Consider the following 144,179-nt stretch of genomic DNA (forward strand, 5'->3'; position numbering starts at 1 on the left):
AAGTCTATGTGATGTACGACCAGAGAAGAGGGAAATGGCCCGTGAGCTCCAACAGTTAGCTAGCCTAGGAGTCCGAGTGGTGGACTCAGTTAGCAGCGGAGCTACTATTCGGAATTCTGCAGTCTCGTCACTAGTGGCAGAGGTGAAAAAGCGACAACATGAGGATCCCATGCTAATGCAGTACAGAGATACACTCCCTCAGAAAGAGGAGTCATCATTTGATATTTCAAGAGATGGAGTTTTCCGATGCTGAGGCAGATTATGTATTCCCGATGTGGCAGATTTACGCCACCAGATATTGAAGGAAGCTCATTGTTCCCGTTATTCTATCCACCCCGGAGCAACGAAAATGTATCATGATCTTAAGTCCATATATTGGTGAAATGGGATGAAGAAAGATGTAGCGGAATTTGTAGCTCAATGTCCCAATTGTCAACAAGTGAAAATTGAACACCAAATGTCGGGTGGATTGTTGCAAGGTATAGAAATCCCAACATGGAAGTGGGAAGTGATTAATATGGACTTCATTTCAGGGTTACCCCGTTCTCGACATAAATATGATTCTATATGGGTGATTGTGGATAGGTTCACAAAGTCACCTCATTTCTTACCGGTCAGGACGACCTATGTGGCAGAAGATTATGCAAAGCTTTATCTTAAAGAGATAGTGAGACTTCATGGTGGTCCAGTATCTATTATCTCCGATAGAGGGACTCAGTTTACAGCAAAATTTTGGGAGTCTTTCCAAGAGGGTTTAGGGACCCGAGTTAGCCTTAGCACGACATTTCATCCACAGACCGATGGACAAGCTGAACGCATTATTCAGACTCTTGAAGATATGTTACGGGCATGTATGATAGACTTATGAGGAAATTGGGATGATCATTTGCCACTCATTGAGTTTGCTTACAATAATAGTTATCATTCCAACATTCAAATGGCACCGTATGAGGCTTTATATGGGCGGAAGTGTAGATCCCCAATTGGGTGGTTCGAAATAGGAGAGGCTCAGTTGATAGGGCCAGACTTGGTTCAACAAGCTATAGAGAAAGTCAAGCTTATACGAGATCGGCTATTAGTGGCTTAAAGTCGTCAGAAGTTCTATGCGGATAATCGCCGAAGGGACTTGGAGTTCGAAGTGAAAGATTGGGTATTTGTCACGACCCAGCCCCGTGGGCCGCGACTGGCACCCTACCTGGGTACCCAGACCGAATCGCACATTTATTTGCAAATCCAAACTTATTTCGTAATTTTTCAAAATCATGCCGAACATAATTTATATCAAAATATGTCTTAAGCGGTCGTGCCAAATCAAAATATCATATCAAATACAAACGAAGCGGCGGAGTAGACCTCGCCGGCCAAAAGTGCAAACATAAGCATAAGGGCCATTTGGGGCCAGCATAACAAACAGACCGCCTTAAGACCAGATAACGGAATCAGACAAACATACATAGGACCCTCGCCCCACATATATGACTACAGGCCTTTACGAACTCAAAACAAAGACATATGGCGAGACAGGGCCCCGCCGTACCCAAATAGTCAAATATACCGAATATATACAAAGCAAAAAGAGTCTGTACCAAAAGTGGACTCCGGATCAAATAGGAGTACTCCGGAATAGCAAGAAGTGAAGCCTACTGCGGAGGATCACCGATATCTGCACCTGCGGGCATAAAACGCAGCCCCCGAAGAAAGGGGGTCAGTACGAAATATGTACTGAGTATGTAAAGCACGGAGTACAGAAATATGGATCAAAACCGAAAGCAAATCAAATGTCAAAGTGGAGTACAAATGGGTAGATCAAAATCTATATCGAAATCATAATATGTATACATAATGCAATGAATCATGCAAACGCTTAGGAACGTGGTCGCCACTCCGACGCTGGTGCCACACACAGCATAACACCAGAAGGTTTCAAATCTCCGTACATCCCCGAACACAAGCATAATCATAGGTGAGCGTATCGCATCACGAGCCATATCACAGCATAACTCCAAACGGAACCCGGCCCTATGGCGAAGCCTCAGGAACCGTAACACAGCATACGGCCGAATTGTCATAAGGCGCACGAATCAAAACCGGCCCGGGAACCGGTGAACGAAGTCATAATAAGGCACGAGCGGAGTCGTGAGCAAACAAATGCAAATCGTATTTCAAAATAGTGTTTCAAAACAAGGTAAACTCATAAGTCATATTAGAATACAAAATAGTCGAATACTTAGCCGACATAAAGTTTCATTTTTTTGCAAAACGTTTCCAAAATGGTCCATATAGTTCAAAACATAGATTAGCGCATCGAATTGTCCAAACATACCCCGTAGGAGGATGTCCCAAAGATCAGAAGTGGTACTTTCAACTTTATTCTCAAAGATGGCCCGAAGGGCAAATCGGGCATTTTGGGGTAGCGGACCCACCTCGAGTCGAAGTGAGGTGACGAACATATTTTTACGAGCAGTTATATGCCAAGGGTCATACATAATCATTTCTAGGTTACCCGACCACATTTCGATAGGTTTTGGACGAATACTGGCATTCTAGCCAAAATGGAGCCTTTAGGCTTCAATTGAATTGAATGAATAGTAACGTTTCTGTGGATCGGGTTTCGAGGAGCAGAAATGCTCCGGAAGGTCTCATATCCGACTGACACACTAGGATATGCCAAATGAAGGAGCGGGAAGCTTTACATACCTCACAGACGTCGTATGCTCTTCCAAAAGTCCAGTCCCGTTTCGTCAAAAATCTGCAAATGGTCAAAGTTACCAATTGAGATTCTTAGGCTTAAAAATGCCTTTAACTCCAATTTTGCCTACCGAAATTTCGGCAGCATTTCCCCTTTAAATCTAACATCCCCGAGGCTTAGCTCGGCTGAAAATAACCAACCACAACAGCCCACACATCAACCAAACAATATAAACAACAATCACACCATTCTAGCTTTAAAGTTCTACTTTGTTATCTAAGTTGGCAACTTCCATTCAAACTTTCAAATCTCCAATTCTATATCCACATAATTATATTAATTTACCTATACAACATTAGTCAAACACATTCCAAATTCAATCTAAGACATACACAAAATTGCACCAAAAATCCATTAGTTTCCATAATCCTTCAAAACATTAAAATTCACGACGAACACTCTAACTAACGTCGTTTCATTCCGAATTCATCAATATCATTGCAAAGTCATATCTAAAGTCTCTAGCACCCAAAATATACATTGATATACATGGCGATACCGAAGGTATACGCTTTCCGATAATATCCGCATTCGTTTTCCACCGCCAATTTAATTCAACAATTAATCATTTACGATATAAGGATCACAACAACACATTATGCCAACTTAAACAAGATCAATTCAAACCATTTCTTTCTTCCATAAGTCACGGCCAATACACACTCCACACACACCCACGTTTGTTTCCCCAACCTCCAAGTCACGGGATTTCTATCTATTTACAATCCTTAGCATATTCATATCAATTCTACAACATAAAAGGGACAAAATTCATACCTTTCCTTGAAACCCCGACTTATCGCAAACGTCGATCTTACGCCAAACTAATTATACCACGTCGGAGAGCGTCTTGAGTACTTCACAAATATGTAGAAACTAGGATTTTTGAATCACCACACAAGCTTGGAATTTTTCTTTCTTTTCTCCTCTCTATTCGGCCGAACCCTTAGTGTTGGGGTGTTCTTGATTTTTTTTTTTGATTTGATCTACTTTACTAAGTTTTCATAGTGATATATATGCTTTTGGGGTCATGTGCATAGCATATGACCCTTTTAAAATGGGCTTGGCCGGCCCCTCTCTTTCCTTTGGGCTTCAATTGTAATTTTTTTTTTATTTCTTTGGCCCACTTCTTGAAAAGTCCCGATTTGTAATTCCCGAAACTAATTTCTGAAATTCCAATTTTATCCTCGGCCTTCCCCGAGGTCTTAGCATGAAAGATTTCACAACCAACATAGTCATATTCACAAAAATTAAATTTATGTCCTTCTAACACCCGAGTCATAATTATTTCTCGATTTCCAATTGTACGAAAACACGGGGCCTAACATTCTCCCCCCCTTAAGAACATTCGTCCCCGAATGTTAAACAAATCTTATGAAGGCTCACAAGAATAACGGGAAAACCATTCTTATATATAGCACACATGGTCCATCCGTTCATTAATACAACAAATACGAGAATCTAGATTACAGGAGGCGTAGGGAATAAATGGGGGAATCTCTTCTTCATCTCGTCCTCCGCCTCCCAAGTCATCTCTTCCCGATTGTTATTGCGCCATAGAACCTTGACCGAAGGCACCTCTTTAGTGCGCAATCTCCTCACCTGACGATCCAGAATAGATATTGGCTGCTCGTCATAAGATAGCTGCTCCGTCACCTGAATGTCGTCAACTGGGAATATCCTGGCAGGATCACCAATGCATTTCCGCAACATAGACACATGAAACACCGGGTGTACGGCCTCCAAGTCGGATGGTAAGTCTAGCTCATAGGCGACCTCGCCTATCTTTCGCACGATCTGATACGGCCCAATGTACCGGGGGCTCAACTTACCCTTTCTACCGAATCTCATGACACCCTTCATGGGCGACACCTTCAGGAATACCCAGTCGCCAATCCGGAACTCTAACGGTCGACGTCGTCTATCTGCATAAGCTTTCTGTCGACTCTGAGCAGCCAATAATCGTTCTCGAATAAGCTTTACCTTATCTACAGCCTCCTGGATCACGTCTGGGCCAATCAACTTAGTCTCGCCCACGTCAAACCAGCCAATAGGAGACCTGCATCTCCTGCCATAAAGGGCCTCGTACGGAGCCATCTGGATACTGGAGTGATAACTGTTATTATAGGCAAACTCAATAAGCGGCAAATGATCATCCCAGCTGCCCCTGAAATCAATAACGCAGGCCCGCAACATATCTTCGAGCGTCTGAATAGTGCGCTCGGCCTGCCCGTCGGACTGGGGGTGAAAAGTTGTACTGAGACTCACCTGAGTCCCTAATCCCTCCTGAAATGACCTCCAGAAATTTGCTGTAAACTGGGTACCTCGGTCAGTAATAATAGATATAAGGACTCCGTGAAGTCTGACTACCTCTCTAATATACAATCTGGCATAGTCCTCAGCCGAATAAGTAGTCCGAACCGGAAGGAAATGGGCTGATTTCGTCAGCCTGTCAACAACAACCCAGATAGAGTCGTACCTGCGTGGAGTGCGCGGTAATCCAACAACAAAATCCATATTAATCATCTCCCATTTCCAGGCTGGAATTTCCATCTCCTGTAATAATCCACCGGGCTTCTGATGCTCGATCTTAACTTGCTGGCAGTTCGGGCACTGATTAACAAACTCAGCAATATCTTTCTTCATGCCGTCCCACCAATACAAACACCTGAGGTCCCGATACATTTTAGTGGAACCAGGATGAACAGAATACCGTGCATTATGGGCCTCGCCCATAATCTGTCGCCGTAAGCCCGCAACGTCCGGTACACAGAATCTGCCGTCATACAATAATACTCCTTCAGGCGAGATTTCAAACTGAGTCTTTGCTTTATTAAGGGCCACATCTCTGTACTGAATCAAAAGAGGATCCTCGAACTGGCGCTGCTTTACCTCCTGAATAATATATGACTCAGCAACTGGACGAATAGAAATCCCAGAATCTCCAGAATCCACCAAACGAACTCCGAGGCTGGCCAGCTGGTGAATATCGCGAACCAAATCCCTCTTATCAGATGGAACATCAGCCAGACTGCCTACGGACTTGCGGCTAAGCGCATCAGCTACCACGTTGGCTTTCCCTGGGTGGTACAGAATATCAACGTCGTAGTCCTTTAATAACTCAAGCCATCTCCGCTGCCGCAAATTCAGTTCCTTCTGCCTAAAAATATACTGGAGACTCTTATGGTCCGTATAGATATCAACATGGACCCCATATAAATAATGCCGCCAAATCTTCAAAGCATGAATCACCGCGGCCAACTCAAGATCATGAGTGGGATAGTTTTTCTCGTGCGGTCTGAGCTGCCGGGAAGCATAGGCTATGACTCGACCGTGCTGCATCAATACACATCCTATCCCAATACCAGAGGCGTCACAATAGACAACATACCCGTCAGATCCCTCTGGAAGAGCCAGAACTGGTGCTGTAATCAATCTCTCCCTCAGCATCTGAAAGCTGCGCTCGCAGGCATCCGACCACTGGAATTTTGCTGCTTTCTGGGTAAGCCTCGTCAGTGGTGCTGAAATAGAAGAGAAATCCTCCACGAACCTGCGGTAATACCCAGCCAATCCCAGAAAACTGCGCACCTCTGTCGGTGTAGTAGGCCTAGGCCAATTCTGCACAACCTCAATCTTCTGCGTGTCGACCCGAATACCATCTGCGCCGACAATATGGCCCAAGAATGCTACAGAAGTCAACCAGAACTCGCATTTAGAGAATTTAGCATATAACTTCTGCTGACGGAGGATGCCAAGTACCGTCCTCAAATGATCTGAATGCTCCTCGGCTGATCGCGAGTAAATCAGGATATCATCAATAAACACAATAACAAACATATCCAGGAAAGGCCGAAATACCCGGTTCATCAGATCCATAAATACTGCTGGAGCATTAGTCAGCCCGAAAGACATAACTCTGAACTCATAATGCCCGTACCGAGTCCTGAAAGCAGTTTTCGGGATATCTGACTCCCGTACTCGCACCTGATGGTAACCAGAACGCAGATCTATCTTTGAAAAATGTCTAGCACCCTGCAGCTGGTCAAACAAATCATCAATCCGGGGGAGGGGATATTTATTCTTAATAGTCACCTTATTCAGCTGCCGGTAGTCGATACACATTCGCAATGACCCGTCTTTCTTCCTGACAAACAATACCGGCGCCCCCCAGGGTGATGTGCTGGGCCTGATAAAACCCTTATCCAGCAAATCTTTCAGCTGCTCCTTCAACTCCTTCAACTCAGCTGGTGCCATCCTGTACGGAGGAATAGATATAGGCTGCGTATCTGGCATCAACTCAATAGTAAAATCTATCTCCCGCTCAGGCGGAAGGCCAGGAAGCTTGTCAGGAAAAACATCTGGAAACTCACTGACGACCGGAACGGACTGAAGGGTAGGTACCTCCGCGGCAGTATCGTGCACACGAACCAAATGATAGATATAACCCTTCTGGATCATCTTTTTAGCCTTGAGGTATGAAATAAACTTACCCCTCGGCGATGCTGTAGATCCGAACCACTCTATGACTGGTTCCCCTGGAAACTGAAAACGGACTACCTTTTTCTGGCATTCGACATTAGCATAACAGGAAGACAACCAGTCCATGCCCATAATGACGTCAAACTCCAGCATGTCTAACTCTATCAAGTCAGCCTTAGTGCTACGATCATAAATGGTCACAGAACAATCCTTATAAATCTGTCTCGCTATAATAAAATCCCCAACTGGCGTAGCTACCTCAAACGGTTCTATAGGCTCAGACACTATCCCAATCTTACTAGCAACGTGCGGGGAAATATATGATAAAGTAGAACCAGGGTCAATCAATGCATATACAGATCTGGAGAAAACCAGCAATGTACCTGTGACGACGTTTGGCGAAGCCTCCTGATCCTGGTGGCTGGCCAAAGCATATATGCGGTTCGAGGGACCGCTAGAACCTGAAGTGCCACCGCGGCCTCGACCTCGTCCTGCCGGTGCTGAAATACCTCGCCCTCCAGGGCGTGCAACTGATGGAGCAGAAGAAGAACCGGCGGCTGACCCTGTCTGCTGAGCAGCACTACCAGAACCGCTAGCCAATGGACAATCTCTCATAAAGTGGCCCTGACCACCACACGAAAAACAAGCTCCAGTCGCTCGGTAACACTCCCCGGGATGAGACTTCCCGCAATGAGGACAACGGGGTCTGGGTGGTCTGGCATGGCTGGGACCCCTGGGTACCTGTGAACCTGCCACTCTGGAGCTCTGACCGGCCCTAGACGGTGTACTATCGAATCTCCGGCTGCCTGACTGAGTACCCCGGCCGGAGGGAGGAAAATGCATGTCTGACGGCTGCTGCTGAGGCTGTCCGCCTCGAGAATCTCCAGCATAACCTGCGGACCTAGCCCTCTTGGGCGGCCTCCTATCTCGATCTCTGCCAGCCGGATCAGACCTGCGACGGTCCTCCATACCCATCGCATAGGCCTGAAGCCGGGCAATGTCCATGTCTGCCTGCAATGACACTGCCATACAACTATCAACCAAATACCGGTCCAATCCCATAACATATCTGTGCATCCGATCGGACATATCTGCTACCACGGCCGGTGCATATCGGGCCAGAGAATCAAACTCAAGGTTATACTCGCGAACACTCCGACCCCTCTGCTGCAGACATAAGAATCGATCAGCCCGTGCCCGCCGTAACTCTGGTGGCAAAAAGTGGCGGGTGAATGCTGTCACAAACTGATCCCAAGTGGCTGGAGGGGCACCCTCTCCTCTAGACAGCTCCCAAGTCTCGTACCAGTGGGTAGCCACATCTCGAAGCCTGTGCGAAGCCAGCTCAACTGACTCGGTCTCTGAAGCCCTGACCAAGTCCAGTGAGCGTCGCATCCCCCGAATGAAGTCGTGGGGGTCCTCGTTGGGCCTAGAACCGAAGAACTCTGGAGGGCCACATAGCAAAAACTCCCGAACTCTCAGGCTGTCCCGTCTGTCATCATCATCGTCGTCCCTCCGCCCGCGCCTGCGAGCCTGTCCTGCTACCAGTGTAGTCAACAGCTGTACAGCCTCCCTCAGGGTCCTATCCTCCGCCCCTGGCTGAGGAGCTGGAGTCTCAGGTGCGGGTACACGGACCTCTGGAGCTGCTGAAGGTCCTGCTCCAGGCTGTACTAGTAGGGGTGTAGCAGACCCCTCAGAATGAGGCACATCCTCAGGCAAATCATAGACACGAGCCCGGGTAGCTCGCTGTGCCTGGCTAGTCTCTCCAATCCTCGCCTTGCCCTTCTGGGCCGCCGTTGCCTTCTTCGGAGGCATCACTGCAAACACGAAGGCGAGTCAGATCAAAATCATCCTAATAGCTCAGCTCTATCGCACGATCTAAGATTACAAATAAAGTAACATCCTAAATGCCCTGTAGCTTCCTGCTTATAGACGTGGTGCACAACACATCGATAAACAAGACTCTACGAGACACGGCCTGTAGACATTCCGAGGACAAACCGCTCTGATACCACTTTTGTCACGACCCAGCCCCGTGGGCCGCGACTGGCACCCTACCTGGGTACCCAGACCGAATCGCACATTCATTTGCAAATCCAAACTTATTTCGTAATTTTTCAAAATCATGCCGAATATAATTTATATCAAAATATGTCTTAAGCGGTCGTGCCAAATCAAAATATCATATCAAATACAAACGAAGCGGCGGAGTAGACCTCGCCGGCCAAAAGTGCAAACATAAGCATAAGGGCCATTTGGGGCCAGCATAACAAACAGACCTCCTTAAGACCAGATAACGGAATCAGACAAACATACATAGGACCCTCGCCCCACATATATGACTACAGGCCTTTACGAACTCAAAACAAAGACATATGGCGAGACAGGGCCCCGCCGTACCCAAATAGTCAAATATACCGAATATATACAAAGCAAAAAGAGTCTGTACCAAAAGTGGACTCCGGATCAAATAGGAGTACTCCGGAATAGCAAGAAGTGAAGCCTACTGCGGAGGATCACCGATATCTGCACCTGCGGGCATAAAACGCAGCCCCCGAAGAAAGGGGGTCAGTACGAAATATGTACTGAGTATGTAAAGCACGGAGTACAGAAATATGGATCAAAACCGAAAGCAAATCAAATGTCAAAGTGGAGTACAAATGGGTAGATCAAAATCTATATCGAAATCATAATATGTATACATAATGCAATGAATCATGCAAACGCTTAGGAACGTGGTCGCCACTCCGACGCTGGCGCCACACACAGCATAACACCAGAAGGTTTCAAATCTCCGTACATCCCCGAACACAAGCATAATCATAGGTGAGCGTATCGCATCACGAGCCATATCACAGCATAACTCCAAACGGAACCCGGCCCTATGGCGAAGCCTCGGGAACCGTAACACAGCATACGGCCGAATTGTCATAAGGCGCACGAATCAAAACCGGCCCGGGAACCGGTGAACGAAGTCATAATAAGGCACGAGCGGAGTCGTGAGCAAACAAATGCAAATCGTATATCAAAATAGTGTTTCAAAACAAGGTAAACTCATAAGTCATATTAGAATACAAAATAGTCGAATACTTAGCCGACATAAAGTTTCATTTTTTTGCAAAACGTTTCCAAAATGGTCCATATAGTTCAAAACATAGATTAGCGCATCGAATTGTCCAAACATACCCCGTAGGAGGATGTCCCAAAGATCAGAAGTGGTACTTTCAACTTTATTCTCAAAGATGGCCCGAAGGGCAAATCGAGCATTTTGGGGTAGCGGACCCACCTCGAGTCGAAGTGAGGTGACGAACATATTTTTACGAGCAGTTATATGCCAAGGTTCATACATAATCATTTCTAGGTTACCCGACCACATTTCGATAGGTTTTGGACGAATACTGGCATTCTAGCCAAAATGGAGCCTTTAGGCTTCAATTGAATTGAATGAATAGTAACGTTTCTGTGGATCGGGTTTCGAGGAGCAGAAATGCTCCGGAAGGTCTCATATCCGACTGACACACTAGGATATGCCAAATGAAGGAGCGGGAAGCTTTACATACCTCACAGACGTCGTATGCTCTTCCAAAAGTCCAGTCCCGTTTCGTCAAAAATCTGCAAATGGTCAAAGTTACCAATTGAGATTCTTAGGCTTAAAAATGCCTTTAACTCCAATTTTGCCTACCGAAATTTCGGCAGCATTTCCCCTATAAATCTAACATCCCCGAGGCTTAGCTCGGCTCAAAATAACCAACCACAACAGCCCACACATCAACCAAACAATATAAACAACAATCACACCATTCTAGCTTTAAAGTTCTACTTTGTTATCTAAGTTGGCAACTTCCATTCAAACTTTCAAATCTCCAATTCTATATCCACATAATTGTATTAATTTACCTATACAACATTAGTCAAACACATTCCAAATTCAATCTAAGACATACACAAAATTGCACCAAAAATCCATTAGTTTCCATAATCCTTCAAAACATTAAAATTCACGACGAACACTCTAACTAACGTCGTTTCATTCCGAATTCATCAATATCATTGTAAAGTCATATCTAAAGTCTCTAGCACCCAAAATATACATTGATATACATGGCGATACCGAAGGTATACGCTTTCCGATAATATCCGCATTCGTTTTCCACCGCCAATTTAATTCAACAATTAATCATTTACGATATAAGGATCACAACAACACATTATGCCAACTTAAACAAGATCAATTCAAACCATTTCTTTCTTCCATAAGTCACGGCCAATACACACTCCACACACACCCACGTTTGTTTCCCCAACCTCCAAGTCACGGGATTTCTATCTATTTACAATCCTTAGCATATTCATATCAATTCTACAACATAAAAGGGACAAAATTCATACCTTTCCTTGAAACCCCGACTTATCGCAAACGTCGATCTTACGCCAAACTAATTATACCACGTCGGAGAGCGTCTTGAGTACTTCACAAATATGTAGAAACTAGGATTTTTGAATCACCACACAAGCTTGGAATTTTTCTTTCTTTTCTCCTCTCTATTCGGCCGAACCCTTAGTGTTGGGGTGTTCTTGATTTTTTTTTTTGATTTGATCTACTTTGCTAAGTTTTCATAGTGATATATATCCTTTTGGGGTCATGTGCATAGCACATGACCCTTTTAAAATGGGCTTGGCCGGCCCCTCTCTTTCCTTTGGGCTTCAATTGTAATTTTTTTTTTATTTCTTTGGCCCACTTCTTGAAAAGTCCCGATTTGTAATTCCCGAAACTAATTTCCGAAATTCCAATTATATCCTCGGCCTTCCCCGAGGTCTTAGCATTAAAGATTTCACAACCAACATAGTCATATTCACAAAAATTAAATTTATGTCCTTCTAACACCCGAGTCATAATTATTTCTCGATTTCCAATTGTACGAAAACACGGGGCCTAACAGTATTCTTGAAAGTATCGCCTATGAAGAATGTAATGATATTTGGCAAGAAGGGTAAGCTTAGTCCTCGGTATATTGGGCCATATGAAATTGTACGAAAGATCGGCAAAGTGGCCTATGAGTTAGACCTACCTCCGGAATTGGAGTCAGTCCATCCAGTATTTCATGTCTCGATACTTCGAAAATGTGTTGGAGATCCCACTGGGATCGTTCCAGTAAATGATGTTCAAGTGACAGAAAATCTATCTTACGAAGAGGTACCCATTGCCATATTAGATAGGCAAGTACAGAGGCTTAGAAACAAAGAAGTGGCTTCAGTTAAGGTTCTATGGAGAAGCAGTAAATGAGAGGAAATGACATGGGAAGCGGAAGAGAGTATGTGATCCAAGTACCCGCATTTATTGCAGCCCTTGGAAGAAGTCCAAGATGAGACGTCAAGACCATAAGGTATGTTTGTTTTTCTTTTATGCTTTTTGGGTCGTGTGTGGCCAAGTTTGTATGCTATTATGTTATGGCCTTGTGAGGCATCGATATTATAGGTTGTGTGGTAGGATGGTAGTGCCATATTATAGGGGAAACTCTGGCGAAATTTTTATAGAATCCCCGAAGGCTTTAACATTCGAGGACGAATGTTCTTAAGGGGGAAGAATGTTACACCTCAGAAAATTTTCCGTTGGTACGCAAGTGAACGAAGTAGTGAGGAATGGCATTTGATGACCCCAGTTGAGATTTTAAAGATGTTAGAGATGAGAGAAGCGGATTGCCAAGAGAAGGCAAAGTATTTGATAAGTCTCGGAGAGGAAATACGAGTAACGAGTTAATGACGACTCAATGATGTTTTGGGAAAGGGTTATAATGTCCCTTAGATCGAAAATGAAGTGTTGAACAAGTGTTAAGAAGGTTTCATAAGGATCGAAGATCAAACGAAGTGACGAGAATAAGTGCAGTGGACTGATGGGTTATACGGCTCATTATACGGACCATATAATGTTTTACGGACCGTATAATGGACCGTAAAACCATCACAGAAATGGTTGCTCGCGGGTGAAGTTATACAGTCAGTTATACGGACCGTATGAATTTATACGGACCGTATAATGGACCGTATAACGTTCACAGTGAAGGGTGGAGGAAAGACCCATTTCACGGTCAATTATACGGACCGTATAATGATTATACGGACCGTATAATGGACCGTATAACGTTCACAGTGAAGGGTGGAGGAAATACCCATTTCACGGTCAATTATACGGACCGTATAATGGACCGTATAATGAACCTGACAGATCAGTGATGGGTTATTAAATAAGGGGTCAAGTTCATGAAATCATTTCCACATTTCATCCTTCTCTCTAAAACATCTCTCTACATTTATTACACAGGTTTTCAAGGATTATAAGCCATCAATAACATAAATCACGTGAACCAAGAATAAGGAAACCCATTAAAGGTCATCCAAGTCAAGAAATCCAAATGGAGAAAAACTAGGGTTTTGCTCAAAGTGGAGTATTATATACTAAGGCCTGTTCCTACAACATCTAAGGTAATATTTATGATATTTACATGTTGTCTAAGGTATTTGAGAGTTTAAATGCTCGGTCATTAGAAGGGTATAGCAAAATGGGTCATGAATGATGAATAGTGACGTTTTGAGAAATAGTTTGAATTGAATCATGATTGTCGTTGTGTTGTAATATGAATGTGTTATAAACGATGTTAAGATCATGAATTAGACATTGTATATGAATGGACAAGGTCGGGGGTTATGACCATGAATATGGGTGAATTAGAAGCAAATTGAGAAATCTAGATAATATGGATAATATGGATGATTAATGGCTATTGTTATGATATTGTGAATGTATTGTCGACGTTTGGGAGTTGGATTATGATATAGGAAAATGTTGTATAAATAAAGGGGGTGCTGCCCGATTTTCTCTAGCTTTAGCCATGTGTGCTAGTTATCGATTCTAATGATAGTATGACCTTAATGAAGGTAGAAACGTGAGCATCGGAGGAGTACGTGCAAGTGTAGAATAGTTCAACGAAAAGGTATGTAAGGCTAACCCTTCTTTCATAAGGCATGGTTCTTTGGCCAATCATTTATCCTTCTATGAGCTCATAATGTGCTCCATATGATTCTATTCTCAAGGCTACTGAGCCTATGATCCTTGATGTGTACTGCGATTGTACTACGTTCCTCATATAACGTGTAAGCCTATAATTTAGACGTAACGATAATGACGGTGCTAGTAATGACGATGATAAAAATGATGATGAGTAAAATGATGCTAGAGATGCTTATGAGCTATTATACGTATGTGTGCCTATAGAGGGATATGATGAAACCCCGAACGCATAATGCCGGGTAGAATATATGTATACGGATGTATATAGAGTATGTATGTGATTACATAACGCGCGCGCGCGTCTGCAGATGGTATGGGTAACCTGATGCCTTGATAGGGCCAGGTAGATATAACCTTGAGCCTTGGTTGGCCAAGTACGTATGAAACACCGAACCTTCATGGTCAGGCACGCTATGTATATATGTATATATGTGTATATGCTATGTATATGATATCATTAAGAGTACGAATATGTTATGTATATGAGATGTAAATGATTGTGAGAGTAATTAAGAACGGATATGGATGTCTGCATGTGGATATGCAATAGAAACGAAATGTCCCTATGGGAAGCAAGTAAGTGCCATGATGATGATATTATTGTCTTTCTTCCTATGATACTTCACATGTTGTCTATTATGCTTCTATGTCGATATTGATCATGCTTTACATACTCAGTATATTCTTCGAACTGATGTCCTTTTATTTATGGATGCTGCGTCATGCCCGCAAGTGCACAGGGAGACAGACTTGATCCATAGCTGCTTTCTCAGGGATTTCATAGCAGAGCTCCATTTCATTCGGAGTCGTAGCTTTTGGGTACCTATTCTTTTGTGTATATAATTATGGGCATAGCAGGGTCCTGTCTTGCTCATGTGTTATGTCATACTCTTCTTAGAGGCTCGTAGTGACGGTTATATGGTTAGATATGTCTGGCCTTGTCGGCCTATGTTTTGTATATCATTTTGTTAGCCTTGTCGGCTCATGTATATTGATGTGGCATAGATGCCTATGATGACATATAGATGTTGTTGTCCAAATGGGACTAGTTTGATAAATGAAAGGAAGTGTATGTTTAATTATGTGGCTCACCTAGATGCAAGCATAAGTGTAAGCTAAGGGGTGCCCGGGTGGACTAGCACCGGGTGCTCATCGCGGCCCCCTAGTCGGGTAGTGACAATGTATATATGTGTATATATGGATGGGGCTACACGTTCCGAAATACTACCATGACACATGTGTATGAAAAAGATTTTATGAAAAACTAAGCATGCATGGTATCCTCCTTAAAGGCACTCAGATGTACAGGTTACTCTTTTATCTAATGATATGCTCTATATATTTCCATCCTGTTATTATTCATGCTCTTTATCCTCCACTATGTTATTATTCATGCCTTACATACTCAGTACATTCCTCGTACTGATGTCCCTTCTTGTGGACTGTTACACCTCGGAAATTTTTCGTTGGTATGCAAGCGAATGAACTAGTGATGAGTACGAGTGTATGATGTTCCATGAGTAAGAAATGACGTTTGATGGCCTTAGGCGAGATTTCAAAGGTATCCGATGTAAGACGAGAAAGTTGGATAAGATAAGGCAAGGAATGAGGTGAGCAATGCATGTAAATGGGTGTGGGTGATTAGAATGAAAAGTCTAAGAAATATGAGAAGTTGCAGATTTGTAACTGGCCAGGTGGTCGTAAAGTGCTATACGGACCGTAAACTGGTATACGGTCCGTAAACTAGCAAGTCGTAAACTGGCATGCAAAACATCAACTTTCTGCCAGTGGAGGAAATGGTAAAATACGACCTGGAATATGGACCGTAAAGTGATTTACGGCCCCGTAAACCATGGTCGTAAATCACCATGAAAGCAGCCCAAGTTTCTGGTTTTAAAATGGTTAAAGACGACCACGAAGGACGGTCCGTAAACTGGAGGACGGGTCGTAAACCATGTTTACGACCACTGTACACTTCAACACAGATTTTTCAAGTCATTAAATAAGGGGACCAAGACTTATTTTATTTCATTTCTACATCACACCACTTCTCTCTAAAAACATCTCTCTACATTTATTATACAAGTTTTCAAGGATTATAAGTGATCAACAACATAAAATAAGTGAATCAAGAGTAAGAAATTCATCAAAGGTCATCCAAAGTCAAGAAATCCAAATGGAGATAAACTAGGGTTTTGCTCAAGGTGTAGTATTATCAACTAAGGCTTGCTCCTACAACATCAAAGGTAAGATTCATGATATTTATATGATTTTTAAGGTATTGAAGAGTTGAAATACATGGATTGTAGAAAATATGCTAAAATGGGTCATGAATGATGAATAGTGACATTTTGAGAAATAGTTTGAATTGAATTATGGTTGTTGTCGAGTTGTGATATGAATGTGTTATAAACGACATTAAGATCATAGAATAAAACATTGTATATGAATGGGCGAGGTCGAAGGTTATAACCATGAATATGGGTGAACTAGGAGTAAATTAAGGAATGTGGATAATGCGAATGACTAATGGCCATTGTTATGATATTATGAATGTATTGTGACGTTGGGAGTTGAATTACGATGTGAAGGAATAGTTGTCCGATTTTCCCTAGCTTTAGCCATGTGTGCTAATTATCGATGCTAATGATAGTATGACCTTAATGAATGTAGAAACATGAGCATCGGAGGGGTACGTGCAAGTGTAGAATAATGCGACGGAAAGGTATGTAAGGCTAAACGTTCTTTCATAAGGCATGGTTCTATGGATAAATTCCTAAATTCTCTTTATGAGTATATTGTCTCCAAATGATTGATCTTCCGAGCTCGTAAGCTCACGATCCTTGATATGTACCACGATTGTACTACGTTCCTCATATGAAAAGTAAGCCTATAATATTGACGTAACGATAATAATGATGATAGTAATGATGATGATAATAATAATGATGCTAAAGGTGCCTACGGGCTATTGGATGTATGTGTGCCTATGAAGGGCTTAATGAAACCCCGAGCCTATAGTGCCGGGTAGAGTATATGTATATATATATATATATATATATATATATATATATATATATATATATATATATATATATATATATATATATATGATTACGTAATGCGCGCACACATCTGCAGATGGTACGGATAACCCTTAAGCCTTGGTAGGGCCAGGTAGATATAACCTTGAGCCTTGGTTGGCCAAGTATGTATTGAACACCGAACCTTATGGTCGGGTATGTTATGTATGTATATATGGGTATATGCTATGTATATAATATGAATATGAATGTGATAAGACAACCTATACGAATATGAATAAGGGCATGTATACGAATACGAGCACAAATATGGTACGAGTACTATTATGGAACACGGATGAGGATGTATGTACACAAATACGTATGAGAAATGGAAAGTTCCTATGAAAGGCAAGTAAGGGTCATGATGATGAAATTATTGTCTCCCCCTCCTATGCTATTTCATATGTTGTTCATTATGCTTATATATCGATGTTGATCATGCTTTACATACTCAGTACATTCTTCGTACTGACGTCCTTTTGTTTGTGGACGCTGCATCATGCCCGCAGGTGCACAGGGAGACAGACTTGATCCATAGCTGCTTATTCAGAGATTACATAGCAGAGCTCCACTCCCTTCGGAGCCATAGCTTTTGGGTACTCATTCTTTTGTGTACATATTTATGGGCATAGCGGGGTCCTGTCCCGCTCATATGTTATGTCATACTCTTCTTAGAGGCTCGTAGTCACGTGTATATGGTTAGATACGTCTGGCCTTGTCGGCCTATGTTTTGTATATCATTTTGTTGGCCTCGTCGGCCCATGTACATCGATGTGGCATAGATGCTTATGATGATTAAAGATGTTGTCGTCCAATGGGACTAGTGTGATTGATGAATCGAAATGTATGTTTATTTATGTGGCTCACCTAGATGCAAGCATAAGTTTAAGCTAAGGGGTGCCCGGGTGGGCTAGCACCGGGTGCTCGTCGCGGCCCCTAGTCCGGTCGTGACAAAAGTGGTATCAGAGCAGTTCAGTCCTACGGTGTGTCTACGAGCCGTGTCTAGTAGAGTCTTGGTTATGGGTGTGTTGCGCGCCACACTTATAAATAAGAAGCTGCAGACATATTAGGAATAAATGACCTTCTTTCTTCATAAGAATCGTGCGATAGAGCTATGATGTAAGAAATTCTTGTTCCTTAATCGCGTGTTGTGTATATCAGAGATGCCTAAAAAGAAAAAGGCTACAGCAGCCCAAAAGGGCAAGACGGTGGCAGAAAAGCGGGCTGAAAAAGCACCACCACCGGTAGTAGAGGCAAGTGAGTCCCATAGTGCGGCTCAATCTCAGTCCTCCCGGACAGTGCCTATTACTGAGGCGCGTGAGGGAGCCCCAGCCCCAGCTCCAGCTCCTCCACCGAATGCTTCTGGCCAGGATGTGAACGAAGCCATTAATTTGTTGACTCAATTAGTTGCGGCCCAGACTCAGAGGCAAAGTTCAGGGCATGGTGATAGGGCTGTTAGTGCAAGGGCCCGTGATTTCATTACTTTGAACCGTCCGGAATTCTTTGGGTCAAAGCCGGAGGAGGACCCCTAGGATTTTATTGATGGTATGTTGAGGACGCTTCGGGGTATACATGCTTCGGACACTGAGTTGGTGGAACTGGCGTCATATAGATTGAGAGATGTCTCGATCCAGTGGTATACGGTATGGATGGCTTCACGGGGGGCCAATGCACCTCCCCCGGTATGGCAAGAGTTTGTTGATGCTTTTTTCCGTCATTATATGCCCCCAGAAGTTCGGCGAGCTAGGGCCGATAAATTTTTGAACTTGAGGCAAGGTAGTATTGGCGCCCTGGAGTATAGTCTCCGCTTCAATTCCTTCGCTAGGTATGCTTCAGCCATGGTAGCGGATATAGGCGACCGGGTACACCGATTTGTAAAGGGCCTAGGGCCACACTTGATGGATAATTGCTTGACTGCATCCCTTCAGGACGGTATGGATATCGCACGCATTTAGGCACATGCTCAGAACTTAAAAGAAAGCCTAGAGCTGCGGAGAAGTGAACGTGAGCAAGATCGGGGACATAGCAAGAGGGCTAGATCTTCGAGTCCAACAAGCGATTTTAGAGGTGGGCACAGGCAGCAGTTTCCAAGACATTCGGGCTATTCTATGACCAGTGCACCTCCACGGTTTTTAGCCCAGAGATTTGATTGGTCTGCTCGTTCAGGGCCGAGTCCGAGTTATTCAGGACCTCAGTTTAGAGATGATTCAGGCCAGTCAAGGCCACCTGTACCAAGATGTTCCCAGTGTGGGAAGTTGCATTGGGGTCAGTGCCAATCAGGTTCAGATGGTTGCTATTCATGTGGTCGACCAGGCCATATCATGCGTGATTGCCCCTCAGTACACGGTACAGGTAGGGCCCAGCTATCAGGGTCGATAGCCGAATCTTCGGCATCTGTACGCCCTACGGGGCCAGGTCCACATGCGCCAGTCGGCCATGGTAGAGGCAGAGGGAGAGCTCCCAGTTCTAGCGGTCCACTGCACCGTATTTATGCTTTGGCTGGACGCCAAGATCTTGAGTCTTCTCTAGACGTGGTCACAGGTATATTATCGGTATTCTCTCATGATGTATATGCTTTGATTGATCCGGGCTCCACATTATCATATGTTACTCCATATATTGCGGGTCGATTTATAGTTGAGCCGGAGTCGATCAAACCTTTTGAGGTGTCTACACCCGTGGGTGAATCAGTAATAGGTAGCCGAGTATATAGAGATTGTGTAGTTATGATTTGTGATCATCGTACCATGATTGATTTGCATGAGCTAGAAATGGTAGATTTTGATGTCATTATGGGCATGGATTGGTTGTCTTCTTGTTACACCAATGTTGATTGTCGAATGAAAATGGTTCGTTTCCAATTTCCGGGAGAACCAGTCTTAGAGTGGAAAGGGAATACGGCGTCACCAAAAGGTAGGTTTATTTCCTATCTAAAGGCGAGGAAGATGATCACGAAAGGTTGTATTTATCATCTAGTCCAGGTTCAATATATAGAAGCTGAGTCGCCGACTCTTCAGTCAGTTCCCGTAGTGAGTGAATTTCCGGATGTGTTCCCGGAAGAGCTCCCAGGCCTTCCTCCCGAGCGGGAGATAGATTTTGCCATTGATGTGCTGCCAGGCACTAAGCCTATATCTATTCCTCCTTACCGAATGGCACCCGCATAATTGAAAGCGTTGAAGGAGAAACTGAAAGACTTGCTTGATAAAGGCTTCATTAGGCCTAGTTCATCCCCGTGGGGAGCACCCGTATTGTTTGTCCGAAAGAAAGATGGCTCCTTGAGAATGTGCATTGACTATAGGCAATTGAATAAAGTAACGATTAAGAATAAATATCCTCTCCCGAGGATCAATGATTTATTTGATCAATGGCAAGGTGCCAAATGGTTTTCGAAGATTGATTTGAGGTCCGAGTATCACCAAGTGAGAGTTAGGGAGAAAGATATCCCTAAGACAGCTTTTAGAATAAGATATGGTCATTTTGAATTCCGGGTAATGTCATTTGGGCTAACGAACGCGCCGACAGTATTTATGGATTTGATGAATAATGTGTTCAGGCCCTTCTTGGACTTATTTGTGATTGTATTCATCGATGACATCTTGGTGTATTCTAGATCCGAGGCAGAACATGCGGATCATTTACGTATTGTCCTTGGAGTTCTTCGAACTCGAGAGTTATTTGCAAAGTTTTCCAAATGCGAGTTTTGGTTGAACTCAGTGGCATTTTTAGGGCATATTGTTGCAGCCGATGGTATTCGAGTGGATAGTCAAAAGATTGAGGCCGTGAAAACTTTGCCAAGGCCCACAACTCCTACGGAGGTTCGTAGCTATTTGGGCTTAGCAGGTTATTACAGGAGATTTGTTGAAGGTTTTTCTTCCATTTCTGCACCGCTTACAAAGTTGACCCAAAAATCAGCAAAGTTTCAGTGGACAGATGCTTGCGAACGTAGTTTCCAAGAGTTAAAGGGTAGATTGACTTCTGCCCTAGTCTTGACACTTCCAGAGGGGTTGGAAGTATATGTCATTTATTGTAATGCTTCAGGTGTTGGGCTAGGATGTGTGTTGATGCAATATGGCAAGGTGATTGCGTATTCTTCAAGGCAATTACGAAAACATGAGCAGAATTATCCTACCCATGATCTAGAATTGGCCGCGGTGGTCCATGCATTAAAGATATGGAGACATTACTTATATGGTGTCCACGTGGATATTTATACAGATCATAAGAGTCTTCAGTATATCTTTAAGCAGAAAGAGTTGAATTTGCGACAACGACGATGGCTAGAGTTGCTAAAAGACTATGATGTTGATATTTTGTATCACCCCGGGAAGGCAAATGTTGTGGCTGATGCTCTTAGCCGTAGATCAATGGGGAGTCTAAGTGATGTACGACCAGAAAAGAGAGAAATGACCCGTGAGCTTCAAAGGTTAGCTAGCCTAGGAGTTCGAGTAATGGACACAGGTAGCAGCGGGGCTACCATTTAGAATTCGGCAATCTCGTCGCTAGTAGCAGAGGTGAAGGAGCGACAATATGAGGATCCCATGCTAATGCAGTGCATAGATACACTCCCTGGGAGAGAGGAGTCATCATTTGATATTTCAGGAGACAGTGTTCTCCGATGCAGAGGCAGATTATGTGTTCCTGATGTGGCAAGTCTACGCCACCAGATATTGAGAGAGGCTCATTGTTTCCGTTACTCCGTTCACCCCGGAGTGACGAAGATGTATCACGACCTTTAGTCTATATATTGGTGGAATGGGATGAAAAAATATATAGCGGAGTTTGTAGCTCAATGTCCTAATCGTCATCAAGTAAAAATCGAGCACCAAAAGCCGGGTGCATTATTGCAAGCTATAGAAATCCTAACTTGGAAGTGGGAAGCGATTAACATGGACTTCGTTTCAGGCCTGCCCCGTTCACGGCGTAAGTATGATTCCATAAGGGTGATTGTGGATAGACTCACAAAGTAAGCTCATTTCTTACCGGTTAGGACGACCTATGTGGCAGAAGATTATGCAAAGCTTTATCTCAAAGAGATAGTGAGGCTTCACGGTGTTCCAGTATCTATTATCTCCGATAGAGGGACTCAGTTTACAGCTAACTTTTGGAAGTCCTTCCAAAAGGGTCTAGGGACCCAAGTGCGCCTTAGCACGGCCTTTCATCCACAGACCGATGGACAAGCTGAACGTACTATTCAAACTCTTGAAGATATGTTACGGGCATGTATGATAGACTTTGGAGGAAATTGGGATGATCATTTGCCACTCATTGAGTTTGCTTAGAATAACAGTTATCATTCAACATTCAGATGGCACCGTATGAATCTCTATATGGGCGAAAGTGTAGATCCCCGATTGGGTGGTTTGAAACAGGAGAGACTAAATTTATAGGGCCAGACTTGGTCCAACAGGCTATAGAGAAAGTTAAGCTCATACAAGATCGGCTGTTAGCGGCCCAAAGTAATCAAAAGTCCTATGTGGATAATCGTCGAACAGACTTGGAGTTCGAAGTGAAAGATTGGGTATTCTTGAGGGTGTCACCTATGAAGGGTGTAATGAGATTTGGCAAGAAGGGGAATCTTAGCCCCCGGTATATTGGGCCATATGAAATTTTACGCAAGATAGGCAAGGTGGCCTATGAGTTAGAGCTACCTCCAGAATTGGAGTCAGTTCATCCAGTGTTTCATGTCTCGATGCTTCGAAAATGTATTGGAGATCCTGCTAGGATCGTCCCAGTGAATGATGTGCAAGTGACAGAGAAATTGACGTATGAAGAGATACCCATTGCCATATTAGATAGGCAAGTACGGAGCCTTAAAAACAAAGAAGTGGCCTCAGTTAAGGTCTTATGGAGAAGCAGTAAACGAGAGGAAATGACGTGGGAAGCGGAAGAGAGCATGCGATCCAAATACCCACATTTATTTCAGCCCTTGGAAGAAGTCCAAGATGAGACACCAAGATCACAAGGTATGTATGTTCTCCTTTTATGCTTTTGGGTCGTGCGTGGCCAAAATGTTTATGCTATTATGTTGTGGCCCTGTGAGGCATCGATATTATGGGTTGTTGTGACAGGATGGTAATGCCATATTATACGGGAAACTCTGGCGAAATTTTTATAGAATCCCCGAAGACTTTAACATTCGAGGACGAATGTTCTTAAGGGGGGGGGGGGGGGAGAATGTTACACCTAGGAAATTTTCCGTTGGTACGCAGGCGAATGAACTAGTGATGAGTACGAGTGTATGATGTTCCATGAGTAAGAAATGACATTTGATGGCCTTAGGCGAGATTTCAAAGGTATCCGATGTAAGACGAGAAAGTTGGCTAAGATAAGGCAAGGAATGAGGTGAGCAATGCATGTAAATGGGTGTGGGTGATTAGAATGAAAAGTCTAGGAAATATGAGAAGTTGCATATTTGCAACTGGCCAGGTGGTCGTACAGTGCTATACGGACCGTAAACTGGTATACGGACTAAACTAGCAGGTCGTAAACTGGCATGCAAAACTTCAACTTTCTGCCAGTGGAGGAAATGGTAAAATATGACCTGGAATACGGACCGTAAAGTGATTTACGACCCGTAAACCATGGTCGTAAATCACCATGAAAGCAGCCCAAGTTTCTGGTTTTAAAATGGTTAAAGACGACCAAGAAGGACGGTCCGTAAACTGGAGGACGGGTCGTAAACCATGTTTACGACCACTGTACTCTTCAACACAGATTATTCAAGTCATTAAATAAGGGGACCAAGACTTATTTTATTTCATTTCTACATCACACCACTTCTCTCTAAAAACATCTCTCTACATTTATTATACAAGTTTTCAAGGATTATAAGTGATCAACAACATAAAACAAGTGAATCAAGAGTAAGAAAATCATCAAAGGTCATCCAAAGTCAAGAAATCCAAATGGAGATAAACTAGGGTTTTGCTCAAGGTGTAGTATTATCAACTAAGGCTTGCTCCTACAACATATAAGGTAAGATTCATGTTATTTATATGATGTTTAAGGTATTGAAGAGTTGAAATACATGGATTGTAGAAAATATGGTAAAATGGGTCATGAATGATGAATAGTGACATTTTGAGAAATAGTTTGAATTGAATTATGGTTGTTGTCGAGTTGTGATATGAATGTGTTATAAACGACGTTAACATCATGGAATAAAACATTGTATATGAATTTTCGAGGTCGAAGGTTATAACCTTGGATATGGGTGAACTAGGAGTAAATTAAGGAATGTGGATAATGCGAATGACTAATGGCCATTGCTATGATATTATGAATGTATTGTTGACGTTGGGAGTTGAATTACGATGTGAAGGAATAGTTGTCCGATTTTCCCTAGCTTTAGCCACGTGTGATAATTATCGATGCTAATGATAGTATGACCTTAATGAAGGTAGAAACATGAGCATCGGAGGAGTACGTGCAAGTGTAGAATAGTGCGACGAAAAAGTATGTAAGGCTAAACCTTCTTTCATAAGGCATGGTTCTATGGTCAAATTCCAAAATTCTCTCTATGAGTATGTTGTCTCCAAATGATTGATCTTCCGAGCTCATAAGATCACGATCCTTGATATGTACTACGATTGTACTACATTCCTCATATGACAAGTAAGCCTATAATATAGACGTAACGATAATAATGATGATAGTAATGATGATGATAATAATAATGATGCTAAAGGTTCCTATGGGCTATTGGATGTATATGTGCCTATGAAGGGCTATAATGAAACCCCGAGCCTATGGTGCCAGGTAGAGTATATGTTTATATATATATATATATATATATATATATAAATATATATATGTATATGATTACGTAATGCGCGCACACATCTGCAGATGGTACGGATAACCCTGAAGCCTTGGTAGGTCCAAGTAGATATAACCTTGAGCCTTGGTTGGCCAAGTATGTATTGAACACCGAACCTTATGGTCGGGTACGCTATGTATGTATATATGGGTATGTGCTATGTATACAATATGAATACGAATGTGATAAGACTACATATATGAATAAGAATAAGGGCATGTATACGAATACGAGCACAAATATGGTACGAGTACTATTATGGAACACGGATGAGGATGTATGTATACAAATACGTATGAGAAATGGAAAGTTCCTATGAAAGGCAAGTAAGGGTCATGATGATGAAATTATTGTCTCCCCCTCCTATGCTATTTCATATGTTGTTCATTATGCTTATATATCGGTGTTTATCATGCTTTACATACTCAGTACATTCTTCGTACTGACGTCCTTTTGTTTGTGGACGCTGCGTCATGCCCGCAGGTGCACAGGGAGACAGACTTGATCCATAGCTGCTTATTCAGAGATTACATAGCAGAGCTCCACTTCCTTCAGAGCCATAGCTTTTTGGGTACTCATTCTTTTGTGTACATATTTATAGGCATAGCGGGGTCCTGTCCCGCTCATGTGTTATGTCATTGTTATAGCCCGTATTTCGTATGTTCGGAAAATTCAAGATAATGGGGAGAAGTTAGGAACGAGACTATGTTTTAAAAATTATTTTAATATATGAGTTGTTGAAAATATTATTTATGGATATTATTAGTATGAAAATATTGAGGAAGGATAAGGGCAAAAAGGGAATTTCGCAAAGTAGGCTTATGGTTGTATTATAGAAGTGTTAGGGGCAAAGTGGTAATTTCACAAAAAAATTTCAAGAAACTTCTTGAGAAGTCTCTCTTTTGGTCTTGTGGCACATGTAAAAAAAAATAAGTTGGTCATCCTTGTTAAATTAAGGAAAATTCTAGAAAAAAAAGAAGGGCCTATGTGTTCATACTTTTAATGGAAGGGACCAAATATAAATATGAGAAGTGGCTACTTATTTGTCATGCAAGACTTATTCATCCTAGAGAATTCTAGAAAAAAAAAGAAGAAGAAAAGATTGGGGAAAATGAGGCACATGACCGGCCATGTGCCTCAATATCTATGTATATATATATTATGGATGACCAAGCTAGACATATAATTCATATCTCTCTCCCTAGAAAATTCAAGAAACATGGGAGACAAAAAAGGAAAAAAAGGGGTGCCATTTTCGGCCAAGAGCAATGGAAAACAAGACCAAGATTTGGCCATCAAAAAAATTGTTTCTCCAAGCAAACCTACTAATTGAAGGGTGCTCATTAACGTTGAAGCGTTATTGGGAGCGTTAGATTATCCGTTTTCATCCATGGCCAACTTTAGGCAAGTTGTGACGTGAAGAAGAAAGGTAAAAGTTTAATCTTATTTCTCATATGTTATGGGTGTTTTGTACATGTTGGAGTATGTAGAAATGAATAAGAATTCATGGAAGTGTGTATGTTGATGTGGTCGTGTAGGCGTATATGTGTAGGAGTGATGAACTGGCTCTATTAAGCATGTTTGGTTGTTGTAGTGTGTTGAAATGAATGAAAAATCATGAAGTTTCTATATGGGTGTGGTGGCCGAATATGGTCTCTTGGTGTGGTTATGAGTGAACAAATTTTAGTTAGTGTTTTAGTTGTCGTCGTTATGTATTCTATGACGAAAATGAGAATTTAACGATTTAAGATGAAGTTGTAAGTGATATGGGACGTTTGACGCCTTAATGTGATTCTTATGTAATTTTTATATTTATGGAAATGACATTGTTAAGGTATGGGCCGTTGGTGTAAATGATGAATTCGGGAAAGTTGGAGTGTTGGTTGGGTTGTTAGAAATATTGTGTGAATTGTTTAAAGGGTTTGGAATATTGTTTTGAATGGTTCGGATTAGTAATTGAAGGTATGAATGTTGATGTTAGTTTGAATGTAAGTAGTTGATTGAATATGAGGTTATGTTGTTGAATTGTGTAGGAGTCATCAATGTTAGAATGCGTTCAAATTGATTCCTAACGACTATTGTTATGGTTGTTGGTATTGTTGGTATTGTTGTTGTTGATTTGGAGCCGAGCCGTATTCTCGGGGTTGGTACATTTACAGGGGAGGTGCTGCCGAAATTCTGGCAGAATATAAGTGAATGCGTTTGAAGGCTTAAGGCAAGTATAGGATAATGAAACTAATGGATGGATGAATTCCCTTGCATATAGACAAACAAGTTGGATGCATAAGCGTAGCTGGTAAGGCGCGGCACAGGTATGTAAGGCTTACCCTTTCTTTCTTGGCATGTCTTAGAGCAACATAAGTTATGATACGATATGTACCTCGGGGAAATTCTACTCTTGAATTCTGAGTTTTGTCCCTAAAAAGTTCTGTATGCGTAAATGTCCAAAGCTTTATTTGATATGTTCTAAACGGCATTCGAAAGACTATTGGTATGATTAACATTTTGATTTCCAAACGATAGTACGTTTAACTATTCCATTGAGTCTTTAATATACTTTGGTATGTACATATGATCCTAAAAGTTATATTTGATTTGGTCCATCTGATATTCGAAAGATATTTGTTTCTGAAGTTCTGTTTAATATGTTTTTGAGTCTGCCTCCGATTCTGAGTCACTTCTGATATAAGTATGTCTGACATGATCGAGCCTATGATATGATTCAGTAACGAGATAAGTATAAAGAATTGTGTTTCTAAAAGAGTTCTGTAAGATTTAATGTCTCCAACTTTCACGGAATATGTTTCTAAAAGGATTCTGTAAGTATGATGGCACGTTTGATGATTCCAGCGAGTCTTGATATATTATGATTCGTACATGTGACTTCAAAAGTTGTGTTGATCCGATCTATATGATATCCAAAATCTACTTGACATGATTGCTGCTTTAATTTTTCAAGAATGGCTTCTGAGACACTTATAGAACGTTCTGTACTTCAAACGTTCGTAACTTTCTCATACTACGTCAGATTGATCCGAGATTCGTTTCTGAGCCTTCTGATGACAGTAAGTATACGTGTCTATCGAGTCCTGATTTGTGTGCATATGGTTTCGCACTACTCTGTTCGTGCAAGTTTGATATGTCTATTCACTGAGCCCGGGCCAGGACATGTTCTCGTGCGTAATCGACTGCATTGTTCACCGAGTCCCTCTCACCTGCGGGCCGGGACACGCTATACGTTTATGATGTTATGATGATATGGGGATGGTGGCCAGAATGGCATATGATGATTTATTCACCGAGACCCGCAAGGGAGGGTCGGGACACGTTATATGTACTTACCGAGTCCCTAATTAAAGGGCCGGGACACGTTATGCATATTTGATATATGATTCTGACATACATGATCTATTCTACCGAGTCCCTCGTAAAAGGGTCGGGACACGTTATGTGCACACATGCTATTTGATCCACCGAGTCCCTCATTAGAGGGCCGGGACACGTTATATGCACATGTGATATGTAATTCTGACATGCATGATCTGTGTTTGGAAAGTAAGCGTTGTGGGTATTGGTTGTCAGTTCTGTAAGCGGCTCTATCAGCCGATGTGTCATTTGTGTTATGATATAAGTTACATATATGTTTACAGGTTTGTATGATTTGAAAGCATTTATTATGAATTTCCTCTGTATTTGATTTAAAGGTTCGAAAGGATTATGTTTGTAATATGAGTCTGTGGGTTCGCTCGGCTCCGGATATGGGGTCGGGTGCCCATCACACCCTAGTAAGGTTAGGGTGTGACAAAGTGGTATCAGAGCAGGTCTGTCCTAGGGGTTGTCTGCAAAGTCGTGTCCGGTAGGGTCCTGTTTATGGTGTGTAGCGCGCCACATTTATAAACAGGAGGCTACAGGGCATCTAGGGGTTGTTGACCTTCTTTCTGTCATAGATCGTGCAATAGAGCCAAACTGTAGGAAGTGAGATTTCTTATGTGAGCCTTACGTACGACGGAAAAGGTAAGTAGCGATACGGAAAGTCACAAGGATAAGTATTGATGTATTTGATCTGTTATCTGGAATGAGCAGTTCCGGATTGCCAGAATGTGGTATAGCTGTATGTTCTGTAAGGTGTTATTGGTACTTGCTGTGTACATGAGGATGGTATAAGAAAAACAAGGTCGGATGGAGGATTCAGAAAGTTGACAATTAATTTTGCCACAGGTTACTATGTAAAAGCGGTGAGTAAGAAATTCGAACGGACTGATATCGGGGCATCCATAAAATAATGGCAACGAAGGTGTATCTATTATCATCAGGGGTTTGGGAACCTAGGATGAAAAGTAGTTACACACGAAAGTGAAAGGTGAGCATTGAAGGCCGAAAAGGGTAAAATGGTAATTGTGGAAGAAAAGATGCGTTGCGAGGGTGCCCCGGAATCTGTAGGGCCTTGACTAGCCCCAGCTCACGTAATAAAGGTCATGTGTGGAAGTGGACGCGAAAATATCAGCATTAAGGCATCGGAATCCAGCAAAGTTTCGAGGTTAAGCGTGCTCAGGTGGGAGCAATCCTGGGATGGGTGACCCCCTGGGAAGTTTACAAGGAATTGTACATATTCTGACATAAAAGACAAATGGAAAACCAGAATAGTCTAAGTGAACCTAGATTATATGGGATGGTTGGAAACCTTAAGAAGACGCGTAAAACGAGGCAGATTAGCTCGGTGGAGAGATAAAGAGTCCATCGCAGTTCGGGAATTAGGATAGGCTTGAATAACGTTTGGAAGTATTTTGGGGGAATAGTTGATAATAATTATATATAGGTATATGAATATGTATGATGGCTCGTTTGTGAGGGTATTCGTGGACACGTGTTTACCCAACAACCCGCGTAACGGTAAAGGAGGCCTCAATCGAGTAAAGGATACCGAAACCTGAGTGGTAGTAAAAAAAAAAAACAAATAGTGCAAGTATTATAAGACAAGCCGCTATTTTCACTGTAGGTTAAGGACAGAAAAGCCTTGATAGTATGATAATCGAATGAGAAGTGAGTGAGTAGAAAGGAAACAGAGAGATCGAAGCATCGGAAAGAGGTTCGAGAACCTATGTCGATAAGTGAAGATAAAGGAATAGTGACTAGGATAGGGGGGATACGAAGTAAGAAAAAGGAATGCTTAGGTCCGTAATAACGTTACGAGGAGAGGTTCGTAAAAGAATAAGTATGCAGCTATGATGACGTATGAGCAAGGATAAGGGGAGTAAAGATTCTGTGCTAAGAAAAAAATGGCAGAACGCTGAAGAAATATGGATGTACAGTTACAGCACAACCGCGCAATTAAGGAAGAATCACGAGTAGGTGGGCCAAGCAAGTAAAAGTACGAGTTGTGGATGGAACCCCTGAAAGGAAATGAAAAGGTGGACAAAACGATGATATAAGTAGGAAGTAAAAGGGGGGAAAACTTGAGCTGAGAAGTTTCGATACGTTATACATAGAACTAGAAAGAGAGACGAGGGATGAAAAATAATTAAAGGTAAGGGCATTCGAAGATCGTGACGTACAAGGAACCCCTAAAGGGGGGGAGGCCATATTAGGCTCACAAGGAATAATGATGAACGAAATGAGCACCAACACATGAAGTCAAAAACAAGTATATCTGTATCGAAGGATATGAGAGAAGGGACTAAAGACGAGTTGTAGTAAGAATCTAAGAGTGTGACTTTTGTTAAGATATGGTCACGAAACAGTAACAGAAAAGAGATGACCTGAGAAAGACAAGGATTATATGTCGGCCCAGCAGATTAGAAAACCCATGACACAGAATAAGGACCCATATAAGGACGGAGAGGCTCGATTATATGGAATGGGCATGGAGAAACGGGCAACTATAAAGGAAACCCCCTCCCGAAGTGCCACGAGGCCCCATAAGGTCAGTTGAACATTCTAGGACGAATGTTCTAAAGGGGGGGAGGATGTTATAGCCCGTATTTCGTATGTTCGGAAAATTCAAGATAATGGGGAGAAGATAGGAACGAGACTATGTTTTAAAAATTATTTTAATATATGAGTTGTTGAAAATATTATTTATGGATATTATTAGTATGGAAATATTGAGGAAGAATAAGGGCAAAAAGGGAATTTCGCAAAGTAGGCTTATGGTTGTATTATAGAAGGGTTAGGGGAAAAGTGGTAATTTCACAAAAAAATTTCAAGAAACTTCTTGAGAAGTCTCTCTTTTGGTCTTGTGGCACATGTAAAAAAAAATAAGTTGGTCATCCTTGTTAAATTAAGGAAAATTCTAGAAAAAAAGAAGGGCCTATGTGTTCATACTTTTAATGGAAGGGACCAAATATAAATATGAGAAGTGGCTACTTATTTGTCATGCAAGACTTATTCATCCTAGAGAATTCTAGAAAAAAAAAAAAAGAAGAAAAGATTGGGGAAAATGAGGCACATGACCGGCCATGTGCCTCAATATCTATGTATATATATATTATGGATGACCAAGCTAGACATATAATTCATATCTCTCTCCCTAGAAAATTCAAGAAACATGGGAGACAAAAAAGAAAAAAAAAAGGGTGCCATTATGGCCAAGAGCAATGGAAAACAAGACCAAGATTTGGCCATCAAAAAAATTGTTTCTCCAAGCAAACCTACTAATTGAAGGGTGCTCATTAACGTGGAAGCGTTATTGGGAGCGTTAGATTATCCGTTTTCATCCATGGCCAACTTTAGGCAAGTTGTGACGTGAAGAAGAAAGGTAAAAGTTTAATCTTATTTCTCATATGTTATGGGTGTTTTGTACATGTTGGAGTATGTAGAAATGAATAAGAATTCATGGAAGTGTGTATGTTGATGTGGTCGTGTAGGCGTATATGTGTAGGAGTGATGAACTGGCTCTATTAAGCATGTTTGGTTGTTGTAGTGTGTTGAAATGAATGAAAAATCATGAAGTTTCTATATGGGTGTGGTGGCCGAATATGGTCTCTTGGTGTGGTTATGAGTGAACAAATTTTAGTTAGTGTTTTAGTTGTCGTCGTTATGTATTCTATGACGAAAATGAGAATTTAACGATTTAAGATGAAGTTGTAAGTGATATGGGACGTTTGACGCCTTAATGTGATTCTTATGTAATTTTTATATTTATGGAAATGACATTGTTAAGGTATGGGCCGTTGGTGTAAATGATGAATTCGGGAAAGTTGGAGTGTTGGTTGGGTTGTTAGAAATATTGTGTGAATTGTTTAAAGGGTTTGGAATATTGTTTTGAATGGTTCGGATTAGTAATTGAAGGTATGAATGTTGATGTTAGTTTGAATGTAAGTAGTTGAATTGAATATGAGGTTATGTTGTTGAATTGTGTAGGAGTCATCAATGTTAGAATGCGTTCAAATTGATTCCTAACGACTATTGTTATGGTTGTTGGTATTGTTGGTATTGTTGTTGTTGATTTGGAGCCGAGCCGTATTCTCGGGGTTGGTACATTTACAGGGGAGGTGCTGCCGAAATTCTGGCAGAATATAAGTGAATGCGTTTGAAGGGTTAGGGCAAGTATAGGATAATGAAACTAATGGATGGATGAATTCCCTTGCATATAGACAAACAAGTTGGATGCATAAGCGTAGCTGGTAAGGCGCGGCACAGGTATGTAAGGCTTACCCTTTCTTTCTTGGCATGTCTTAGAGCAACATAAGTTATGATACGATATGTACCGCGGGGAAATTCTACTCTTGAACTCTGAGTTTTGTCCCTAAAAAGTTCTGTATGCGTAAATGTCCAAAGCTTTATTTGATATGTTCTAAACGGCATTCGAAAGACAATTGGTATGATTAACATTTTGATTTCCAAACGATAGTACGTTTAACTATTCCATTGAGTCTTTAATATACTTTGGTATGTACATATGATCCTAAAAGTTATATTTGATTTGGTCCATATGATATTCGAAAGAGATTTGTTTCTGAAGTTCTGTTTAATATGTTTTTGAGTCTGCCTCCGATTTTGAGTCACTTCTGATATAAGTATGTCTTACATGATCGAGGCTATGATATGATTCAGTAACGAGATAAGTATAAATAATTGTGTTTCTAAAAGTGTTCTGTAAGATTTAATGTCTCCAACTTTCACGGAATATGTTTCTAAAAGGATTCTGTAAGTATGATGGCACGTTTGATGATTCCAGCGAGTCTTGATATATTATGATTCGTACATGTGACTTCAAAAGTTGTGTTGATCCGATCTATATGATATCCAAAAGCTACTTGACATGATTGCTGCTTTAATTTTTCAAGAATGGCTTCTGAGACACTTATAGAACGTTCTGTACTTCAAACGTTCGTAACTTTCTCATACTACGTCAGATTGATCCGAGATTCGTTTCTGAGCCTTCTGATGACAGTAAGTATACGTGTCTATCGAGTCCTGATTTGTGTGCATATGGTTTCGCACTACTCTGTTCGTGCAAGTTTGATATGTCTATTCACTGAGCCCGGGCCAGGACATGTTCTCGTGCGTAATCCACTGCATTGTTCACCGAGTCCCTCTCACCTGCGGGCCGGGACACGCTATACGTTTATGATGTTATGATGATATGGGGATGGTGGCCAGAATGGCATATGATGATTTATTCACCGAGACCCGCAAGGGAGGGCCAGGACACGTTATATGTACTTACCGAGTCCCTCATTAAAGGGCCGGGACACGTTATGCATATTTGATATATGATTCTGACATACATGATCTATTCTACCGAGTCCCTCGTAAAAGGGTCGGGACACGTTATGTGCACACATGCTATATGATCCACCGAGTCCCTCATTAGAGGGCCGGGACACGTTATATGCACATGTGATATGTAATTCTGACATGCATGATCTGTGTTTGGAAAGTAAGCGTTGTGGGTATTGGTTGTCAGTTCTGTAAGCGGCTCTATCAGCCGATGTGTCATTTGTGTTATGATATAAGTTACATATATGTTTACAGGTTTGTATGATTTGAAAGCATTTATTATGAATTTCCTCTGTATTTGATTTAAAGGTTCGAAAGGATTATGTTTGTAATATGAGTCTGTGGGTTCGCTCGGCTCCGGATATGGGGTCGGGTGCCCATCACACCCTAGTAAGGTTAGGCTGTGACAGTCATACTCTTCTTAGAGGCTCGTAGTCACGTGTATATGGTTAGATAAGTCTGGCCTTGTCGGCCTATGTTTTGTATATCATTTTGTTTTCCTCGTCGGCCCATGTACATCGATGTGGCATAGATGCTTATGATGATTAAAGATGTTGTTGTCCAATGGGTCTAGTGTGATTGATGAATCGAAATGTATGTTTATTTATGTGGCTCACCTAGATGCAAGCATAAGTGTAAGCTAAGGGGTGCCCGGGTGGGCTAGCACCGGGTGCTCGTCGCGGCCCCTAGTCGGGTCGTGACATGGACGCTACGTTCATGCCCGCAGGTAAACAGGTAGACGCGTCTGATTCCTAGGAGCTCCACCAGCGGCACATTGAAAGCGCTCCAGTTGTTCTGGAACTTCAGTTTATTTGCACTACTCTTGTGTACATATTTGGGCACGGTGAAATTCATCCCCTTCATGGGGATGTATGTATCTTATTTAGAGGCTCGTAGATAGACATACGTGGATAGATGTCTTGTAACTTGAACGTCCTTGTTGTTGTATAATATTTTAGTAAAGCTTATTAACATATGCTTACAGATATGCTATTGATGACTATGTTGAGTGAAAATGTGACTGTATCGTCCATATGGCTCACTTAGTAGTAAAAATGGGATGTGAGACTAGAGGTACTCGGTAAGCTAGCACCGGGTACCCGTCAGTGCCTCTAGCGGGGTCGTGACAAAAGTGGTATCAGAGCAGTTCGTCCTAGGGTATGTCTACGAGCCGTGTCCGGTAGAGTCCTGTTTATGGGTGCGAAGCATGCCACATTTATAAACAAGAGGCTGCGGGGCATTTAGGATAACTGACCTTCTTTCTTATCCTAAATCGTGTGATAGAGCCATGTTAGCAGGTTCTCCTCCTTTATTAATCGTTTGTAACATACACATAGGAGTCATGAATAAAATCTGAAAATCATAAGCTAAATAGGTTGACAGAATGCATCTATATGTCTGACTATCTAAACATATCTATATGAACGCATCTATATGTCTTACTATCTGAACATATCTATATATCTCTACTTACTGAAAATGCCTATGAGGGCATATGATAGGCGTAGGTCATAGTGCCGAGGAACGTATAGCCCGATCCATATCCCATATAATAGTGCCGAGGAACGTACCGCCTGATCCATATCCCATATAATAGTGCCGTACGTTATATCATATAGGCCCCTTTGGGCAGCCCCTTCGGGTATCATAATCATCATCACTGTGTACCAGCTGATCAGGTGGTAATGCGTATATAACGCCTCGCCCTTTCCCCATATCCCATAGACATATAATATACGCGTATATAACGCCTTCTGGTCACGAGTCAATCTGCATATATGTAAATGAATGCAATGAATAAATATGAACTAACATTATCATGATACAAAACTCAGGACCCATGAACAGAAGGGACAATCATAACAAAGGGTATAGGATCATCAAGAACTGAGATACTCCTAGTACTTTTAAGTGTAGAATGATATGGAGACTCGATTACTCATTGTTCGCTCATGTCATAGGATCATGCCAAAATGAAAGAAAGGGAAAGCCTTAACATACCTTAAAGCTTATCTATTCTCTCAACTTCTACTTCTCGAACTCGCAAGTCTACAATCAAGAGAAATTATACTATTGTCAGGCTCATCTTCATGTGCTTACCTTAATCCTTATAATTAAATCTTTCTAGAATTTGCCGAAACTCGGGCAGTATCTCCCCTGTTTGTATCCCTAGCCCGAAATCACAATACCAATAAAACAACGACAATATCAACCCTAATATCTACAACATCATTATCAACACCAAAATATTCCATAAAACATCCCACACGATGTTTTTCAACCTACAACAAAAATATATACTTCCTTTCTTCCCAATCAAAGAGCATAATCTCATCAACACACCAAGAAAATTATATACCATCCATATACATGTAAATCATCCCAACCACACGGCAACAACATGCTCAAAACAGTCCATAACACAACAACTACAACACAACACTCCATAACTATTTTCACTTTTCAGACTTGCTAAACCTTCAAATCAAATCATCATAAGAGATAGGATGAAGAACATACCTTATACTTGAATAAATCCAGCCACACCAACTTTCTTCAAGATCAAACTTACCACAACATCAAGTAGAAGCAAGAACAATCACCTTTCATGGACAAGCTTTGGTGTAATCTTATTAAATTCTTGATTTAATGGGCTATAAATGTTTAGGGGATGTGTTGGGAAGTTTCTAGGACTCATTAGAATGTAAGATTCTGAAAAAATGGGGTTTATGGGGGGGGGGGGGGGGGGGTTTATGCCCCTCATCAATCGGTTCCACCGACTTCCCCAAGTGGGTCCCGCGGATGCCATTTGGCAGCTTGGAGTCTTTATCTTAAAAGTGCTATAGCTCCCTACTCCGATGTCGTTTTGACGAGCGGTTTATTGCGTTGGAAACTAGACTCGACGAAATTCATTTTAGGCCTTGGAAACACCTTAAAACCCCTAATATACCTGGATATATACCCCTCCAAATTTGACCAAAAATTCTGTCTAAAATTCTGCCAACTTTTTTCCAAATTTTTGACAAACTTATTTTCTTCGATTTGCTTGGTCCCGGAATCTTCCGAGACTCTCCCTACATGATATTTATCATTAATCATACTTGATAATGGTAATGTCCTTTGGTTCCAAGGTTTCCCTTCCGGGTTACAACTTACGAGATCGTAATTCATCATTTACTTCATTCTTACGTACTTCCTATGGCTGGTACCTTCCAGAACTTCATGGGATGTCTCAGATACTCCATTAATACGGTGAAGTACATGGCATGCTCATGCTCTGAAAGTGTGAGGTGTAACATCCTCCCCCCCCTTAGAAACATTCGTCCTCGAATGTTGTAGCTTGCGAGCTTACGACGCTTTTATTAGTTTTATGAAATGGTTGTCAACCTTTAGTTCCTAATCTCCCTGCCCTTATAGTATGGGCTCATTAGTCTTCTTCCATATCTTCCCAATTCTTTATCCAACTTATTCATTAGTTCCATATCCTCATGTTCTTGTGTATGTACCCAGTGGTCAACTTATAACTATGTACCATCCTGAGACCTGTTGCCATTCAGATGATCTTAACTCATGATTGCTATGGCTCCGTTCCGATCTATGAGCACTCTTAATTGTTGTACTCTTTTGCCTTCTTCCTTATTTCTCTACTAGTAAAGAAATGTTCTTGTTCAGATATGACACTTTTCCTTGCTTGCTTCTTTCGTGCTATTTTAGATTATCCCTTTTTGTACCAGCCGACCTTGTATACATACCATGTCGTCTCCTTTTAATTCCTTGGTCGGACTCTTTAATTCCCTACAATATCATCATATTCATACTTGAAATTTTCCTATAATTTCCTCTCTTCAGGTTTAGCATATATACAAAATAAACTCATGAACATGGAACTAAGATAAAATCCTACTTAATCATAATTTCCTTCCAATACGAATATGCTTCCCTCCTTAAGTCCTTGCTCTCTTATACCGGTGACTAATTGAGACTTAAACTAACCTCTATTCTTCTTCGGCTCCTTATCGTTGTCCTTGCACCATTCTGTTAGCCATTTCATCACGGCGATTGTTTTTATGGTTCTATGTCATACACTCTCACAATTGATATAACCAGCGGCTAGGAATTTCACGACTTACGAGATACTCCCTAATCTCAGGAGTACAACTGTCTTGATATCCATAGGCACACTATCTTCCTTTCCTTTGAAGATTATTGAACATCCTATAACTATTCGTCTTTTAAAGCTTTCATCTTTTCTAGTGCTACAAGTTCTTTTGTTTAGTAATCCCGATTTTCTCTTATACTTATCCCTGGTCAAATGCGTCCTTTGTTACTCCTTCTGTTACCCCTTGGAGTGCTTTACTGTATATCTAAATGTACCTAACATTTCTTCAGCGCGAGTAATTCGAGTCATCGTCCGGAACACAATGCAGCGCACTGGCGAAACTTATTCTCTTTCCCAGATTGTCTCATAATATACTTGCATTTAATCCATTCTCAATTTTCTTTAGCACATTCTTGACATATCGGTTCGTCCCGAAATTTGACTCCGTCAATCCAATTTATTTCCTTCTTTTGGGCTTGGTAATATTGTCATTCATCTCAGAATAAAATTTGTTCTTCCCCCCTTTTTAGAGGATGTTCTCATGTACCCATTACCTTTGAGTGTTAACCATCTTTGATAGTCATCTGGCCGACCTTAGCGATCCTTCAACTCTTCTATTCCATATAATTCCGAAGTTCTTTTCATCGCATGGTTTAACTTATTTTCCATTTTTCTAGTTAAGTTCTTGTATCAAATCAAAATGCTTATACATATCGGATGCAATTCAGACGCCTTCTTTATTGTCTTTTCACTTCTACCCTTCATGACTAGTAATCCTTCTAGGCTAATAAGTTAATGGGGACATCGAAATTCATTAGGCCCCTTATGTAGTGTCCGATTATACCACACTCCTTTAGCCCTAGTCTTTCTCCACGACTATCTTCTTAACAGCCTTGAAATTCTTTTTGCTCTGGGTTCCCAATTCCGATTTAGGTTTATTCTATACCATTAAAAGTTGATACTCCACACCATCCATTCCCACGACTCGTCCTTTCATTAGCTTTGCTCATTTTGTCCCGTAATTCTTCTATACTACTTGTTTGCATCAGAGCTCGGCATCATAGTCCTTCTAGTGTTCTGTCGGTTCTTGTTCTTATCATGAAACCCTCACAATATACACCCTTTCCTTTCTTCTTTTGTCGAGTCTTCACCTTCCTTTATGATACTATAAATTGTACACACACACACACACACACACACACACACACACATATATATATATATATATATATATATATATACATCTTGAATTTCTCTGTTTTCTTCATGATCGCATCTTTCACACAACCATTGTCTTATAATTTCAATTTATGTTCTTTTGGGCAAGCCTACTTACTCATTAACCTTCTCCTTGTTTTCGGTGGCTACATAGTTCCCTTCAAACATTTCGTTAACACCTCTTCCTTCCTTTGGTCCTCATAGTTTCTTTTACTTGTAAAATGCTTGTTTCCATGTAGTAATCCTTTACTCTTAGGTTAGGAAACTTTAGAGTATTCCGTTACGAGTGCGAATCCCTTTTGACGCTGAAAATTTCTTCTTGGGGTACTTTCTTCCCTTAAATAGGCATACCAATCATGGGTTCACATCCATCCTCCTGGCTAAATCTCAGGAGCTGTCATAAGACCTATTTATTTCTTCTCAAGGATGCACCTATGCCCATTATGTACAATTCTTAGTTCTGGTTATGAGGACGTATAGGTTGGTTCTATGGTGCTCAAATTCATCTTTTGTCTCTATCCCCTCTTGATTTATTTAAATTTGATCGTATCGTCTCTTTCCTGCTTTTATCCAAACCTTTTCCTCAAATATATATTACCTGAACCTCAATGGGTATACGTTTTCCTTGTCCAGGTTTCTCTCCTCTTCATGATATTATAACCTTCTTTTTCCTAATGCTCATGCTTACATATTTGGCCGCGTTACCGCCATCTGACTTTGATTCTCGAGAAAACCCAATCCTGATTCTCTCTGTAGCGCTTGCTACCTCAATTTTGACATACAGCAGAATCAATACTTTTTACATGTCATAACATCAATCATAAGGGTATACGTAATACTCGATGTAGCCACTCATGACTTTTCTTTTTATCGCTTTTCAACACCTTTTTTTGCAAGATATCCCGTTGCCATTTGATTTTGTCCTGAATTTTTAGCTTTAATACATATCCCATCTTTTGACCAACTAGCCAGACTCATACCTCACGATCATTTCGAAATTCTAATTGCAAAGCTCATATGCTCATAATTTCCCTCGGGCTATTCTGGTTTCTCATATTCCTTTTTTCGTATGTCTAAATTTGTAGGTCTGTCACACCCCAGTCCTGATAGGGCATGACGGGCACCCGACTCTCATCAGAGTCGAGCGAACCCTTAAACATTCGCTCTATCAAACCCTGTCATTTCAAAAACTTTTAAAAACATGAAACTTTTTCACGTAGAGATCATTATCTCTATAATGATTATGAAAACTTTCAATCAATTAAGTACTTTAGACCAATTGAAATAGTGTAACATGCATACTCTTTTAAAATCTACAAATGATTCGCACTTCTCGACGCCCTATCCACAGGACACTGTCCGCAAAGTCTCTAGCATATACAAAATACCATGAAATAAGTACTTTGACCCGGCAACACTCCGAACTGAGATGGAGCTCGCCAATCCAGCTGGTAGCATGGCAACATCCTATAGCCAATGTTTTCCACTTATCTGTATACACCTGCGTGGCATGAAACGCAGCCCCCGAAGAAAGGGGGTCAGTACGGAATATGTACTGAATATGTAAGGCGCTAACAAATCATAACCACAGCTTGATTTAGGAGAGAAGAAATCACAATCAAACTCAATACCTGCAGCCTTCGCTGGAAGAAGCATAAATATATACATGAGATCTCAAGACAATCCTTAAGTAAATAATGCAAGCGAACACACATTCTTTAAGTAAATGATGCAATCTAACATACGTGCCGCTTTCGACATGCTAACAAAATAGTCCCTTCGGACGGCCGCTTCCGGCATAGTAATGATGATGGCCCCTTCGGGCATGCCGCTTCCGGTATAATAATAATGATGATGACCCCTTCGGGCATGCCGCTTCCGGCATAATAATAATGATGATGGCCCCTTCGGGCATGTCGCTTCCGGCATAATAATAATGATGATGGCCCCTTCGGGCATGCCGCTTCCGGCATAATAATAATGATGGCCCCTTCGGGCATGCCGCTTCCGGCATAATAATAATGATGGCCCCTTCGGGCATGCCGCTTCCAGCATAATAATAATGATGGCCCCTTCGGGCATAATAATAATGATGATGGCCCCTTCGGGCATAATAATAATGATGTCAACACAACTTAATCCACAAATATCAATACGAAGAAATGATGCTATGGAGTGTAAACATAAATCGTAAATGAAATGAAATAGTAAAATCTCGCACCCCCTTCGGAGTGATTTTGAAAGTCTAAATAGTAAAATCTCGCACCCCCTTCGGAGTGGTTTTAAAAATCAACTTTATGTTTTCTTTAGTATAAAACAGATTTTCTCGAGATCATTAGTAAAACCATATGCACAACTCAATTGGCATAACATAAACTGAGGTCATATATTATATAGCACGCTCAAATATTTCACTGAGGCCATAGCACACTCAGAGATAAGCTGAGGCCATAGCACACTCAGACTTAAGCCGAGGCCATATGTTATATAGCACGCTCAGTCGCGTCATGAAATCATCTAGAAAAAAAAACTATTATGGACGTCATGTATGAAATCAAACCCTTTTCATTTGTCTCCTTCGAGACTCATAAATTTAAATGTAAAATGCATAGGTAAAAGAAAGACCTTATGAATGTCCCCTTCGGGATTTAGGCATCCTTATGAAATCGCACAACTTGAGAATGCCCCTTCGGGCTTAAGAGGTCAAAGAACTCAGGATATCCTACATCTAGGAATGAATTCATTATGGATATCGTTACGCTACGTTTCCAAAGCAATCCGAGACCATCTACGAAAGTTAGAGACATTACTACTTATAGAACTCTTTTAAAAACAAGAACTCTTTATGCTATGCTCGTTATTCAATCATGTAATAATCTCGACTATACTAAGCATACTCATATTAAGAAGTGAATAAGAATCGTAAATAAACTCGGAATCAAGAATAGGGTTACCCCAAGATACGTATCATAACTTACTTAGCTCTAGGACATGCCAAAAGAAAGAAAGGGTAAGCCTTACATACCTTGCCCGCTTCCTACGCTAATCCGAACTTAAGTGTTTGGCTTCGCAAGATCTACAACAATATTAGCATATACCAAACATTAGCCATAAACACTTAAAGGGCCAATTCTAAACCAACACTTTATTTACAGAAATTTCGGCAACATTTCCCCTGTAAATACAACTAACCTCGAGAATCCAACTCGGCCAAATCATCAACAACAAATCCTAGAATTCAACTCCGCCAAATTACCAACAACAAATCCGAGAATTCAACTCAGCCAAATTACCAACAGTCATTCTAACAATATCAACAATCCATTCAAAACGCATTCCAACGTTAGCAACTTCTTTCTACAAACTTCGACGGCGTTTCATTTAGTTCAATTCATAATTGCTCACATATTCAAATACTAATCCGAAACCGTTCAAACAATATTCAAGAACACTTCAAATTATCCGCATAACGTTCAAGATAGTCTAATTAATATGTCACTCCACCCAAAACATCTCAAATGCAACAAGAACAATATCAACACATTTCCTTCCTTCAAGTTCATGAACTACACCAACAATTTACACACTAACAACATCATTTTCCATAAATACAAGAAATGGTTTTTAACATCACATTAGCTTCTAAACAACTCTCCAACACTTACAACTTCAACTAGAATCATCAAACTTTCATTATCAACCTCGAATCCACAACAACAACAACCAAAACACTAGATAAAATAATTGGTTCATCATTCCTACACAACACACATATACACGGCCAAGCTTCACACCACACGGCTCAACCCCCAACATACAAAACATCACAAATTTCATTCATTTCTACATACTACAACATACACAATCATCCATAACATATAAAAGAGGATTAAACCTTACCTTTTCCACTTATCTTCTTGCTTGGATAAGGTTGTTCCTTGTAAGAATGAATGATTCACTTGCCCCAACAACTACTCCACGTTAAAGAGGACCTTCCAATTGGTTGATTTGCTGGAAGAAAATATTTTTTTTATCAAGATTGGAGGGCTTCAAATTTTTGTCACCATGGCCGAATAGGCCTTCTTCTTTTTCTTTTTTCTCCAAGTTTCTTGAGTCTTCTAAGTGAAGATGATAAATATGAAGAATTTGTCTTCTTTTGTCTTATTTATTAAGCTCCCATGTGGGCCTAAGCCCACACCATCTTGGACGGCCACTTGGCCCTTTTTGTTCCAAGACTATTATTTTTTTTTGTATTTTGTCTTGCAATTCATGAAAAATTATTTTCCAAATTCCGAATTTGCCCTTAGCCTTCCTCAATATTACCATGAACCACCTTGTGAATTTTCCATTTTACCCCTAGCCTTCTTTAACATTCCATACTAATATTACTTACAAGCAACTTGTGCATTAAGACAAAACCTGAATATAGCCTTGTCCTTAACTTATCGTAGTTTTCTTGAAATATCCGAATGTACAAAGTACGGGATATAACAAGGTCTTCCTATTATATCTTTCTACATCCTAACTGTGAATCCGGGCGATATAACTTTACTTAAAAATCTTTACTCGTACTTGTACCCTGTCTCCTTGTCTAAAATAATCAACCTCACATCTTTTACTTTCTTGTAGTAACTGAATCGATCCTTGCGATATTTTATCTTTACTTGTACACCTACTCTCTTATCTCTTTACACATAAATCGACATCGCACCTAATTTTTGTATCATCAAATAACCTTCACAACACCCGCTTGAAAAAAAAAATTAAGGTGAAGTCTTCTTATAAGGATTAGTCAAAAATACACCACATATTCCTAAGGTTGATACAATCTCTACTTCCTTCGTCGGCCAAGAAACATCACATTTATCTGTTGTATTAGCAATCCAGAAAACAATCATAAATATAAACTAACTTACCTAACCATTTCACATTCTTGAGTTCAAGGTCATCTTTAATACCTGAAGTAACTTGGCCGTCATGATTCTCAGAATAGTACCAATTATCAAATACTCAAAATCCCCTTGAAATCGAATGATTGGTGACTTCTAAGTCCCAATGTAAACCCATATCTTATAGGGAAGTCTGATAAATGAGTCTGTGCGCCTGTCATCAACCCGTCCTGATCTTATGTAGATATATATAAACTTCTAGAGTAAAAATTTTCGTTACTCGTTAACTTCCTTTCCCTTATCAATATCTCTTCGTTATCTCTTACTCACCAATCTATAAATCGTAATATTGCACTTGAATTCTTAGTGTCAACTTTCCCTATATCTTCAATAATCTCAATTCTCCAAAATCTCGAATGCACTCATTCCAACTCCTTTAATTACTAATCATTTTCCCCCTCCAGGGTTCTTCCCTTATATTAAATTACAATCATTCTAAAACTTCTCTTTGAAGGCATCTCATAATTGTTCATTCAATCATGACTTACCAAACATCCGATTGTCATATTTTTCCTTCATTCTTTCTCTATAGCATAGACATTCAAACAATTCAGTTTGTAAAAATTTCGGCAGAGTTTCCTCTATACTTCTTAATGCCTCATTCCTGCACAAAGCCCAGAAAACACATCTAATGCCTCACAGGGCGACCATAATACCCGTAACATTTAGCTCAGGTTCTTATATCAAAGTCTATCAATATCAATAAGACAAGAAACATACCTTTCGAAGTAACAACTTCAATTCTCATCAATTATTTCATAGCGGCGTAATCAACTACTCATCCATAATTAAACATTTAGGATTAGAATCAGGGACATCGCATCCTATAATTTAGCTCTACGGCACGATCTAAGATGAGAAAAAAGGGTCAATCTTTCCTAAATGCCCTGCAGCCTCTTGTTTATAAGTGTGGCGCGCTTCACACCCATATATAAGACTCTATGGACACGGCTTGTAAACACACCCTAGGACGAACTGCTCTGATACCACTTTTGTCACAGCCCAATCGAAGGGCTATGATGGACACCCAGAAGCAGACCTCCTAGATGCCACAATACATACATAACATACCTGCTCATGCTAATTCTGGGCCACCTGAGGGCACTCACAACATAATCTGCTGACTGATAGGTATCATAAATTGGAGGGTCACGTCCCTCGAAAGGTATATACAAACATGTATCACTAAACTAAACTGGGGTACAAGCCGATAAGGCTACCCGATAAAACTATATAACTAAACAAGTACTGAGCAGGCCATACTGTCTGACTGAATATAAGTGTCTATGAGCCTCTATTGACATACTGGACATGCTCCGGACGGGATAGGGCCCCTGCCTTACCCATAAATATCAAAACATATACCAGGTCTTGATGGCAACTCCGTCAAGAGAGGAGTGCTCCACTGTCAAGCTGAAGAAGCAGCCCAAAAATGCTATCTATCTTCCTGGCTATCTAAACCTACGGGCATGAGCGCAACCCCTCCGAACAATAGGGGAGTCAGTACGGAAAATATACCGAGTATGTAAGGCAGAAGAGTAACATACACATAGGAGTCATGAATAAAATCAGAAAATCATAAGCCAAACAGGCTGACTGAATGCATCTATATGTCTGACTATCTGAACATATCTGTATGAATGCATCTATATATCTTACTATCTGAACATATTTGTATATCTCTGCTTACTAAAAATGCCTCTGAGGGCGTATGATATGCATAGGTCATAGTGCCGAGGAACATACGGCCCGATTCATGTCCCATATAATAGAGCTGAGGAACTTACAGCCTGATCCATATGTCATATATGCCCCTTCGGGCATCATAATCTTCATCACTGTGTACCAGCTGATCAGGTGGTAATGCGTATATAACGCCTCTCCCTTTCCCAATACCCCATAAACATATAATATACGCGTATATAACGCCTTCTGGTCACGGGTCAATATGCATATATGTAAATGAATGCAATGCATAAATATGAACTAATATTATCATGATACAAAACTCAAGACCCATAAACAGAAAGGACAATCATAACAAGATGTATAGGATCATCAAGAACTGAGATACTCCTAGTACTTCTAAGAGTAGAATGATATGGAGACTCGATTACTCGTTGTTCGCTCATGTCATTGGATCATGCCAAAATGTAAGAAAGGGAAAGCCTTAACATACCTTGAAGCTTATCCATTCGCCCAACTTCTACTTCTCGAACTCGCCAGTCTACAATCAAGAGAAGTTATACTATTGTCAGGCTCATCTTCATGTGCTTACCATAATCCATCAAACTAAATCTTTCTAGAATTCGCCGAAACTCAAGCACTATCTCCCCTGTTTGTATCCCTAGCCCGAAATCATACTATCAACAAAACAACAACAATAGCAACATATCAACAACATCATTATCATCACCAAAATATTCCATAAGACATGCCAGGCGATGTTTTTCAACCTACAATAACAATATACACTTCCTTTCTTCCCAATCAAATAGCATAATCTCATCTACACACCAAAAACATTAGATACAATACATATACATGTAAATCATCCCAACCACACAACCACAACATGCTCAAAATAGTACATAACACAACAGCTACAACACAACAATTTATGACCTTTCCTCCATAACTATTTTCACTTTTAAGACTTGTTAAACCTTCAAATCAACTCAACATAAGAGATAGGATGAAGAACATACCTTATACTTGAAGAAATTCATCCACGCCAACTTTCCCCAAGACCAAACTTACCACAACATCAAGTAGAAGCAAGAACAATCACCTTTCATGGACTAGTTTGGGGTAATCTTGTTAAATTCTTGATTTGATGGGCTATAAATGTTTGGGGGATGTGTTGGGAAGTTTCTAGGACTCATGAGAATGTAAAATGCTGAAAATATCGGGTTGATTGGCTTTTTCTACCCCTCATAAGTCGGTTCCACAGACTTTCCCAAGTGGGACCCGTGGAAGCCATTTGGCAGCTTGGAGTCTTTATCTCAAAATGGTCATAACTCCCTACTCCGATGTCATTTTGACGAGTGGTTTGTTGCGTTGGAAACTAGGCTCGACGAAATTTATTTTAGGCTTTGGAAACACCTTAAAAATCCTAATATACCTAGATATATACCCCTCCAAAATTTACCAAAAATTCTGTCCAAAATTCTGTCAATGTTTTTCCAAATTTTTGACAAACTTATTTTATTCGATTTGCTTGGTCCTGGAATCTTCTGAGACTCTCCATACATGATATTTATCATTAATCATACTTGATAATGGTAATGTCCTTTTTTTCCAAGGTTTTTCTTCCCGGTTACGATTTACGAGATCGAAATTCATACTTTACTTCATTGTTACGTACTTCCCATGATTGGTACCTTCCAGAACTTCATGGGACGTCTTCGATACTCTATTAATACGGTGAAGTATGTGGCATGCTCATGCTCTGAAAGTGTGAGGTGTAACAGTAATCATTTAGAATGTCTTATAACCTTGACAACAACCTCACTTACTAACTTCACATCGGCTATCTTACGGCGAAACTCAACAGATAATGTTATGACCCGTGTTTTCACACGTTTGGAAAGACTTGGATTACATTGGATTCTTGAGATATAAGATCAATTTGATATTTTGTTGAACATAAGAGTTATGCATGAAAGAATAGAGTCATGAAAGTGTGGGACAAGGCTAAGGGTAATTTTAGAATTTTGGAAATTAGTTTCGGGAATTACAAAATGTGATCCATAAGTATTGGGCTCAAAAAGAAATTGAAGCAAAGTGAGGCCCAAAATGGGGTGCTTGGCCGGCCACTTTGGCTTGGTCCAAGCCCATTTTATGGGTCATGTGCTTGGTCATGTGACCAAGCACTTCAATACTTATATAATTGAAGACTATGATAAGTATGAAAGGAGATAACCAAGAACAAAAAAATAGAAGAGGAGAAAGAAGAGGGTTTCGGGTTTGCTAGGAAAACATAGGTACCAAAAATCTTGCTTCAAAAATTTATTTCTTGTTGTTTTCCTACTAAGTCAAGGTTCCTTTGTAACTTGGTATAGTTGGTTTGGAGTGGGGAGCATCCAATTCACTAAAGTGATCATATATCCAAGTGAAGAAAACTTGAAGAAAAGGTAAGAATTTCTACCTTTTATTTGTGTTATGAAGATTTGATTGTGTTGTAGTTTATGGAAATGTGTTGATTGTATGAAGAAATGGAAGTTTGCAAAGTGGGTATGTAGTATATATGTATGGCCGTGTATATACATGTTGTATAGCCAAAAATGTATAGAATTCATGTTGTATTCTAGTTGTGAATGTGATGGAATTTATGTTGAGAATGAAAGTGGAATAAATTTGATTGAATGGAGAAAAATAGCATATGGCCGTGTGGTATATTTGACTTGGGAATGAAATGGATTAAGTTTGTTTAGAGTATTGGAGTGTTGTTGTAATGCTTGATATGTAAATGAAGTTAGAATGATATAAGTTTTTATTGAATTGGAATGTAGAAACTTATGTCGTTTTAGTATGATTTTTCCGACATTAAGGAAATGAAGTTGTTTGGTTGTTAGTTGTGATGACCATTGATGAATTTGGAAGTTGGAAACTTGTTATGAAGTTGTATGCCAAAGATTTGATGTTTTGCATAAGTTATGATTTTGGCGGAAGATTGTATATCATGTATATCGAGTGTATATCTTAAGGAAAACGATATGAAATGTTTCTAGAACTATATGGTGATGATCATGATGGTTGTTGATTATGAAATTATTGATCTTAGTTGAAAGTTGGGTTGAATTGAAGATTATGTCAACTTGTGAGAAAAATAACTAGTTGAAGGATATTTGTGTTTTTAATGTTCATTGTTGATATTGTTGTCGTCGTTTGGGTTGTTGTTGATGATTTATAGCCGAGTTGAATTCTCGGGGTGTCATATGTATAGGGGAAGTGCTGCCGAAATTTCGGTAGCCAAATATGCTTAAAGTTGAAATAATGGCATTAATAATTCACAATTGGTAAACTTGACCAATTGCAGTTTTTCGACGAAACGGGAAGTGAGTTTGGAAAGGCTTAAGGAGCGTGAAAGGTATGTAAAGCAAACCCAATTATTCCCTTGGCATGCCCTTAGTGTATTAGGGTCGGATCCGGGCCTCGAAGGACCTCTTGGCCCTCAGAATCCGCAAGACAAAATTTCAGTTTTTCCTTCAGTAGAATTGAACCATTTTGATACGCTTTTTCTGAAATTATGCAATTGTGCTCTAAATTACTCAGAAAGTCATAGGATGTCTGTATAACCTTCGTAGATGATATTATATGTTTAGAGGGCACAATTTGAGCCCGCCGCCTTATTTGTTCTGAGGCGGGCCCACTATTTATGTTTTTGCCCCTAATGTGTTAAAGCTTCCTTTTTAAGCGATTTTTGAAAGAAATGTTTTAATTACCCTACTAATCGCTTAACGAATATTATTTTAAATATTCTGTTAAATATTATAAATTATTTTGACACTCGGAATGACTTCGGGAAAGTTATACTTCTGTAATTTATTATGATATCCGAAATACATTTATTATGATTCCGTCCGACCCCATTGGATTTGTTTGTCTTTGATACGCTTCATCGAGTCTTTGAAAACATTTATTATATTTTTAAATTGCATTAGTCTCTCACTACTCCATTCGTGGATGTCCCAATGTTTCCCACACTGAGCCCGGGCCAGGATATGTTGTCAAGCGTAATTCTCTGCATTGTTCGCCGCGTCCCGATGTGAGGGGGCAGGTATACGCGTACATGGGTCTGTGGAGTATGATGTGCCATGTCCGCCTATTCTGATCTGATCTGTTATGGCCATTTTGATATGACATTATATGATACGGGGCCACGCCCCTTTTTCTGATTCCTCTGTATACTGGCACCAGCGTCGGGAGGGTGGCCACATTCTGTCTGCCGAGTCCCGTGGCGGGGACCAGATATGATATGATATGACATATGTTTCTATACACATTCTGTCTGATTTGGAAATATGCATTTGACACTCTGGATTTTGTACCCATTTTCTGTAATCATTATGATTTGACTTCTGTGATTCCGCTTTACATATTCAGTACATATTTCGTACTGACCCCCTTTCTTCGGGGGCTGCGTTTTCATGCCGCGCAGGTACGGACGACAGGTTTGCTGATCCGCACGTTTAGGATCCCATTTCTGCTATTTTGGGGCGCTCTCTTCTACAGAGCCCATCTTTTGGTACAGTCTGTCACTGCTATCTGGATATGTACTTTGTTCAGGGTATGACGGGGCCCTGTCCCGTCTTATGATTATGATATGTTCTGTAGAGGTCTGTGGATACATCTGTGTGGGTTCTGTACATATGTTTGGGATGTTTTGTTTTATGATAGCCTTATCGGCTTCTGTGTGCCAAGTCTGCTCTTCTGCTAAATCCTGTAGCGTCCATTAATGTTATTACTACATTATTATTCTGATAATATGCTAATTTGGGTATCGGGTACGTATAGGTGCCCAGCTAGGGCACTGGTCGCGGCCCACGGGGTTGGGTCGTGACAAAAGTGGTATCAGAGCAGTTCGTTCTCGGAATGTCCACAGACCGTGTCTAGCAGTGTCTTGTTTATCGGTGTGTTGTGCACCACGCCTATAAACAGAAGGCTACAGGGCATTTAGGATACTACCCTTCTTTCTGTCTTAGATCGTGCGATAGAGCTGTGTTATCAGGATGACCCCTCCCTAACGAGTGGCTATGTTTGCAGATATGCCTCCAAAAAAGGCAACAGCGGCCCAAAAGGCCAAGTCAGCAGCCTTGGGAGAGACTAGCCGGGTCCAGAGGATTACCAGGGCCCAGGCACATATTGCTCTGGGGACTTTGCCCCAGACAGAGGGTTCGTCTACACCGCCACTCGTGGAGGAGATTGGGGCGACCGCAGCCGCAGATCGGGGGACGGCTCCACCGCCAGCTCCCGCAGTTCCAGTACCTGAGCCGCCAGCTCCACGGCCAGGCACTGAGGATCAGTCTATGAGGGAGGCAGTCCAGTTGCTGACGAGACTTGTGGCAGGGCAGGTTCAGGGGCATGGACTGGGAGGTGACCGGGCAGTCAGGCGTGATAGTTCGAGAGCCCGTGAGTTTTTGACTTGTAACCCTCCAGAGTTCTTCGGGACAAAGCCCGAGGAGGATCCTGAGGAGTTTATCAGGAAGATGCGACGCACTCTAGATTTGATTAATGCTTCCGAGACAGAGTCAGTCGCGTTAGCTTCGTACCGGTTATATGATGTGGCGGCAAATTGGTACGAGTCATGGGGGCTATCCAGGGGGGACGACGCTCCTCCAGCAGTTTGGGGTGATTTTTCTCAGGCATTTCTTGGACATTTTCTGCCCCCAGAGTTACGACGAGCCAGATCTGATAGATTCTTATTATTGAGGCAGAAGGGCCGCAGTATCCGGGACTACAGTTTGGAGTTTGATTCCTTGGCCCGATATGCACCTACTGTGGTGGCTACTATGGCGGACTGGATGCATAGATATATTATGGGGCTGGATCGGTATTTTGTTGATAGCTGCTTAGTATTGGCTGCTCAGCCCGGTATGGACATTGCCCGTATCCAGGCCCATGCCCAGGGCATGGAGGATCGGGGCAGAGGAGGACACCAGCCTGACAGGGGCCAGGATCGGAGACAGCCCAAGAGGGCCAGGTCATCTGGAGATTTTCGGGGCAGACAGCCCCAACAGCCGCAGCAGCCTAGCAGATTTTCATCTCAGCCGACGCAGAGCGCGCCTCCCCAGCCTACAGGTCGCAGATTCGATAGCCTAGGGTATTCAGGAGCAGGCCAGAGCTCCAGGGCTTTAGGTTCGCGGACAGATAGGGGTTCTGGTCAGATGAGGCCACCCAGGGTTCAGTGTTCTTTTTGCGGCAGATACCATACGGGAGAGTGCTACAGAGCCACCGGTGCATGCTTTTCTTGTGGCCGTCAGGGCCATTCTGTGAGAGATTGCCCGTATAAAGGTAGTTCGGGTGGTGCAGCGCAGCCTACCGGATCAGCCGCTGGGTCTTCATCTTCGTCAGTGGCTATGCGCCCTACGGGGCAGGGTATTTCGGCACCAGCGGGTCGCGGCAGAGGCCGTGGTGGAGCTTCTGGTATTAGCGGTCCTTCGAACCGCATTTATGCTTTGGCCAGCCGCCAGGATGAGGAGGCATCTCCTAATGTCGTTACAGGTACTTTATTGGTCTTCTCTCGGTCTGTGTATGCATTAATTGATCCAGGTTCGACTTTATCATATATTTCACCTCTTATTGCCGGTAAAATTGGTATTATGTCTGAACCTATAGATCCATTTGAGGTAGCCACACCGATAGGGGACTTTATTGTAGCGAAACAGGTTTATAAAGACTGTTCTGTGATTGTATGTGGTCGTGATACTAAGGCAGATCTGGTAGAGTTAGATATGACTGAATTTGATGTTATTATAGGGTATGGACTGGCTAGCTTCCTGTTATGCTAATGTTGACTGCCAGAATAAGGTGGTTCGCTTCCAGTTTCCCGGGGAGCCAGTTATAAATTGGGCTGGTAATACAGCATCGCCGAAAGGTAAGTTTATTTCATACCTTAAGGCAAAGAAAATGATCAGAAAGGGTTATATCTATCATCTGGTTCGGGTGCAAGACTTGGACGCCGAGATGCCGACACTTCAGTCAGTCCCCGTGGTTAGCGAGTTTCCAGATGTTTTCCCCGACGAGCTTCCAGGTCTTCCTCCAGAGCGGGAGATAGACTTCTCTATTGACTTACTCCCAGACACTCAGCCTATCTCTATTCCTCCGTACAGAATGGCGCCTGCAGAGTTAAAGGAGTTGAAGGAGCAGCTGAAAGGATTTGTTAGATAAGGGACTTCATCAGACCCTAGTACTTCGCCTTGGGGAGCCCCGGTATTATTTGTGCGTAAGAAGGACGGGTCGCTGCGTATGTGTATTGATTATCGGCAGCTGAATAAGGTAACTATAAAGAATAAATACCCCCTCCCCAGGATTGATGATTTGTTTGATCAGCTGCAGGGCGCTAAGTGTTTTTCGAAGATAGATCTTCGATCCGGTTACCACCAGGTGCGAGTATGAGAGGCCGATATCCCTAAGACAGCTTTCCGGACCCGATATGGGCATTACGAGTTCAGGGTTATGTCTTTTGGGCTTACAAATGCTCCCGCAGTATTCATGGATTTGATGAACCGGGTATTCAGGCCATTCTTGGATATGTTTGTAATTGTATTCATTGATGATATCCTGGTTTATTCTCGGTCTGAGGCGGAGCATGCAGATCATCTGAGATCGGTATTAGGGGTACTCCGGCATCAGAAGTTATATGCGAAATTTTCTAAGTGCGAATTCTGGCTGTCTTCAGTGGCCTTCTTGGGGCATATTATTGCAGCTGATGGTGTCCGGGTGGACACACAGAAGATTGAGGCCGTGAAGAATTGGCCCAGACCTACGACGCCCACAGAGGTACGTAGTTTCCTGGGGTTAGCAGGTTATTACAGGAGGTTTGTGGAGAAGTTTGCTTCGATTTCAGCGCCTTTGACAAGGCTGACTCAGAAGGGAGCTAAGTTCCAGTTGTCTGACGCTTGTGAACGGAGCTTCCAGTTGCTGAAGGAGAAGCTGACTACAGCCCCAGTTCTGACTCTTCCAGAGGGACCGGACGGGTATGTTATTTATTGTGACGCTTCTGGCATGGGGTTAGGCTGTGTATTGATGCAGCACGGCAGAGTTATAGCGTATGCTTCCCGGCAGCTCAAAAAGCATGAGAAGAATTATCCTACCCACGATCTGGAGCTCGCAGCGGTGATTCATGCTCTGAAGATATGGAGACACTATTTATATGGCGTTCATGTGGATATCTATACTGATCATAAGAGTCTCCAGTATATTTTCAGACAGAGAGAGCTTAATTTGCGGCAGCGGAGGTGGCTGGAGCTTCTGAAAGATTATGATGTAGATATTCTGTATCATCCGGGTAAGGCTAATGTTGTTGCCGATGCGCTCAGTCGGAAGTCTATGGGCAGTTTGGCCGACTTACAGCTAGACAGGAGAGAGATAGCCCGTGATATTCAGCAGTTGGCTAGTCTCGGGGTTCGTCTGGCCGATTCTGGAGATACACGGATTTCTGTTCGAGGGGTTTCTGAGTCATCCATCAGGGACGATATTAAGGGCGTCAATATTGAAGATCCTGTCTTAGCTCGGTACAGGGACACAGCCTATGATAAGGAGAGGACTCCGTTCGAGTTTTCACCGGACGGCACTATGTTATACAGAGGCAGGTTGTGTGTACCGGATATTGCAGGCCTTCGGCAGCAGGTTATGAGCGAGGCACATTATGCTCGCTACTCGGTCCATCCTGGGTCTACGAAGATGTACCATGATCTCCGATGCTTATACTGGTGGGACGGTATGAAGCGGGATGTTGCAGAGTTCGGTCGCCCAGTGCCCTAATTGTCAGCAGGTCAAGATTGAGCATCAGAAGCCGGGTGGACTGTTGCAGGAGATGGAAATCCCGACTTGGAAGTGGGAGGTTATTAATATGGACTTCATTACAGGATTTGCCTCGCACTCCACGGAAGTATGATTCCATCTGGGTCGTCGTTGATAGGCTGACGAAATCAGCCCATTTTCTTCCGGTCAGGACTACCTATTCCGCCGAGGATTATGCCAGGCTCTATATTAAGGAGATTGTGAAGCTTCACGGAGTTCCCATATCTATTATTTCTGATAGAGGCGCCCAGTTTACGGCGCATTTCTGGAGATCTTTTCAGGAGGGACTAGGGACTCAGGTGAGTCTGAGCACCGCATTTCATCCTCAGAGCGACGGGCAGGCCGAGCGCACTATACAGACGCTGGGGGATATGTTGCGGGCCTGCGTTATTGATTTCAGAGGCAGCTAGGATGATCACCTTGCCAGTTGATTGAGTTTGCATATAATAACAGTTACCATTCCAGCATCCAGATGGCTCCGTACGAGGCTTTATATGGCAGGAAAGTGCAGATCGCCGATTGGCTGGTTTGATATTGGCGAGACAGAGTTGATTGGCCCAGATATGGTCCAGCAGGCCGTGGACAAGGTGAAACTTATTCGAGAGCGACTGTTGGCAGCCCAGAGTCGACAGAAATCATACGCGGATAAACGGCGTCGACCGTTGGAGTTTCAGGTAGGCGATTGGGTATTTCTGAAGGTATCGCCTATGAAAGGCCGTGATGCGGTTCGGCAGAAAGGGTAAGCTCAGTCCGCGTTATATTGGGCCTTATCAGATTGTTCGGAAGGTTGGAAATGTCGCCTATGAGTTAGATTTGCCATCTGATTTGGAAGCGGTACATCCGGTATTCCATGTGTCTATGCTCCGCAAATGCATTGGTGACCCTTCCAGAAGTATTCCCTGCTGATGATATTCAGGTGACGGAGCAACTATCGTACGAGGAGCAGCCCGTATCTATTCTGGATCGTCAGGTAAGGAGGCTCCGGAATAAAGATGTAGCCTCTGTTAAGGTTCTGTGGCGGAACGATAATAGGGAGGAAATGACATGGGAGGCAGAAGAGGAAATGAAGAAGAAATATCCTCAATTGTTCCCTATGCCCACAGGTAACCTTAAATTCCTGCTTAATTTCATTTCAATAGTCAATCGTATGTCCATATGTGTCGTTTAGTAAGCATGAACTCCCCCAGAGTATTTTCCAACCCTATAAGGATTAATTTTACATTCGAGGACGAATGTTCTAAAGGGGGGGCAGGATGTTATGACCCAGTGTTTTCACACGTTTGGAAAGACTTGAATTATATTGGATTCCTTGAGATATAAGATCAATTTGATATTTTGTTGAACATAAGAGTTATGCATGAAAGAATAGAGTCATGAAAGTGTGGGACAAGGCTAAGGGTAATTTTGGAATTTTGGAAATTAGTTTCGGGAATTACAAAATGTGATCCATAAGTATTGGGCTCAAAAAAAAATTGAAGCAAAGTGAGGCCCAAAATGGGGTGCTTGGCAGGCCACTTTGGCTTGGTCCAAGCCCATTTTATGGGTCATGTGCTTGGTCATGTGACCAAGCACTTCAATACTTATATAATTGAAGACTATGATAAGTATGAAAGGAGATAACCAAGAACAACAAAATAGAAGAGGAGAAAGAAGAGGGTTTCGGGTTTGCTAGGAAAAAATAGGTACCAAAAATCTTGCTTCAAAAATTTATTTCTTGTTGTTTTCCTACTAAGTCAAGGTTCCTTTGTAACTTGGTATAGTTGGTTTGGAGTGGGGAGCATCCAATTCACTAAAGTGATCATATATCCAAGTGAAGAAAACTTGAAGAAAAGGTAAGAATTTCTACCTTTTATTTGTGTTATGAAGATTTGATTGTGTTGTAGTTTATGGAAATGTGTTGATTGTATGAAGAAATGGAAGTTTGCAAAGTGGGTATGTAGTATATATGTATGGCCGTGTATATACATGTTGTATAGCCAAAAATGTATAGAATTCATGTTGTATTCTAGTTGTGAATGTGATGGAATTTATGTTGAGAATGAAAGTGGAATAAATTTGATTGAATGGAGAAAAATAGCATATGGCCGTGTGGTATATTTGACTTGGGAATGAAATGGATTAAGTTTGTTTAGAGTATTGGAGTGTTGTTGTAATGCTTGATATGTAAATGAAGTTAGAATGATATAAGTTTGTATTGAATTGGAATGTAGAAACTTATGTCGTTTTAGTATGATTTTTCCGACATTAAGGAAATGAAGTTGTTTGGTTGTTAGTTGTGATGACCGTTGATGAATTTGGAAGTTGGAAACTTGTTATGAAGTTGTATGCCAAAGATTTGATGTTTTGCATAAGTTATGACTTTGGCGGAAGATTGTATATTATGTATATCGAGTGTATATCTTGAGGAAAACGATATGAAATGTTTCTAGAACTATATGGTGATGATCTTGATTGTTGATGAATGTGAAATTATTGATATTAGTTGAAAGTTGGGTTGAATTGAAGATTATGTCAACTTGTGAGAAAAATGACTAGTTGAAGGATATTTGTGTTTTTAATGTTCATTGTTGATATTGATGTTGTCGTTTGGGTTGTTGTTGATGATTTCTAGCCGAGTTGAATTCTCGGGGTGTCATATGTATAGGGGAAGTGCTGCCGAAATTTCGGTAGCCAAATATGCTTAAAGTTGTAATAATGGCATTAATAACTTCACAATTGGTAAACTTGACCAATTGCAGTTTTTCGACGAAACGGGAAGTGAGTTTGGAAAGGCTTAAGGAGCGTGAAAGGTATGTAAAGCAAACCCAATTCTTCCCTTGGCATGCCCTTAGTGTATTAGGGTCGGATCCGGGCCTCGAAGGACCTCTTGGCCCTCAGAATCCGCAAGACAAAATTTCAGTTTTTCCTTCAGTAGAATTGAACCATTTTGATACGCTTTTTCTGAAATTATGCAATTGTGCTCTAAATTACTCAGAAAGTCATAGGATGTCTGTATAACCTTCGTAGATGATATTATATGTTTAGAGGGCACAATTTGAGCCCGCCGCCTTATTTGTTCTGAGGCGGGCCCACTATTTACGTTTTTGCCCCGAATGTGTTAAAGCTTCCTTTTTAAGCGATTTTTGAAAGAAATGTTTTAATTACCCTACTAATCGCTTAACGAATATTATTTTAAATATTCTGTTAAATATTATAAATTATCTTGACACTCGGAATGACTTCGGGAAAGTTATACTTCTGTAATTTATTATGATATCCGAAATACATTTATTATGATTCCGTCCGACCCCATTGGATTTGTTTGTCTTTGATACGCTTCATCGAGTCTTTGAAAACATTTATTATATTTTTAAATTGCATTAGTCTCTCACTACTCCATTCGTGGATGTCCCAATGTTTCCCACACTGAGCCCGGGCCAGGATATGTTGTCAAGCGTAATTCTCTGCATTCTTCGCCGCGTCCCCGATGTGAGGGGGCAGGTATACGCGTACATGGGTCTGTGGAGTATGATGTGCCATGTCCGCCTATTCTGATCTGATCTGTTATGGCCATTCTGATATGACATTATATGATACGGGGCTACGCCCCCTTTCTCTGATTCCTCTGTATATGTGGCACCAGTGTCGGGAGGGTGACCACGTTCTGTCTGCCGAGTCCCGTGGCAGGGGATCAGATGATATGATATGACATATGTTTCTGTACACATTCTGTCTGATTTGGAAATATGCATTTGACACTCTGGATTTTGTACCCATTTTCTGTAATCATTATGATTTGACTTCTGTGATTCCGCTTTACATATTCAGTACATATTTCGTACTGACCCCCTTTCTTCGGGGGCTGCGTTTTCATGCCGCGCAGGTACGGACGACAGGTTTGCTGATCCGCACGTTTAGGATCCCATTTCTGCTATTTTGGGGCGCTCTCTTCTACAGAGCCCATCTTTTGGTACAGTCTGTCACTGCTATCTGGATATGTACTTTGTTCAGGGTATGACGGGGCCCTGTCCCGTCTTATGATTATGATATGTTCTGTAGAGGTCTGTGGATACATCTGTGTGGGTTCTGTACATATGTTTGGGATACTTTGTTCTATGATAGGCCTTATCGGCCTTATGTGTGCCAAGTCTGCTCTTTCTGATAAATTCTGTAGCATCCACTAATATTATTACTACATTATTATTCTGATAATATGCTAATTTGGGTATCGGGTACGTATAGGTGCCCAGCTAGGGCACTGGTCGCGGCCCACGGGGTTGGGTCGTGACAAAAGTGGTATCAGAGCAGTTCGTCCTCGGAATGTCCACAGACCGTGTCTAGTAGAGTCTTGTTTATCGGTGTGTTGTGCACCACGCCTATAAACTAGGAAGGCTACAGGGCATTTAGGATACTACCCTTCTTTCTGTCTTAGATCGTGCGATAGAGCTGTGTTATCAGGATGACCCCTCCCTAACGAGTGGCTATGTTTGCAGATATGCCTCCAAAAAAGGCAACAGCGGCCCAAAAGGGCCAAGTCAGCAGCCTTGGGAGAGACTAGCCGGGTCCAGAGGATTACCAGGGCCCAGGCACATATTGCTCCGGGGACTTTGCCCCAGACAGAGGGTTCGTCTACACCGCCACTCGTGGAGGAGATTGGGGCGGACCGCAGCCGCAGATCGGGGGGACGGCTCCACCGCCAGCTCCCGCAGTTCCAGTACCTGAGCCTCCAGCTCCACGGCCAGGCACTGAGGATCAGTCTATGAGGGAGGCAGTCCAGTTGCTGACGAGACTTGTGGCAGGGCAGGTTCAGGGGCATGGACTGGGAGGTGACCGGGCAGTCAGGCGTGATAGTTCGAGAGCCCGTGAGTTTTTGACTTGTAACCCTCCAGAGTTCTTCGGGACAAAGCCCGAGGAGGATCCTGAGGAGTTTATCAGGAAGATGCGACTGCACTCTAGATTTGATTAATGCTTCCGAGACAGAGTCAGTCGCGTTAGCTTCGTACCGGTTATATGATGTGGCGGCAAACTGGTACGAGTCATGGGGGCTATCCAGGGGGGACGGACGCTCCTCCAGCAGTTTGGGGCGATTTTTCTCAGGCATTTCTTGGACATTTTCTGCCCCCAGAGTTACGACGAGCCAGATCTGATAGATTCTTATTATTGAGGCAGAAGGGCCGCAGTATCCGGGACTACAGTTTGGAGTTTGATTCCTTGGCCCGATATGCACCTACTGTGGTGGCTACTATGGCGGACCTGGATGCACTAGATATATTATGGGGCTGGATCGGTATTTTGTATGATAGCTGCTTAGTATTGGCTGCTCAGCCCGGTATGGACATTGCCCGTATCCAGGCCCATGCCCAGGGCATGGAGGATCGGGGCAGAGGAGGACACCAGCCTGACAGGGGCCAGGATCGGAGGACAGCCCAAGAGGGCCAGGTCATCTGGAGATTTTCGGGGCAGACAGCCCCAACAGCCGCAGCAGCCTAGCAGATTTTCATCTCAGCCGGACGCAGAGCGCGCCTCCCCAGCCTACAGGTCGCAGATTCGATAGCCCTAGGGTATTCAGGAGCAGGCCAGAGCTCCAGGGCTTCAGGTTCGCGGACAGATAGGGGTTCTGGTCAGATGAGGCCACCCAGGGTTCAGTGTTCTTTTTGCGGCAGATACCATACGGGAGAGTGCTACAGAGCCACCGGTGCATGCTTTTCTTGTGGCCGTCAGGGCCATTCTGTGAGAGATTGCCCGTATAAGGGTAGTTCGGGTGGTGCAGCGCAGCCTACCGGATCAGCCGCTGGGTCTTCATCTTCGTCAGTGGCTATGCGCCCTACGGGGCAGGGTATTTCGGCACCAGCGGGTCGCGGCAGAGGCCGTGGTGGAGCTTCTGGTATTAGCGGTCCTTCGAACCGCATTTATGCTTTGGCCAGCCGCCAGGATCAGGAGGCATCTCCTAATGTCGTTACAGGTACTTTATTGGTCTTCTCTCAGTCTGTGTATGCATTAATTGATCCAGGTTCGACTTTATCATATATTTCACCTCTTGTTGCCGGTAAAATTGGTATTATGTCTGAACCTATAGATCCATTTGAGGTAGCCACACCGATAGGGGACTTTATTGTAGCGAAACAGGTTTATAAAGACTGTTCTGTGATTGTATGTGGCCGTGATACTAAGGCAGATCTGGTAGAGTTAGATATGACTGAATTTGATGTTATTATAGGTATGGACTGGCTAGCTTCCTGTTATGCTAATGTTGACTGCCAGAATAAGGTGGTTCGCTTCCAGTTTCCCGGGGAGCCAGTTATAAATTGGGCTGGTAATACAGCATCGCCGAAAGGTAAGTTTATTTCATACCTTAAGGCAAAGAAAATGATCAGAAAGGGTTATATCTATCATCTGGTTCGGGTGCAAGACTTGGACGCCGAGACTGCCGACACTTCAGTCAGTCCCCGTGATTAATGAGTTTCCAGATGTTTTCCCCGACGAGCTTCCAGGTCTTCCTCCAGAGCGGGAGATAGACTTCTCTATTGACTTACTCCCAGACACTCAGCCTATCTCTATTCCTCCGTATAGAATGGCGCCTGCAGAAGTTAAAGGAGTTGAAGGAGCAGCTGAAAGGATTTGTTAGGATAAGGGACTTCATCAGACCTAGTACTTCGCCTTGGGGAGCCCCGGTATTATTTGTGCGTAAGAAGGACGGGTCGCTGCGTATGTGTATTGATTATCGGCAGCTGAATAAGGTAACTATAAAGAATAAATACCCCCTCCCCAGGATTGATGATTTGTTTGATCAGCTGCAGGGCGCTAAGTGTTTTTCGAAGATAGATCTTCGATCCGGTTACCACCAGGTGCGAGTACTGAGAGGCCGATATCCCTAAGACAGCTTTCCGGACCCGATATGGGCATTACGAGTTCAGGGTTATGTCTTTTGGGCTGACAAATGCTCCCGCAGTATTCATGGATTTGATGAACCGGGTATTCAGGCCATTCTTGGATATGTTTGTAATTGTATTCATTGATGATATCCTGGTTTATTCTCGGTCTGAGGCGGAGCATGCAGATCATCTGAGATCGGTATTAGGGGTACTCCGGCATCAGAAGTTATATGCGAAATTTTCTAAGTGCGAATTCTGGCTGTCTTCAGTGGCCTTCTTGGGGCATATTATTGCAGCTGATGGTGTCCGGGTGGACACACAGAAGATTGAGGCCGTGAAGAATTGGCCCAGACCTACGACGCCCACAGAGGTACGTAGTTTCCTGGGGTTAGCAGGTTATTACAGGAGGTTTGTGGAGAAGTTTGCTTCGATTTCAGCGCCTTTGACAAGGCTGACTCAGAAGGGAGCTAAGTTCCAGTGGTCTGACGCTTGTGAACGGAGCTTCCAGTTGCTGAAGGAGAAGCTGACTACAGCCCCAGTTCTGACTCTTCCAGAGGGACCGGACGGGTATGTTATTTATTGTGACGCTTCTGGCATGGGGTTAGGCTGTGTATTGATGCAGCACGGCAGAGTTATAGCGTATGCTTCCCGGCAGCTCAAAAAGCATGAGAAGAATTATCCTACCGACGATCTGGAGGCTCGCAGCGGTGATTCATGCTCTGAAGATATGGAGACACTATTTATATGGCGTTCATGTGGATATCTATACTGATCATAATAGTCTCCAGTATATTTTCAGACAGAGAGAGCTTAATTTGCGGCAGCGGAGGTGGCTGGAGCTTCTGAAAGATTCATGACTGTAGATATTCTGTATCATCCGAGTAAGGCTAATGTTGTTGCGGATGCAGCTCAGTCGGAAGTCTATGGGCAGTTTAGGCCGACTTACAGCTAGACAGGAGAGAGATAGCTCGTGATATTCAGCAGTTGGCTAGTCTCGGGGTTCGTCTGGCCGATTCTGGAGATACACGGATTTCTGTTCGAGGGGTTTCTGAGTCATCCATCAGGGACGATATTAAGGGCGGCATCAGTTGAGGATCCTGTCTTAGCTCGGTACAGGGACATAACCTATGATAAGGAGGAGGACTCCGTTCGAGTTTTCACCGGACGGCACTATGTTATACAAGAGGCAGGCTTGTGTGTACCGGATATTGCAGGCCTTCGGCAGCAGGTTATGAGCGAAGGCACATTATGCTCGCTACTCGGTCCATCCTGGGTCTACGAAGATGTACCATGATCTCCGATGCTTATACTGGTGGGACGGTATGAAGCGGGATGTTGCAGAGTTCGGTCGTCCAGTGCCCTAATTGTCAGCAGGTCAAGATTGAGCATCAGAAGCCGGGTGGACTGTTGCAGGAGATGGAAATCCCGACTTGGAAGTGGGAGGTTATTAATATGGACTTCATTACAGGATTGCCTCGCACTCCACGGAAGTATGATTCCATCTGGGTCGTCGTTGATAGGCTGACGAAATCAGCCCATTTTCTTCCGGTCAGGACTACCTATTCCGCCGAGGATTATGCCAGGCTCTATATTAAGGAGATTGTGAAGCTTCACGGAGTTCCTATATCTATTATTTCTGACTAGAGGCGCCCAGTTTACGGCGCATTTCTGGAGATCTTTTCAGGAGGGACTAGGGACTCAGGTGAGTCTGAGCACCGCATTTCATCCTCAGAGCGACGGGCAGGCCGAGCGCACTATACAGACGCTGGGGGATATGTTGCGGGCCTGCGTTATTGATTTCAGAGGTAGCTAGGATGATCACCTTGCCAGTTGATTGAGTTTGCATATAATAACAGTTACCATTCCAGCATCCAGATGGCTCCGTACGAGGCTCTATACTGGCAGGAAGTGCAGATCGCCGATTGGACTGGTTTGATATTGGCGAGTACAGAGTTGATTGGCCCAGATATGGTCCAGCAGGCCGTGGACAAGGTGAAAACTTATTCGAGAGCGACTGTTGGCAGCCCAGAGTCGACAGAAATCATACGCGGATAAACGGCGTCGACCGTTGGAGTTTCAGGTAGGCGACTGGGTATTTCTGAAGGTATCGCCTATGAAAGCCGTGATGCGGTTCGGCAGAAAGGGTAAGCTCAGTCCTGCGTTATATTGGGCCTTATCAGATTGTTCGGAAGGTTGGAAATGTCACCTATGAGTTAGATTTGCCATCTGATTTGGAAGCGGTACATCCGGTATTCCATGTGTCTATGCTCCGCAAATGCATTGGTGACCCTTTCAGAAGTATTCCCTGCTGATGATATTCAGGATGACGGAGCAACTATCGTACGAGGAGCAGCCCGTATCTATTCTGGATCGTCAGGTAAGGAGGCTCCGGAATAAAGATGTAGCCTCTGTTAAGGTTCTGTGGCGGAACGATAATAGGGAGGAAATGACATGGGAGGCAGAAGAGGAAATGAAGAAGAAATATCCTCAATTGTTCCCTATGCCCACAGGTAACCTTAAATTCCTGCTTAATTTCATTTCAATATCAATCGTATGTCATATGTGTCGTTTATAAGCATGAACTCCCCCAGAGTATTGTCCAACCCTATAAGGTTAATTTTACATTCGAGGACGAATGTTCAAAAGGGGGGGAGAATGTTATAACCCGTGTTTTCACACGTTTGGAAAGACTTGAATTATATTGGATCCTTGAGATATAAGGTCAAATTTGATATTTTGTTGAACATAGGAGTTATGCATGAAAGAATAGAGTCATGAAAGTGTGGGACAAGGCTAAGGGCAATTTTGGAATTTTGGAAATTAGTTTCGGGAATTACAAAACGTGGACTATAAGTCATTGGGCCAAAAATGATGGAATAGAATTTAAGGCCCAATGCACTTGGAGTGGCCGGCCATGGTATGGCCCAAGCCCAAATGTGTATTAAATTTTCATGGGATTAATTAAGTTGAGGCCTTGATCCAAGCCCAATTAATTAGTCATGTGCATGGTCATGTGGCAATTAATATAAGATGCCTAAAGTCTTCATTATATGCATTAGAACATTCAAGCAAGAAAGAAGTCAAGAACAAGAGAAAAACCAAGGAGGGTTTCGGGTTTGGCTAGGAAAAATAGCCACCAAAAATATTGCTCCAAAAATTTATTTCTTGTTGATTCCCTACTAAGTCAAGGTCCCTTTGTAACTTGGTGTAGTTGGATTGGAGTGGGGAGCATTAGAATCACCAAAGTAATCATACCTCCAAGTGAAGAAGACTTGAAGAAAAGGTAAGAATTTCTACCTTTTTATTGTGTTATGAAGTTTTGATTGTGTTGTAGTATATAGAAATGTGTTGATTGTATGGAAAAATGGAAGTTTACAAAGTGGGTATGTAGTATATATGTATGGCTGTGTATATGCATGCCTTATATGCTAATGAAAAATTGAAATTATGTTGTATTCTAGTTGTAAGTATGGTGGAATTCATATTGAGAATGAAAGTTGAATAAAATTGGATGAATTGATGAAAATAGCATTTGGCCGTGTGGTATGGAGTGGTATGGAATGGAATGGATTAAGTTTGTTTAGAGTATTGGAGTGTTGTTGTAATGCTTGATATGTAAATGAAGTTAGAATGATATAAGTTTGTATTGAATTGGAATGTAGAAACTTATGTCGTTTTAGTATGATTTTTCCGACATTAAGGAAATGAAGTTGTTTGGTTGTTAGTTGTGATGATCCGTTGATGAATTTGGAAGTTGGAAACTTGTTATGAAGTTGTATGCCAAAGATTTGATGTTTTGCATAAGTTATGACTTTTGGCGGAAGATTGTATATCATGTATATCGAGTGTATATCTTAAGGAAAACGATATGAAATGTTTCTAGAACTATATGGTGATGATCATGATGGTTGTTGATTATGAAATTATTGATCTTAGTTGAAAGTTGGGTTGAATTGAAGATTATGTCAACTTGTGAGAAAAATAACTAGTTGAAGGATATTTGTGTTTTTAATGTTCATTGTTGATATTGTTGTCGTCGTTTGGGTTGTTGTTGATGATTTATAGCCGAGTTGAATTCTCGGGGTGTCATATGTATAGGGGAAGTGCTGCCGAAATTTCGGTAGCCAAATATGCTTAAAGTTGTAAATAATGGCATTAATAACTTCACAATTGGTAAACTTGACCAATTGCAGTTTTTCGACGAAACGGGAAGTGAGTTTGGAAAGGCTTAAGGAGCGTGAAAGGTATGTAAAGCAAACCCAATTATTCCCTTGGCATGCCCTTAGTGTATTAGGGTCGGATCCGGGCCTCGAAGGACCTCTTGGCCCTCAGGAATCCGCAAGACAAAATTTCAGTTTTTCCTTCAGTAGAATTGAACCATTTTGATACGCTTTTTCTGAAATTATGCAATTGTGCTCTAAATTACTCAGAAAGTCATAGGATGTCTGTATAACCTTCGTAGATGATATTATATGTTTAGAGGGCACAATTTGAGCCCGCCGCCTTATTTGTTCTGAGGCGGGCCCACTATTTACGTTTTTGCCCCTAATGTGTTAAAGCTTCCTTTTTAAGCGATTTTTGAAAGAAATGTTTTAATTACCCTACTAATCGCTTAACGAATATTATTTTAAATATTCTGTTAAATATTATAAATTATCTTGACACTCGGAATGACTTCGGGAAAGTTATACTTCTGTAATTTATTATGATATCCGAAATACATTTATTATGATTCCGTCCGACCCCATTGGATTTGTTTGTCTTTGATACGCTTCATCGAGTCTTTGAAAACATTTATTATATTTTTAAATTGCATTAGTCTCTCACTACTCCATTCGTGGATGTCCCAATGTTTCCCACACTGAGCCTCGGGCCAGGATATGTTGTCAAGCGTAATTCTCTGCATTGTTCGCCGCGTCCCGATGTGAGGGGGTAGGTATACGCGTACATGGGTCTGTGGAGTATGATGTGCCATGTCCGCCTATTCTGATCTGATCTGTTATGGCCATTCTGATATGACATTATATGATACGGGGCCTACGCCCCTTTCTCTGATTCCTCTGTATACTGGCACCAGCGTCGGGAGGGTGGACCACATTCTGTCTGCCGAGTCCCGTGGCAGGGACCAGATATGATATGATATGACATATGTTTCTATACACATTCTGTCTGATTTGGAAATATGCATTTGACACTCTGGATTTTGTACCCATTTTCTGTAATCATTATGATTTGACTTCTGTGATTCCGCTTTACATATTCAGTACATATTTCGTACTGACCCCCTTTCTTCGGGGGCTGCGTTTTCATGCCGCGCAGGTACGGACGACAGGTTTGCTGATCCGCACGTTTAGGATCCCATTTCTGCTATTTTGGGGCGCTCTCTTCTACAGAGCCCATCTTTTGGTACAGTCTGTCACTGCTATCTGGATATGTACTTTGTTCAGGGTATGACGGGGCCCTGTCCCGTCTTATGATTATGATATGTTCTGTAGAGGTCTGTGGATACATCTGTGTGGGTTCTGTACATATGTTTGGGATAGTTTTGTTCTATGATAGGCCTTATCGGCCTTATGTGTGCCAAGTCTGCTCTTTCTGCTAAATTCCTGTAGCAGTCCATTAATGTTATTACTACATTATTATTCTGATAATATGCTAATTTAGGTATCGGGTACGTATAGGTGCCCAGCTAGGGCACTGGTCGCGGCCCACGGGGTTGGGTCGTGACAAAAGTGGTATCAGAGCAGTTCGTTCCTCGGAATGTCCACAGACCGTGTCTAGTAGTAGTCTTGTTTATCGGTGTGTTGTGCACCACGCCTATAAACAGAAGGCTACAGGGCATTTAGGATACTACCCTTCTTTCTGTCTTAGATCGTGCGATAGAGCTGTGTTATCAGGATGACCCCTCCCTAACGAGTGGCTATGTTTGCAGATATGCCTCCAAAAAAGGCAACAGCGGCCCAAAAGGCCAAGTCAGCAGCCTTGGGAGAGACTAGCCGGGTCCAGAGGATTACCAGGGCCCAGGCACATATTGCTCCGGGGACTTTGCCCCAGACAGAGGGTTCGTCTACACCGCCACTCGTGGAGGAGATTGGGGCGGCCGCAGCCGCAGATCGGGGGGCGGCTCCACCGCTAGCTCCCGCAGTTCCAGTACCTGAGCCTCCAGCTCCACGGCCAGGCACTGAGGATCAGTCTATGAGGGAGGCAGTCCAGTTGCTGACGAGACTTGTGGCAGGGCAGGTTCAGGGGCATGGACTGGGAGGTGACCGGGCAGTCAGGCGTGATAGTTCGAGAGCCCGTGAGTTTTTGACTTGTAACCCTCCAGAGTTCTTCGGGACAAAGCCCGAGGAGGATCCTGAGGAGTTTATCAGGAAGATGCGACGCACTCTAGATTTGATTAATGCTTCCGAGACAGAGTCAGTCGCGTTAGCTTCGTACCGGTTATATGATGTGGCGGCAAATTGGTACGAGTCATGGGGGCTATCCAGGGGGGACGACGCTCCTCCAGCAGTTTGGGGCGATTTTTCTCAGGCATTTCTTGGACATTTTCTGCCCCCAGAGTTACGACGAGCCAGATCTGATAGATTCTTATTATTGAGGCAGAAGGGCCGCAGTATCCGGGACTACAGTTTGGAGTTTGATTCCTTGGCCCGATATGCACCTACTGTGGTGGCTACTATGGCGGACCGGATGCATAGATATATTATGGGGCTGGATCGGTATTTTGTTGATAGCTGCTTAATATTGGCTGCTCAGCCCGGTATGGACATTGCCCGTATCCAGGCCCATGCCCAGGGCATGGAGGATCGGGGCAGAGGAGGACACCAGCCTGACAGGGGCCAGGATCGGAGACAGCCCAAGAGGGCCAGGTCATCTGGAGATTTTCGGGGCAGACAACCCCAACAGCCGCAGCAGCCTAGCAGATTTTCATCTCAGCCGACGCAGAGCGCGCCTCCCCAGCCTACAGGTCGCAGATTCGATAGCCTAGGGTATTCAGGAGCAGGCCAGAGCTCCAGGGCTTCAGGTTCGCGGACAGATAGGGGTTCTGGTCAGATGAGGCCACCCAGGGTTCAGTGTTCTTTTTGCGGCAGATACCATACGGGAGAGTGCTACAGAGCCACCGGTGCATGCTTTTCTTGTGGCCGTCAGGGCCATTCTGTGAGAGATTGCCCGTATAAAGGTAGTTCGGGTGGTGCAGCGCAGCCTACCGGATCAGCCGCTGGGTCTTCATCTTCGTCAGTGGCTATGCGCCCTACGGGGCAGGGTATTTCGGCACCAGCGGGTCGCGGCAGAGGCCGTGGTGGAGCTTCTGGTATTAGCGGTCCTTCGAACCGCATTTATGCTTTGGCCAGCCGCCAGGATCAGGAGGCATCTCCTAATGTCGTTACAGGTACTTTATTGGTCTTCTCTCGGTCTGTGTATGCATTAATTGATCCAGGTTCGACTTTATCATATATTTCACCTCTTGTTGCCGGTAAAATTGGTATTATGTCTGAACCTATAGATCCATTTGAGGTAGCCACACCGATAGGGGACTTTATTGTAGCGAAACAGGTTTATAAAGACTGTTTTGTGATTGTATGTGGTCGTGATACTAAGGCAGATCTGGTAGAGTTAGATATGACTGAATTTGATGTTATTATAGGTATGGACTGGCTAGCTTCCTGTTATGCTAATGTTGACTGCCAGAATAAGGTGGTTCGCTTCCAGTTTCCCGGGGAGCCAGTTATAAATTGGGCTGGTAATACAGCATCGCCGAAAGGTAAGTTTATTTCATACCTTAAGGCAAAGAAAATGATCAGAAAGGGTTATATCTATCATCTGGTTCGGGTGCAAGACTTGGACGCCGAGATGCCGACACTTCAGTCAGTCCCCGTGGTTAGCGAGTTTCCAGATGTTTTCCCCGACGAGCTTCCAGGTCTTCCTCCAGAGCGGGAGATAGACTTCTCTATTGACTTACTCCCAGACACTCAGCCTATCTCTATTCCTCCGTACAGAATGGCGCCTGCAGAATTAAAGGAGTTGAAAGAGCAGCTGAAGGATTTGTTAGATAAGGGCTTCATCAGACCTAGTACTTTGCCTTGGGGAGCCCCGGTATTATTAGTGCGTAAGAAGGACGGGTCGCTGCGTATGTGTATTGATTATCGGCAGCTGAATAAGGTAACTATAAAGAATAAATACCCCCTCCCCAGGATTGATGATTTGTTTGATCAGCTGCAGGGCGCTAAGTGTTTTTCGAAGATAGATCTTCGATCCGGTTACCACCAGGTGCGAGTACGAGAGGCCGATATCCCTAAGACAGCTTTCCGGACCCGATATGGGCATTACGAGTTCAGGGTTATGTCTTTTGGCTTAACAAAAGCTCCCGCAGTATTCATGGATTTGATGAACCGGGTATTCAGGCCATTCTTGGATATGTTTGTAATTGTATTCATTGATGATATCCTGGTTTATTCTCGGTCTGAGGCGGAGCACGCAGATCATCTGAGATCGGTATTAGGGGTACTCCGGCATCAGAAGTTATATGCGAAATTTTCTAAGTGCGAATTCTGGCTGTCTTCAGTGGCCTTCTTGGGGCATATTATTGCAGCTGATGGTGTCCGGGTGGACACACAGAAGATTGAGGCCGTGAAGAATTGGCCCAGACCTACGACGCCCACAGAGGTACGTAGTTTCCTGGGGTTAGCAGGTTATTACAGGAGGTTTGTGGAGAAGTTTGCTTCGATTTCAGCGCCTTTGACAAGGCTGACTCAGAAGGGAGCTAAGTTCCAGTGGTCTGACGCTTGTGAACGGAGTTTCCAGTTGCTGAAGGAGAAGCTGACTACAGCCCCAGTTCTGACTCTTCCAGAGGGACCGGACGGGTATGTTATTTATTGTGACGCTTCTGGCATGGGGTTAGGCTGTGTATTGATGCAGCACGGCAGAGTTATAGCGTATGCTTCCCGGCAGCTCAAAAAGCATGAGAAGAATTATCCTACCGACGATCTGGGGCTCGCAGCGGTAATTCATGCTATGAAGATATGGAGACACTATTTATATGGCGTTCATGTGGATATCTATACTGATCATAATAGTCTCCAGTATATTTTCAGGCAGAGAGATCTTAATTTGCGGCAGAGGAGGTGGCTGGAGCTTCTGAAAGATTATGACGTGGATATTCTGTATCATCCGAGTAAGGCTAATGTTGTTGCCGATGCGCTCAGTCGGAAGTCTATGGGCAGTTTAGCCGATTTACAGCCAGACAGGAGAGAGATAGCTCGTGATATTCAGCAGTTGGCTAGTCTCGGGGTTCGTCTGGCCGATTCTGGAGATACACGGATTTCTGTTCGAGGGGTTTCTTAGTCATCCCTCAGGGACGATATTGGGCGGCATCAGTTTGAGGATCCTGTCTTAGCTCGGTACAGGGACACAACCTATGATAAGGAGAGGACTCCGTTCGAGTTTTCACCGGACGGCACTATGTTATACAAAGGCAGGTTGTGTGTACCGGATATTGCAGGCCTTCGGCAGCAGGTTATGAGCAAGGCACATTATGCTCGCTACTCGGTCCATCCTGGGTCTACGAAGATGTACCATGATCTCCGATGCTTATACTGGTGGGACGGTATGAAGCGGGATGTTGCAGAGTTGGTCGCCCAGTGCCCTAATTGTCAGCAGGTCAAGATTGAGCATCAGAAGCCGGGTGGACTGTTGCAGGAGATGGAAATCCCGACTTGGAAGTGGGAGGTTATTAATATGGACTTCATTACAGGATTGCCTCGCACTCCACGGAAGTATGATTCCATCTGGGTCGTCGTTGATAGGCTGACGAAATCAGCCCATTTTCTTCCCGTCAGGACTACCTATTCCGCCGAGGATTATGCCAGGCTCTATATTAAGGAGATTGTGAAGCTTCACGGAGTTCCCATATCTATTATTTCTGACAGAGGCGCCCAGTTTACGGCGCATTTCTGGAGATCTTTTCAGGAGGGACTAGGGACTCAGGTGAGTCTGAGCACCGCATTTCATCCTCAGAGCGACGGGCAGGCCGAGCGCACTATACAGACGCTGGGGGATATGTTGCGGGCCTGCGTTATTGATTTCAGAGGTAGCTAGGATGATCACCTGCCGTTGATTGAGTTTGCATATAATAACAGTTACCATTCCAGCATCCAGATGGCTCCGTACGAGGCTTTATATGGCAGGAAGTGCAGATCGCCGATCGACATGGTTTGATATTGGCGAGACAGAGTTGATTGGCCCAGATATGGTCCAGCAGGCCGTGGACAAGGTGAAACTTATTCGAGAGCGACTGTTGGCAGCCCAGAGTCGACAGAAATCATACGCGGATAAACGGCGTCGACCGTTGGAGTTTCAGGTAGGCGATTGGGTATTTCTGAAGGTATCGCCTATGAAAGCCGTGATGCGGTTCGGCAGAAAGGGTAAGCTCAGTCCGCGTTATATTGGGCCTTATCAGATTGTTCGGAAGGTTGGAAATGTCACCTATGAGTTAGATTTGCCATCTGATTTGGAAGCGGTACATCCGGTATTCCATGTGTCTATGCTCCGCAAATGCATTGGTGACCCTTTCAGAGTATTCCCTGCTGATGATATTCAGGTGACGGAGCAACTATCGTACGAGGAGCAGCCCGTATCTATTTTGGATCGTCAGGTAAGGAGGCTCCGGAATAAAGATGTAGCCTCTGTTAAGGTCCTGTGGCGGAACGATAATAGGGAGGAAATGACATGGGAGGCAGAAGAGGAAATGAAGAAAAAATATCCTCAATTGTTCCCTATGCCCACAGGTAACCTTAAATCCTGCTTAATTTCATTTCAATGTCAATCGTATGCCCTATGTGTTGTTTGTAAGCATGAACTCCCCCAAAGTATTTTCCAACCCTATAAGATTAATTTTACATTCGAGGACGAATGTTCTAAAGGGGGGCAGGATGTTATGACCCATGTTTTCACACGTTTGGAAAGACTTGGATTACATTGGATTCTTGAGATATAAGATCAATTTGATATTTTGTTGAACATAAGAGTTATGCATGAAAGAATAGAGTCATGAAAGTGTGGGACAAGGCTAAGGGTAATTTTGGAATTTTGGAAATTAGTTTCGGGAATTACAAAATGTGATCCATAAGTATTGGGCTCAAAAAAAAATTGAAGCAAAGTGAGGCCCAAAATGGGGTGCTTGGCAGGCCACTTTGGCTTGGTCCAAGCCCATTTTATGGGTCTTGTGCTTGGTCATGTGACCAAGCACTTCAATACTTATATAATTGAAGACTATGATAAGTATGAAAGGAGATAACCAAGAACAAAAAAATAGAAGAGGAGAAAGAAGAGGGTTTCGGGTTTGCTAGGAAAAAATAGGTACCAAAAATCTTGCTTCAAAAATTTATTTCTTGTTGTTTTCCTACTAAGTCAAGGTTCCTTTGTAACTTGGTATAGTTGGTTTGGAGTGGGGAGCATCCAATTCACTAAAGTGATCATATATCCAAGTGAAGAAAACTTGAAGAAAAGGTAAGAATTTCTACCTTTTATTTGTGTTATGAAGATTTGATTGTGTTGTAGTTTATGGAAATGTGTTGATTGTATGAAGAAATGGAAGTTTGCAAAGTGGGTATGTAGTATATATGTATGGCCGTGTATATACATGTTGTATAGCCAAAAATGTATAGAATTCATGTTGTATTCTAGTTGTGAATGTGATGGAATTTATGTTGAGAATGAAAGTGGAATAAATTTGATTGAATGGAGAAAAATAGCATATGGCCGTGTGGTATATTTGACTTGGGAATGAAATGGATTAAGTTTGTTTAGAGTATTGGAGTGTTGTTGTAATGCTTGATATGTAAATGAAGTTAGAATGATATAAGTTTGTATTGAATTGGAATGTAGAAACTTATGTCGTTTTAGTATGATTTTTCCGACATTAAGGAAATGAAGTTGTTTGGTTGTTAGTTGTGATGACCATTGATGAATTTGGAAGTTGGAAACTTGTTATGAAGTTGTATGCCAAAGATTTGATGTTTTGCATAAGTTATGATTTTGGCGGAAGATTGTATATCATGTATATCGAGTGTATATCTTAAGGAAAACGATATGAAATGTTTCTAGAACTATATGGTGATGATCATGATGGTTGTTGATTATGAAATTATTGATCTTAGTTGAAAGTTGGGTTGAATTGAAGATTATGTCAACTTGTGAGAAAAATAACTAGTTGAAGGATATTTGTGTTTTTAATGTTCATTGTTGATATTGTTGTCGTCGTTTGGGTTGTTGTTGATGATTTATAGCCGAGTTGAATTCTCGGGGTGTCATATGTATAGGGGAAGTGCTGCCGAAATTTCGGTAGCCAAATATGCTTAAAGTTGAAATAATGGCATTAATAATTCACAATTGGTAAACTTGACCAATTGCAGTTTTTCGACGAAACGGGAAGTGAGTTTGGAAAGGCTTAAGGAGCGTGAAAGGTATGTAAAGCAAACCCAATTATTCCCTTGGCATGCCCTTAGTGTATTAGGGTCGGATCCGGGCCTCGAAGGACCTCTTGGCCCTCAGAATCCGCAAGACAAAATTTCAGTTTTTCCTTCAGTAGAATTGAACCATTTTGATACGCTTTTTCTGAAATTATGCAATTGTGCTCTAAATTACTCAGAAAGTCATAGGATGTCTGTATAACCTTCGTAGATGATATTATATGTTTAGAGGGCACAATTTGAGCCCGCCGCCTTATTTGTTCTGAGGCGGGCCCACTATTTATGTTTTTGCCCCTAATGTGTTAAAGCTTCCTTTTTAAGCGATTTTTGAAAGAAATGTTTTAATTACCCTACTAATCGCTTAACGAATATTATTTTAAATATTCTGTTAAATATTATAAATTATTTTGACACTCGGAATGACTTCGGGAAAGTTATACTTCTGTAATTTATTATGATATCCGAAATACATTTATTATGATTCCGTCCGACCCCATTGGATTTGTTTGTCTTTGATACGCTTCATCGAGTCTTTGAAAACATTTATTATATTTTTAAATTGCATTAGTCTCTCACTACTCCATTCGTGGATGTCCCAATGTTTCCCACACTGAGCCCGGGCCAGGATATGTTGTCAAGCGTAATTCTCTGCATTGTTCGCCGCGTCCCGATGTGAGGGGGCAGGTATACGCGTACATGGGTCTGTGGAGTATGATGTGCCATGTCCGCCTATTCTGATCTGATCTGTTATGGCCATTTTGATATGACATTATATGATACGGGGCCACGCCCCTTTTTCTGATTCCTCTGTATACTGGCACCAGCGTCGGGAGGGTGGCCACATTCTGTCTGCCAAGTCCCGTGGCGGGGACCAGATATGATATGATATGACATATGTTTCTATACACATTCTGTCTGATTTGGAAATATGCATTTGACACTCTGGATTTTGTACCCATTTTCTGTAATCATTATGATTTGACTTCTGTGATTCCGCTTTACATATTCAGTACATATTTCATACTGACCCCCTTTCTTCGGGGGCTGCGTTTTCATGCCGCGCAGGTACGGACGACAGGTTTGCTGATCCGCACGTTTAGGATCCCATTTCTGCTATTTTGGGGCGCTCTCTTCTACAGAGCCCATCTTTTGGTACAGTCTGTCACTGCTATCTGGATATGTACTTTGTTCAGGGTATGACGGGGCCCTGTCCCGTCTTATGATTATGATATGTTCTGTAGAGGTCTGTGGATACATCTGTGTGGGTTCTGTACATATGTTTGGGATGTTTTGTTTTATGATAGCCTTATCGGCTTCTGTGTGCCAAGTCTGCTCTTCTGCTAAATTCTGTAGCATCCATTAATGTTATTACTATATTATTATTCTGATAATATGCTAATTTGGGTATCGGGTACGTATAGGTGCCCAGCTAGGGCACTGGTCGCGGCCCACGGGGTTGGGTCGTGATAGATAAAATACGGGGTATAACATTAATATGCATGTTTTGTTTGTATTTTTCAGGCCTCAGATGAAGTGTTGTTTGACAGAGTGGAAAATTGAGGAAATTAGCAAACTCACTGGTTTAGTGGCACTGCTGCGGCGAATCTCTTGCCATCGCGCACTAATGGGAAGTGGGGTGTCCGCTAGGACTTACATTGGACAGCTGTAGCAGTTGCGCTATGGAGGGTCCGTGCTCGCCATTGAAAAAGGTAGCTTTAGTGGAGGTCCGCTAAAGAGGTCACTTGCCCACTATAGTGATACCGCTGTAGCGAGAGAATGACCGCCGCAGCGGTCGACGGGGGCAGAATCCCGATTTTTAAACACTTAGATCTGAATTCTTTATTCATAAAATCCAAAACATTTCCCAAGGAGAACCAAGGGCGAAATTATAAGGCTAGTCAAAGAATACTCTTGAGAGGTAAGTCTTAACCATTCTTTCCTTCATTACGGTTTCATCTATAAGATTATCACCAATCTAATGGGTCTACCTTGGTGGACTGAGACTAGAAACCCTAGAACTTAATAGACCTTTAATGGTTAGGGGGTTATGAATATTATTGTGTGATTATAATCTAAAGACTTAGGTTATCACTTCCTAATCAAGTATTGAATCGTTAGGGGCATGAACTAAGTTAATTGAGACTTAGGGTTTTATAGCGATGGTAGCTTGACTATGGAAATTGCTTGTAAGAGATAATTTGATTGAATAACCTTATGAATTGATTGTTCATGGTTGCTAAAGACAATGTTAGGATGAATTACAACTAGTAAGCATTCACCCATTAGAAGGGGGTAAAGTGGAAGGGTGTTTATTGAATTAATATTGTTGACTAGAGCGATTGTGACTTATTTAGCATCTTAATTTCTAGACTTTGAGCGTTCTGAGGCATTACGGAAGGTAAAGGCTATAGCGGAGTGATTTGCATTGTTCCAGCTCTACAGTTGAGGCAGGTTACGGTCTACTTGAGCTAGACTTTGATTAGATGATTGTATGCGTTATGAGATTGATAGGAGAAAGCATGCCTAGTCTTCGGACATAATGTGTGGTTGGAATTCTTATATGTTATTGATTGAGTGATAATGTGGGCTTAATGCCATTATTTGATTTGTTGTGATACATATTTTTAAGACAATTATGGTGAGAAGTTAATATGATCTTTTTGATGAAAATAAGATACTACGTGATAATCGATCATTGAAAGTGATGTGACAATATATATATATATATATATATAATAGAAAAGGCACATTTGACAGGGGTGAGATGTGACCTAGATTATGGGCACATTTGACAAGGGGTGAGGATGCGACCTAGATTATGGGCTCATGGTCCGAGGTTCATTCCTAAACGAGTGGTACAAGGACACCATGGGTCCCCTATAGGTCATGGCTATTGGGAAAAGACACCAATTAACATGTATGTATATGAGTGATCAGTGACTGAGTGAGTGAGGATATTGTTGGGAGGTTTATTCCATTGCTTGCTTCCGTTGACTTGATTGTTAATATCATTGGTTGACTTGATTGTTAATATCATTGATTGACTTGATAGTTAGTATCATTGATTGACTTGGTGTTGGCTATCTGATTGTGTGTTGTTGACTAGTCTGTCTATTTTATTAATTTCATGATTCATGTATGATACTAATCTTAGTCGGCTCATGATATCAACTGGTACATAGTATTTGTACTAATAATACATTACTACATTCTTTTGAGTGCAGATTGTGATCTACAGACTGCTACTCGACCTCATATTTAGCTTGAGGCCACTTATGGACAGACTGAGGCTGAGCTTCTATCGGTGCCAGGACGCTCGAAGATCATCCTTTATCTAATGTCTATTTTCATTACATGCATTGCTGCTTATTCATTTAAGACAGTATGAATTTCTTAGAAAATTTTGGATTAGAGTCCTTGTACGGTGACTTTTGAATTTTGGGGTTATAATAGTTAGGACTCCCGCATATACATTATTCTTTTATGCCATGACTACTTTTGATTAATCTTGCATTTAATTTATTGTGAAATGAATAAATTAGCTAAGTGAAGATGGAATTTGAATGAGTAATTGGTTAAGCGTATTGGTTCGCCCACTAGGAGTTAGTGTCGGTGCCAGTCATGGCGGGTTGGGTCGTGATAGAGTTGGTATCAAAGCATTCAGTTGATCGATCTCGTCCTACAAGCACATGTCTAGTGGAGTCTCGAGGATCGGTACGGAGATGTCTGTACTTATCTTCGGGAAGCTATCGAATACTAGGAAACTTCCCTTTCTTTCTTTCTTTCTTTCGTGCTACTTGATTAAAATTGGTATCTGGATGATTCAAATTGGTATCTGATTGTCCTTCATTCTCTCACAAATGGCGAGAACACACGCGCAACAGCCAGATGTAGAGGTGGAGGCAGAGGAGCAACTACAGGGGCAACGCCGGTTGGGGGCGGAATTCCAACAGTTGATCCAGTGCCTCCAGTGGCTCCTAATGAGGCTGCGGGAGATACAGCCATACCAGCTCAGCCAGTGGCAGTGCTAGCTCCACCAGGGGCTACTGCTACCCATTTCTTACCAGATGCGATGGCTCAAGTGTTGAATTGGTTACATAAGTTAGCACAGATCGGAGCGATACCGGCCGTTCTAGTATGTAGGGGCGTGGGGATAGCAGCCCTAGTTCCAGAAAGAGTTCAAGCTCCGGGAGTTCAGCATGCCGCAGCCATGGCTCCTCGCTTGGGCGAAGTTCGGAGTTTCGAGGCATTTTTGAGGCCAGTTGCGGGGCCGGTGATGACTGTGAGGAGCATGATTTATTTTGGGGATTCACTAAGATGAAGCCTCCGATTCTCTATGGTATTGAGTCAGAGGATGCGTACAAGTTCATTATAGATTGTCATGTGAGGCTTCATAAGATGGGGGCGGTGGACAAGTATGGAGTTGAGTTTGTGACTTTTGAGTTCTTGGGTGATGGAAAGTTGTGGTGGAGGGCATATGTGGAGTGCAGGCTTGCTGGGTCACTTATGTTGACTTGGGTTCAATTCTATCCAGTGTTTTTAGAGAAGTATGTTCCGCGTACTTTGAGTGACTGGAAGACGGATGAGTTTGCTAATATTGATAGAGGGAACTCATCTGTTGTTGTCTATGAGTCCCGTTTTAATTATTTGTCCTGTTATGCTCTTTAGTTGAAGCCTACTGAGGAGGAGCGGATCAGGCATTTTGCGAAAGGATTGAACTGGACTTTAGCTATCAGCTTCTCAGCTTGTAGCCACTGTGGCTTCATTCCAGGAGGTAGTGGAGCATGTCAGTGTTGTTGAAGGGATTACGCAGGAAAGTTACGCGAAGCAGGCAGAGAAGAAGGCCCGAAAGGGTGGAAATTTCAGAAACTCCTTCTCTAGGGGATAGGGTTCTCAGGTGTATTTAACGCATCCGGTTCAGTTTGCTATGTAGGTGTCTGTTGGGGGCCCATCAGGGGCTAGTTATCATTCTTCGAGTCAGTATAGGGGCTACATAGCTTCATCAGCTTCTGTTCAGCGACCTACGCAGGAACTTTCTTATTATAAGTATGGTGGGCAAGGGCATGCTAAGATATTTTTCCCCAAACATGGACAGGGTGGTCAGTGGACTCAGTATCAGGCTCCCCGGCATCCATTCATACCAAATAGGGGAGGCAAAGATCATGTGTAGGCAGGGGGTGGCCACATCGCGGGTTGGGGTGGCGCTCAGCCTAACCGAGGCAGATCTTGGGCAGACACGGGAGTATATCAGCCCGGCAGCAGTGGGGCTCAAACTTGACAGGCTAATCAAAATGGTTCACAAGCTACAGAAGGGCGCGGTCACTTGTTGACCCGAGGCTGAGGCCTTCGATGCCGTCACCACAGGTACTATCTAAGTATGTGAAAATATGTCTTCTCTTTTATTTGATCCAGGTTCTCCTTTTTCATACGTGTCTTCATATTTTGTTATGGGTTTGGATATGATTTGTGATACACTTTATGCTCCTATTCATGTATCTACTCCGGTGGATAGAGTCTACCGTTCTTACGTTGTTACATTTATGGGGTATAGTACTTGGCAGATTTAATGATCCTAGACATGGTAGACTTTGATGCGATCTTGGGCATGAGTTGGTTGTCCCCATATTTTGTGATTCTAGATTGTCACTCTAAAATAGTTACCTTAGCTATGCTCGGAGTACCTAGACTCGAGTGGAAAGGTAACCTTAGTCCTCTCCCTAAGAAAGTTATATCCTTCATTGGTGCTGTCACGACCCAGCCCCGTGGGCCGCGATTGGTGCCCTACTTGGACACCCAGACAGACAAACATACCAAATCGTAACACACTTATCCAAATCGAATACATACAGATAGCATATACGACCACAAATACTATATTCCGTCTCAAACTATATCAAACTGTTTCAACACATTTCAACGCAACCGTGTGCGGACATATATATATATAACGAAAAGCCGACAAGGCTATCAAATATGTCAAAAGCCGACAAGGCTGTCAAATGGCACAACGGCCCAAAACGCATATACAAATGCACGCCGACAAGGCTGCCACAAACATATACAAAATGCACGCCGACGAGGCTGCCATAATGAATAGAGTCATGCAAACACATCCATACAGAAATAGGCACACACACCCACAAATACGTCTACAGACCTCTAAACAGACAAACCGAATCATATGGCGGGACAGGGCCCCGCCGTACCCTGAACAACATAAACATGTACACCAAAAGAGTATATACCAAAATGCCGGCTTCTAAAGCAAGAGGAGCACTCCGAACCGCAGGATGGAGATCCTATACCGGTGGGTCACCAAAACATGAATCTGTACCTGCGGGCATGAAACGCAGCCCCCCGAAAAGAGGGGGTCAGTACGAAATATGTACTGAGTATGTAAAGCATACAACACAGAAAGCAAAGTCACAACTGAAATATGATATATAGAAAGCGAGCACAATAGCCAGCATACTAAGGAGTCGTATCCGGCGTACAATAGGCAAAAGAAGTTCCGGAGAAATCAACACGGCAATCGGGATGACAAAATGTTTGCTTTCTTTTGGAAAACATCTTTGTTTCACACACATAGAAGAATCAACGCACAATTTCCGCGGCCATAAGTCCAGCGGTCACAATCACACATACCGCGGTCAAGTATCCAACAGTTTTCTATCACAAGTTCGACATACCGCGGTCAAGGGTCCAGCGGTCTATGTCGACATAATCACAAGTGCGGCAGACGCGGTCAAGGGTCCAGCAGTCAATGCCACACGTCCGGCATGACGCGGTCAAGGGTCCAGCAGTCAATGTCGGGCACGCCGCGGTCGAGGGTCCAGCGACCAATATCACATATGCGCATATTCACATAACCGGCCCGGGACTCAGTAATACAGAAGATAACCAGACAAAATGCCAAATTATCACTATCCAAACATAATCACACATGCCAGGATCATGCATCACACAGGACTCAGGTATACCAAAATCGTATATCGGTAAATAAAGAAAATAAGTAGTTTGTCCAGAATCTCAGGGTATGATTTTTAAAAATGCTTTAGATGTCAAAAACATTTTATAATGCTCATGAAGGTGGTCATAACACCTTTCATATAGTGAACAGCATAATAACCAAGAGTTACCTGCGAACTCCGGACAAGAGTACATTGGCTAAAGTCGTACATCACATGTCAGGGTTTCGGTCCCCACAATTGGGTCAATAATCATTAAAATCCGTCTCGGGATAGATAAAATATCTCTCGTTTAGTAGTCGGAACAATAACCATGAGTTCCCTTGACTTACCGTACGGGAATAAGACAAACAGAACAATAAGAGAGGCATTGGGGATAGCGGGCCCACCTCGGGCCAAGTCGAGGCGGCGGACGAGAATCATGCCCATTAGACTCTACGGAGTCATCCAGGAAAGTTTTATAACGATCGGGTTACATTTGTAAAAGTTTTGGAAGTCCAACCACTTTTCTAGTAAAATGCACCTTTTATAATTCAATTCTATTGAATGAATAGTAACGAAAACTAATCTCGGGTTACGATGAGCAGGATGGTCCTCGAGGCCGAAATCTCAACCTAGTAGACCTAGGGCATGCCAAAGAAGGAAAGGATAAGCTTTACATACCTTTTCCGCCCTTTATACGTCTCCAAAATCGAGCCTCAAGTTCGTCAAAAATCGACAAATGGTCAAGTATGCCAAATGTCAAATTCAAGCCTTTCAATAGCCCAAGCTTGTTACATACTTGCCTACCGAAATTTCGGCAGCATTTCCCCTATATATATAACATCCCCGAGACTTAGCTCGGCTCAATATATCAACAACAACAACAACAACCCATTCAACAATATACATAACTACCACAAATCGCACTAAAATGCAAAGATTCCTCTTTTCTTCATAAAGAAAAAACCTTCATTTCAACTCTAACCATTAAATTCCTTCACTCTCCTCACATATCCATGATTACAACAACCAAAATATTAATTCAAATCAGTCCATCAACTTCAATTAAAACAGCCCCTCACCCATAAATTTCAACAAAACAACAAACGAGTTTATAATGTTGTTTTCTCCGTTCTAATTCGTTAAAACTCTAAATAAACACTTTAATAACATAAAAGGAATTTTATAAATACCTTATCAGAAGCTCCACCACGAAAATTTCATCCCCCAAGACCAATATTTATCTCAAATTGAAGGTAACGCAACGTACAACGTTTTTCTCTTCATGAGCTTCGGGATTCGGAGCTCGGATTTTAATCAAAATGGCTTCCTTAGCCTAGAAGCTCTCTCTCTCTCTCTCTCTAATGTTTTGGAGGATATGAGCTGAAAATGATCAGCCCTCAAATGAATCTACTATATATTTTAACGTTAATGGGCTTCATGGGCCGAAACATACTCATGGGCCAAAATATGAGTGCTTGGATCGGGTCTCAAGTTTCTGCCCCGCCAGCCCAACGTTCATCGTCCATATCTCCTTATTCCGATATCATTTTGACGTGAGGTTTGTTGCGTTAAAAACTAGACTCGATGAACTTAATTTTAGGCTTTTGAAACACCTTAAAACTCCTCATATACTAGGAGATATGCCTCTAACAATATGGGCTAAAAATCTGGTCCGAGATTTTTCTGAAGTTGTTCGGATTCATTTCGTTCAGATTCGTTTAACTTCTAATCCTCTTCCGACTCTCATGTAACCTCTTATACATACATATACATACTCATATACATACATAACAATCCATACACATCTCGAAGGGTCCGGAGAATCACAATAACCTTAAACGTAACTGGAGAACTTACGAAGCTTCGACGAAACTCCAATCGTAAAAATATATTCATATCTTTTATCCATCTTCTATATCATTACTAATAACCTCAAATACTTTAAAAGGGCACTCACATTACCTCATATACGCTCATAACGCGATTTCAAATCCTTTAGGTTACGATGTCACCTCGGGATACTTAAGGCAACCATATATATATATAACGATATTCTTACTAACTCGATTAACTTTCCTTGAACTTTCTTAACTCATTCTTTCTTGTCTTAATTAAAATAGCACAAACTCTTACGGGGTGTAACAGGTGCTATCCTTCATTGGTGCTAATAAGCTAGTAGAGAGGGGTTGTATAGCTTATTTAGCCCATATCTGTGATACCAACGCAGATACTCCTCCTATTGATTCAGTTCTAGTGGTACGCGAGTTTGCGGATGTGTTTCCCGCTTACTTGCCAGGTATGCCACCTGACCGTTACATTGACTTTCAGATTGATTTAGACCCAGGGACTCATCCTATCTCTATTCCACCCTATAGGATGGTACCAACAGAGTTAAGAGAATTGGAAGAGAAATTGCAAGATCTCTTGAATAAGGGGTTTATTCGCTCGAGTACCTCTCATTGGGTTGCTCCAGTGTTGTTTATTATAAATAAGGATGGGTCTATGCGCATATGTATTGATTATCATCAGCTGAATAAGGTTACTATCTGAAACAAGTATCTCATCTCCCATATTGATGATTTGGTTGATCAGCCTCAAGGAGCTTCTGTGTTCTCTAAAATTGACTTAAGGTCAGGGTACCACCAGTTAAAGATTTAGGCAGAAGATGTTCCTAAGACAGCCTTCAGGACCAGGTATGGACACTATGAGTTCTTGGTTATGTCTTTCGGGTTTACTAATGCCCCAGCCGCGTTCATGGATTTGATGAACAATGTTTTTAAGCTTTACTTAGATTCTTTTTTGATAGTGTTCATTGATGATATCCTGGTTTATTCTTGAAGTAAGGAGGAGCATGGAGAAACATTTGAGGATTGCTCTTGGGCATTGTGGGAGAAGAGGTTGTATGCTAAGTTCTGCAAGTTTTAGTTTTGGTTGTCTTCTATGTCTCTCTTGGGACATGTAATTTCGGAGGAAGGTATTTTGGTGGATCTGCGAAAAATTCAAGCCGTCAGGGAATGAGCTAGGCCCACGTCAGTGATCGAAATCTGTGGTTTCGTGGGTCTAGCTGGCTATTAGCGTCTATTTGTGAAGGGGTTTGTCACGAACCAACCCCGTGGGCCGTGACTAGTACCCGATCTGAGCACCCAAACACATATATCCAATGCTATCTCAACTGTTATCAAACGCATTCAAGTATAAAGCAGAAGCCGTCAAGGCTATATTTCAAATTTAGATAATTTCTAGAAAACTTTTGGCAGAGTTTCCTTTGTTTTACAGACTATCCAAAATAACCCTGCGCACAGAAAATACCAACAAAGGCCACACCGGCCAACAAAGCAACATATAAACATATGCGGACCGGCCGCCGCGGCGAATGGGGTCGCCCCAAACACAACATATACACACATCCGTACAGAAAGACCCTAACCCACAAACATATCTACAGGCCTCTAACAGACTTACAGAGTCATATGACGGGACAGGGCCCCGTCGTACCCGGAGTTGCCATACATACAGAATATACAGAAGACAGAAGGTATATACCAAAAGTACACGCTCCGGACCAAAGGAGCTCTTCAAAATAGCAGTATCTGAGCCCTAGACTGGCGGCGTATCTTCAGGTGCGTCTGTACCTGCGGGCATGTAGCGCAGCCCCCGAAGAACTGGGGGTCAGTACGAAAAATGTACCGAGCATGTAAAGCAGAAACATAACAAACATAATCATAGCATGAACCGGAAGCACAGAAGTATAACAGACAGAACCATAAATCAAACGGACGGACAGAATTATGGTCCAGACGGACGGGCAGAATCACAATCCATACGGACAGGCGGAATCAGAATCCATATCAGACAGACAAAATCAGAATCCAATCAGACAGACAAAATCATAATAGGGCACAGGAACGTGGTCGCCACTCCTACCTCTGGCGCCACAACATATCATATTTCAGAAGATTTCATATCTTCGAACATCTCCGTCACATAACACATCATATCATAACCACGGTAACCCCAGGGACAGATCACACGCCGGGAAACCGGACACATCATACTTCGTAACATATACACGGTAACCGGGAACGACATATACCACAGTACCCCGGAACCGGACACATCATACTTCGGAATTCATACATGGGACCTGGCCCCCGACAAGGGACTCGGCGACCCATCCGCACGATATAAACCGGCTCGGGATCCGGTGAAATGAAGCATTGAGACATCCATGAACAGATTAATGAGAATCCACATACATACAGATCGTTATACCGACTCAATCAAACTGAAGTAGGCCAAATGGCGAGTCAAATCAGGATATTCGGATAGCGTTCATAATATGCGCCTATATCCTGCTTGGGAAGGCACGACGGATTATTACCAAAATCAGATTTTCAGATGTCAAAGCCATTTTGTAAAATTTATATAAAAAGTAGTCATATCATGATCAGAATAATAGTCCAGATGTTGTCTGAGAAAGTCGGACAGAAACAAAGTAGTTAAAGTTATACAGAAAGTATCGGGCCTTGAGGGCCCACCTCGGGCCAACCCGAGGAGATGTACGTAAATTACAGATAGTAGACCTTATGAGGTCGTCCATAATCATTTGGAAGTATTCCGACTCCGTTTAGGAAGGTTGCATACTTAAAGCTCACTTTGAAGACAAGTTATAAGGAAAATGATTCAATCTTACTGAAGGAATTGGGGCGGATTTCCATCTCGAATTCCGAGGAACGGAGTCGTATCTAAGGCTCGCGGCCGAGCCTATTATGTTCAAAACATGCCTAAGAATGAAGGGGTAAGCTTTACATACCTCGATTGCGCCTTATGCTCGCTTAGCTTCACTTCCAATTTCGTCCAAAATCTACAAATGGTCATGTTTACCAATTGTCAAATTCAAGCCTTTAAGAATCCAAATTTTATTACTTGCCTACTGAAATTTCGGCAGCATTTCCCCTATACATATAGCCTCCCCGAGATTCAACTCGGCTCAACACAACCCAACAACAACATCAACAACATCAACAATTTTCATAATTCACATTATACGCAATTAGTCTACTTTACGACATAATGCAATAATCCTCATTTCGACTTCACACTTCCAAATCAATACAAACATATGCCGTAAAACAGCCCGCACATTATTTTCCAAATTTTCCCAACCAACCAATTCGCGATATAACTATTTAATAATTTCGCAAAGAGGTCAAAATTAACACTAACAACATCAATAACAACATCCTCCACATTCTACAAGTTAAATACATTTGTTTTCATCCAAAATTTTCTTCAAATCCCATTCTACAATTCAGCCATACCAACAAACGAATTTATCACGTTATTTCTTCATTCTAATCCGTTAAAACTCTAAATAAACTTGTTAACAATAAAAAAAAATCCTTATTCATACCTTAAGTGCACAGCCACCACGTCCACCCTCTTATTTTTAGTTGATTTTTAGCTCAAATCGAAGGCAACGCGACGTAGAACACTTTTCTCTTCATGGGCTTCGGGATTCGGGGCTCCGATTTTGGTCAAAAATTGATTTTTTTTTCTCTAGGCTCTCCTCTCTCTTTTTCTCTAGAGTTTTCCAGGTTTCTTGATCTGAAAATGAGGGAGAGAAACTGATTTTTTTCTATTAAAAGCGTGGGTAATGGGCCTGACCCGAATTGGAATCGGGTTGGGCCCATTTCACTGCCCAGCTTGACCTTTTGACCTTAACACGTCCATATCTCCTTGTACCGACGTCACCTGGGAGCCCACGACCTACCGTTGGAAAGCTATTTCAATTATCTACAACCTTTATTTCTGGGCGTTTTCCCAAATTCCAAACTTATAATGCCGTTTGTGCCCCTCCAAGTCAGGTCATCCGAAAACGTTTTCTTAAAAATATTCGTTTGGAGGGCTTCCACTTTGATTCGGCCCCAGGGCCCTTCACGGGTAGTGTTTAACTTTACATATACGATTCATATAACTTTTCACATGTCCCAAAAAAAATCTTGATGTGTGGGCCCCACCTCAGCTTACAAATAATTCGACGTTCGAAAATGCAGGATATAACAGGGTTTGCCTCTATTGCTTCTTATTTGACCCGTTTGACTCAGAAAGGGGTACCGTTTAAGTTGTCCGACGTGCGTGAGGAGAGCTTTCAAAAGCTCAAGATCTTGTTGACGACAGCTCCTAATCTAGCATTGCCCGTGGAGGGAAAGGATTTTGTTGTTTATTTTGATACTTCACGCTCTGGTTTAGGTACTTTTTTGATGCAGGAAAAGAAGGTGATTGCTTACGCTTCTAGATAGTTGAAAGTTCATGAGAAGAACTATCCTACTCAGGACTTAGAGTTGTAAACAGTGGTTTTTGCGCTAAAAATTTGTAGGCACTACTTGTATGGTGTCCGCTGTGAGGTGTACACTGATCATCGCAGCTTCCAGCATGTGTTCATTCATAGGGATATGAACTCTAGCAGCGGATATGGATAGAACTGCTGAAAGATTATGACATCACCATTCTATATCATCTTGGTAAAGTGAATATGGAGGCCGACGTGTCGAGTAGCAAGTCAGTCAGTATGGGAAGTCTAGCTCATTTGATTTCTTCGGAGCGTTCGTTCTCTAGAAAGGTTTAGACTCTGGCAAACAGTTTCATGAGACTGGATATGTCTAGCACGGGCAGAGACTTGGCTTGTGTTGAGGCTAGGTCATCGTTTCTCGAGCCAATTAAGGCTAAACAATTTGAGGATGCTAAGTTGTGTAAAATTCATAACAAGGTGTTGCGTGGTGAGGCTAAGGAGGTCGTGATCGACAAAGAGGTGGTGTTACGGATTAAAGGGCGTGTTTGCATGCCACATGTGGGCGATTTGGTTAAGACTATTCTAGTAGAGGCTCATAGTTCGAGATATTCCATTCATCCTGGCGCTACTAAGATGTATCGAGATCTGAGACAATATTACTGGTGGGCTACGATGAAGCGTGACATAGTGGAATTTATTGCTCAGTGTTTGAACTGCCAACAGGTGAAGTATGAACATCAGAAACCTGGGGGTACACTTCAGAGGATGCCCATTCCAGAGTGGAAGTGGGAAAGAGTAGCAATGGATTTCGTGGTTGGTCTTACAAAGACGTTGGGAAATTTTATTCCATATGGATTATTGTTGATAGGTTGACTAAGTCTGTTCATTTTATTCCGATTCGGATAACTTATGACCTTGAGAAATTAGCCAAGATATAAAATCGTGAGGATGTTAGACAACATGGGGTTCCTATATCCATCATATCCGATAGAGGCAGGACGTTTACATCTTAGTTTTGGAAGCATCGGCATGAGGAATTGGGTACTAGGTTGGACCTTCGTACAACTTTTGACCCTCAGACTGACGGGTAGTCCGATCGGACCATTCAGGTTCATGAGGATATGCTTCGGGATTGTGTGATAGATTTTGGTTGTCATTGGGATCAGTTCTTACCATTGGGAGGGTTGACATATAACAATAGCTACCACTCGAGCATCGACATGGCTCCATTTGAGTCTTATTATGGGAGGAGGTGTAGGTCTCCTATTGGTTGGTTTGATGCATTTGAGGTGAGACTTAGGAGTACGGAGCTTCTGAAAGAGTCATTAGAAAAGGTGAAGGTGATTCAAGCTAAGCTTTTAACAGCATAAAGTATGCAAAAGGAGTATATGAACCGAAAGGTCCGAGATCTTGATTTTAAGGAAGCGGAGCAAGTTTTGTTGAAATTTTCACCCGTGAACGGTGTGATAAGGTTTGGGAAGAGGGGCAAGCTCAGCCCAAGATTTATTAGGCCATTTGAGATTTTTAAGCGTGTGGGGAGGTAGCTTATGAGCTAGCTTTACCTCTGGGCTTATCAGGCGTTCATCTAGTATTTCACGTTTCGATGTTGAAGAAGTATCATGGCGATGGTGCGTACATAATTTGCTGGGATTCAGTGTTACTAGATGAGAACTTGACTTATAAGGAATAGCCCATTGCTATCTTAGATAGCGAAGTTCATAAGTTGAGCTCGAAGGAAATTGACTCTATGAAAGTTCAGTGGAAGAATCGCCCAGTTGAGGAAGCTACTTGAGAAACAGAATCAGATATGCATAGCAAGTATCCTCAAATTTTCGCCGAGATAGGTACCTTTTTCTAGATTCCTCATCCTTTTTCGTTCGTGGACGAATGGTGTTTTAGTTCGTATCTAATGTAATTACCCTCCTGGTTGTATGGAAAATCAAGGATCACCCAACAAAATAGAACCCTTCCAAGGATAGAACAAGCTCATAAAATCTCAAATGTAGAAGTCTAAGAACGGAAAACTTGCCTTTGTGTGATTATTGTTTGGTTGTGTTGAGTCCATTAGGGAATGACTGTCACGACCCAGCCCCGTGGAACGCGACTGGTGTCCTATTTGAACACCCAAACAGACTTACGTACCAGATCGACATATCAAAGACACATTCAAGCTTAACATACATTAATATGAATACTGATAACATACATCATCTTAAGCGGTTGCCCGTACAGAAATATCATACCAAAACCGGTAGGCTGGCAGAATACACATCGCCCAGATATACAAACATGTACAAACATATGGGCCGTTGTGGCCATAATAACAAACGGGACCGCATTAAGGCGCAGATCATAAACATAAACGAACAAACATGACCCATGACCCACATATATTTCTACAGGCCTCTACAAACCATAACAGAAACATATGACGGGACAGGGCCCCGCCGTACCCAAATATCCATATATACAGAACATGTGTAACAGAAGAAATGTACCAAAAATATGAGCTCCGGATCAAAAGGACTAATCCAAGTGGAAGAATATGTATCCTATACTGGAGGATCACCAAAACGAACGTCTGTACCTGCGGGCATGAAACGCAGCCCCCAAAGAAAGGGAGTCAGTACGAAATATGTACTGAGTATGCAAAGCATGAAATACAGAAATCCAAATCATAACTAAAGTGAGAAGTACAGAAAATGGATACAGAATTAGTATATCAAAACCTGTCCTGAAAAAAAAATAAATATATATATATATATATATATATATATATATATATATATATATAATGCAAATAAAAATCATGTATAGGGATCAGCAACGTGGTCGCCATTCCGACGCTGGCGCCACAACACATCATACTCCAGAAGGTTTCAAATCTCCGTACAATCCCCGAACATATCGTATCATCATAACATATCACCACATCAGAACACATCATATGCCATATCACATCATAACGCCGTATATAAGTGGTACCCGGCCCTATGGCGAGGTCTCGGGAACCGTAACACATCATACTGCCGAATATAACATAGTGCGCACGATCACAAAACCGGCCCGGGATCCGGCGAACGATATCATAGTAGTATGCACGAGCGGAGTAGTGAGGAAACCATATGCATATAAATACATAACAAATTTCAAAACTCGATGGGCAAATATATTTACGACATCTGAAGGCTCAGAAATCAGTTTCGGGTCGATCGGAGTTAGTATGCGAAAGTTACAAACTTTTGAAGTACAGAACTTTATAAATGCACTTCAGAAGCTCTTTTTGGAAATTTCAAGTAACAATCATATTAGGGAACTTTCAACTATCGCTATGGAGCAAATCAAATGGGGTCTTAGAAACATATGTACATATCAAAATACATGTATCCAAAACTTTAGCCATATCAAATCTTTTTCGGACATCATTCAAAATTATACCAACTAGAATCTTTCAAACATCATAAATGCGTAGAAAAATCATATGGAATAGCTAATGGAGATCAAAGACGTCGGCCATCCTAGTGGCTCTAAGAATAGAATTTTCTTTAAGAGCATACTTATACGTTATTTGTTCATTTCAAAAAGGTCATGCCAAAAGAAAGAAAGGTAGGCTTTACATACCTCGATCGCTCGCTAATCAAATCCCGAATCAAGTCTCGGGCTCTCCAATATCTACAATAATATTACCAATTACCAAACATTAGCTACAAGTACTTAGAAATTCAATTCTAACTAGTACTTGTCTATAGAAATTTCGGCAGCATCTCCCATGTAAATTCAACATCCCCGAGAATTTAACTCGGCCAAATTCATCAACAACCACACCAAAATACCAACAATCATAATAATAGTCATCAAGAATCAATTCAAAAGCATTTCATACAATTCTACAAAATATCCAACAATCCCACCAACACCATATTCCATTCAAAATCTCCACAAATGCGACAAGGTCACAACGTCACATCTTCTTCTTCCAATTTCATCAACAACAACAACCATTCATACTTTAGTAATTGCATTTCCATAATTACATAAAAACTATAATAAAATCATATAATTTCCTACAACAACTTACAACTAATTTTCATGCTAATCTTGGACCATTATTCTTCCATTTACATCATAAAGGTCACAACAACACAATTAACAAGCTAAAAAATTAGTTATGGGTCTTATTTTGTAATTCCCGAAACAAATTTCCAAAATTTCCCATTTTTCCCTTGGCCTTCCTCCATATTTCCACATCAATATTTCTCATGAACAACATATATATTAAATAAAATCAAAATATGGCCTTATTTCTTACAAGTCAAAATTATTTCAAATTTTCCGAATATGCAAAAATACGGGATATAACATCCTCCCCCCTTTAGAATATTCGTCCTCGAATGTTAAATTATCCTTATATGTCTTACAAGCATTTTGGGGGAGGTTCTTTATGTGGACGACACATATAAATCATTCATTAATCAGTATAACCAATTACGGGATTTAGATTACCTGTAGGCATAGGAAATAGGTGGGGGTACTTCTTCTTCATTTCGTCCTCTACTTCCCAGGTCATTTCTTCTCTGTTATTGTTTCGCCACAAGACGTTAACAGAAGGCACATCTTTGGTGCGCAGTCTCCTCACCTGACGATCCAAAATATCTACAGGCTGTTCTTCATAAGACAATTCCTCCGTTACCTGAATATCTTCTATGGGGAATACTCTAGAAGGATCACCAATACATTTACGGAGCATTGACACATGAAATACCGGATGTACTGCCTCGAGATCGGATTGTAAGTCTAGCTCGTAGGCGACCTCGCCTATCTTCCGAATAATCTGATAAGGCCCAATATATCGCGGACTGAGCTTTCCTTTTCTGCCGAATCTCATTACACCTTTCATAGGCGACACTTTCAGGAATACCCAGTCACCAATCTGGAACTCTAAAGGTCGACGTCGTTTATCTGTATATGATTTCTGTCGACTCTGGGCTGCTAATAACCGCTCCCGAATGAGTTTCACCTTATCGACTGCTTGCTGGTTCATATCGGGACCAATCAATTTAGTTTCACCCACATCGAACCAACCAATCGGAGATCTGCATTTTCTGCCATATAGGGCTTCATACGGCGCCATCCGGATGCTGGAATGATAAATATTATTATAAGCAAATTTAATAAGCGGCAAATGATCATCCCAACTACCTCTGAAATCAATAATACAGGCCCGTAGCATATCTTCCTGTTGCTGAATAGTACGCTTGGCCTGTCCGTCGGACTGAGGATGGAATGCTGTTCTAAGACTCACCTGAGTCCCCAATCCTTCCTGAAATGACCTCCAGAAATTAGCTGTAAACTGTGCACCTCTGTCGGATATAATAGATGTAGGAACTCCGCGAAGTCTTACTATCTCTTTAATATACAACTGGGCATAATCCTCAGCCGAATAAGTAGTCCTGACCGGAAGAAAATAGGCTGATTTTGTCAGCCTATCAACAATAACCCATATAGAATCATACCTGCGTGGAGTGCGCGGTAAACCTGTAATGAAATCCATATTGATTATTTCCCATTTCCAAGTTGGGATTTCCATTTCCTGTAACAATCCACCGGGCTTTTGATGCTCGATCTTAACTTGATGGCAATTTGGGCACTGAGCAACGAACTCTGCAATATTTATTTTCATACCATCCCACCAATATAAGCATCTGAGATCATGGTACATTTTAGTGGATCCAGGATGAACAGAATACCGAGCGTAACGTGCCTCTCCCATAATCTGTCGCCCCAGCCCTGCAACATCAGGCACACATAACCTGCCTCCATATAGTAATACCCCGTAAGGTGAAATCTCGAATTGGGTCTTTTCTTTATCAAGGGTTGTGTCCCTCTACTGTACCAGAATAGGGTCCTCGAACTGACGTCGTTTTACCTCTTCCATAATAGATGATTCAGCAACTCCTCGAACAGAAACCCCAATATTTCCAGATTCGGCCAAACGAACTCCAAGACTGGCTAGCTGATGAATCTCACGAACTAATTCTTTTCTTTCTGGCTGCACGTCGATCAAAATGCCCATGGACTTGCGACTAAGTGCATCAGCTACCACGTTGGCTTTTCCAGGATGATACAAAATATCGACGTCATAATCTTTCAATAATTCAAGCCATCTTCTTTGTCGCAAATTCAGCTCCTTTTGCTTAAAAATATACTGAAGGATTTTGTGGTCCGTATAGATATCAACATGAACCCCATATAGGTAATTCCGCCATATCTTCAAAGAATGAATTAACGTGGCTAATTCCAGATCATGAGTAGGATAATTTCTCTCGTGCGGCCGGAGCTGCCGGGAAGCATAGGCTATAACTCGACCATGCTCCATTAGTGCACGACCTATCCCAATACCAGAAGCATCACAATAAATGACATACCCATCGGGAAGAGTTAGAACTGGAGCTGTAATTAATTTTTCCTTCAGCAACTGGAAGCTGCGTTCACAAGCATCGGTCCACTGAAATTTTGCTGCCTTCTGAGTTAACTTTGTTAATGGTGCTGCAATAGAAGCAAAATTCTCCACAAATCTCCTGTAATACCCGGCCAATCCCAGAAAGCTGCGTACCTCAGTCAGTGTCGTGGGCCAAGGCATATTCTGTACAGCCTCGATCTTCTGTGTATCGACCCGAATACCATCTGCTCTGACGATATGCCCCAAGAATGCCACTGAGGTTAACAAGAATTCACACTTGGAGAACCTAGCATACAATTTCTGTTGCCGAAGTGTGCCAAGTACGGTCCTCAGATGATCTGAATGCTCCTCTGCTGATCGTGAATAAACCAGAATATCATCAATAAATACAATCACAAACATGTCGAGGAACGGCCTGAATAGCCGATTCATCAAATCCATAAACACTGCTGGAGCATTAGTTAGCCCAAAAGACATCACTCTGAACTCAAAATCCCCGTACCGGGTCCTGAAAGCAGTCTTTGGAATGTCTGCCTCTCGTACCCGCACCTAATGATAGCCCGAACGCAAATCTATCTTCGAAAAATATTTAGCACCCTGCAACTGATCAAATAAATCATCAATCCGGGGGAGGGGATATTTATTCTTTATAGTCACCTTATTCAGCTGTCTGTAATCAATACACATCCGCAGCGACCCGTCTTCTTTCTTACAAATAATACCGGCGCTCCCCAGGGTGACGTACTGGGTCTGATAAAGCCTTTTTCTAATAGATCTTTCAGCTGCTCCTTCAATTCTTTTAATTCTGAAGGTGCCATTCTGTAAGGAGGAATAGATATAGGCTGAGTATCTGGCAGCACATCTATCGTAAATTCAATCTCCCGTTCATGGGGAAGACCTGGAAGCTCGTCCGGAAACACATCTGGAAATTCATTGACAACGGGAACTGACTGGAGAGTAGGTGTTTCTGCTTTAGTATCATGCACTCGAACCAAATGATAGATATACCCTTTCGGAATTATCTTCCTGGCCTTGAGGTATGAAATAAACTTACCTTTCGGCGATGGTGTATTTCCTGCCCATTCTATAACTGGTTCCCCTGGAAACTGGAAGCGAACTACCATTTTCTGGAAGTCTACATTAGCATAACAAGACGCTAACCAGTCCATACCCATAATAACGTCGAATTCCATCATATCTAATTCTACCAAATCGGCCTTAGTGCAACGGCCACATATAATCACAGAGCAATCCTTATATACCTGCCTTGCTATAATAAAATCCCCAACCGGTGTAGCTACCTCGAACGGCTCTATAGGTTCAGGTGTTAGCCAAATTTTACTAGCAACGAGGGGCGAAATATATGATAAAGTAGAACCTGGAATGATCAATGCATATACAGCTCGAGAAAAGACCAATAATGTACCTGTGACAACATTTGGCGACGCCTCCTGATCCTGTCGGCTGGCCAATACGTATATGCGGTTCGAAGGACCGCTAGAATCAGAAACCCCGCCACGGTCTCTACCGCGGCCCGCTAGTGCTGGCATACCTCGCCCCGCAGGGCGCATAGCTGAAGGAGTGGAAGACGAACCAGCAACTGATCTCGTCGGCTGGGCTGCACCACCAGAACCACCCGCCAACGGACAGTCTTTCATAATATGGCCCTGGCGGCCACAAGAAAAATAGGCACCCGTAGCTCTATAGCACTCTCCTGGGTGCGATCTCCCACAATTAGAACACCGGGGCATGGGTAGCCTAGACTGACTGTACCCCTGCTCGTCTGCGAACCCGAGGCTCTGGAACTCTGGCCTGTCCCAGACTGCCCTGCACCGCCAAATCGTCTACCTGTAGACTCTGTACCCCGGCCTGACGAAGGAGGATATCTACTAGACTGCTGCTGCTGAGACTGCCCGCCTCGGATCTCTCCAGAATACCCAACTGACCAAGCCTGCTTGGGCGGCCTCCTATCACGATCTGTACCCGACTAATCCTCTCTGTGTCGGTCCTCCATCCCTTGCGCATAAGTCTGTAACCGGGCGATGTCCATACCAGTCTGCGATGCCATCGCCATATAGCTGTCAATCAAATAGCGATCCAACCCTATCACGTACCGGTGCATCCGGTCAGCCATCTCAGCTACTATGGTAGGTGCATATCTGGCCAGAGAATCAAACTCCAAGTTGTACTCTCGGACACTCCTGCCTCTCTGCCGCAGCTGCAAAAATCTGTCAACCCTCGCCTGCCGGAACTCTGGGGGCAAAAGGTGGCTGCGAAAGGCAGCTACAAACTTGTCCCACACGGCTAGAGGAGCATCCTCGCCTCTGGACAGCTCCCAAGACTCGTACCAATTAATCGCTACGTCCCGTAATCTGTGTGAAGCTAACTCGACACACTCAGTCTCGGAAGCCCTGATCAGTCTGAGTGTGCGCTGCATCTGTCGGATGAAATCTTGGGGGTCTTCTTCGGGCTGAGACCCGTAGAACTCTGGGGGATTACAGGTCAAGATATAACGGACCCTCAAACTGTCACGTCCTTCACCATCATCACCCCCTAGCCCGCGTCTGCGAGCCTGTCCTGCTACTAATGTCGTCAATAACTACACAGCCTCTCTCATCACCCTATCCTCCGCCCCTGGCTGAGAAGCTGGAGGCGCGGGCGCTGGAGCCTCTGGAGATAATGGTGGAGCCGCTCCAGGCTCCTCTGGTGGAGGTGTAGCAGAACCCTCTGACTGGGGTGCAATATCGGGCATAATCTGAGCACGAGCCCGAGTAACCCTCTGTATCTGACTGGTCTCCCCTGCCATTGCTTTGCCCTTCTGGGCAGTCGTCGGCTTCTTCGGAGGCATCACTGTACACATAACAATCGGTCAGAAAAGATCATCCTAATAGCACAGCTCTATCGCACGATCTAAGATCAAAAGAAAGGTAACACCCTAAATGTCCTGTAGCCTCTTGTTTATAGATGTGGTGCACAACACACCGATAAACAAGACTCTACTAGACACGGCCTGTAGACATTCCGAGGACAAACCTGGCTCTGATACCACTTTTGTCACGACCCAGCCCGTGGGCCGCGACTGGTGTCCTATTTGGATACCCAAACAGACTTACGTACCAGATCGACATATCAAAGACATATTCAAGCTTAACATACATTATTTATACGAATACTGATAACAGACATCATCTTAAGCAGTTGCCCGTACAAAAATATCATACCAAAACCGGTAGGCTGGCGGAATACACATCGCCCAGATATAGAAACATGTAAAAACATATGGGCCGTTGTGGCCATAATAGCAAACAGGACCGCATTAAGGCGCAGATCATAAACATAAACGAACAAACATGACCCATGACCCACATATATGTCTACCGGCCTCTACAAACCATAACAGAAACATATGACGGGACAGGGCCCCGCCGTACCCAAATAACCATATATACAGAACATGGGTAACAGAAGATATGTACCAAAAATATGAGATCCGGATCAAAAGAAGTAATCCAAGTGGCAAAATATGTATCCTATACTAGAGGATCACCGAAACGAACGTCTCTACCTGCGGGCATGAAACGCAGCCACTGAAAAAAGAGGGTCAGTACGAAATATGTACTGAATATGCAAAGCATGAAATACAGAAATCCAAATCGTAACTGAAGTGAGGAGTACAGAAAATGGATACAAAATTAGTATATAAAAACCAGTGCTGAATATATATATATATATATATATATATATAATGCAAATAAAAATCATGTATAGGGCTCAAGAACGTGGTCGCCACTCCGACGCTGGCGCCACAACACATCATACTCCAGAAGGTTTCAAATCTCCGTACAATCCCCGAACATATCGTATCATCATAACATTATCCCGAGTTTTCACACGTTGGGAAAAATTTGGAAATATTCTTGACTTGTAAGAAATAAGGTCATAACAATTTTTTATTTGACATAGGAGGTGTGTATGAAAGAATATTAATGTGGAAGTGTTGACTAAGGCTAAGGGTAAATTTGGAATTTTGGAAATTAGTTTCGGGAATTACAAAAGGTGAGCCATACGTCATTGGGCCCAAAGTGAATGAAGGAAATTTGGGCCCAACACAAAAGGGGTGGCCGGCCAACATACTTGGCCCAAACCCAAGTCACATGGTAAGCATGTGACAATTTAATTAAGGGACTATTATATACATATGAAGGTTCAAGAAAAGTTAGAAGAGAAAGAACAAAACAAACAAGAGCAAGAAGAGCAAAGGGTTTCGGGTTTGGGAGAAAAAAATAGCCACCAAAAATCTTGTCTTAAAAATTTTTCCCTTGTTGGATTTCCACTAATTCAAGGTTCCTTTGTAACTTGGTATAGTTGGTTTGGAGAGAGAAGCATTACATTCATCAAAGTGATCATACCTCCAAGTGAAGAAGACTTGAGGAAAAGGTAAGAATTTATCCCTTATCTTTGTGTTATGAAGTCTTGTTTGTGTTGTGGTATGTAGAAATGTGTTGATTGTGTGAAGAAATGGAAGTTTGCAAAGTGGGTGTGTGTTATAGCTATATGGACGTGAGTATGTATATGTTGTATAGCCACAATGTATAGAATTCATGTTATATCTTAGTTGTGGTTGTGATGAAATGCATATAGGAATTGAAAGTTGCATGAATTTAGTTGATGTTGATAGAAGGGCATATGGCCGTGTACTATGTTGAAGTTGGAATGGAAAATGGATTGAGTTGCTTAGTGTGTTAGTGTGTTATTGTGATGCTTGCAATGTAAATGAAGATAGAATGATATAAGTTTGTATCGAAATGGAATATGGAAGCTTATGTCGTTTTAGTACGATTTTACGACATTATGAAAATGAAGTTATTAGGTTGCTAATTATGACAAGTATTGATGAACTTGGAAGAAGGAAACATGTTATGAATACGTATGCCAAAGATTAGGAGTTTTGGATAAATTATGACTTTGGCGGAAAGTTGTATATTATGTATATCGAGTGTATATCTTAAGGAAAATGATATGAAATGTCTCTAAATCTATATTGTGATGATCTTGAGTGATAATGGATGTGAAATCAATGATGTTAGTTTGAAAGTTTGGGTTAGAATGAAGGTTATGTCAACTTGTGAGAAAAATGACTAGTTGAAGGATATTTGTGTTTTTAATGTTCTTTGTTGATGTTGATGTTGTTGTTTGGGTTGTTGTTGATGATTTCTAGCCGAGTTGAATTCTCGGGGGTGCCATATGTATAGGGGAAGTGCTGCCGAAATTTCGGTAGACAAATATGCATTAAGTTGAAACTTTGGTATTCATAGCTTACAATTGGTAAACTTGACCAATTGCAGTTTTTCGACGAAACGGGAAGTGAGTTTGGAAAGGCGTAAAGAGCTTGAAAGGTATGTAAAGCAACCCCAACTCTTCCCTTGGCATGCCCTTAGTGTGTTAGGGTCGGATCCGGGCCTCGAAAGACTTCTTGGCCCTCGGAATCCGCAAGAGAAAATTTCAGTTTTTCCTTCAGTAGAATTGAACTACTTTGGTACACTTTTCTTGAAATTATGCAATTTTGTTCTAAATTACTTGGAAAGTCATAGAATGTCTGTAGAACCCTTTTAGGTGATACCATAAGCTTAGAGGGCATAATTTGAGCCCGCCGCCTTGTTTGTTCCGAGGCGGGCCCACTATTCCCGATTTTGCCCTTAATGTACTTAAGTCTTCTTTTCGAATAGTTCTTAAAATAAACGTTTTGACTACCATTCTAATTACCTAACAAACGTTGTTTTAAATATTCGATTAAGTCTGATAAATTGTTTTGATACTCGCAACTCATTTACTATGATTCCTTCCGACTTCATTAGATCGGTTTGTCTTTGATATGCCTCATCGAGTCTATGGAAACATTCATGATATTTTAATTGCATTAGTCTCTCACTACTCCATTCGTGGATGCCCCAATGTTTCCCACATTGAGCCCGGGCCAGGATATGTTGTCAAGCGTGATCCTCTGCATTGTTCACCGTGCCTCGATGTAAGGGGGCAGGTATACGCGTACATGGGTTTGTGGAGTATGCTGTGCCATGTCCGCTTGTTCTGATATGATTTGCTATGGCCATTTGATATGACATATTATGCTACGGGGTTATGCCCCTATTCTGATTCTTCTGTGTTGTGGCACCAACGTCGGGAGGGTGGCCACGTTCTGTCTGCCGAGTCCCTTGGCAGGGGCCGGATTGGATATGACATGCTTCTGTACACACTCTGCATGTTTTGAAATCATGTATCTGATACTTTGGATTTTCTGTTTACTTTCTGTATGTCCTGTACCAGTTATGATTTTGTCTCCGTAATTCAGGCTTTACATATTCAGTACATATTTCGTACTAACCCCCTTTCTTCGGGGGCTGCGTTTTCATGCCGCGCAGCTACCGACGACAGGTTTTCTGATCCATCCGCTTAGGATCTCATTCTGCTATTTTTGGAGTGCTCTTTTATTCAGAGCCATCTTTTGGTACAGTCTGTTACTTCTATATGTGTATATTCTCGTTCATGGGTACGGCGGGGCCCTGTCCCGCCATATGATTCTGTTGGTCCATTTAGAGGTCTGTAGACATGCTTGTGGGTTGGGGTCTTTCTGTACAGATATGTGTTTATGTTGTGTTTGGGCGATCCCATTCGCCGCGGCGGCCGGTCCGCATATATTTAAATGTTACTCTGTTGGCCCTGTGTGGCCTTTGTTGGTATTTTCTGCGTGCAGGGTATATGGGATAGTCCGTAAAACAAAGGAAACTCTGCCGAAATTTTTCTGGAGATTATCTAAATTGGAACTAAAGCCTTGTCGGCTTCTGCTATATATTAGAATGTGATTGAGTGCCCAGATCGGGCACTAGTCACGGCCTACGGGGTTGGGTCGTGACAATAGTAGTATGCACGAGCGGAGTAGTGAGGAAACCATATGCATATAAATACATAAACAAATTTCAAAACTCAATGGGCAAATATATTTACGACATCCGAAGGCTCAGAAATCAGTTTCGGGTCGATCGGAGTTAGTATGTGAAAGTTACAAACTTTTGAAGTACAAAACTTTCTAAAAGCATTTTAGAAGCTCTTTTTGGAAATTTCAAGTAACAATCATATTAGGGAACTTTCAACTATCGCTATGGAGCAAATCAAATGGGGTCTTAGAAACATATGTACATATCAAAATACATGTATCCAAAACTTTAGCCATATCAAGTCTTTTTCGGACATCATTCGGAAGTATACAAACTAGAATCTTTCGAACATCATAAATGCGTAGCAAATCATATGGAATAGCTAATGGAGATCAAAGACGTCGGCCATCCTAGTCGCTCTAAGAATAGAATTTTCTTTAGGAGCATACTTATACGTTATTTATTCATTTCAAAAAGGTCATGCCAAAAGAAAGAAAGGTAGCTTTACATACCTCGATCGCTCGCTAATCAAATCCCGAATCAAGTCTCGGGCTCTCCAATATCTACAATAATATTATCAATTACCAAACTTTAGCTACAAGTACTTAGAAATTCAATTCTAACTAGTACTTGTCTACAGAAATTTCGGCAGCATCTCCCCTGTAAATTCAACATCCCCGGGAATTTAACTCGGCCAAATTCATCAACAACCACACCAACAATACAAACAACCATAAAAATAGTCATCAAGAATCAATTCAAAAGCATTTCATAGAATTCTACAAAATATCCAACAATCCCACCAACACCATATTCCATTCGAAATCTCCACAAATGCGACAAGGTCACAACGTCACATTTTCTTCTTCCAATTTCATCAACAACAACAACCATTCCTACTTTAGTAATTTCATTTCTATAATTACATAAAAACTATAATAAAATCATATAATTTCCTACAACATTTTACAACTAATTTTCATGCCAATCTTGAACCATTATTCTTCCAATTACATCATAAAGGTCACAACAACACAATTAACAAGCTAAATAAAATTAATCCATCTTCTCCTCACCATAACAACATCACACGGCCACATATACTTACACACACCCACACGGCTCACTCAACACACAACAACTCCATCATTTTCATTCAATTCTACTCACTATAACATATATAAATCTTCCATAACATAAAAAGGGTAGAATTCTTACCTTTTCTTAAAATTTCCTCTTGCCCCAAAGGTAGTTTTCTCGCTCAAATAATTATACCACGTTGAAGAGGGTCTTGAACTTAGTAAGTATTCAAAAAGAGATGAATTTTTGAACCAAAGATTAAGGCTTCAAGAATTGTTTTCTCTTTCTTTTCTATTCGGCCGAATGGCCTTTTTGTGCTTCTCAAGTCTCGCTTTTCTTTTTCTTGAATGTTCTAGAGTAGAAGATTTATGGCCCCTTCCCTTTTATTTATTTGGTTTTAATTTAGATGGGCTTGGGCCTCTCCCCTTCTTGGCCGGCCACTGACTCATTGGGCCTCTTGTTCTCTTTTGTTTTCATTTATTTTGAGCCCAATTAGTTATGGGTCTTATTTTGTAATTCCCGAAACAAATTTCCAAAATTACCCATTTTGCCCTTGGCCTTCTTCCATATTTCCACATCAATATTTCTCATGAACAACATATATATTAAATAAAATCAAAATATGGCCTTATTTCTTACAAGTCAAAATTATTTCGAATTTTCCGAATATGCAAAAATACGGGATATAACAATGACGTAGGAAATTAGACCTCCATTGGGGATTCCAAGGCCACGGGCAAGTCCATATAGTGCTTTTACATTAATGTGCTTGTTTTGTTTGTGTTTGTGAGGCCTCAGATAAAATGTTGTGTGGTGGAGTGGAAAACTGTGGAAATTAGCGAGCTCACTGGTTCAGTGGCACCGCTGCAGCGGGGCCGCTGTAGCGGTGGATCACTCGTAGCCGCAGACTTATGAGAAGTGTGGTGTCCGCTATGGCGGACAATGGACCGTTGTAGCAGTTGCGCTATGGAGGGTCCGTGTCACCACAACGGAAGGTAGCATTAGTGGAGGTCCGCTACAGTAGGCACTTTCCCACTATAGCGAGATCGCTGCAGTGACAGAATTATCACCGCAGCGGACGACGGAGAGAGAATCCCTATTTTTAAACACTTAGCTTCGAATTCTTTATTCATAAAACTCCAAAAAAGTTCTCAAGGAAGAGCTAGGGAGATATTCTGAGGCAAGGGCAAGAATACTCTTGAGAGGTAAGTCTCAACCATTCCTTCCTTCATTATGCTTTCATCTCTAAGATTACTATTATTCTAATGGGTCTACAATGGTGGATTAAGAGTAGAAACCCTAGAACGTAATATACCTTTAATGGTTAGTGGGTTATGAATATTATTGTGTGATTATCATCTAAAGGCTTGGGTTATCACTTCCTAATCAAGAATTGAACCGTTGGGAGTATAAACTAAGTGAATTGAGACTTAGGGTTTCATAAAGAGGGTAGCGTGACCATAGAAATTTCTTGTAAGGAATAATTTGATTGAATAACCTTATGAATTGATAGTTTATGGTTGCTATGGGCTATGTTATGATTAATTACACCTAGTAAGAATTACACATTAGAAGGGAGTAAAGTGGAAGGGTGTTTATTGAATTGATGTTGTGGACTAGACTGATTGTGACTTATTTAGCATCATAATTGCTAGACTTTGAGCATTCCGAGGCATTACATAAGGGAAAGGTTATAGCGTAGTGATTCGCATTGTTCCAACTCTACAATAGAGGTAGGTTACGGTCTACATGAGTTAGACTTTGATTAGTTGACTGTATGCGTTTTGAGATTGATAGAAGAAAGCATGCCTAGTCTTCGGGCATAATGTGTGGTTGGAATTCTTATATGTTATTTATTGAGTGATAATGTGGGCTTAATTACATTATTCTATGTGTTGTGATCTATATTTTAATGACAACTGTGGTGAGAAGTTAATTTGATCTTCTTGATGAAAATAACATACTACCCGATAATTGATCATTGAGAGTGATGTGACAACAATATATATATATATATATATATATATATGAAAAGGCACATTTGACAAGGGGTGAGGATGTGACCTAGATTATAGGCACATTTGACAGGGAGTGAGGATGTGACCCAGATTATGGTATCGTGGTCCAAGGTTCGTTCTAGAACAAGTGGTACATGGATACCATGCGTCCCCTGCAGGTCATGGCTATAAGGTAGAAATTTTAATTAGCATGTATGTACATGAGTGATAAGTGACTCAGTGAGTGAGGATGTTGTTGGGAGGTTTATTCCATTGCTTGCTTCCGTTGACTTGATTGTTAATATCATTAGTTAACTTGATTGTTAGTATCATTGATTGACTTGGTGTTGGCTATCTGATTGTGTGCTATTAACTTATCTGTCTATTTTATTAATTTCGTGATTCATGCATGATCCTAATCTTAGTCGGCCTATCATATCTACCGGTACATAGTGTTTGTACTAATACAACCTTGCTGCATTCTTTTGAGTGCAGATTTTGATCCAGAGACTGCTACTCTACCTCATATTGAGCTTGAGGCCATTTGTGGAAAGATTCAGGGTAAGCTCCTATCCGTACCAAGCCACTCGAAGATCTTCCTGTTACACATCGCAGTTTGGCACGTTGAGATTCACTAGGTGACAGTCGTACCATTGCGGGCGCGGGGTTAGAATTAAGGATGTATGAGGTTATATATATGTTCATCCTATGATCATCAAGGTTAAGTTTGTATAATAGGTCATGGAAAGGTTGGAGGACAAGCAAATCAGAGAGCTAAATTAGGGCCCACACGCCGGGGTTTTATAAAGGACATATGGAAAGTAATATTAGTAGTACATGGGAAGTTGAACAAGTGGCTAAATGTGGGCATAAGCCCTCCAAAAGTGTAAGTTAAGGAGGATCTGACTTGAAGAGGTCAAAACGCCGCTATAAGTTTGGAATTTTTAATAACACCAAGAATAAAAGTTTTAGATAATTGAATTAGCTTTACAACCATAGGTCGTGGGCTCTAATACAATATCGGGATCACACGTTATATGCGTTTTACGATCGGTTGTTAGGGCAGAAAATTAACCCTGCACGAACGCGCCAGAAGGTGGCGCGAACGAGCAGGGCAAGACCCAGCAACTAAGCTTGAATGCGTCAAGTGGCAGAGCGAATGCGCTGAGTAAATTTTAAGTCAATCGGGATCACACGTTATGCGCATTTTATGATCGGCTGTTAGGGCAGAAAATTAACCCTACGCGAACGCGCCAGAAGTTGGCGCGAACGAGCAGGGCAAGACCCAACAACTCAGCATAAACATGCCACGTGGCGGCATGAACGCGCTGAGTAAATTTTATGTCAGTCCAGGCAGAACCTGGACCGTTATAAAAATGGGGTCACCCCCCATTTCTCAGCCAAAAACACCCCAAATACTCTCAAATTCTCTGGAAAATTCTCCAAACTTCCCACACCTACTTTTAAGACAAAACTAGGTATAATTCCCGAATTTCGGTCCGTATACCATATAGTTGTGGTTGCAAAATCATATAGCGGCGTGCTGTGGCCTAAACTTAAGGTAGAGAAGTGATGATACAACGATATTAACGGGATAAAGGTAGGAATCTTCTATTATTAATATTAATCTTGGTTCCTTTACGGAGATAGAGCTGTTAAATAGTTATAAAATAATTCGGTTGATGGAAATATGGGATAAACACCATATGGGGTGTTTATGAAGTATTTTGGGTGTTGAGAATATTAGGGTTGATGTTGGTATTGTTATTGTTGTTGTTGGTTGCTGAATTGGGATTTCGAGTTAGGAATATAAACAGGGGAGATGCTGCCCAATTTTTGGCAGGATATAAAATAGTTTAATTTGAAAACTTAGGACAAGTGTGTGATAATGAGACTAACATTAGTGTGAATTCTCTCGAATGTAGATTTACGAGCTCGGGCGGATAAACGTAGCTAATAGGAGGTCGAACATGTATGTTAAGGCTTGTCCCTTTCCTTCAAATGAATGATTCTTATGTTATGATTCCATAAATGTTTCCATAATATCGTTGTGGTCAAAAGTTGGAAGTTCTTGACTCAAAGGCATGGCTCCCTTTTCCCACTGTCCATACATGTTTTCCAAAAATGCCCGTATTTTCCAAACTAGAGATTTATGATTCTGTAAGCTCTTCTGATAACAACGATGAACATGTTTTCACATGATAATGATGATGTCAAAGACAAGAATATTTTCTGTGATGATTATGATGATGATGATTTTATGGATAAAAGTCTCAAGTTATGATATCGATGATGATGTGAGAATATTGAGCTATTTTTTTTACTTAATTTTATTCATTCTTGTTGGTCTCGGCTTAAAATACTTGTTCCTTTAAGGTGAGATAGAGTGATGATGATTATTCCATAATATAATTGGAGGTTACCGACCTTACGACACTCCAATAGAGTTATAGCTTCCTTTGGGTTCTCATGCATGCAAATGATATTATATATGTATATGATATATGTATATGTATATAGGGGTTATGGGAAAAGGGCGAGGCACTATAGATGCATAGCCACCTGATCAGTTGGTATAATATGATATCATCACGGATGCGGGATATATGGTTAAATGGATCTGGCCGTTTGTTCCTCGACACTATTATGTATATTTATATATGTGTATATAAGGATAGGGCTACACGTTCCGCAATACTACCATAACATATGTGTTTAAAATTTTTTTATGAAAAACTAAGCATGCATGGTATCCGCCTTAAAGGCACTCAGATGTACAGGTTACACTTTTATATCGTGATATGCTCTATATATTTCCATCCTGTTATTAATCATGCTCTGTATCCTCCACTATGTTATTATTCATGCCTTACATACTCGGTACATTCCTCGTACTAATGTCCCTTCTTGTGGACGCTACGTTCATGCTCGCAGGTAAACAGGTAGACGCGTCTGATTCCTAGGAGCTCCACCAGCGGCACATTGAAAGTGCTCCAGTTCTTCCGAAACATCAGTTTATTTGTACTAATCTTGTGTACATATTTGGGCACGGTGAAATCCAGCCCCTTCTTGGGGATGTATGTATCTTATTTAGAGGCTCGTAGATAGACATACGTGGATAGATGTCTTGTAACTTGAACGTCCTTGTTGTTGTATAATGTTTTGGTAAAGCTTATTAACATACGCTTACAGATATGCTATTGATGACTATGTTTAGTGAAAATGTGACTGTATCTGTTATACCCCATATTTTCATACATTGGGACGTTTTAAACTAAACGCGACAGGTTAAAGACAAGACTATTTTAAGATACGAAGTAGAGACTTTAACTTCCGGTTTCGCTTCAAGTCACAAGTTACCTACAAATTTTGTTTGGTATAGAAGCATTAATGGAAAAATTGAGATTTAATTAACCATGATTATCTTATTAAGTGGGATTGGGAAACAAAAATCAGTCCATTATTATAAGCCATAGTTGGCCGTGTAGGTTAGTGATGTGGTCAATGGTTTTTGACCCAAAAAATTGAGTGGGACACATGTCCAATTCATGGAAGGAATATATAAGGCAAAATTATGATTCATACATCACTAAGCAACTCATTTCAACATTCACAAAGTAAGAAATATAGAGATAGAGAGAGAGGGTCTCTCGGCTAGAGCTGGCGGAGAGAGAGGTGCCCCAAAGTTGATCCAAAAATAAGTTTTTCAAGCAATTTAACTCCCTTATAGAGGTATAATAACATGCAGCATTCATTGGTATAGGAAGAACAAGTGTTAAATTTCAAGAAATGGATTTGAAGGCTTAGCCGATTGAAGCATTGGGTGATAAGGTAAGAAGTTGATCCCTTTTCATATGTTTTGTAGTGAATTGAATGTTCATGATGTTTCATGTTGGTATTGGACTGTTTTTCTTAAAGTTGAAGTGGGCCGTGTGATGTAGACCTAGGTGAAATGATGCTTAATATCCTTGTACATGTATTGGGAATGAATTGAATGTGTTGTAGTATGGATAATTGGATGAAAATCATGAAGTTGTTGTAGTTGTGTTGAAGCCGTGTAGGGGACTGCTTTAGAGGAATTTATGGACTGTTTTGTGTCAGGTTTTGATTGTTGTTGTTATGGACATTGTGGTGTATTGTATGCATAGTGAATATGTGAATTGAGGTGTTAAAGAAATGAATAACGTTGAAGGGGGAAAACAGTCCAAACCGTGGACTGTTTTGATGATAGGAGTAGAGTTGTGCGTTTTGAATGTTGATTATTGTTATGAACGTATAGTGAAAGTGAAGCTTAATGATTCAAGTTGAAACTGAAATGGTTTGTGGGCAGTTGTAAGAGTAATATGATGCTAAAACAGTTCCAATAATGGTATAAGTAATGTTGTAAACGTGTTGTTGTCGTTGTAGTTGAAGTTGGAAAATTGCGAAGCGAAAATGGTAATGTTGTGTGTGCTGTTTGGCCGTGGATAAGGGCCTGTTTTAAATGATGTACGGACTGTCCAAAGTTCCCTTAAGTCATGTTTAGACAAGTTCGGATTGATACATGAAAGAATGACTAACAATATTAGCTTGTAGTACTAGTTGGTTTGAATGCGAACGAAACGTCGTCTAAATGTTGGAAGGGGATTGTTAACGTTAAAATACATATTGAATTCCCTCGTAGACTAATTGTAGCTTTTGATATCTTGATATAGGATAAGTACTATTGGGCAGCAAGTACAAGTTATAATACGACTAAATGCTAAAGGTATGTAAAGCCTATTCCTTCTTTCTTTTGGCATGTCCTAGACATAAGTAAGAAATGATATGAACCTTGGGGTAAATTCTACTTTCTAGTTCCAAGCATGACTTATGATTCTATTCATTCCGTAATGTTATGGTCACGAGCCTACTGTATGATTGACTAATGAATGATGTATAGAAGTTCCTACTTTTAAAGAATTGCATAATTAAAGGCATACTTGACTATCAAAAGTTACACCATGTCAAATTGATACATGTACATGAAATCTGAAACGTTCCTTGCTATAACTTGTAATGAGATTTAAAAAGAACTAAATATGATCATTATCCTGACACTTTAGAGCTGGTTAGTTACTTATCCATTGAGTCTCAAAAGATAAATTGCATATATGTGGTTGCTTATTATTCTGCTCGTGCTTACCGCTATATCCTTCACTGAGTCCCGGGCCAGGACACGTTTTCGTGCGCATATTTACTATATTACTCACCGAGCCCCTCACTAGAGGGCCGGGACACGTTATATATATATGATGATATGATGAAATAATGATGATATGATGATATGGAGATGGCGGCCAGGAGGGCATATATTCCTTATTACCGAGTCCCTCACTAGAGGGCCGGGACACGTATATGTTTATGTTATGATGCTATGATTATAATTACCGAGTCCCTCACTAAAGGGCCGGGACACGTTATATATGTTATATACAGAATGATTATTCATCCTTGGTTACAAAACTCTATATTGATATTGATATGAGAACAATACAGATGAAATATGTTCAAAGGCAAGTTTTATGAAATTCTGTTTGTTGCATTGGGTCCTGCACACGTTGTCTCAGTATGAGTCTATTACTATATTTCATGCTTTACATGCTCAGTACATATTCCGTACTGACCCCCTTTTCTTCGGGGGGCTGCGTTCATGCCAGCAGGTACATACGCTCGTTTCGGAGATCCACCAGCCTAGGATATCTATTCAGCTACTTTGAAGTGCTCCTTTGTTCCAGAGCCTAGCTTGTGGTATAACTCCATTTTGTTGTATATGTATGTGTTTATTCGGGGTACGGCGGGGCCCTGTCCCGTCATATGATACTGTCATTACTCTTAGAGGTCTGTGGACACATGTGTGGGTCTGTATATCGTTGTTGTTGCGTTGTATGAATATGACTTATGTTTGGGGCGTACCCATTCGTAATGGCAGCCTTGTCGGCTTGCATATATATGTTTGGGATGTTACGTGTAGTGGCAGCCTTGTCGGCTTGCGTAAATATATATATGTTATGGTTGAAGATCGTAACTCCTCAGGAGACAGGTGCCTACGACATACAGAATTGTGACAGCTTTAGAATAACGTCCTGTTTTTTTTATACAAATAAGTTCATAATATGCTGGTTATAAAATATTATAGTTAACAGGTGATATGAGTGACCAATTCGGACACTAGTCACGGCCTACGGGGTTGGGTCGTGACAAAAGTGGTATCAGAGCGGTTCAATCCTCGGAGTGTCTACAGACCGTGTCGAGTAGAGTCTTGTTTATCGATGTGTTGTGCACCACATTTATAAACAGGAAGCTACAGGACATTTAGGATGTCATCTTTCCTTCTCATTCTAGATCGTGCGATAGAGCTGTATTATCAGGATAATCTTTCCCTAACAGATTGTTATGTTACAGCGATGCCTCCAAAGAAGGCGACAGCCGCCCAGAAGGGCAAGGCGGTAGTTGGAGAGACCAGTGAGACCTGGAGGATTACTAGGGCTTATTCCCAAAATGTGCCTGAGATTAGGCTTCATTCAGCGAGCTCCGCTACGCCACCATTATCAGAGGAGCCTAGGGCAACAGCAGCTGCAGGTCAGGAGACAGATTTACCACCAGCTCCTAAGGTTCCAGCACCTGAGCCTCCAGCTCCCCAGCCAGGGGCGGAGGATAGGGCTATGCGTGACGTAGTACAGTTATTGACCAGGTTGGTATCGGGATAGGCTCGCAGACGCGGGTTAGGAGGTGATTATGCGGACAGACACGATAGTTTGTGGGTCCGTGATTTCTTGACTTGTAACCCCCCAGAATTTTTTGGGTCGAAGCCCGCGGAGGATCCACAGGAGTTTATTCGACAGATGCTGCGTACGTTGCGGGTGACTAAAGCTTCCGAGACTGAGTCGGTTGAATTGGCTTCATATCGGTTGCGTGACGTAGAGATTAATTCGTATGAGTCCTGGGAGTTGTCCAGGGGTGAGGATGCTCCACCAGCAGTATGGGATGAGTTCGTGGAGGCTTTTCTGGGTCACTTTCTGCCTTCGGAGATGAGGCGAGTCAGATTTGACAGATTTCTACACCTGAGGCAGAATGGTAGAAGTGTTCGAGATTATAGCCTCGAGTTTGATTCACTGGCTAGGTACGCGCCCACTATTGTAGCTGACATGGCAGATAGGGTGCATCGTTACGTAATGGGGCTGGATAATTACTTGATTGATAGCTGTATGGCAATGACTTCTCAACCCGGTATGGATGTCGCTCGAGTGCAGGCGTATGCACAGGGGGTTGAGGAACGACAGAGAGGACGTCGATTTGATAGGGAGCAGGACAGGGGTCAGCAAAAGAGAGTTAGATCAGCTGGGTACTTTTCTGGTGACTTTCGGGGCAGGAAGCCCCAACAGCAGTATAGTAGATATCCTTCCCAGCCGGCACGGAGTGCACCTCCACAATTTAATGGTAGGAGGTTTGATAGCACGGGGTATTCGGGAACTGGTCAAAGCTCCATGACTTCAGGTTCCCAGGTGCACAGGAATACAGGCCCGATGAGACCACCTATACCTCCGTGTCCTCGATGTGGCAGACGCCATCCAGGGGAATGTCGTTTCATTACTTGTGCTTGTTTCTCTTGCGGCCGTCAGGTCCATACTATGAGGGAGTGTCGATTTGGGGGTGGTGCAGGTGGCGCAGCTCAGCCTACGGGATCAGTTGCTGGTTCTTCCTCTTCGGTGGCTATGCGCCCTTTGGGGCAAGGTATTCCGACACCAGTAGGCCGTGGCAGACGCCGTGGAGGGGCTTCCAGTTCTGGCGGTCCTTCAAACCGCATATATGCTTTAGCCAGCAGACAGGATCAGGAGGCGTCGCCAAATGTGGTTACAGGTATACTATCGATTTTCTCCCGAGATGTATATGCATTGATAGACCCAGGCTCCACATTATCATATATCTCCCCTTTTGTCGCTAGTAAAATTGGGATAAAATCTGAATCTATAAAACCATTCGAGGAAGCTACACCAGTAAGGGATTTCGTTTTTGCAAGACTAGCGTATAAAGACTGTTCGGTGGTCATATGTAATCGCTGCACCAAGGCAGATTTGATAGAACTAGACATGACTGAGTTCGATGTTATTATGGGGATGGACTGGTTGGCTTCTTGTTATGCTAATGTTGACTGCAGAGGCAAAGTAGTTCGATTTCAGTTCCCAGGGGAACCAATTATAGAATGGAGGGGGAATACAGCATCGCCGAGAGGTAAGTTTATTTCATACCTCAAGGCAAGGAAAATGGTTAGAAAGGGCTATATTTACCATCTGGTTTGTGTGCATGACTTGAAAGCAGAAGTACCGAATCTCCAGTCAGTCCCAGTGGTTAATAAATTTCCAGATGTGTTTCCAGAGGAACTTCCAGGTCTTCCTCCTGAGCGTGAGATAGAGTTCACTATAGACGTATTGCCAGACACTCAGCCCATATCTATTCCTCCTTACAGGATGGCATCGGAAGAATTGAAAGAGTTGAAGGAGCAACTGAGAGATCTATTAGATAAAGGCTTCATTAGACCCAGTACATCACCTTGGGGTGCACCGGTATTATTTGTAAGAAAGAAGGATGGGTCGCTGCGGATGTGTATTGATTACAGGCAGCTGAACAGAGTAACAACAAAGAATAGATATCCCCTCCCCAGGATTGATGATTTATTTGACCAGTTGCAGGGTGCTAAGTGTTTTTCAAAGATAGACTTGCGGTCAGGTTATCACCAGGTGCGGGTGAAGGAAGCAGACATTCCGAAGACTGCGTTCAGGACCCGATACGGGCATTACGAGTTTAACGTGATGTCTTTTGGGATGACCAATGCTCCAACAGTGTTTATGGACTTGATGAACAGGGTGTTTAAGCCATTCCTTGACTTGTTCGTGATTGTATTTATTGATGATATTCTGGTCTATTCACGATCGGAAGAAGAGCATGCAGATCACTTGAGGATTGTACTTAAGGTCCTCCAGAATCAGAAATTATATGCTAAGTTCTCTAAATGTGAGTTCTGGTTGACTTCAGTACCATTTCTGGGGCATATTGTTGGAGCAGACGGTATTCGGGTAGACTCGCAAACAATTGAGGCCGTCAAGACTTGGCCTAGACCTACGACGCCTACTGAGGTACGTAGCTTTCTGGGGCTAGCAGGATATTACAGGAGATTTGTAAAAAAGTTTGTTTCGATTTCAGCGCCTTTAACAAAGTTAACACAAAAAGCAGCTAAATTCCAATGGACCGATGCTTGTGAACGAAGCTTCCAATTATTGAAGGACAAGTTGACTACAACTCCAGTTCTAACTCTTCCTGAGGGGCCAGATGGCTATGTTGTTTATTGTGACGTTTCAGGTGTTGGGCTAGGTTGTGTATTAATGCAGCATGGCAGAGTTATAGCCTATGCCTCCCGGCAACTCAGGAAGCACGAAAGAAATTATCCTACCCATGACCTGGAGTTGGCAGCGGTGATACATGCCTTGACGATATAGAGACATTATCTATATGGCGTGCATGTTGATATTTATACAGATCATAAGAGCCTCCAGTATATCTTTAAGCAGAAGGAGCTGAATTTGCGACAAAGGAGGTGGTTAGAGTTGCTGAAAGATTATGATGTCGATATTCTATATCACCCAGGAAAGGCTAACGTTGTAGCAGATGCACTCAGCCGTAAATCTATGGGTAGTTTGGAAGGTGTACATCCAGGAAGGAAAGAAATAGTCCATGAGATTCATCAGCTAGCTAGCCTTGGAGTTCGTTTGGCTGATTCTGATGATGGCAGAATTTTTATGCGAGGTGTTGCTGAGTCCTCTATTGTAGAAGAAGTGAAGAGACGTCAATATGAGGATCCTATTCTTGTACATTACAGAGACACAACACTTAATAAGGACGAGACCCCATTCAAGATGTCATCTGATGGAGTACTACAATACAAAAATAGATTATGTGTACTGATACGCTCAAATTACACCTATTAATGGCATAACGCGTACGTTGTCAAATATAGTAACCCAACGAGGTTGGGGTCGAATCCCACAGGGAATATGGTGTGAAAAGGGTACTAAAATCGTAGATGCTAAGTTCTAGGTCTAATGGCTTAATCCGATAAGTTGTGTAAAAGTTGGTTTTTCTATGACTAGTTGCTAAATTATTGCTTTGGTGAATACTTATGGTAAAAGAAACTAAGGTTGTGTCCCCGTTAGATAGAGTGTACGATCATGGGTATTGATCTTGATATACTTGTAATGGATCATTATATGAATGCATTTAACCTCTATGTGAATCTCTACTATTTCCCAATAAATAAAGATTATATCTTTCTATAATTTTCCCAAATATAAGAAAGTGATTATGAAGAACGATTAATCGTGCCAAGTAAATTCCTCTTATTCCTAATTGAATTTATTAAACAAAGTTTAAAGCTTTGAGTTCTTGTTAATTATTCTTACCAACCCTAATTATTTTTCCAAATAAATTTAGGGTTTATGGCTTTAATCAATGTTTGCAACCATTAATTATGAATGAAGAATAACTAAACCGTAATAATCCATTATTTGTATATCAATCACAACCCAATCACAAAACACCCATCATTAGGTTCACAGCCCTAGTAAGGGAATTTAGTTACTCTTGACGAAGAACACGGAATAAGAAATTGAAGAATTCGTAAGGGCTTACTTTGGAATGAAAAAGGAATTGAGAATACTTGAATTGATGTTTGAATCTTCAAAAACTAGAGAGAATTTTATGTTCTAAGTCAAGAGACAAAAATATATTGAATCATGAATATTAAAACCCTACAATGACTATTTATAGGTTTTGAAATTACATAAGTTACAGATTTTGCACTTCAGTCCCGTCATGATGAAATACGGTCCGTAAATCACTTTACGGACCGTAAATATGGTTTACGCCCTCGTCGTCTTCTCAGCTGTGTGGAACTCAACCTTCCAAAATACGGACCGTATAGTGGTTTACGGTCCGAAAACTTCGTGGTCGTCTTTCACTTCGCTAATCTCAGACTTTCTGCCAGACGCTTGAATGCTAAATACGTGATGGAACACGGACCGTAAACTGGAATACGGTCCATAAACCTAGCTCGTAAACCACCATCTTCTCAGTTTGACTTTCTGGTTCTGTTATCCTTAAACACGACCATGGAATACGGCCCGTATTGTAGAATACGGTCCGTAAACTTCAATTTACGACCATGATCTGCACTGCAACTGTGATCTTGCCAAATCTGTTCCTTCACCTGAAAAACACTAACAAACATGTAAAATCACATTGACTTGCTTAACAACAAGTAAAACTTATAGCCGAAAAGTATCGATTGTGGCGTAAAAATCACGCCACATCAACACCCCCAACTTAAAGTATTTGCTTGTCCTCAAGCAAGCCATACCACGCAACGACTCAATCTAACACCTAGATATCACAAAATAAGAATGTCTACATCGGTTTTGCCTCGGAACTTCTAGCATGCATGTTTTCTTTCAACTGACCACCCCAACTGTCTATTGTACAGCAATATTACACACTTTAAGAATGTTATGACTGACCATGACGCTTCCAAACATGACATTACATTATCGAACATATTATCATGCATACAAACACTACTTTCGGCAGTCACTTTAGTTTGCTCAATTCTCATCCTTATGCCCTCACATAGACCAAAGAATGTCCCAACACACATATATACGACAAGAATGGGACTAAAATGAACGAGAAGAGAAAGACACTCAACACTCTCAAAGAATTCATATTCACACATGCAAATACCATAAGCTTGCCCTTATTTTCAGTGTTCTCATCCTAGGCTCGTTCGGTTGTGATCACATTAGGACTTGTTTCGGCTTGTAATGTAGGCTTAGGGACGGGTAGGATACTTTTTGGGTATTAGTGGCTTACCGTCCTTGACACTACAACATCTCTTTTACCCTGATTCGCCTCCTTTCTTTCCAGCCCCGTCTTTCCTTTAACGTTTTCGACCTCGATGTGGTTTTATTCCTATTCAACTAGCAATTCTTTTTGTGTTTCAATTTCCCGGTTTATATATATTTTTTTTTTATATTGTATCAACTACCACATCGACTCTCTACTAACAAAATTTCACCATCTCCCAACCTTTGTTCTCAACCTCTACTTCACATTTAATTTACCCCCAACTTAGGCTTTTGCCTCGTCTACTTAGTAGCATCAAGGAGGAAACGGGTGCAAAGGTGGATGATTTTCACGACGGGTGATGTTTCATTTGGCTAGCCAAGAAAAAAGTCAAAAAGGCTCAAAAGGGGAAGACTAGTGATATTTTCAGCTTTTGGTGAGGCTTATTTAGGCAAAGTGACTTATTAACACAAAGAAAGCCTAAGATCATTTCACAACCAAACTAACTTTTGGATTTCAAACAAGACTAACCGGGCAAGTTCTAGATTATACATGTGTAAACAGAACAAAACTAACAACTCACACACACATCGGCATAAGGATAATCATTTTTACACTTGTGGCCTCCTAAGTAGCCATTCGTCACACACAATACCCCAATAATCACAATGTCATATCAAGAATCAATCATGTCAGACAATAAGTGTTCTAAGTATGCATTTTTCAAAAATTCTGAGGGGTCCAAAATTTTCAACAAACCACACACATGCCATCAGTTACAAAGTAACACCGATTAAGTCAAAATTATTCTACTCAACCTAAGCAACATCCTAAACATGCCAGTTTCAACAAAATAAACCCCTCTCAGGAAACGAAATCTGGCAAAGAAAAGCCGAGGGGGTTCCTAAACACATATTTACACTACCCTACTATCAATAAGTCCCATCCCCAACGAAAAATCAAGCACTGTCTCAGTGCTTCAAATATAAGAACAAGGGAGCGAGAAAGTACCTCAATGCTGTGAACATCTCATGGCTGGCCCGCTGCATCCGGCGGCTGACTTGCGGACTCTCCAGGTTGGCGCTGCGGCTCAACCAATGACTGAAAGATCGCCTGCTGCAGATCCTTCTTTTCAGTCTTTTTTAATCTTCTGGCCAACTCCTCCGGGTCCTCAGATGACTCACTGACCCTCTTTCCAGTACCGCGAACAAAAGGTTCCGCATCCTCCGTCTCCTCCTCAGAATCCAGCAAATCCAGCACCTTAAACGTACTAGGCAAAATGGCCCGTGGTGCTGGTGCTGGTGCGGCTACCATCCCGTGTATCTTGAGTGTGTCAAGCTCCTTTTTCAGCTTCTCCAACTCACTCCTCAAAGAAAGAGACTCCCTACCGGGTGAAGTCTGCTCTCGAGTCAACAATATCGCCTCAAAGCTGTCTAGTCGAGCCTGATACACCTCGTGCCTTTTCTCAAACTCCGCACGGATTTATGTGGTTGCCTCAGTGACCAGTTGCTGCACTATCCTCGCCACCTTCGGCCTGAATTGTTGCATGATTTTGTCTACTTGCCTTTCGGTCCGCACCGCTTTGATTGCGATTTGGTTGTAGTTAGCAGGGCTGAAGTGTAGCAACCCCACCTCTGGATCAACAGGCTCGGCTGTCGCAGCAGCAGTGGCGGACCCCGAAGGAGGATCCTGTGTGGCCCGAAGTGGTGGTGGAGGCCTTGCCTCTGAAACAGCTAGTGTGGTTGCATCACCCTGTGTACCGACAGTAGATGGAGCACCTGTCGTGGGAGCCTCCGGTCCAGTAGCAGCAGCACCAAACTCAGAACCTCCTGGATCAGTCCCATAAGCACGGCTCGGACTCCACTCTAACTGAGTGTCGTCCTCATCACCGGACTGATCTGCCTCCCGGTCCTTTTTGCTTACCGGCTTGTTTTTTTCTCCAATCCCCCACATGTGCATCTGTAATGGTACCGTCCCACTCTGGAAGCGGAATTATTCTTGCCCGTCGACACAATGCCGTGATAAGGCACGGAAAGACCATGTTCTGGTTTGGCTTGTGTGCCCGGACATGCAGCTCCTCCGCTATCAATTCCCTAATATCCATCGGGTATCTCGACATGAAGGATGCAATAGTGACTGCCTGATTGGTGGAAAGGGTATTATCTGCCTGTGTTGGAGTGATCCGATACCGCAGCAAAGTCCACCAAAATTTGGCCTCCGTGGACAAACAGCTCTTAGCGATCTTAACCTTCCCATCGTTAGTCTATTTCTGCTCATGTGGCTCGGATGTGATGAGTGCTGCAGTCCATTACCTGACGGATTTGTTGTCCTTCCTGTCTCGTTTGTCCAAGAACAGGCTCAAATCAGTGGGAGCTACAAAGTCATCGCCAAACAGGACCCTGTTGATGGCTTTGGCGGAGATATTAACCAAAGAGTTCCAAACCGTCACATTCTCCAGCATTGGGATCTGATGCCAGGCAAGACTTGGCTTTTTCATCGACCTCAAAACGGCCCCATAGGATGCATAGAACTCCCGCACATTATGCGGAGCATATTCTCCTGGCTCATGAGTGAAGGCATCTAATTTGTATCCTTTGATGGTATCATCCAGCTGTGGGTGTGCTGAAATACCATCGAAGCTCAGCCGTCGTTCTTCAAATATTTTCCTCGACGGCTGCCCACCATTCTCAGACCCGGCCATCCCTTGGTCATACAACTCCTTTGACCCCTTTACCGAGAACCGCAGCTTCTCGTCATCCAAATGTTTGGTCCTGACGACCAGCTTACGACCCTTCGGTGGCGTACCATCAACCGGATCACTGCCCTCACTAGGCCCTGCTGAGTCACTCTCTGGTGGAGTCTGGGTGGCTGCCCCCCTGCTTGATGCTTTCGCGTCAGAATCCCCCTCTTCAGACTGGGAGGCTTCCGACGCAGATTTTGATGGAGTCATGGGTCAGGGCAGGGTTGATGTGGTTGCCATTTTGTCTTGGGTGGGGGCCCCCCGGACTTCAGGTGGCGGTATAACCTCGGCGTACTCGAATCCTGATTGTTCCCCTTCCGAAGTGGAAGGTTCATCTATCAATCTTGAATCCGAGCGCGCTCTCTGTTTCTTGGCCGTGCTGTGGGCCCCCGCTCTCGTTGCTTTTCTTTTCTGACCCATTCCTGCAAAAGACACCACATATCAGTTATTATTGAACAATCAACCAAAGATAAGAATATATGACTGTGCACAGAATACATGTTCTGTCTGTGGTCGTAAACACAAAAGACGGACCGTAAACTGGTTTACGGTCCGTAAACTGCGATCGTAAATTGAGCAATCATCTTCAGAACATTCTGTCCCCTGGTGAAATCCTAAATACGGACCGTAAACTGGTTTACGGTCCGTAAAGTCAGATCGTAAACTAGGATTCCTTTAGGATGTCATTCTGTCCACTTAACATGCTTAAATACGGACCGTAAAGTGCAATACGGTCCGTAATGTGCAATCGTAATTCGCACCACAGACACACCTATTTTGATTTCACAATTTCATATCATATCTCGGTTTCACATTGTGTTGGGGTTTAGGCTACTCAGACTTTGCCTATTTTTCTATCGATATTCATAATTCCCGCGAGTGTCAAGCCATTGGTGGGCAGACCAAAAACTTCAAATTTTGAAGTATGGAATGCCCTCCAACCCATTTGGGTGTTATTAACAACTACCCACGAGAATTAAAAAAATTGAACACCTCTATCCCCTCACTAGATCATTAACCAAGGGAATTAAGCACTTAATTTCACCAACCCAGTCTAAACAATCACTTACCACCAAGTTCATGTTCACAGATAGCAAAGAAGGATGGGGAGCATGAGTCATACCTTTCAATGCTGAATCAGACCACTACAAACACAGATTTGTAGAGCACCACTGTAATCACACACGAAATTAAACCTAGGGCAGAGGGAGATTTCGAATTCTTGGTGAGATGGAATTTTTGGTGGGCTGGGTTTTGATTTTTTTTTTTGTTTTTGGTGGAGTTTTCGTATTTATGGTGGTTAGGAAGATGGAAGGTGATGGTTTAATGGTGGGTAGACGTGGGGATGGAATAGAAGTTGAAAGGGAAATCGTGAAGATGGAGGGAGACGTGAAGGTGAGGTGAAATAATGGAGGGAAGTTGATGCGGTGAGATGGTGTGTATATACCCTTTGGTTTAATTTGCGTGTTATTTAAACCTGTGTTACTTTTTTTTTTTATTTATAATACGGTCCGTATATCAATTTACGGCCCGTATTTAGATATGTTATTGTGGGCAGTACACTGTATTGTCTCATGTTGGTTTACGTTCAGGTTTACGGACCGTATTGTGAAATACGGTCCGTCCTACGTGGTCGTAAACCAGCATGTTACATTACAGTGCTCACTGTTTTGCAGCATTGTTAAATACGCTCTGTGGTACGAGTCGTATTATGAAATACGGTCCGTATACTTCAGGCGTCTTTTGCAATGTTGCAGAACAGTGTCTGATAACTGAACTTACCTGCATCTCAGCAAAAATTTTTTGTCACATATTCCTGCACCAAAACAACCATTACCCTATATGTACGAAGAAAAACAAAGAAAAATAAACATTACACTTGGGTTGCCTCCCAAGAAGCGCTTGATTTAACGTCGCGGCACGACGGTGGTGACCAATCAGTCCTTCTCTTGGTACACCAGATCATTGTTCGTGCCGAGGTCTTTCAACCTGTAGCGATCAACAATCCTATCCTCCGAAACCATTCCGTGGTAGTGCTTCAATCTCTGCCCATTCACCTTAAATGTCCGAGTACCATCTCCGGACTTCAATTCAACCGCGCCATGGGGTGAGGCACCTACCACCTCAAACGGACCAGACCACCTGGATTTGAGCTTACCTGGTAGCAACTTCAGCCGAGAGTTAAACAGTAATACAGAGTCGCCCTTGTAGAACTCTCGCTTCAGAATCTTCTTGTCATGGTATTGCTTCATCCTTTCTTTATAAAGGGCTGCACTCTCATATGCCTGGTACCGAAATTCATCCATCTCATTCAATTGAAACAACCGCAGCTTGGTTGCTTCCTCCCAATCCATGTTCAGCTTCTTCAGCGCCCACATAGCTTTGTGTTCAAGTTCAACCGGCAAGTGACAAGCTTTTCCGAATACAAGCTTGAAGGGTGAAGTCCCAATTGGAGTCTTGAAAGCAGTCCGGTATGCCCATAGAGCGCCATCGAGCTTGCGGGCCCAATCAGTTCTATTGGCATTAACTGTCTTTGCTAGAATACTTTTAATCTCCCTATTGGACACTTCAACCTGTCCACTTGTCTGAGGGTGATACGGCGTTGCCACCCTATGCTTTACACCATATTTCTCCATCAGTCCCGCGAACGCTTTATTGCAAAAGTGGGATCCACCATCGCTGATTATCGCCCTCGGAGTCCCAAAACGAGTAAATATGTTCTTCTTAAGGAACCCCATAACACTCTTGGCCTCATTATTAGGTAAAGCCACCGCCTCAACCTATTTTGACACATAATCCACAGCTACCAAGATGTATTTCATTCCACCAGAACTCACAAAAGGTCCCATAAAGTCGATCCCCCAGACATCGAACACTTCCACCTCCATAACAAAATTCATAGGCATCTCTTGCCTTCTGCCGATATTCCCTTGCCTTTGACATTGATCACAGGACCGCACCAAAAGATTAGCATCATGAAAAATAATCGGCCAGTAATATCCGCACTCAAGTACCTTGGCTGCAGTCCGGTTTCCGCTATGATGACCCCCAACAGGAGAGTCATGGCATGCCTTTTGAATTGCCATTACTTCACTTTCCGGAACACAACGCCGAATGATGTTATCAGCACATGTGCAGAACAAATATGGCTCGTCCCAATAGTACTGCCGAGCGTCCCGTAAGAATTTCTTCTTTTGGTATGTTTTGATATCATTGGGAACTATACCTGTTACCAAATAATTGGCAAAATCAGCATACCATGGTGCTACCTCATTTGACACCGCCAACACCCTCTCGTCTGGAAAAACATCATCTATATCAAGCTCATCAGACGGACTCTCAGCTTCTTCAAGCCGAGAGAGATGGTCAGCCACCTAGTTTTCAGTGCCCTTTCGGTCTTTTACCTCAAAATCGAACTCTTGCAGCAGTAGCACCCATCTGATCAGTCGCGACTTCGCTTCCTTCTTTGCCATGAGGTATCTCAAGGCTGCATGATTAGTATAAACCACAACTTTGGACCCCAACAAGTAGGCCCGAAATTTCTCGAAGGCAAACACAATGGCAAGCAACTCTTGCTCCGTCACTGTGTAATTCATCTGTGCAGCATTTAGCGTTCTGCTAGCATAATAGATCGGGTGCATAATTTTATTGTGCCTCTGCCCAAGCACAGCACCTATTGCGAAACCACTAGCATCACACATCAGTTCGAATGGTAGGGACCAGTCAGGAGCAACAATAATAGGAGCAGTAGTGAGACGCACTTTTAACTCCTCAAACGCCTTGTGCCACATCTCATCAAACACAAATTTAGCCTCTTTTTCAAGAAGCTTGCACAAAGGATTGGCAACTTTAGAGAAATCTTTGATGAAGCGCCTGTAGAACCCAGCATGCCCCAAGAAACTTTGGACACCTTTGACTGAGATAGGTGGAGGAAGTTTGGAGATCACATCAATTTTTGCTTGATCGACCTCGATTCCTTTTCAGAGATTTTGTGACCGAGGACGATTCCTTCCTTCACCATAAAATGGCATTTCTCCCAGTTCAGCACCAGATTAGTCTCTTCACACCTTTTTAGCACTTGACCCAGATGGCCAACACAATCTTCAAATGAGTCACCCACCACGGAAAAATCATCCATGAACACCTCCAAGAAATCCTCCACCATGTCGGAGAAGATTGACATCATGCACCTCTGAAAGGTCGCTGGTGCATTACACAAACCAAAAGGCATCCGGCTGAATGCAAATGTCCCATAAGGACAACTGAACGTGGTCTTCTCCTGATCTTCCAGAGCAATGTTGATCTGATTGTAACCCGAGTAACCATCAAGGAAACAATAATAAGAACGCCCTGCTAGTCTATCCAACATCTGATCAATGAAGGGCATAGGGAAATGGTCCTTGCACGTGGCTGTGTTGAGCTTGCGATAATCCATGCAAACTCTCCAACCGGTGACAGTTCTGGTCGGGATCAACTCATTCTTAGCATTCGGTACAACAGTGATGTCGCCCTTCTTAGGAACATATTGGACCGGGCTCACCCATTTACTATCAGCGATCGGGAAAACCACGCCTGCATCTAGCCATTTGATGATTTCTTTCTTGACGACCTCTTGCATATTCTCATTTAGTCGCCTCTGATGCTCTACACTTGGTTTGCTGCCCTCCTCCAACTGAATTTTGTGCTCACAGATCCCAGATGGGATACCTCGAATATCTGCTATGGTCCAACCAATAGCACGCCTATACTCCCTCAATACTTCCAAAAGCTGTACAATCTGCTCCTAAGTCAATGAAGCTGAAACAATCACCAGTAATGTGCCGTCGGGACCAAGGAACTCATATTTCAGGTGTGACGGGAGCTGCTTAAGCTCCAACTTAGGTGGATCAATGATTGAAGGATTTGCTGGAGGAGTTGTTCTATTTTCCAGATCAAGACTCAGCTTCTTTGGGTGGTATGTGTATGAGCCCAACCCAACAAGTGAGTTAACTGTCTCCTCATAGCCTTCCATGTCTTCAGCATCGAAATTCATCAGAATGCCAGCCAAAGCCTCACGCAAGCTCTCTTCTTCCATTTTGAACTCCACTGCATCATCAACTACATCAAATGAATCAATTACCGAAATGCTCTCATAAGCACTTCGTAACTTCATCCCTTTGCTAGCCTGAAAAGTCACTTCTTCATTGTTGACTCGAAACTTGATTTCATTTTTCTCAGAATCCATCAGAGCCCTCCCTGTTGCAAGGAAAGGCCTCCCCAGAATGATAGGAATGTCTCGATCAACAGCACAATCAAGAATCACAAAGTCAGTGGGCAACAAAAACTCACCAACCCGCACAATCACATCATCAACCACCCCAATAGGTCTTTTGATAGACCTATCAGCCATCTGCAACCTCATCGTAGTCGGCCTTGGCATTCCCAAACCTGACTGCTTATATATAGCAAGGGGCATCAAATTTATACTCGCCCCATTATCACACAAAGCACGAGCAAAGTCATGGTGCCCAATAGAACAAGGAATGGTGAACGCCCCAGGATCTCCCTTTTTCTGAACAGTTGTGGTTGAGATAATAGAACTCACAGTGTGAGTCAAACTCACGGTTTCATGTTGAACCGTCTTCTTCTTGGTCAGCAACTCCTTCAGATACTTTGCAAAACCGGGCATCTCCTTGACAGCTTCCAAGAAGGGAAAATTTAGAGATAACTGCTTCAGCTGATCATAAAACTTCTCAAACTTAGCATCTTCATTCTTCTTTACCAACCTCTGAGGAAAAGGAGGTTTAGATTTGAAGAGCTGTGTCAAAGGGCGAAGAGCCCCTTTTACAGCCTGCATGCTAGTGTCATCAGCTTCTCTTACTATCTCTGGAATATCAGCAACCTTCTTGTCAGCAAGGATCGCATCAGCAATAATAGGTGCGTTAGACTGCACCTCATTCTCATCATCTATCGGCTCAAGTTCAATCACCTCTTCAGCAGCTCCCTGTATTGTTTTACCACTTCTAGTGGTAATGGAAAACACATTGTTTAAACCGCCTCCCCCATTCTTCGGATTTGGGATGGTGTCACTTGGAAGTCCTCCCTTTTTCGGAGGGTGCTGCTCTCTAGAAATATCCCTCATCTGCGACTCAAGCTTCGGAATAGCCGTTGTATGAGAGCCCACTGTTTCTGTCAACCCGGATAAAGTCCTCTCAGACTTTGATTGATTGGCCAGAATCTTCTCAAGCATTGCTTCAACTTTCGAACTACCCTGCTCTGATGCTTGCCCTTTTGGTGGTATATAAGGATTGGAACTCTTGTTCCCAAAATTGTTGCTGTTGTTGTAGCTCCCTTGGTTCGCACCACCATAGTTATTTTTGTAGTTCCTAGAGTTGTTGTAAGCACCTTGACCTTGCTGAGGTCTCCATTGATTCTGATTCTGATTCTGATAGCCACCTTGGTAATTCTGTCGCTGATAACCCCCTTGAGATTTATTAACATAGTTAGCATCTTCAACCTGCATAGGTGTCCATTCAAGGAACTGACCATCTGGAGCATGGTACATCCCTTTTGGCAAAACTGCATCTTCCTCACAAACATTTACCTTCTTGATTTGAGACTCATCAAACTTCTTCGTCAGCAAGGAGATATTTGTTGCAAGTTCTGCCAATGTTTGCGGGGTATCCTTATTCTCCTTCACTATATTCTGGAGCATAGCACTACCATATGGTACCACATCAGCATTGTTCGAGTGCCAAGCCTGATTATGAGTTGTCAGCTTGTTGAGTATTATGGTCACTCGTCGGAAGGTCTTGTTCATAAAACACCCATCAGCCGCATTGTTGGCCACTGACTGTGTCACTGGATCTAACCCTCGGTAGAACTTCTCCATCAATATATTTTCCGGAAAACAATGATTTGGGATCTTCTGTAGATATTCTTTGAACCTCTCCCAGGCTTCATATAGTTGTTCCCCCGGTCGCTGCTTGAATTCATATATCTTGTCTCGAATCTCAGCCTTCTTACTAGGGGGATACCACTTTTTAAGAAACACAGTAACCATCTCTGCCCATGAAGTAATTGAATTTCGGGGCAGCTTCTCGAACCATGTTCTAGCCTCGCCAGCTAAGGAATACTTGAATAGCCTCAACCGAATAGCATCTTGTGGAACATTGTTCTGGACGTGATTAGCACACACATCCACAAAACTTTGCAAATGACGTTGAGGGTCATTCTCGGTAGAGTTCCGAAAGTACCCCTCAAGTTTCAGCAGCTGATAAAGAGATGAGTCAATTTTCACAGTAGCCGCTCCAACTCGAGGTTGAACAATGGCAGATGCATAGTCATCCTCTTGAACCAGTTCAGCAAAAATATTCTCATCATCAGATTCATCCGTTTGATTATTCAACCGATTCACCTGATTACCCGCACGCGGATTCTACTGATTTTGATTCATGATCACCTGGTTTACACAGAGTAGCAAACAAGGTGTGATGGAATAAGCAAAAGACTTTAATCAAAGCAAACAGTATTTAGTAATTTCAAAACCGTATTCCCCGGTAACGGCGCCAAAATTTGATACGCTCAAATTACAGCTATTAATGGCATAACGCGGACGTTGTCAAATATAGTAACCCAACGAGGTTGGGGTCGAATCCCACAGGGAATATGTTGTGAAAAGGGTACTAAAATCGTAGATGCTAAGTTCTAGGTCTAATGGCTTAATCCGATAAGTTGTGTAAAAGTTGGTTTTTCTATGACTAGTTGCTAAATTATTGCTTTGGTGAATACTTATGGTAAAAGAAACTAAGGTTGTGTCCCCGTTAGATAGAGTGTACGATCATGGGTATTGATCTTGATATACTTGTAATGGATCATTATATGCATGCATTTAATCTCTATGTGAATCTCTACTATTTCCCAATAAATAAAGATTATATCTTTCTATGATTTTCCCAAATATAAGAAAGTGATTATGAAGAACGATTAATCGTGCCAAGTAAATTCCTCTTATTCCTAAGTGAATTTATTAAACAAAGTTTAAAGCTTTGAGTTCTTGTTAATTATTCTTACCAACCCTAATTATTTTTCCAAATAAATTTAGGGTTTATGGCTTTAATCAATGTTTGCAACCATTAATTATGAATGAAGAATGAAGAATAACTAAACCCTAATAATCCATTATTTGTATATCAATCACAACCCAATCACAAAACACCCATCATTAGGTTCACAACCCTAGTAAGGGAATTTAGTTACTCATGACGAAGAACAAGGAATAAGAAATTGAAGAATTCATAAGTGCTTACTTTGGAATGAAAAAGGAATTGAGAATACTTGAATTGATGTTTGAATCTTCAAAAACTAGAGAGAATTTTATGTTCTAAGTCAAGAGACAAAAATATATTGAATCATGAATATTAAAACCCTACAATGACTATTTATAGGTTTTGAAATTACATAAGTTACAGATTTTGCACTTCAGTCACGTCATAATGAAATACGGTCCGTAAATCACTTTACGGACCGTAAAGATGGTTTACGCCCTCGTCGTCTTCTCAGCTGTGTGGATCTCAACCTTCCAAAATACGGACCGTAAAGTGGTTTACGGTCCGTAAACTTCGTTGTCGTCTTTCACTTCGCTAATCTCAGACTTTCTGCCAGACGCTTGAATGCTAAATACGTGATGGAATACGGACCGTAAACTGGAATACGGTCCGTAAACCTAGCTCGTAAACCACCATCTTCTCAGTTTGACTTTCTGGTTCTGTTATCCTTAAACACGACCATGGAATACGGCCCGTATTGTAGAATACAGTCCGTAAACTTCAATTTACGACCATGATCTGCACTTCAACTGTGATCTTTCCAAATTTGTTCCTTCACCTGACAAACACTAACAAACACGTAAAATCACATTGACTTGCTTAACAACAAGTAAAACTTATAGCCGAAAAGTATCGATTGTGGCGTAAAAATCACGCCACATCATGTACCTGAGGTTGCAGGGTTACGGCAGCAGGTAATGGGGGAGGGACACTATGCTCGTTATTCTGTTCACCCAGGATCAACAAAAATGTATCATGACCTTAGGTGTTTGTATTGGTGAAATGGTATGAAAAAGGACATAGCAGAATTCGTGGCCCGGTGTCCGAATTGCCAACAGGTCAAGATAGAGCATCAGAAGCCTGGAGGACTACTGCAGGAGATGGAGATTCCGACCTGGAAATGGGAGGTAATTATAATGGATTTCGTCACAGGTCTACCTCGCACTCCACGAAAATATGACTCTGTCTGGGTTATTGTTGATAGACTGACGAAATCATCCCACTTTCTTCAAGTCAGGACTACGTATTCAGGTGAAGATTATGCCAGATTGTATCTTAATGAGATAGTGAGACTTCATGGGGTTCCCACAGCTATTATCTCTGATAGAGGGGCCCAGTTTACAACTAATTTATGGAGATCCTTCCAGGAGGGATTGGGACACAGGTGAGTCTCAGCACAGCATTCCACCCTCAGACTGATGGACAGGACGAGCGTACCATTGAGACGCTACAAGATATGTTACGGGCCTGTGTCATTGATTTTAGGGGCAGCTGGGATGATCACTTGCCGCTGATCGAGTTTGCTTATAACAATAGCGACCATTCTAGCATTCAGATGGCACCATACGAAGCTCTATATGGCAGGAAGTGTAGATCCCCTATAGGCTGGTTTGAAGTTGGTGAGACTAAGCTAATAGGCCCAGATATGGTTCAGCAGGCTGTCGATAAGGTGAAGCTTATTCAGGAAAGGTTACTGGCAGCCCAGAGTCGACAGAAGTCATATGCAGATAATCGACATCGACACTTGGAATTTCAGGTTGGCGATTGGGTGTTCTTGAAGGTGTCACCCATGAAGGGTGTTATGAGATTCGGCAAGAAAGGGAAGTTGAGCCCGAGATACATTGGACCTTATCAAGTTATCCGTAAGGTAGGCCAAGTTGCCTACGAGTTGGATCTACCAGCGGATTTAGAAGCAGTACATCCGGTCTTCCATGTGTCAATGCTTCGGAAGTATATAGGCGATCCTTCCAGGGTGTTTCCTGCAGATGATATCCAGGTAACAGAGGAGATATCATACGAAGAGCAGCCTATAGCCATACTTGATCGACAAATCAGAAGGTTGCGAACAAAGGATGTGGCGTCGGTTAAAGTGTTGTGGCGGAACATTAATAGGGAGGAGATGACTTTGGAGGCTGAAGAGGAGATGAAAAAGAAATATCCTCACTTGTTTTCCACACCTACAGGTAATCTAAACCCCCTTGCTTGATTGTGTTAATTGTCTGCTCAATCTTTATGTTAGCGATAAGGAAAACCCTTCCCAAGACTCTTATAGAACCCGACGGGATAAAATCGACATTCGAGGACAAATGTTCTAAAGGGGGGGGGGGAGGATGTTATACCCCATATTTTCATACATTGGGACGTTTTAAACTAAACGTGACAGGTTAAAGACAAGACTATTTTAAGATACGAAGTAGAGACTTTAACTTCCGGTTTCGCTTCAAGTCACAAGTTACCTACAAATTTCGTTTGGTATAGAAGCATTAATGGAAAAATTGGTATTTAATTAACCATGATAGGATTATTAAGTGGGATTGGGAAACAAAAATCAGTCCATTATTATAAGCCATAGTTGGCCGTGTAGGTTAGTGATGTGGTCAATGGTTTTTGACCCAAAAATTTGAGTGGGACACATGTCCAATTCATGGAAGGAATATATAATGCAAAATTCTGATTCATACATCACTAAGCAACTCATTTCAACATTCACAAAGAAAGAAATATAGAGATAGAGAGAGAGGGTCTCTCGGCTAGAGCTGGCCGAGAGAGAGGTGCCCCGAAGTTGATCCAAAAATAGGTTTTTCAAGCAATTTAACTCCCTTATAGAGGTATAATAACGTGTATCATTCATTGGTATAGCAAGAACAAGTGTTAAATTTCAAGAAATGGATTTGAAGGCTTAGCCGATTGAAGCATTGGGTGATAAGGTAAGAAGTTGATCCCTTTTCATATGTTTTGTGGTGAATTTAATGTTCATGTTGTTGCATGTTGGTATTGGACAGTTTTTCTTGAAGTTGAAGTGGGCCGTGTGATGTAGACTTAGGTGAAATGATGCTTAATCTCCTTGTACATGTATTGGGAATGAATTGAATGTGTTGTAGTATGGATAATTGGATGATAATCATGAAGTTGTTGTAGTTGTGTTGAAGCCGTGTAGGGGACTGCTTTAGAGGAATTTATGGACTGTTTTGTGTCATGTTTTGATTGTTGTTGTTATGGACATTGTGGTGTATTGTATGCATAGTGAATATGTGAATTGAGGTGTTAAAGAAATGAATCACGTTGAAGGGGGAAAACAGTCCAAACCGTGGACTGTTTTGATGATAGGAGTAGAGTTGTGCGTTTTGAATGTTGATTATTGTTATGAACGTATAGTGAAAGTGAAGCTTAATGATTCAAGTTGAAACTGAAATGGTTTGTGGGCTGTTGTAAGAATAATATGATGATAAAACAGTTCCAATAATGGTATAAGTAATGTTGTAAACGTGTTGTTGTCGTTGTAGTTGAAGTTGGAAAATTGCGAAGCGAAAATGGTAATGTTGTGTGTGTTGTTTGGCCGTGGATAAGGGCCTGTTTTAAATGATGTACGGACTGTCCAAAGTTCCCTTAAGTCATGTTTAAACAAGTTCGGATTGATACATGAAAGAATGACTAACAATATTAGCTTGTACTACTAGTTGGTTTGAATGCGAACGAAACGTCGTCTAAATGTTGGAAGGGGATTGTTAACGTTAAAATACATATTGAATTCCCTCGTAGACTAATTGTAGCTTTTGATATCTTGATATAGGATAAGTACTATTGGGCAGCAAGTACAAGTTATAATACGACTAAACGCTAAAGATATGTAAAGCCTATTCCTTCTTTCTTTTGGCATGTCCTAGACGTAAGTAAGAAATGATATGAACCTTGGGGTAAATTCTACTCTCTAGTTCCAAGCATGACTTATGATTCTATTCATTCCATAATGTTATGGTCACGAGCCTACCGTATGATTGACTAATGAATGATGTATAGAAGTTCCTACTTTTAAAGAATTGCATAATTAAAGGCATACTTGACTATCAAAAGTTACACCTTGTCAAATTGATACATGTACATGATATCTGAAACGTTCCTTGCTATAACTTGTAATGAGATTTAAAAAGAACTGAATATGATCATTATCCTGACACTTTAGAGCTGATTAGTTACTTATCCATTGAGTCTCAAAAGATGAATTGCATATATGTGGTTGCTTATTATTCTGCTTGTGCTTACCGTTATATCCTTCACTGAGTCCCGGGCAAGGACACGTTTTCGTGCGCATATTTACTATATTACTCACCGAGCTCCTCACAAGAGTGCCGGGACACGTTATATATATTTGATGATATGATGATATGATGACATGATGATATGGAGATGGCGGCCAGGAGGGCATATATTCCTTATTACCGAGTCCCTCACTAGAGGGCCGGGACACGTATATGTTTATGTTATGATGCTATGATTATAATTACTGAGTCCCTCACTAAAGGGTCGGGACACGTTATATATGTTATATACAGAATGATTATTCAGCCTTGGTTACAAAACTCTATATTCATATTGATATGAGAACGATACAGATGAAATATGTTCAAAGGCAAGTTTTATGAAATTCTGTTTGTTGCATTGGGTCCTACACACCTTGTCTCAGTATGAGTCTATTACTATATTTCATGCTTTACATGCTCAGTACATATTCCGTACTGACCCCCTTTTCTTCGGGGGGCTGCGTTCATGCCCGCAGGTACAGACGCTCGTTTTGGAGATCCACCAGCCTAGGATATCTATTCAGCTACTTTGAAGTGCTCCTTTGTTCCGGAGCCTAGCTTGTGGTATAACTCCCTTTTGTTGTATATGTATCTGTTTATTTGGGGTACGGCGGGGCCCTGTCCCGTCATATGATACTGTCATTACTCTTAGAGGTCTGTGGACACATGTGTGGGTCTGTATATCGTTGTTGTTGCGTTGTATGAATATGACTTATGTTTGGGGCGTACCCATTCGTAATGGCAGCCTTGTCGGCTTGCATATATATATATATATATATATATATGTTTGGGATGTTGCGTGTAGTGGCAGCCTTGTCGGCTTGCGTAAATATATATATGTTTTGGTTGAAGATCGTAACTCCTCAGGAGACAGGTGCCTACGACATACAGAATTGTGACAGCTTTAGAATAACGTCCTGTTTTATTTTATACAAATAAGTTCATAATATGCTGGTTATAAAAGATTATAGTTAACAGGTGATATGAGTGTCCAATTCGGACACTAGTCACGGCCTACGGGGTTGGGTCGTGACAGTATCGTCCATATGGCTCACTTAGTAGTAAAAATGGGATGTGAGACCAGAGGGGCTCGGTAAGCTAGCACCGGGTACCCGTCATTACCTCTAGCGGGGTCGTGACAAATGTGGTATCAGAGCAGTTCGTCCTAGGGTATGTCTACATGCCGTGTCCGGTAGAGTCCTGTTTATGGGTGTGAAGCGTGCCACATTTATAAACAGGAGGCTGCGGGGCATTTAGGATAACTGGCCTTCTTTCTTATCCTAAATCGTGTGATAGAGCCATGTTAGCAGGTTCTCCTCCTTTATTAATCGTTTGTTATGATTTCAGCAATGCCTGTGAAGAGGAAAGCTACGGCGGCCCAAAAGGGCAAGACGGTAGCTGAAAGAAGAGATGGACGGGAGCCACCGGTGGAGGTAGAAGAGGGCGAGTATCATATCAAAGCTCCCTCTCGGACATCTCATGCTCCACCCTTGTCAGCGGAGCAAGAAAGAGTTCTAGCTCCAGGCCCAGCACCTCCAGTTCCACCGCCAGGAGCTCCGGGCCAGCCGATAACATAAGCTATTTAGTTGCTGACCCAGTTGGTTACCGCACAAGCTCAGCGGCAAGGTGCGGGGCAAGGTGATAGGGCGGTGAGTGTAAAAGCTCGAGATTTTATCAGCCTGTATCCTCCATAGTTCTATGGGTCGAAACCCGATGAAGACCCGCAAGGCTTCATAGACGAGATGCTGAGGACGCTGCGGATAATACATGCTTTGGATACCGAGTCAGTAGAATTGGCTTCGTATAGATTACGGGATGTAGCCGTCCAGTGGTATAATGCTTGGATATCTTCGAGAGGAGCAACTGCACCTCCCCCAGTTTTGTAAGAATTCACCGATGCCTTCCTGCGACATTACCTACCACCAGAGGTCCGACGGGCGCGAGCCGATAAGTTTCTGAATCTCAAGCAGGGGAATATGAATGCCCGGGAATACAGTCTCCATTTTAATTCTTTAGCCAAATACGCCCCAGGCATGGTAGCTGGCATGGGAGACCGTGTCCAACGATTTTTGAGTAGGTTGGGGCAAAATTTTGATAAGGATTGCTTGACGACGTCACTCGAGGATAGGATGGATATCACTTGTATTCAGGCCCATGCCCAAAACCTGGAGGAACAATAGCAGCCGCAGAGAGGTGAATGTGATTCTGCTAGGGGGCTCAGCAAAAGGGACAGATCTTTTAGAGCTAGCAGTGAGTATAGAAGAGGGCAGACACAACAATATTCTAGGTATTCAGGCCAATCAGTGGCCAGTGCACCTCCTCGATTCACGAGTAAAAGATTTGATCGTCCTTTGTATTCGGGACCAGGACAGGGTTCTAGTGTTTCAGGGTCCCAGTATAGAGCCGATTCTAGTCGAACGAGACCACCCCTACAACGGTGTACTCGGTGTGGCAGGCCACACTCTGGACAGTGTTGCTTAGATACAGGTGCTTGTTTTACCTGTAGTCGAGTTGGCCATTTGATGCGTGATTTTGCACTCTGTCATATATTACTCCTTATGTTGCTAACCGCGTTGGGATGAAATCGGAGCCAATTACACCTTTTGAGGTGGCTACACATGTAGGAGACCAAGTAGTAGCCAGGCGGGTATATAAGGATTGTGTGATCACAATTTGCGATCGTCGTACTACTGCTAATCTACATGAGATAGAGATGCTATATTTTAACGTTATTATAGGTATGGACTGGCTAGCCTCCTGTTACGCTAACATTGATTGTAGAACGAATGCGGTTCGATTCCAGTTTCCAGGAGAACCAGTGTTAGAATGGAAACGTAACATGGCGTCTCGGAGGGGTCAATTTATATCCTACCTCAAAGCGAGAAAGATGATTGTCAAAGGCTACATTTATCACTTGGTTCAGGTTCAAGACATAGAAGCAAAACCACCAACCCTTCGATCCGTTCCTGTAATGATTGAGTTTCCAAACGTGTTCCCAAACGAGCTTCCAGGTCTGCCACCGGAGCGGGAGATTGAGTTTACTATCGATGTGTTGCCTGATACTAAGCCCATATCTATTCCCCCATATCGAATGGCCCCTGCAGAATTAAAGGAGTGAAAGGCGCAACTGATCAATGGGATGCAATGCATACATACATACTTACATAAACATAAAAATACATAAATGAAATCAACATCGTCATTAGCATTACCATTATCATTATATCAATCCTTGAAGGATCAACCATCGCAAGATGAAATCGATGATGTCACGGGAGTCTCGAGAATCATGAACTTAGGTAGCACTGGAAATATAATTGTTATCGTCGCTATATCTCACCTCGAAGGAACAAGTAACATGAGGTTAAACCATCAACAATAAGTACGGTTAAGGGATTCATGGAATGGCTCAATAATCTCATAATACCCTCAAATCATAGCTTCAGAGTTTCAAAAGAAGAGAATCATCATCATCATCACAATCATCATAGAACATATTCCATTTAACATCATAAGAGGCTTTAAGAGTCATGAACTTCGAGCTTTTGAAAACAAGGCTGTTATGGAAACATTTATGGAATCATAACATAGGAATCATGCCTTTGAAAGAAAAGGATGAGCCTTAACATACCTTTTTGGTCGCCTTAACTCTAACTGTTCCACGCTTGGCCTCCCAAGCTCGTAAATCTATATTAAAGAAATTTATACTATTGTTAGACTCATCTTCATAGGCCTGTCTTAAGCCCTCAAACTAACTCTTTCTAGAATCTGTTGAAATTTTCGCAGCATCTCCCCTGCTTATATGCCTAGCCCAAAATTATAATTCATCAACCAACAACAACAACGACAATCACATCATTTCAAACACCAATATGTACCGTAAAACATCCCACACGATGTTTTCCCAATTTCCACAAACAACCAACTCGCTATACAATTGTGAAATCTGTGCTGGGTGAACAGTGGTCGTCCATGGAGGTTTACAGACCGTATTCCACTATACGGCTCGTCCTCCATGGGCGTATTTAGCCATTTCCAGAACCATAATCTGGGCTGCCTTCATGGTGGTTTACGACCATGGTTTACGGGCCGTAAATCACTTTACGGTCCGTCCACCAGGTCGTGTTTAGTCATTTCCTCGGCTGGCAGAAAGTTGAAGTTTGGCATGCCAGTTTACGACCTGCAGTTTACGGACCGTATTGCACTTTACGGTCCGTATTTTGCAATATACGACCACTGGGCAGTTGCAATTCTGCAACTTCCCATATTTCTTAGACTTCTCATTTTCAATCACCCCCGTCCATGCACATGCATTGCTCACCTTGTATCTCATCTTAACTTAGCCAACTTCCTCGTCTCACATCGGATACTTTCAAAATCTCGCCTAAGGTCATCAAACGTCGTTTCTTGCTCATGGAAATCATGCACTCATATTCATCACTAGTTCGTTCTCTTGCGTACCAACGGAAAAATTTCCGAGGTGTAACATTCTACCCCCCTTAGGAACATTCGTCCTCGAATGTTAAAGGCTTGGGGAATTCTATAGAAATTTTGCCAGAGTTTCCTCTGTAATGTGGCACTACCACCCTGTCACAACAACCCATAATAACAATGCCTCACAAGGAAATAATACAACAACACTAGAAATTTGGCCACACACGACCTGAATGTATAAAAGGGAAAAGATGCATACCTTATGATTTTGATGTCTCATCTTGGACTTCTTCCAAGGGCCGAAATAAATGTGGGTATTTGGATCGCATATTCTCTTCCGCTTCCCATGTCATTTCCTCTTGATTGTTATTTCTCCACAGAACTTTAATTGAGGCCACTTCTTTGTTTCTATGCCTCCGTACTTGCCTATCTAATATGGCAATGGTTATTTCATCATAAGTTAACTTTTCTGTCACTTGAATATCATTCACTGGGACGATCCTCGTAAGATCTCCAACACACTTCCGAAGCATCGAGACATGGAATACTGGATGGACTGACTCCAAATCTGGAGGTCGATCTAGCTCATAGGCCACTTTGCCTATTTTGCACACAATTTCGTATGGCCCAATATACCGGGGACTGAGCTTCCCCTTTTTGCCAAATCTCATCACGCCCTTCATCGGCGACACTTTCAAGAATACCCAATCTTTCACTTCGAACTCTAAGTCTCTTTGACGATTATCCGCATAGGACTTCTGACGACTTTGAGCCACTAGCAACCGATCTTGTATGAGCTTAACTTTTTCTATTGCTTGCTGGACCAAGTCTGGCCCTATCAACTTAGCTTCTCCGGTTTCAAACCACCGAATTGGGGATCTACACTTTCGCCCATATAGAGCTTCATACGGTGCCATTTGAATGCTAGAATGATAGCTGTTATTGTAAGCAAACTCAATGAGTGGCAAATGGTCATCCCAATTTCTTCAAAAATCTATCATACATGCCCGTAACATATCTTCAAAAGTCTGAATAGTACGTTCAGCTTGCCCATCGGTCTGTGGGTGAAATGTCGTGCTTAGGCGCACTTGGGTCCCTAAACCTTCTTGGAAAGACCCCCAAAACATGGTTGTAAACTGAGTTCCTCTATCGGAGATAATAGATACCGGAATGCCATGGAGTCTCACTATCTCTTTAAGATAAAGCTTGGCATAATCTTCTGCCATATAGGTCGTTCTGACCGGTAAGAAATACGCTGACTTTGTGAGCCTATCCACGATCACCCATATAGAATCATATTTACGTCGAGAACGGGGTAACCCTGTAATGAAATCCATGTTAATCACTTCCCACTTCTAAGTTGGGATTTCTATAGCTTGCAATAAGCCACCCAGCTTTTGGTGTTCTATCTTCACTTGTTGGCAATTAGGACACTAAGCTACGAATTCCGCTACGTCTTTCTTCATCCCGTTCCACCAATATATAGTCTTAAGATCATGATACATTTTCGTCGCTCCGGGGTGAACGGAGTAACAGGAACAATGAGCTTCTCTCAAAATCTGATGGCGTAGACCTGCCACATCGGGAACACATAACCTGCCTCGACATCGGAGAACTCCGTCTTTCGAAATGTCAAATGATGACTCCTCCTCCTGAGGGAGTGTATCTCTGTACTGCATTAGCATAGGATCCTCATATTGTCGCTCTTTTACTTCCGCTACTAACGATGAAACTGCTGAATTCTGAATAGTAGCTCTGCTGCTACATGAGTCCACCACTCGGACTCCTAGGCTAGCTAACTGCTGAAGATCATGGGCCATCTCTTTCTTTTCTGGTCGTACATCACTTACACTTTCCATCGACCTACGGCTAATAGCATCAGCCACAACATTTGCCTTTCCGGGGTGGTACAGGATTTCAACATCATAGTCTTTTAGCAACTCTCGCCATCGTCATTGCCGCATATTCAACTCTTTCTTCTTGAAGATGTACTGGAGACTCTTATGATCTGTATAAATATCCACGTGGAAACTATATAAGTAATGTCTCCATATATTTAAAGCATGGACCACCGCGGCCAATTCTAAGTCATGGGTAGGATAATTCTGCTCATGTTTCCGTAATTGTCTAGAAGCATACGCAATCACCTTACCATTTTGCATCAATACACAGGCTAGCCCGACGCCTGAAGCATCACAATAAATAACATATCCTTCCAATCCCTCTGGAAGTGTCAAGACTGGGGCTGAATTCAGTCGGTCTTTCAACTCTTGGAAACTACGCTCGCAAGCATCTGTCCATTGAAACTTAGCTGACTTCTGAGTCAACTTGGTGAGCGGTGCAGAAATAGAAGAGAAACCCTCAACAAATCTTCTGTAATAACCTGCTAAGCCCAAAAATCTACGAACCTCCGTAGGGGTAGTGGGCCTTGGCCAAGTCTTCACTGCCTCAATCTTTTGGCTATCCACTCGAATACCGTCAGCTGCAACAATGTGGCCCAGAAATGCCACTGAGTTCAACCAAAACTCGCATTTGGAAAACTTCGCGAACAACTCTCGAGCTCGAAGAACTCTAAGGACAATTCACAAATGATCCACATGTTCTGCCTTGGATCTAGAATACACTAGGATGTCATCGATGAATACAATCATGAATAGATCCAGAAAAGGCCTGAATACATTGTTCATTAAGTCCATAAACACTGCCGGTGCATTAGTTAGCCCAAACGACATCACTCGGAACTCAAAATGACCGTATCTTGTTCTGAAAGCTGTCTTAGGGATATCTTTCTCCCTAACTCTTACTTGGTGATACCCGGACCTCAAATCAATCTTTGAAAACCATTTGGCACCTTGCAATTGATCAAATAAACCATCAATCCTTGGGAGGGGACAGTTGTTCTTAATCGTCACTTTATTCAATTGCCGATAATCAATGCACATTCTCAAGGAGCCATCCTTCTTCCGGACGAACAATACGGGTGCTCCCCACGGGGATGAACTAGGCCTAATGAAGCCTTTTTCAAGCAAGTCTTTTAATTGCTCCTTCAACTCTTTCAACTCTGCGGGTGCCATCCTATAGGGAGGAATAGATATGGGATTAGTGTCTGGCAACACATCAATCCCAAAATCGATCTCTCGCTAGGGAGGAAGGCCTGGAAGCTCTTCCGGGAACACATCCGGAAATTCGTTCACTACCGGAACTGACTGAAGAGTCGGCGACTCAGCTTCTACATCTTGAACTAGTACTAGGTGATAAATGCACCCTTTCGTGATCATCTTCCTTGCCTTTAGATCGGAAATAAACTTACCTTTTGGTGACGCCGTATTTTCTTTCCATTCTAAGATTGGTTCTACCGGAAACTGGAAGCGAACCATTTTCATTCTACAATCCACATTGGCGTAGACAGAAGCCAACCAATCCATGCCCATAATGACATCAAAATCTACCATCTTTAGTTTATGCAAGTAAGCTATAGTACGGTGGTCACATATCACAACTACACAATCTCTATACACTCGGCTAGCTATCACCGATTCGCCAACGGGCGTAGACACCTCAAAAGGTTTGATCGACTCCGGCTCGACTATAAACCGACCCGCAATATATGGAGTAACATAAGACAATGTGGAGCCCGGGTCAATCAAAGCATATATATCATGAGAGAATACCGATAGTATACATGTGACTACGTCAGGAGAAGACTCAAGATCTTGGCGTCCAGCCAAAGCATAAATACGGTGCTGAGAACCGCTACTACTGGGAGCTCTCCCTCTGCCTCTACCATGGCCAGCTGGCGCATGTGAACCTGTCCCCGTAAGGCGTACAGATGCCGAAGATCCGGCTACCGACCCTGATGGCTGGGTCCTACCTCTACCATGTACTGAGGGGCAATCACGCATAATATGGCATGGCCGACCACATGAATAGAAATCATCTGAACCAAATCGGCATCGACCCTAATGCATCTTCCCACACTGGGAACACGGTGGTACGGGTGGCCTTGATTGGCCCAAATCACCTCTGAACTGAGGTCCTGTATAACTAAGACTCGGCCCTGAATGAGCAGATCTATCAAGGCCCTGGCCTGAAAACCGTGGAGGTGGACTGGTCATAGAATAGCCTGAATGGCTGGGAAGCTGCTGTCTGTGTCCACCCTTGGACTCGCTCCTCGAACCTGAAGGTCTATCTCTCTTGCTATGTCCCCTATCTTGCTCACGTTCATTTCTCCGCTGCTGTAGGTGTTCCTCTAATTCCTGAGCATGTGCCTGAATGCGTGCAATATCCATGCTATCCTGAAGGGACGCACTTAAGCATTTATCCATCAAGTGTGGCCCTAGGTCTTTCACAAACCGATGCACCCGATCGGCCATATCCGCTACCATGGCCGAAGCATACCTAGCCAAGGAATTGAAGCGGAGACTATACTCTGTAGCACTCATGCTACCTTGCCTCAGATTCAAGAATTTATCGGCCCTAGCTCGTCGAACTTCTGGGGGCATATAATGACGGAGAAAAGCATCGACAAACTCTTGCCATACCGGCGGAGGTGTGTTGGCTCCCCGCGAAGCCATCCATACTGTATACCACTGGATCGAGATATCTCTCAATCTATAGGACACTAGCTCTACCGACTCAGTGTCTGAAGCGTGTATCAACCGGAGCGTCCTTAGCATACCATCAATAAAGTCCTGGGGATCCTCCTCCGGTTTCGACCCAAAGAATTCCGGGGGTTTCAAAGCAATGAGGTCACGGGCCGTTGCACTAACAGCCCTGTCACCATGCCCTGCGCTTGGCCTCTGAGTCTGGGCTGCAACCAACTGAGTCAACAAATTAATGGCCTCTCTCACGTCTTGGCCCGAAGCGTTCGGTGGAGGAGCTGGAGCTGGGGCTGAGGCTCCTACGTGCTCCTCGGTAATAGGCACTGTCTGGCAGGACTGAGATTGAGCCGCACTCTGGGACTCATCTTCCTCTACTACCGGTGGCGGTGCTCTTTCAGCCCGCTTTTCTGTCACCGTCTTGCCCTTTTGGGCTGCTGTAGCCTTTCATTTTTTAGGCATTTTTGAAATACACAACACACGATTAAAGAACAAGAATTTCTTACATCATAGCTCTATCGCACGATTCTTATGAAGAAAGAAGGTCATATATTCCTAAAATTTCCCCAGCTTCTCGTTTATAAGTGTGGATCGCAACACACCCATAACCAAGACTCTACTAGACACGGCTCGTAGACACATCCTAGGACTGAACTGCTCTGATACCACTTTTGTCACGACCCGGCTAAGGGGCCGCGACGAGCACCCGGTGCTACCCCACCCGAGCACCCCCTTATCATACATAACATAAGATCTAGCTGAACCATAAGTCAATTTGTGCTTTTCTTATCGTTAATCATATTGATCCCATTAGACGACCATCATCATTTAACATATCATAGGCATCTATGCCACATCATAAGTACAAGGCCGACGTGGCTAACAAAAGATATACAAAACATGGGCCGACATGGCCGAACATCTCTACCCACATACACATGACTACGAGCCTCTAAGAGTATGACATATCGTATGAGCGGGACAGGACCCCGCTATGCCCATAATTATATACACAAAAGAATAAGTACCCAAAAGCTACGGCTCCGAAAGAAATGGAGCTCTGCTGTGCAATCTCTGAATAAGCAGCTATGGATCAAATCTGTCTCCCTGTGCACCTGCAGGCATGACGCAGCGTCCACAAACAAAAGGACGTCAGTACGAAGAATGTACTGAGTATGTAAAGCATGATCAACATCAATATAGAAGCATAATAGATATCACATGAAATAGCATAGGAGGGGAGACAGTAATATTATCATCATCATGTCACTTACTTGCATACATCGTCGTTCGTATCCCATAATAATAGCCATACCACCTTGTATTCATATTCGTATACATGCCCTTACTAAGTCTTATCACACTCATATTCATATTATATACATGGTCATATCATATACATAGTATTTACATAGCATACCCAACCTCGTAGGATCGGTGTGTCATACATACTTGGCCAACCAAGGCTCAAGAACATACATACCTGGCCCTACCAAGGCGTCAGGGTTATCCGTACCATCTGCACAGGTGTGCGCGCGTTTCGTAATCGTATACATACTTTATACATAGTCATATACATATAGTCTTACCCGGCATCATAAGCTCGGGGTCTTATCATAGCCCTTCATAGGCATACATATACATATATCATAGCTCGTAAGCATCTCTAATCTCATTTTACTCTCATCATCATTATCGTTACATCTACATTATAGACTTACTCGTCATACGAGGAACACATTATAATCATAGTACATATCAAGGGTCGTGAGCTTATGAGCTCGGAATGTCAACCATGTGAAGACAACATACTCATATAGAGGAATTAGTAATTTGGCCAAGAACCATGCCTTATGAAAGAAGGGTTAGACTTACATACCTTTCCGTCGAACTATTCTACACTTGCACGTTCCCTTCCGATGCTAGCGTTTATACCTTCATTAATATCATAACAATGGCCATTAGTCATTCACATTATCCACATTATCTAGATTCCTCAATTTTCCTCTAATTCACCCACATTCATGGTCATAACACCCATCTTTGTCCATTCGTCTAAAGTGTTTAGTTCATGATCTTAATACCATTTATAACACATTCATATCACAACACAACAACATTCATAACTCAATTCAAACTATTTCTCAAAATGTCACTATTCATCATTCATGACCTAGTTGACCACATTTTCTACAATCCATGTATTTTAATTCTCCAATACCTTAAACATCTTGTAAAAATCATAAATCTTACCTTAGAAGTTGTAGGAACAAGCTTTGGTTGATAATACTCTTCTTTGAGCAAAACCCTAGTTTTTCTCCATTTGGATTTCTTGACTTGGATGATCCTTGATGATTCCCTTATCCTTGATTCACTTGTCTTAATGTTATTGATGGCTTATAATCCTTGAAAACTCATATAATAAATGTAGAGAGAAGTTTTAGAGAGAAGTGGTGTAATGTTGTAATGAAATAAAATAAGTCTTGATGCTCATATTTAATGAATTGTGAAATCTGTGCTGGGTGAATAGTGGTCGTCCATGGAGGTTTACGGACCGTATTCCACTATACGGCTCATCCTCTATGGGCGTATTTAGCCATTTCCAGAACCAGAAGCTGGGCTGCCTTCATGGTAGTTTACGACCATGGTTTACGGGCCGTAAATCACTTTACGGTCCATCCACCAGGTCGTGTTTAGTCATTTCCTCGGCTGGCAGAAAGTTGAAGTTTGGCATGCCAATTTACGACCTGGCAGTTTACGGACCGTATTGCACTTTACGGTCCGTATTTTGCAATATACGACCACTGGGCAGTTGCAATTCTGCAACTTCCCATATTTCTTAGACTTCTCATTTTCAATCACCCCCATCCATGCACATGCATTGCTCACCTTGTATCTCATCTTAACTTAGCCAACTTCCTCGTCTCACATCGGATACTTTTGAAATCTCGCCTAAGGTCATCAAACGTCGTTTCTTGCTCATGGACATCATGCACTCATATTCATCACTAGTTCGTTCTCTTGCGTACCAACGGAAAATTTTCCGAGGTGTAACATTCCATGTATATGGATGGCATATAATGTTGTTGGTGTATTGATGATGATGCTATTGATGTTAGTGTTGTTTTGGTTGTGTTGTTTGTTGGTATTGTGATTTCGGGCTAGAGATATAAACAGGGGAGATGCTGCTCGAAATTTGGCAGAATCTAAAGGGGTTTAATTTGAAGATTTAAGATAAGAATATAACGATAAGCCTAACAATAGTATGAATTCTCTTGAATGTAGATTTATGAGCTTGGGTGGATAAGCATTAAGTAGTTAAGGAGACCAAAAAGGTATGTTAAGGCTAGTCCCTTTGTTTCAAAAGGCATGAGTCCTATGTTATGATGCCAACATGTTTTCCATAACCTTCATACTTCCAAAAGTTAGACGTTCATGATTCTTAAAAGCTTCTTATGATACTAAAGATAATATGTTTTCTATGATGAACATGATGATGATGATTTTAATTCTAGAAATTCCAAAGCTTATGAATTTGATACTATTGAATAATTTCATGAATTTCTTGATTTCATTATTATTGTTGATCTCCCCTTATGATTTTTTCCTTCGAGGTGAGATATAGCGATGATGATTATTCCATAATATAAATCGGAGGTTATCGGCTTTACGTCACTCCGATAAAGTAGTAGCTTTTATTTGGGCTCTCATGCATGCTAATTGTTTTATATATGCATATTATGTATATATGTTTATATATATGTATAAAGGGGATATGGGGAAAGGTGAGGTGTTATATACGCATAACCAGCTGATCAGTTGGTATACTATGATATCGTCTTGGACGCGGGATATATGGGTAAATGGATCGGGTTGCATGTTCGGCAGCAATATAATATATATATATATATATATATATATATATATGGATCGGGCTGCACATTCCGCCGCACTATTATGTAATGTATGTATGAAAAAAAATTAAAAAAGAAAGCTAAGTATGCAAGATATCCGCCTTACGAGGCAATCAGATGTACAGGTTATCTCCTTATCTCATGATATGTTCTATATTTGTTGTTATGTTGTTATTCATGGCTTACATACTCAGTACATAGTTCGTACTGACGTCTTTTCTTATGGACGCTGCGTTCATGCCCGCAGGTAGACTGGTAGACGGATCTGACCCCTAGGAGTCTCATCAGCGGATTCTCAGAAGCACTCTACTTACTTCGAAGCTGCAGTCTATTTGGTATTGGTCCTTATGGTCACTTGTATTCTATGTAGAGGCTCGTAGACATGTGTGTACAGTTAAACATTTCATAACCCTACCGGTTCATATCATTGTATAATATTTTTGTAGCCTTGTTGGT

Source organism: Lycium barbarum, chromosome 2, assembly GCF_019175385.1.
Source record: "Lycium barbarum isolate Lr01 chromosome 2, ASM1917538v2, whole genome shotgun sequence".
Classification (NCBI taxonomy): Eukaryota; Viridiplantae; Streptophyta; class Magnoliopsida; order Solanales; family Solanaceae; genus Lycium; species Lycium barbarum.